The following is a 144,179-nucleotide window of genomic DNA, read 5'->3' on the forward strand; positions in this document are numbered from 1 at the left end:
CCTTCAAAATTGAGGGGAGGAAAGAGGGAAGGGAAGGTGCTTGGACCTTGGCCCTACTCATCTGTCAACAGGGCACAACACGTCTGCCAGCTTTTCCCATGCTCCCTCTGCCTGGCCCCAACTTGTTTCAGGTCAGATGAAAAGCAACCTAAACCTGATGCTACCTTTTTGATGCAGAAGTGTGGGGTGGCTACCAGGGAGTAATCACTTTGTCTCTGGTTTCTTGGGTAAGGAAAGAGAGGGAGGAAGGCACTGGTGGGGGACACTCAGCTCTGCAGGTGACAGTGCAGGAATCAGATGCATCTCAGGTGGGAAGGGTAAATCAGAAGGAAGGCAGCAGTTGAAATCAGTTCCAAATAGCAAAATCAGTTCTTAAATAGCAAATTTAAGATTTTCCTGGACTTTGTGAGGCCACTGACACTGACACATCCATGGCAACATTTTTGAAGCACACCAAAATCCCCAATTTTTCCAGCTCCATCCCTAGTTTTGGGCCCTGGTGATGCTGTACAGGTAAAGTGAGTCCTTCCACACCAATAGCTTTGGGATTTTGCAGACTATTTAAACTGAATTTGACATGGTGGGAGGTTGAGGTTGCAGAAATATTCATTGCAAAGGGTTTAATGAAAATAGGTAGCCAGAATGATGACAGAGAACAGAACAATCTCCTCATTGAGGGAAGGACTGTGCTGTGAACTCAGTTCTTACAAAGCAACCAGGAATTTAAATTAACACCTGAGGTAGTGGAAAAGCTCCACTGGAGCTCACAGACACCCCAAAAATCCAACCACTAGCTTCAAATCAACATATCCAGGCAGGTTCTGTCATCCAGGAACAGTTTGTTTAGCCCTGATGAGGATAAAACAGATTTGGAAATCATAAATAAACTTTGTCTCCTGCCCCACCCAGCTTAGGATCTGACAGAGCCTGAGATGCTCTATAGCTTCATAGATGCCTTCTGAATAACATACAGGCTTTGGGCTGCATGCAGAAACATTGCTGGTGCTTTTGGGATGCTAAACATGGCATTATTAAAATGGCTTTCTGTGATTTGCCTACCCATAAGCAGCAAGAAGGTGTTGTGTTTCCACAATGATGTTTTTCTAGACCACTTCAAGGAAGGGATATTCAAAATTATGGCTTCTGCCAGTCTGGGGAGATGAATAAGTCTCTCTGTTCTTCTTTTGGACAGAGTGCATGAAAAGCTGCTAATAGCAGGTCTGGAGGAGTATGCTGAAGGATTTTATGGAGTCCTGAAGATGAAGCAAGATCACACTCCAGAGGAACGTTTAGCCAGTATAGACTAAAAACATCTGCAGGACTTCACCAGGTGTCTGGGAAAGGAGAAGCAGCAAACCAGCTCAGGGACCATGGCAGGAGGAAGGTTGAGCTTCCAGCTCTGGACACTGAAATTGCAGGCAAGTAAAGTCAGTGAACAGGCAACTGTCCATGGAATCTCTGGGATTTAATGCAGGGTCTCAGTTTTTCCATTTTCTTTCTCTTGAAGCAGACTGGTGGTGTCCAGGGTGGATGGAGCCATGGAGAGGAGCAAACATTTCCATCTGCAACTCCAAGTCCCCATGTCACATCAGGTCCCTAAGTAAATATCTGGTAAATAAAATCTTTGGAGACTTGGACAACGCTCCCAGGCCTGACATTTATTTAATTCTTTTCACTCCTGCTTAGTTGTCCACCCAGTCCCCTTCTGGTTGAGGTTACTGAGAAGTGACCAGCACAACCATCAGACCTCTCCTCCGGGTTTGTCCTTCTGGAAAGGGACATTGCCGAGGGTGTAGCTCCATCTACTGTCCTAAGAGGAGATGTACCCAAGCCAGAATCTGGCTTGGACATTTCTGAGGATGAATTACACAAATCAAACGGAACTAACTCACATTTTTCTTTCTTAAAAAAAAAAAAAAAAACAACAACCACAAACCCCCCAAAACCCCAGAACACAAAGGAAGAGAAAAGAAAATAACAAGGAGCAAGTTACCATTTCTGGGAATTCAAAATTCCAGTGAAATGTTGTTAGGAAAGTAGAAAAGAACAATACACAATTTTTCCCCCCAATATTTTTATCTGGTCTGGCTCCTGACTTAGCATGTGAGACAGAACACTAAAATACTCGAGAAAAGATTGTGCATCAGGTGCTCCATAAAACCTTCATTGCACACCAGGCAACACAGAAACTTTTACAGATGTGAACTGGATTGTGGGGATAATGTCCAGGTCTCCAATGCACTCTAGAAAAGTCATTTTACTTGCTGCAGTTGTACCAAATGGTAAAAAAAATTCTGGAATATGAATCATAGAATCATAGAATAGGCTGGGTTGGAAGGGACCTCAGAGATCATCGAGTCCAACCCTTGATCAACTACCGCCACAGTCACTAGACTATGGCACTGAGTGGCCCAAAACACTGGGGTTTAACCTTACAGAAGTGATTTAAGATACATGGTTTGGTCATGGGCAGTGGCACCTGGGTCCTGTCACTTAAAAAGTAATAGATTTAGTGTGAAATACTCATCTTAGTTACTCTGGAAGCCAATAAAGGGAGGATGACAGCTCCAGAGGGCCATTTGTCCTTCTCTTGGATGCCCATCTCAGAATTCCATGGCTGTCCCTCTCTCCAGAGAGACACAGGTGGAAGAAGGAGCAGGAGATACCCAGAGATGGAACCCAAACCTTTTCTTTTTAATTGTGGTTGTGGAAAAAATTCACATGGGATACAGGACAATACCACTGGAAAGGCAACATGGGTTGGGTTTCTTCCCCTTAAAAACACTTCCTTTTGATCCTGAGGAGGAGGAAAGAGCTCTTGGTTGAACCAAGCAGGGTTCCCCAAGAAGGAGAAAAGCCACAGGGATTGGATGATGAGCAATGGGGCAGCACTGGTGGGCAGAGATTGTGGATATAGATTGTGACAGAATTAATCTTGCCAAGAAAGCATCTCTAAAGGCCTCAGAGCTGCTGTGACACATCCCTGGTACCACGATGCTGCTCTACTCCTTTGGTACAAATTCTTCACCACTTGAAGTCCCTAAGAAAAGGGAGATCCCTAAGATCCCGAAGAAAAGGATCAGTTGCAGGACTTGGAGGGTGAACTTCATTGGCCTTGTTTTAGGTGTTTGTTTGTTTTTTTTCCAGATCTGAGAATCACTCTAATCCTTATCAAGGACTAATTAATATCAGTGATGTTATTGTCATGAAGTCAGTGAGAGCAGAGAAGTTTTCAACAATCCAGGAGAAAACTCTTGCTCCAGGATTTTGCTCCTAACACAGGTTCATGACTGGTTTAAAAGAACCAGCTGGTAGCTGCTTGCCCCTCACCTCATTTTCCAGCTCTTTTTTGCACTAGGAAAGGTCTTGCTATACTTGGAGCAACTCCCAGAAGATGCAAGGCAAGCTTTCAAAAGGGGCTAACCAAAGGTGGGGTAAATGAGCATCTGATAAAGGTGTAGCTGTAAGACATCCTTCTTCTGAGAGCAAAAGACATCTAGAAAACATTAAAGACCTGCAGGAAATGTAATCCTTTATCCTGCATCCTCTAAAATACGTAGATAAAGGTGACCACAGGTTTCAGCATCACTGGGACTCCTGAAGGACACAAGCTCAATCCCATTTGTATCTAGCAGTGCTGGTAATACTTGTATGGATTCCAACAACAGCAGAAGCCAGTGTCATTTTGCAGAACCCCAGGACAGTGCATTGGTCACCAGAGACAATGACAGCCTTTCTGTTGACTTCACTGGGCTCAGACCCAGCTCTGAAAGCTGGTCTTGTGTTGCACAGAAAGAGAAGGGCTTTGGGACTGCATAACTCCAGGGATTAGTAACAAAGAGCCTTTAACTTCTAGGTCAATGCTCCGAAGCCCTGCCAAGCTTCTGGTGAGTGGATGCTGTTACCCATTGTACAGAGGCAGCTGATGAATGAGTTTGACAATTCTCTGCATGGACCTGGAGAGAAAAATGTCCATAGCATTGCAGTCAGCTTTCTGTATCTGTTGCCTTTAAGAATCCAGAGGACTTGTGAGTTAAATCATTTTGCTGCTGGCAGTGTTCCCAGCTGTGTGGTACCTGCTGGCAAGGAGCAGAGTAGTGTTGGATCTTTGAAGAAAGATGCCTCATTGGCATTGGCAATCCATTGGCATTGGATTGGTTTGGCCATGGATGTGGCTGGGACAACATCTGCCTGCTTAACATCTGGCCTAAAGGTTTCACTTGGTGAGAAACCAGATTCAAGGAGTAGCTGTAAGGACCTGAATTTCTGACCAAGCCATGGTGACATCTGTGCCTCCTCCTGGGCAACCCCTGCTGTCATCTCTCTGCCTCACCAGGTCTTCTTCAACCTGAGGGCTTCCTACATCCTTGCAGGGTTGGGTGAGTCCTGGATCAGGGGAGAAGGCAAGGAAACTGAGGATTTTTTTTAATTAGTATTATTTTTCTTGCTCAGAGACACTGTGAATTTCAATGCTTTATCCCTATTTCTTAGCATCATGAGAATTCCTACAGGCTTGTAGCCCAATCATTGGATAATTCTGTTTTATAACCTGCTCAGCCTTTTCATTGGTAAGGATGTGGTGGTGGGACATGAAGTGTGATCATGAGGATTGACAGCAAGGTGATTGGCCTCCTAAGGAACTGCTTTGTGGCAGCTGAAAGATCAAACATTTACTCGTGCCACCCCTTTCCCACTGGTTTCAACCCCGTCCAGGACTTGTCCTCACTGGTGACATCTGATCTGTGGCACTCATAAGTGAATGAGCTGGGGCATGCACAGACTGTCACAGCTTGGGGCTCCAGCATGCAGTGCCTCATCACTTGAGGATCAAGCTTCAGCATCAGCTTTCTTGTAATGCCAGGATCTGACCCAAAAATGCCATGATACAGGGAATTTCCAAAGCATCTCATGATCCCTCCCATCTGTCCCTGACAAGTTAAATTTGCACAAGGAGGTAACCCAGGAAAGTTGATGTTTTCTCAGCCTCCATAAAGTGCCAGATTTGGTGTGCCCAGCAGCTTTCCTTGGACTGCTTTTTCTTTTGTGCTCACATGCTTAACAAATTTTTAAAAAATCCAGATCTTAGGACTGTGTGGGTCTGTCTGTCTGTGAAGGGCTTTACTCATCACATCCCCACTCATGCTGTATTTATTTTTAAGTTTAGGATGTCACAGAAATAGGGACAGTGAAATGTCACAGAAATAGGAGGTGTGACAGTGAAAAAGTATGAGGTAATTGCAAGCAGCCTTTCAGCAAGGGCAGTTCTCTCCAAACAAGCAGCCATGAAGAAACCAGCACAAAGAAGTAGGGTGGCTGTCCCCAAAAATTAAGGTAATTGCAGGGAAGTCCTAGATAAGAAGGGATCTACAGAAGGATGAAGATTTAAGCATTCAGGGTCTCCATACTCTGTCCTGGTGCACATTTGAGCCACATTGCAATTTTCTCCAGCTTGGTTCTTTTTTCATCTCCAACCACACAGGTAACCCTGACACTTCACTGGCTTGCAGTTCAGATGCTACCAGCATGGCAACATGAGGCACCTCTGCTGCCCCACTGGCATGGCTCTGTGAGATGGATAATATTAAGGTTTTGATGGAAAAAAACAAAAGAAAACACCAGGAATAATGTGAGTCACATCTTTGCAAGCCATAATCCCCAGTCCTGCCACAGCAAAGCTCTCAGGAGAGTGGGAAGGACAAATGTGTAAATGATCTACTCTGCACTTGGCAGGCAAGAAATTAGGAGTGGGAAAAGGCTAAAATCATAGAATGGTTTGGGTTGGAAGGGACCTTAAAGATCATCTGGTTACAACCCCCCTGCATGGGCAGGGACACCTCCCACCAGCCCAGGTTGCTCCAAGCCCAATCCAACCTGGACTTGAACACTTCCACAGCTTCTCTGGGCAACTTGTGCCAGTGTCACACCACGAGAGAAAAGAATTTTTTCCTAATATCCAATCTAAATCTCCTCTTTTTCAGATTGAAACTCTTCCCCTTCATCCTGTCACTCCAAGCCTTTATAAAAAGTCTCACCACAGATTTTCTTATCCCCTTCAGGCACTGGAAGGTGCTCTGGGCTTTCCCTGGAGCCTTCTCTTCTCCAGGCTGAACAACCCCAACTCTCTCAGCCTGGCTCCATAGCACAGGTGCTCCAGCCCTCTGATCACCTTTGTGGCCTCCTCTGGACTCTGTCCAACAGCTCCATGTCCTTCTTATGATGAAGTGATGCTCAGAGTCTAAAATCACAGAGCAGCCCTCTCCCTCCCAATGAAAAAGGCATCTGCATTATTAATTTTAAGCTTGTCTCCCCAACAAGGGGAGAAATATCCCTTTAGCCTCATTTCCTAATTTTCCCCTCATTTGGGGGTTGGACCAGATGACCTTAGAGGTCCCTTCCAATCCAAACTGTTCTATGATTCCATGATTCCTTTGGAAAGAGGCTTACACAATGCTGCACGTCCCACCAAGAACCATTGAACCAGCTGCTGGTTTTAATTACACTCAGCAGGGATGGGGGTGTCTCCCAGGAACTTGCATTCCCATGGATGGGATTTCTACCCACCCAAGCAGGTGGCTGGGTAGAAAGAAGAATGTCTAAGGGCTCCTACAAGCTCCTAGTGAGGTGAAGGCCAAGTCACTGTGCACAAAGAAGCCCCATTCAAAAGCAAGAGACATAGCAATGGGGTTCACAAATATCTCCATCATCTGCCCACAGGGCTCAGCCACAGAAGTCAAGTGAGTGAAGTTTTTGAGTCTGTGGGGAACTGGATTCTTGCATTATCATTAAAATTTTTTAGTATGGCACCTCTTTTTCATAGAATCATAGAATCATAAGGGTTGGAAGGGACCTCAAAGATCATCTAGTCCAACCCCCCCTGCCAGAGCAGGGCCACCTAGAGCACTTCGCATAGGAACGTGTCCAGGCGGGTTTTGAATGTCTCCAGTGAAGGAGACTCCACGACCCCCCTGGGCAGCCTGTTCCAGGGCTCTGTCACCCTTACAGTAAAAAAATTTTTTCGAATATTCAACTTGAACCTCCTATGCTCCAATTTACACCCATTACCCCTTGTCCTATCACTGGTCACCACTGAGAAGAGCCTAACTCCATCTCCCTGACACTCACCCCTTACATATTTGAAAACATTGATGAGGTCACCCCTCAGTCTCCTTTTCTCCAAACTAAAGAGACCCAGCTCCCTCAGCCTTTCCTCATAAGGGAGATGTTCCACCCCCTTAATCATCTTAGTAGCTCTGCGCTGGACTCTTTCAAGCACTTCCCTGTCCTTGAACTGAGGGGCCCAGAACTGGACACAATACTCCAGGTGCGGCCTCACCAATGCAGAATAGAGGGGGAGGAGAACCTCTCTTTTTCCTAGGTCTCATGTAAAAACACAACTCTAAGAGCACCAAATTCCTGTCTGCTCCATCTCCCTGGTGGGTCACATTGCTTCTCCCTCTGCTCCTTTGTTTTTTTGATGTTGCTTCAGTTTTATCCAGTGACCCAAGTCTCACATCCATCAGTCATTAGATTTTCCTTAGAGAGGGGCAGAGAGCTGGCCTGAAATTTTGCATTGTATCTGCAGCTGATTGAGAAGCCTTTCCCAAACGCTGACTGCAGTGGGAACTCTGCAGACACAGCAGATCTGAATTTGGTTACAGTATAATCCTGGACAGGGCATTTTTTTTTTTTTTTTTTTTTTTTTTTTTTTTTTTTTTTTTTTTTTTGCTGCTCGTTTTTGCTCAGCTCGTATTGCATTTGCCATCTGGCACTTTCTGCTTGGACTAATGAGGATTTTGCTGGGCATCATGGCATTAACCCAGCTCATCTAGGGCAAGGAACAGTGGGTATCCTCCCCTATAGACTCCCATGGTCTCATCACAGGAGATAACTGTGGTGGTCATTGTCCCCTGGGGAATTTTGTCCCTTGGATTAGGGATGAGTCCCTAAGAAATATTTCATAAAATTTTTACTTACAGCTCTTGTGCAATATGAGTTTAATCCTGTAGCCAGGCTACTCAAGAGATGTTTTAGCTTGTCCTCAGTATCCCAAGGACTTCTTGGCAAGCTGCATCAAAAGAGGATGCAAAGGGCACTTGTTTTAGACACCCTGAGTAGCAGAAACTGCAAGACACACATGCAAGGCTGGCTATCACTGGATGGCAGCACCATCTTGTGTTCACTTTTGGAGAGAGAACAGAGGCTTTTTTCAACACTGAACAGGCTACAGGTTCTCGATCCCTTTGAGAAAAATAAAAAATATTGTCAAAACCTGGATCAGCACAAGGCAGAGGCAAAAACCCAGCCCAGGCTCCAAGACTTCATCGTACCTGGAGTTCCCAGCCAGTGCTTTTTATTTTGCTTGCATATCAGAATTGATCAAAAGTGTGTGGCAGTCATATTCCTGCTTCAGTTTTGTGACCATTCCTACTATCTTTCCAGCAAATCACTAGATCCACCCTTTAAAATCAGACATTTGAGGGTTTTTCCCACCCATACTTTCAATGCATGGAGACTGCATTACTGAGTCTGATGGACTTGAGCATCACACATTATTAAATCCAAGCAGCAATTCCCTCCAGGGATGCCTCTCAACTAGACAAGGTTGCTTAAAGCCTCATCCAACTTGACCTTGAACACTTTGAACACCAGATATTAGGAGAAAATTCTTTGCTATGAGGGTGGTGAGACACTGGCACAGGTTGCCCAGGGAAGTTGTGGCTGCCCCCTCCCTGGCAGTGTCTCAGCTCAGGTTGGATGGGGCTCTGAGCAACCTGATCTAGTGGGAGGTGTCCCTGCCCATGCAGTGGGGTTGGAACCAGATGATCTTTAAGGTCCCTTCCAACCCAAATCATTCTGTGATTTTATATTTATATATATATATTTATGACCTCCAGGGAGGGGGCATCCACAGCTTCTCTGGGCAATCCATTCCAGAGCCTCACCATCCTTGTACTGAAGAATTCCTTCTTAAGTTCCAGAATAAATCTATTATCTTGAAAATTTAAACAATTTATTATCTTTAAAATTAAAAGCACTTAAAAGCAGTTTAAAGGCATTTTTCCTTGTCCTATCACTGGACATGCTTACAAAAAGTCCCTCTCCAGCCTTCCTGTAGATCCCCTTCAAGTTCCCTTCAAATACCTTCAGTACTCAGAAATTATGGTTCCAGCTGTAAAGAAATACCCCAGATTTAGGATGTTATGGCAATTACCATCAAATAAGTACCACGAATACTCATTCTAATTTCAAGACACACTCACAGTTGATATTCTTTTCCATTTACCTTCCATGTGTATTTTTACAAATGAGTTTGCTGTCAGCAAATTCCACTCAAAATCACTAATTAAAGCAACTCATTAGGAAAGCCGGCTTCAAATGTGCATGCAGAAAACACAGCCTGCTGGAAGTATGCTCTAAGTGTAGCAGTCACCCAGGTGGGCACAATCTTAAATACTTCACTGAGCACCAAGTCTCACAAGGACGCACAACCAGCAACCACAGGTCAGCAGCACATGGAGCAACAAAATATTCCCTTAGCTCCCTCATTTTCTCAGGAAAAAATGGTTTGCTAGAAGTTTTAAGAGAAGGTCATGAAGTTAGAGCTCTCTCCAAAGAAATGGCATCAAATCACAGTTTAAGGCCAATGGCATCCTGGCCTGCAACAGGAACAGCATGGCCAGCAGGTCCAGGGAAGGGATTCTGCTCCTGTGCTCAGCTCGGGTGAGGCCACAGCTTGAGTCCTGTGTCCAGTTCTGGGCCCCTCAGCTCAGGAAGGAGATTGAGGTGCTGGAGCAGGTCCAAAGGAGGCAAATGGGCTGGTGAAGGGACTGGAGCACAGATCCTATGAGGAGAGGCTGAGGGAGCTGGGGGTGTTGAGGCTGGAGAAGAGAAGGCTTAGGGGAGACCTCATCACTCTCTACAACTCCCTGAAAGGAGGTTGGAGCCAGGGGGGGGTTGGGCTCTTTTCCCAGGCAACTCTCAACAAGACAAGAGGGCAGGGTCTCAAGTTGTGCCAGGGGAGGTTTAGGTTGGAGATTAGAAAGAATTTCTTTAGGGAGAGGGTGATCAGGCATTGGAATGGGCTGCCCAGGGAAGTAGTGGATTCTCCGTGTCTGGAGATATTTCAAAAGAGACTGGATGTGGCACTGAGTGCCATGGGCTGGGAACTGCAGTGGGAGTGGATCAAGGGTTGGACTTGGTGATCTCTGAGGTCCCTTCCAACCCAGCCCATTCTATGATTCTATGATTCTACACTATGTTTGTGACAGTCTGGAAGTGTTTGTTCTGGAAGAACTACAAATGATTCAAGGGCGATAAGTGACCACCAGCTGGATTCAGGTTGGAAGAAAAATCCTCATCTGTTTCTTTTGAGCACATAGAAAAACAGGGAAAAAAGAAGAAGCTTTGTTTCCCCTGCTGGAGTAACTTGGTAAGGACCATCTTCTTTCAGAAAAGCCCTCCTCTTCCTCTCCAGTATTCTGTGAACCTCTGAGGCTTTCATTGACCAAAAGAAATATGGGGATATCTGGCAATATAAACGTGCTTCTAACTTGACAGACCATATTTCCATTTGGTTGCTGCAAAGCAAACCCTGCAGTAGTTGAGCTCCAATTGCCTTTGTCATGAGTGGGCACAGAGTGTCATGTCAAGGCTGTGTTCATATTAAGAAATTCAACAGCAAAAGACCTTCCTGGGCACTGGGCTGCAATGTTTCAGTCACTGGAATGATTCCTTAAAATTCTGGGATTAAAATTTTTAAAATTCTTCTTAAAATTTAGGAATGATTCCTAAAATGCTGTCATTCTTCCACTCAGCTACCAAAGCTTCACACGAGGTAATGGGCAGTTCAGAAGTCACTTTTGATGAGATCTTCCATGAGGGCTGAGATTGATGGAGATGGCCAGATCATTGCATGGGACCTCAGGACCAAAGAGCCCTGACCACAGTGGTTTCCTTGTGGGCATTCTTTCCCTTTTGTCTATTAATTTTATTTTAAATAGGCCCAGAAGTTGAATGAAGCATAAAGAAAGAGATAGGAAGTGAAGAAATTGGATTGTAAGCATTATTTGGCTAGAGAAGGAGACTGAAATCTGTTCTTTGCTCCAGTTGGTTTCAAGATGGGAGCTGGGGTGGTAATTTCATGGGCACATTGCATTTTGTGGAGTCTATTGAAGCATCTTGTTGAATCTGAGGAGTCCTTAAGTCTGAGATAGACCCTGACTTCAGTTCAGGTGTCTGAACTGTAATTATTAGTTCTCTCTTGTCTGTACAGGATGGCAGAGTCAATCAGACTCATGTTTCAGGTGGTTTAAACACTCATCCATGCTTTCACAGTGGAGATATACTAGTGTATATGTGTATATAGTGTATTAGTGTATATAGTGTGTATTGGAGATACATTATTGCAGATATATTATTGGAGATGTATATTGATTTTTAGGACATGTGTAACTATCCAAGTGACTTAAGTTAGGTTTGGGAGCACAGCCCTGAAGTGGAATAATAGTCTCTGCTTTCATCCTGGCTTTTTGTCAAATGTCTTAACTGGAATTTTCTTCTTTCTCTTTGTCTTGCATGGCAGCTGCTACAGGTTGTGCTGGAAGGAGAGACCAGAATCAAGAACTTGCCAAAGCTTTGTTTTCCAGGTTTATTCTGAGAAAGAAGTTCTTGAAAAAAAACTGAAAATGGAAAAAATAAAATAAAATAAGACCCCCCTTTCCAAGTGTAAGTCAGGAACAACAGCCTTTCTGGAAAGGGCCTGGTTTTTTCCCTGTGAAATGGAGTGGAGAAAACTCATCTGGTTGATGATCCTGCTGTCTGGTTAATGAATGTAGCTTGTGAAATACAGAAGACCCCTTGCTCCAATTTCTATGCCGAGAAAGGGCCAGGGTATGGCCCTTCTGTGTTCAGAGGTCATGTAAAATTATGTTATTATGCTTTTATTTAAAAATTTTTAAATTCTGTTACTGTTTTTTTAAAGTCCACTCCTTGCAGTGGAAGTGAGGACACGTGAGGGATTAGTACCTTAAGGGCTTCTCTAACTACCTGACTCACAAAATGCAAACATGAGTTGTAAAAGAGATTTTAAGGTGACTTCCAGAGGTTTTCTTTAGGAAAAGCTCTTGTGGTGTGGCAGAAATGCAAAGTAAAAGGTGACAATCCAAGACTCTTTTGGAATTTGGTAGATTTACAGATCTGGAGAAACTAAAACTCTGCCAGAGAGATCATGCTAATCACCTTTTGCCATATCTAAGTTGTCTTTGTGTTTCCAGCTTCAAATTAAAGGACCTAAGCATCTTGATATCCAAAGAAAATAAGGCAATGAGTTACAAGCTGATACCTAAATTCTACATAATTTCACTAAAGTAGTTTTTATGACCAGGTCACACATCTGAAGGCTTTGAAAAACCACTGGGAAACACTGGGTAGATGGGCTGAGGAGGACTCTAAGCTAATTCTGGCTTGAGTGACTTCAATCCTCTTTTTACCTGGGGAGCATCTAGAGGATTCAGTGACTGATTTTTTGTTTGTTTGGTTTTTTGTGGGGCTGCAGGTCCTTCCATTGACTAAATACTGCTGGAAACACAACTGCAACAAGCCAGCCATGCATGGGAAGGGCAAGAGATACATGAGACAGGCCAAGAAGTTCATAAGAAGTCTGATGGCATTTTAAGCCCTGATGTAAATTTCCTTGGTTAGGTTAAAACCTGGCTGTGCTCTTTTGTGCATCCATTAGGGGTCTGTCTCGTTGCTTTGCCATCACTGCACATGAATTTTTGCTTAGTCTTCGAGTTTCTCTGCATCTTCAGAATTTGTTCACAGGCATCCACATTTAATGAGATTAAAAGAGGATACTGAATAATTCATTTGAACGAATCATTGAACTGCAGTGACCTTTATGTTAATAAAAGTGCCTCTTTCCTCTGTGCAAACACTTTAGCCTTTGCAAAGCAGGGAATTCACTGCATCTGTTGAATTCACAAGTGGCTTTTTTTTTTTTTTTTGGTTGTTGTTGTTGTTGTTTCTGTTTGTTTTGTTTTAAATAACTAACTGCCTAATAGCTGGAACCAGCATTGTGTTCTTCCTGCTGACTCACTGCTTTCCAAAAGCTCTGCAATGAGTGTGGCATCTTTAAACACCACAGAATATACTGTTTCCTTTCAACTGGACATAATCCACAATGATTCAGTGCACTCAAAAGAGCCATGTGGGCTGAAGTATCCCAGCTGAACACGTCAGCCTCCGTGCCTTGCACCTGATGGGCTCTGCCATTCCAATGATATTTACTATGGCTGCCCACAAAAAGACTTTGCCTTGGTTTCAAAATCATGTAATGAGCATGGAATGTGGCTGAGGCAAGAAGAGTCCATGCTCATTAAAGTGAGGAATTCCAATTCTTGCCCCTCCTAGGCTATGACAAGCTCACTGACACCAACTATGAAGTAGCTACATAGGGACACACATTGCTTGGAGTTATAAAAGAGCATAAGACCCAAAACCCATACACTAAAAAGTCACAGAATCATAGAAGCCTTTTGGTTAGAAAAAATTAAGATCAAGTCCAAACTAAACCAAGTCCATCACTAAACCATATCCCTCAACACCACATCTTAGAAACACCTCCAGAGGTGGTGATTCAAACACGTCCTTGGGCAGCCTGTGCCAGTGTTTAATAACACTTTCAGTAAAGAAGTTTCTTCTAATATCCAGTCTAAACCTCTTCTGCTGCAACCTGAGACCATTTCCTCTCATTCTATCACTTTTTCCTTGGTAGAAGAGACCAATTCCCACCTTCCAGGGAAAGTGAGAAGGTCTCCCCTCAGCTTCCACTTGTCCAGACCAAACAACCCCGGTTCCCTCACCTGTTTATCAGAAGAATTGTGCTCCAGACCCTTCACCAAGCTCCATTGCCCTTCTCTGGACCTGCTCCAGCCCCTCAATGTCCTTCTTGTAGTGAGGGACCCAGAACTGAACACAGGATTCAAGATGCATCCTCACCACAGTTGAGTACAGGGGGAAGATCCCTGCCTTGGTGCTGCTGGCCATGCTGTTGCTGATAGAAGCCAGGATGCTGTTGGATTGATTTCTTGGCCACTTGGGCACATGCTGGTTCATGTTCAGCCGCTCTCAACCAGCATCCCCAGGTGTTTTCCCTCCAGGCAGCTTTCCAACCACTCTTCTCCAAGCCTGTAGGCTTGCATGGGGTTGTTGTAATCTAAGTGCAGGACCCACCACTGAGTCTTGTTGAAATTTTTGTCCCTAAATCAGTGCCTAGTTAAAAGTGTCTAGACCTGAACACTGAATCATAGAATCATAGAATTGGCTGGGTTGGAAGGGACTTCAGAGATCAAGTCCAACCCTTGATCCACTCCCACTGCAGTTCCCAGCCCATGGCACTCAGTGCCACATCCAGTCTCTTTTGAAATATCTCCAGATACGGAGAATCCACTACTTCCCTGGGCAGCCCATTCCAATGCCTGATCACCCTCTCTCTAAAGAAATTCTTTCTAATATCCAACCTAAACCTCCCCTGGCACAACTTGAGACCCTGCCCTCTTGTCTTGCTGAGAGTTGCCTGGGAAAAGAGCCCAACCCCCCCCTGGCTCCAACCTCCTTTCAGGGAGTTGTAGAGAGTGATGAGGTCTCCCCTGAGCCTCCTCTTCTCCAGCCTGAACACCACCAGCTCTCTCAGCCCTTCCTCACAGGAATTCTGCTGGATCCCTTCACAGCCTCCTTGCTCTTCTCTGGACCTGCTCCAGCACCTCAATCTCCTTCCTGAGATGAGGGGCCCAGAACTGGACACAGGACTCAAGCTGTGGCCTCACCAGGGCTGAGCACAGGGGCAGAATCCCTTCCCAGGACCTGCTGGCCACACTGTTCCTGATCCAGGCCCAGGATGCCGTTGGCCTTCTTGGCCACCTGGGCACACTGCTGGCTCATGTTCAGCTTCCTGTCAATCCAAACTCCCAGGTCCCTTTCTGCCTGGCTGCTCTCAGCCACTCTGTCCCCAGCCTGGAGCTCCCCATGGGGTTGTTGTGGCCAAAGTGCAGGACCCGGCACTTGGCTGTGTTAAACCTCATCCCATTGGAATCAGCCCAACTCTCCAGTCTGTCCAGGTCCCTCTGCAGAGCCCTCCTGCCTTCCAGCTGATCCACACTTCCCCCCAGCTTAGTGTCATCTGCAAATTTGCTGATGATGGACTCAATCCCCTCATCTATATCATCAGTAAAGATATTGAACAGAACTGGGCCCAACACTGATCCCTTAACATCATACAAGGATGGGAAGTGAGGAAGAGCTGAGGTCAATTCTGCAATCCTGCCATTTGCTATGTAATTTAGGGCAAGCCTTTCCACTGCAGGCAAAATAAGTTTCTTGTCTGTAAAACAAGGGCAGAATCATCTCATTTTTGTGTGCACTTAGATCAAGCTCAGGAAGGAGGCAAATTTTCATCCATGCATCTAAAAAGCTGAACACAAGAGGGCTTTTCTTCTTGTGAGATTTCTAGATAGTGCTGCAAAATAAGTAATCCTTGAGAGTTCTTGTGTTTATATGCAAAAGCTTTTTATTTGCTTTTTTTTTTTTTTTTTTTTTGAGACTGTTTTGAGTGTTTACTTGTATAAATGTCTATGGAAAGTTAAGTTGTCAGGGGAATTGGTGAGAATAAATATTCATGAGAATACTCTCACTGCAAACGCTTTTGTGGCCATCTGTAAAAGCTTTTTATTATTATTCAATGCTGAGCTTTTTTGCAGATAGTTTGCCAACCACAAAAAAAAAAAAAAAGGCTTTTTTTTTCTCTTTCTATTTTTTTTTTTTTTAAGAGACAGCTGATGCTGTAGTGGCAAAGTCCTCATCACTGGTGTGTGATTTAATATCCAACATGTAGTACAAATAGCAAGGAAGGAATAATGAGAATGCTTCTGCCCTGCTATCAAGAGAGACCAAAAATATGTTTACACCAACTCTTCTGAATAAAGAACAAATTAGCAAAACTACCACCTGTTTGTGAATAATTAAGGCAAACAAACAAAAAATTGTCAGTTTATCAAATAACTTGTTTATAGCAGCTATTCCCTTTAATGCTGGGGTGATGCTTTAGTGTCGTTACACAGCAGCCTTCTGCTCACAATTCCTCCTTGTGGTAATTTCCTTCTTATTTTGATGTGAACCAGGAGTACCATGAATTAAGCAACATTTCCTTTATTGGCCTTTTCATCTAATGTTTGTATTTTTCATCACCCTATTAGCACAGCATCTCCAAAGTACTATGGCTCTATACATACCACGTCTCCTTCTAAAAGATTTGTCATCTCTTTTTATAAGAAAGGAATGTACAGGGGTAATATCTGCCCCTTGCTAAGATCATCCTGGAAATCTCTGACAAATTTGGGAATTGAGATTTTACCCAAGTCCCTCCTGTATTGCCATGGTCACAAAACCTTTTTTTTCCTGTTGATTGCCTGACTCTTTCTTTAATTTATGCTTTGGAGCTGAAAGGGAGGAAATATTGAGAGGATCATTCTGTCCTTAGACTTTTCTCCTGCACAGATACTTTCTCACCATGGCTGGAGAGATGTTTGTGCATCACAAGGGCTATGGATCTGACCCAGCTATCAGTTTACTCATGATTTTTTTCCATACCCCAAAAGAATTTCACTAAAAACAACTCAAGCATTTGGTGTCCTGGTAAATTCCTTATTTTTCTTCAGGATGAAGTTTCACAAGTTAGTTTTTTGTTTCATGTGAACTGATTTCAGTTTTTGCAATCGATTTCTTTTTCCTGCCTATGAGAGGGTGAAGGAATTTTTGCTCCACTGCACTGCTCTGTGATCCAGATTTTCCATGTCTCAGAGCCCTAAGTTGGGGCTTCTGCTGGAAATCCTTGGGGCTAAATGCACTGGAAGGGTCAATCTTCTTGAAAAGAGAATCATTGGGATCTTTGGGAGAGTGTTGGACCCCTCAGAACAAGAAGGAAATTGAGGTCCTAGATGGTGTCTAGAAGGGATTATTCAGTCTGAAGAAGAGGAGGCTGAGGGGAGACCTTACTGCTTTCTAAAACTACCTGGGAAGAGGTTGGAGTGAGGTGGAGATCAGTCTCTTCTTCCAGGCAACAAGTGATGGGATAAGAGGAAATGGCTTCAAGTTGCATTAGGGGAGGTTCAGATTGGATATGAGGGAAAAATTTCCTTATTGAAAGAGTGGTCAGGCATTGGAAGAGGCTGCCCACAGTCACCATCCCTGGAGATGTTAAAAAATGTGTGGATGTGGCACTTAAGAACATAGTTTAGGTGGCATGGTGGTGTTGGGTTGGACTTGATGATCTTAGAGGCCTCTTCCAACCTGAATGATTCTCTGATTCTTTAAATGAGGTTTTTTTTCCAAATCACCTTGAATCTGTAAGAAATCCCAACTGCAAACATCTAACAGAAGCTGCTTACAGTATTTCAGCTTCTCTAAAACCAGTGGCTGAAAGCTTTCAAGATATCACAGCAGCAAAACAGGGTTCCCTCCTAGTTCATTGCATCAGGGGTGGAAGAAACAGGGAACTTTTTCACAGCCCATCAAATCCCTGCTCTGTTGGGTGTCTCTGGGGAGGTGAAGCCTGTATGATCCCAGCAGTTTCAGCAGTGAGGAACATTTGAGGGAAGCAGTGTCCTTCTGGAGGAGGAAATCTCCAGCATTTCAGGAGAAAGGACTAGCCCTGCCATCAGGGTGGGTGCATGGGTGAGCATCCTCCTGCACCAGACTGGGTGACTATGAATGTGGCTGAGCTGCTGAAATGTCTCTTGGATTTTGGTTGAGATGGAGCTAAAATACATCAAGGTAAAAACAAGAGGGGATTGGTCTCCAGGAAAAGTCTGTCCTCTCCCAAACAAATAATTTACAGTATCCCTTTTAATAAAAATACCCTGAACCTCAGGTTGAGCTATCTCTATAATTCTGAACACTCCCCATGGACTGATTCTGTCTCTGCTGTAGACTTCATCCTGAATCTGATTGATGGGCATAGACATAAATCAAGAAAACATTGCATTTACACCACTGGTAAAAGCAGCCCAAGCTTAAAATGTTTTTCTTTCTTCAGATCTCCTCTTCTGTTGCCCAACTTTAATTTTTAATCTATCTTTATCCCTAACACAACCAGTCAGAGTCATGACTGTTTGGAGTAGCTGGACACTGTGTGCTTGGTGGATGGAGGAACTGATGGATTTTGAGTTCTTCTCAGTTCAGAAGGACTTTATACATATAAAGACAGAATAAAAATCAATAAGGGTACATTTCATCCATGGCTTTATACCATGCTCTGCCTGAGACCTCAATCTGAATGTCACACCCAGCAGAGCGAGTTTGGGTCCAGACTGAATTTATGATGGAAAATAAATTTCCCTCTTTCCTGTGAATAAAACTGGTTTGCACTCCTGTCCTCCTGCTCCCTTTCCCTCATCAATTCTCTTTTCCTTTTCACACATCAGCTGCAAACATCTCATTTGGCTGGGATGTTGAAGGCAGGCTCATCTCTTACAGTTCCAGCCTGTTAATTCAATCAGTTCTTCCATCTGCACTGACATGAACAAGTTAAAAACTCTATTGAATTTCATCACCTTGTTAGAAACTGGGATAGATTTCTGGAATGATTATTTGATTTGCTTCACTAGGTTTTATAAAGGTTTGTACACAGCATTTAAACTATTGTTATTTACTTTTAACAAGCTATTTACGTCCTACTCTCAACTGCATGATCAATACTGCTCTCCCATCTGTTCAGAGATCCTGACATCAGCAAATCTCAGTTCTCTGCTGACTGAGTAAAAAGGAAGGAATAATTTAAATACAATGAGTGAATGAAAGAAAAAGAAGCCAAGAGAGACTGATCTGATTTTCCTGGAAGCTCCTGGGGTGATAAAGAACCACAAGTTCCCAAGATGTCCACTTAGGACCCATTTGGAATATGGAATATGTGGTTGCTGCTGCTAAAAGCAGTGGCTGGACCTGATAGAGCTCAGGCTGTCACCCTTCAGGGCTGAGTCCACATTGAGTGTCTGAAAGTGTTGCTGCTTTTCAGTCAAAGAATTAATTGCAATCTTAAGGCAATGGCTCATATTAGCAGGTTCAAGCCGTACTTTTGGCCCAAAAATGGATGTTTTTCAGCTAAAATCTGCTGTAGGCTTTTGTGGAGATTTTCTATTTACTACTTTCTTTCCAGTCCACCCCATAAAAAAAGAGAAGGAACTGTGTGGAGAGAGCCCAGCCCAAAGAACACCTGATGCTTCTCTTCCCATCTGGATTCGTGTCACCACAGCTCCTGCAGAACTAAAATACATTATTAAGTTTTATTCAACTTTTTCAGGAAAGGCCACTTTATGTCACTGCTGACTCTTGCCTCACTCTCTCAAAAACGCTGCTGTGGTCTGGGATTTATTATCCTTATGATACCTCAATTTTCCCCGTTTTGTCAGTTTTTTCACTCTTTTTGTTATACCTTGAATGACCAGAACTGAGTTGATTTGTGGATTATTGTTTCTTTTGAATGAGGTTTGCTATTTTGTCCCTTTTTCTCCACTACTTCGTCCCCATGACATTTTTGAGGGGAAGCAGGGAGGCAGTGAGAGGTTATAGCTTGAGGAATTTTACCCTGGTGGAAAATACCAATGTTTTAAAATAAATATACTCACTGAGATATCACATTACCCTGCTGAGCTCATGCACAGCAGAGATAAAATGGCTTTTTTAGAACTGATGCCTCTTTCCCCACCAGCCGAATGGAATATCAAAGTAGAGAATTGGAAATAACTGTTAGATAAAAGGTTATACACTATGCTATCAACAGACAGGAGCTGCAAATTAAATGGAAATGATTACCAGAGAACTCATTTCCTTTGCTATGAGGAGACTAACAACAATCATAAAAAAGAATTTAGAAGTGAGAGCTGAGATTCGTTGTTTGATGGCTGAATATTTTCTGTTTATGTTCCTTTAAAATAAAGGTCCACATCATAAATTAAGGGTGATGCTTAATTTTTATTTTCTCTGCATTCAAACAGCATGTTTTCCTTTAGGTGATTATTAAAATAATGATTCCACTTCAGCTGCTGGCAGGTTTTTGTTCAGGCAGTGGAGCAGCATGGGCTGAGGGATAGCTGAGTCCCAGCCAGAGAGAATACAGCTGGAAGAGATTTTTTTTTTAATTTAACACATGAAAATATAGAATGAGAAAGGGCCTGTGCCCTTAAGCATTCCTGTAGGATTGTCTGAACTGAGCATATTAATTACTAAGGGATATATTAATTATAGGGACTTAGATAATCTAAGCAACCAGCCCAGTGGGCTGCATGCTGAGGAGCTGTGAGACCAACCAAGCTCCTCTGGAAGAATCTTGGAAGTCTTTGCAGGAAAGCTGAAATCAGGACAGCCACTCAGTGCTGATTCACACTGGCCCTAACCTGTTCCTGAGGTTTGGGGAATGCTAACAAGGAGGAATATGTGGATGTGTCCAGCGAAGATGCAAGAATGGGGAAGATGCAACATGATGGGGACCCCTTTGAGATATCAGATCCCATTTCCAGCTGTGTCACCACTGGCAGTGAAAAGGAACATTTCCCTCTTTTCTTGGATCCTTGTTTTAGGTACTAGTCCTTGTTCAAATGCTTGCTGTTTATTTATGGGTTGAAATTCTCCTGGAGAACATCCCCCCCAGAAATCTCAGAAACATTTTAATGGCTTTTCTAAGTGCCTCCTTTTTTTTTCCTCCTTTTTAAACATTTCAATGCCCACTTCTCCCAATTGTACACAACATTTTATTAAACTGTATAAACAGCACTGGCATTAAAAAAATCCATGTTAACCCTTCCAATTAAACATGATGACCAGCTGCACAAACCGTGAGCACAGATGCCCTTTCATACAGCACAAACAAGGATTTCAAGAGAGTCATAGGACAGAAATCTTTTTTTTCAAGGCTTTCTGCTTTTCTTGTTGATGTTCTCATCTTGGTCCTGCAGGATTCAGTGTTGGCACTTGCTGCCAGCAATACCCCAGCACTGCCTGCAAGGTTTCCTTCATCCTATTTGGAGGTCCAGGTTGACAGCCTGGTCCAGCAGAACCACAAAGGCACCTCTGAAGGGAATCTAATTTTGGGATAATCCACCTGCTAGAGCTTCTCTTCTCCATGAACTGGAGGGGTTGAGGCAATGAAGCTCCAAATGTATTCTATTAAATCAAAGCCTAACACCAACTTAGGTGACTGCTTAAGTCACAGCATCCTCTGTTTGGGCTTTGACTTAATTTTCCATCATAGAATTACAGAATGCTATATTGGAAGGAACCTCAAGCATCATCATCTGTTCCAACCTTTCTCAGCACAAGCAATTTGGACATGGTATTTAACTGGTGTCCCAATGACAAGAAGTAATTTTTTAGAACCATAGAATGGTTTGGGTTTGGAGGCACCTTAAAGATCATCTGGTTCCAACCTCCCTGCCATGGGCAGGGATACCTCTCACTAGACCAGGTGGCTCCAAGCAACTTAAACACTTCCAGAGAGCAGGAATCCCCTTCCCTGGATGATTAAAAAGATCCTATGATGAAAGGGTAAAAAAAAAAGTTTTTTTATTAATAACCCATCTACATTTCCACAGACTTAAAGGGATAAAACACACAGCAAAATGTCACCCAGTATGTCCTGCCCTGGGACTGCTGGGTGCAGCTTTTTGACCCATGTTTGCCAAAGAGTGAGGACATCACCTCGAGCCTCTGGCTTTGCAAGGACTGGTTACTGCCTGTCATGTAAAATCTGCCAATGCTGTGACTGGAAGGACAGTTTTATGTTGCTTAAAAAATGGTTTGAGGAAACCTCTTCCACCTTTCTCATGCAGTTTTAGGATAAAACCCCAGCAAGCCCAGTCTAGATCTTTCTCTGAGTGAACAATTAAAGCTTTAGAAGTTGGGTTCCTGAGGCTTTTTGCAGGACTGCAGCTTCCCATCCTTCCTGCTCAAGGACTAAGTGTAAACCAGTGGTTTGCTGGACACTTTCCATGGCAATGATGCTCCTTTGAGGCTGAGTCCTTAGCTCCAGGGCCTCTGAGTGAGATGGATGAATGCTGGAATGGCCACCTGCAAAGTCTCTTTGTTCCAGTGGAGAAAAATCCTTAACATAATAATATTATTCCTGCAAATATTATTTTTAATGTGTGATACCAAAGCACCCAGACTGAAGTCTTGCTGGATGCTCTCAGTCCTTGAGTAAACCACTTGTCCTTCAGAAGGAGGTAAGAATTGCAGAAATGGGCACTGACATCACCAGAAGCTCCAATTTCCTTGCCTTTTCTTCCAGAGAAACCCATTGGCTGTGTGCACAAGAATGGTGGCACAGGTTTTGGCACCTCCACAGTTTCAGATGCTCTCAAGTTCAAGAACGTTGGGAAAAGAAAGTAGAGTGACCAAAAAGATAACATGAAGAAACTCCCTCATTATTGAAGAGTGGCTGCATCTGCTACAGACTGGAATAAGCTGGAAGCCTCCAGGTGAGGTAAAAAACTGTCCTTGAGGTGTTTTCCCAGTGGGTTCTTGATAAAAATGAAGGTGCACAGTCTTCAGTTGACAAAAGTGCTTCTCAAGCCAGCACAGAGAATTCCTTCAGTGAGGCAGATCTCAGGAAAATATTTTCTCCATTTTAGGGTTCACAAAAGAAAAGTTGCTGAACATATTTTGGTCCATGCTGTTAATCAGTGCTTTGTCAGCACAGGAGAGTCTGGGTTTTTCATTTAGAAATTCCTTGTCGAAGTTGCTACAGTCACTCGGAGATTTCTTGGAGAAAAGGAGAAAAAAAGAAACAAAAAACAAACCACAAAACAACAAAAACTGATGTCAGACCATGAATATTCAGACCTTGATTAAAATTATATCAGTCTGCTTCTTATGGATTTAGCTCAGTTAGATGGGAGCAAGCTCAGCTCAGCCAGGGAGCCCATAATAATCTTGGGTTTTTACACAGCAATTGGTTACTGCATCCCAAATGATGCACAGCAACACAGCAAACTGCAGGGAACTTCTCAGAGCTCCTAATATGAAGCAGCCAGTGCTAAAAACTTCCTTATTACTACCCTATTGAAGCAGCAATGGGAATAAACATCCAGGAAGCACTGAGCTTGTGATCCATGAATTCTGCCAGGCAGGGATGTTACAGATGTGCAACGTGGCAGATTGGACCCATCAATGAAAGAAGATTTGGGAAGGACTGAAAAATGAAAGCATCATGCAGTGTCAGATTAAATTTTTATTAATAATAGAATTTTAATAGCTTAATAGGACTGCTCTTGATAGTTGGGACCATCCTGACTTAGGTGACCACCTGGTTACCTGAACTGCTTTTCCTTCTTTACCTCCTGCAGTGCAATGAAAGAGAATCCCTGCAGAATGGGGTGGTTAAGGGAAGGAGTTTGAAGTGGCATCCAGCCCTCTGCTATGGTAACTGAGAAAATGATGAGTAATTTATGGTTTCTCAGGTCTGGGCATGCCAGACCTGGGCTTACAGCCATCAGAAAGGAATAGTCCTGATGATGATCAAGCCAGGCAGCTCAGCCAGCAGAGGTGCACAGTTCACAAGCATCTTTGCAGTGACTGGACACCCAAACTATAGATGGCTTCAGCTCCTTGTATCTGATGTACACAACATACCAGATGGCATGTGAACAGTTTAATCTGTATTTTATCATTTAAATAAGAGTCAACACTTTTCATTCTGACTGCCCAAGACCAAGTACTCCATCTACAGGTGGGTAGGCAGATAGGTTGCATGTGCAGGCCAACTCCAAAAGATATTCCTGAAACATGGAGGGCATTTTGAAAGCCTTAATTTGGTGCCTGAAACCATTATTTCCAGTGGGAAACAGACATTTATCCACCCTGAAAATGTGGACTCTATGAACCTAAACAGATTTTGAGGTCTCTGACTTTAAAGACCCACGTCTGAACAATTTGGACAGTGCCCCTAAATAAATAGGTTTATAAAATTACTGTAGGTCCTGGCTTTGGTCAATTGCTAGATTATGGTCGAGTGTTTGAATATTTGGGGAATGAATGATTCAGGAAAGACAGATATGAGATGGGTGGAAATGAAAGTAGATGCATTCTTACCACTCGAGGTTTGAAAGGAGGCTCCATCCTTCTGTTTTCTAACGCCTCCCAGTTTATTTCTCGGAAAAAAGCATGCTGGCGGATGTTGCCTCTTGCTCCCAGTCTCCTCTCAGGTTCTCTCACAAAAAGCTAAAATATTGAAGAAAAATAAATATCACTTTTACCAATAACAGTACATTCGCTAGGAGGGTCCTACCAGCTGAGGTCTCAGCCTTCAAACTCAAGAATTGTTGCTAAAAGTGTGAAGATTCTTCTTATTAAATTTCTGATTGGGGAACCAGTTCAGATTCTTAGCCTAATATATCAAACCTGAGAGGCTGAGAGATCTTGGCCATCTGTTTTCTTTTCATGAGAGAGAGGACAAATGTGCTGCAGTGGCAGCAAATATGCAGCTGCAGGAGTGAAATACCTGGATCACACTTGCAAGCTGTTTTCTGGACAATTTCTTTGTTATCAGGAAATTTTTTAGAGTTTCAATATAAACATAATGTGTGAAAACACCACTCTGGCCTTGCATTCACTTCCTATACATTTGGAGACCTAACTTTGGAGGCCTAACTTTGACCTCTTCATGAAATTTACTGGACAAACACCATGAGTTGGAGCTCTGGAAGGTAGAGGGGTTCAAGAGAACTGGTTGATATTCAAGTACCACTTCCTTCAAGCTCAGGACTGGTGTATCCCTCAGAGCAAGAAATCAGGGAAAAGGAAACAGGAGACCTGCATGGTTGAGTAAAGAGCTTCTGAAACAGCTCAAGTAGAAGAAGAAAATTTACAGGATGTGGAAGAAGGGAATGAGCACTTGGGAAGATTTCAAGAATTCTGCCAGAGAATGAAGGGAGAAAAGGAGAAAAGCCAAGACCTCCCTGGAACTGAACCTGGCAAGGGATGTCAAGGTCAACAGGAAGGGTTTCTTCACATGTATTGGAGGGAAAAGGAAAATTAGAGAAAATGTGGGCAGGTGTTATGGTAACAGGATGCAGAGAATGTGGAATTACTGAATGTCTTCTTTGCTTCAGTCTTTACTGCTCAGGCCTCCAGGAGTCCCAGGCTTTGGAGGTGACAAAGTCTGGATGAAGGAAGATTTTCCCTTGGCTGAGGATCAAGTTAGAGATTAGTTAAGTAAACTGGATATCCACAAATCCATATATCCTGATGGGATAAGCTCGTGAATGCTGGAAGAGCTGGCAGAAGTCATTGCTGAGCCACTCTTCATCATCTTTGAAAGGTCCTGGAGAACACAGGAGGTGCCTGAGGACTGGAGGAAAACCATTGTCTTCAAAAAGGACAAGGAAAACCCAGGAAAAAACTACAGACCAGTCAGCCTCACCTCCATCCCTGGAGAGATGATGGAAAAGCTCATTCTCAAAGCATGTGGAGGAAAAGAAGGTTATCAGAAGTAGTCATCTTAGATGTAACAAGAAGTCTGACTAATATGACAGCCTTCTGCAATGGTATAACTTAGTGGAGAGATGAGGGGAGGGCAGTGGATGCTTTCTACCTTGACTCCAGACAAAGCTCCAGACATCATCACCCACATCTTCCTCACAGGCAAGTGTGGGTTAGATGACTGGAGAGGGGGGTGGGTTGAAAACTGGCTCAAAGATAGAACTCAGAGGGTTGTGATTAGTGATGCAGAGTCTAGTTGGAGCTCAGTAACAAGTGGGGTTCCCCAGGGGTCAGTACTGGGTCCAGCCCTGTTGAATATATTCATCAATGACCTAGATGAATGGATGGACTGTGGCCTCAGCAACTTTGCTCGTGACACAAAACTGGGAGGGGTGGCTGACACACCAGATGGTTCTGCTACCATCCAGCATCACCTGGGCAGGCTGGAAAACTGGGCAAGAGAAAAATTAAGCAAGGGCAAGTGTAGGGTTCTGCACCTAGTTAGGAAAAACCACATGGATTAGGGGCTGAGCTGCTGGGAAGCATCTCTTTGGAAAAAGACCTGGAAGTCCTGGTGGACAACAAGATGGCCACGAGCCAGCAATGCAGCCTGGTGGCCAGGAAGGACAATGACATCCTGGGGTGTATGAAGAAAAATGTGGCAAGAAGGGTGAAGGAGATTCTGCTCCCCCTCTACTTTGCCCTGGGGAGGCCCCATCTGAAGGATTGTGTCCAGTTCTGGGCTCCCTGGTTCCCAAGGACAGGGAACTGCAAGAGGCAAAAGGCTAAAAAGATGGTTAAGGGACTGGGACATCTCTCTTATGATGTAAGGCTGAGGGACTTGGGTCTTTTTTGTTTGGGGAAGTGAACACTAAGGAGGGATCTTATCAATGCTTCTAAATACATAAAGGGTGGTGTCAGGAGGAGGGGGCAGTCTTTTTTCTGTGGTGCCCAGTGACAGAACGTAGGAAATTCCATCTAAACCTAAGGAAGAATTTACTCTGAAGGTAGCAGAGCACTGGACCAGGCTGCCCAGAGATGTGGTGGAGTTTCCATCTCTGGAGACATTCAAAACCTACCTGGATGACATCCTGTGCAACCTGCTGTGCGTGAATCTGCCCTGGCAGGGGGTTTGGACTGCTCTCTCATCATCCTCTGTTGCAAGGTAGGATGTCTGAGCTTGGAACATGTTTGATGGGAAATATTGTCTCATGAAATTCAAGCTGAACATCAAAGCAATCTACCCCTTATATCTTTGAGGAACAAGAACTGCTTCAGACCCATAAATTCCAGGCAAGTCACTGTAAGCCTTAGTTTGAAATCTGGCAGAATAAATTTCCCAGGAATTAACATGCTTTGTACCTAAAGGATTGCTCTGCAAAGAAATTTCTGATCTCTGCTGGTATCTTATACCCTGCAATCCTACTTACTGGATGTGAGGAGCCATCATCATAGCTCAGGAAAAAGAAGACACAAAGATGACCTTATGATTTAGGTCAGGTGTGTTTTGAGTTCCAAAAAAGTGACTTTTTCAGGTCCTAGCACACTACATTTGTTTCTCTAAACAAGAGCTGGAGGTGCACACATGAAAGAGGACAGTTCTGGTAATAAAAAGACTTTCATTCAATGGGTGGTAATTCTTACCTTCACCAAAATGTCCTTTGCATCCTTGTCAAGCCAGCGAGGGTAGAAGGGGTTATCCATACGTATAGACTGGAAAAGCTCTTCTTCATCTTGGCCATGGAAAGGAGATTGCCCAATAAGCATCTCGTACAAGAGGACACCAAAGGACCACCAGTCAACAGAGGTGTTGTACTTCTGCCCCAGCAGTATCTGCTCAGATTAAGGAGTGACAAAAGACAGAGGCAAAACGTCTGATGTCAGCATTTCAACTTCAGAAGAGTGGCCAGACCCTGACCTTTCACCAGGAGATGCCTCCTCCTGCCTGCACCATGAGCCAGAGCATCTGCCAGGGGTGCAGAGGCTGCAGCTGAGGATGCTCCAAAACATGGCCACACCTGGGTGTCAAAAGAGTCCTTTGCACTACACACAGCTGCTTGCAAGTTTGTTTAGTTCCTCTTTAAGTTACTTGAGCAAATCTCTGGAAGATCTAAGAGCATAAAAAGTGTGGCAAGTCACTTTTTGTCTGTTCTCCAAATTAACCCAAGGGTACAAACTGGGGTTATGAACTCCAAGATGACAAATGGCTTGGCATTAGCATTCAGGGACTGATTTAACTCATACAAAATGCATTTTAACTTACAGATCAGACAGGGTGAGGGCACTTCAGGACTATCAGTCAGTGGAAATGGTGTGAATTTAGCCCAGCAAAATCTGCCCCAGGAAACGCATGATGAAGCAGCAGCTGCTCTGTCCTCTTGAGACCAACTGAGTTATAGGTAGAGGAATGGGAGTTTGTCCTCAGCCAGTCCATTGGTTTGTGACTTTCTGGGTCAGCTTTGTGAAGGTTTCATCGAATGGACTGGGGCCAGGCAGGGTCAGAGGGAGACACAACCTCCCCTAAGAAAGGATGTGGCACCTTTCTCCCCTACACACTTGGCCAGACACCTCCAAGTCATCAAACTTCCCCTCTGGGGAAGCAAAATTAATCTCACCTGCCTTCAGATATCTGCTATGGAGACACCAACAGCTGAACCAGTTACCATTATAATTATCATTATAATTAGTTGAATTTTAGACATCCAGCTAAATATCAACCAGATGTAACATACAACCCCCTGTTAGTTTCCTTTTGTTATCAAGGAGCCCAGGCAACTTGCTGAAATACAGATATTTACACCACAGATGTCTAAAGCCACATGTGATGACTGGGATGTGTAGGATCCTTACCAGGTTTTAAGTGCTGTAGAGGGGAATACTTCATTTTAAGGCACATTTTCTCATCACTATGAACAGTACAAACTATGGGCAGGAAAACATAAGACATCTAGCCATAGACCTATGTACCCTACAGGACCAAGCAGACTTAGGTGAGGAACCATTTATTCATGTTAGTTAAGGATTGGCAGGAGCACAGAATACTCCTGACAACCATACCAAGTCTGCACAGAAAAATGCCCAATGATTCTGTGTCCCCTAAAGGATATTTGTTCAACCATAATTCACCAGAGTATAAAAAAATCCAAACTAAACCAAATAAACCCCATAACTGAAATGGCTTTAATAGTTCAGGTGTTCTACTACATTACTCTTGAGCCCACAGCTTGGTGGCAATGTGATCCCCCACGCTGCAGGGATCTATGACAAGTCCTGAAGGTGGCTTAATACCACTTAATACCCAAATCAGCACATACAAAACTGCTGACAGTTGAAACATCACAGTTTAGAGTGATTTAGGGGATCTTTACTGATGTACTCTGAGGTCCAGTGGAAGTGAGGGAGGAATTTCTTGACTTTTTTCATACCTTGTCTTCATTGCTTGTAAATTACCCCTTGGGTCCAGATTAATTTTACTGCCTAAAAGTTACATGTCTTAATCATTGAGTTATCCAGAGTCTATTTATAGTCAGTGGAGGGAAAACTGATTTAGCTGACTTACACACCTAGCATAGGAATGGATAACTTGTCTTCTGGGATGCTTGTTCTTCTACAACACTATAAAGTAATGCTTCATTTTTTAGACACATTTTCTCACATTAGGTGAGAACTATCCCTCTCTGGTGTTCCAGAGAATAATATCAGAAGTCTAAACCCATGGTGATGCAGAGAGCTCATGGATAACACATCTGGCTCCAACACCACCCAAAGAGGAGATGCAAAAAGGACAAAAAAGCAATTTGACTACAAGGCACAATATGTACATTGGGTTCCACTCAGAGCCAAAAGAATAAAGAGAATTAGCAAGACTCCCTAATATATTTCTTCTGGTTCACTTATAATTAACATCATCCCAACTTTTCCTTCTGAAAAGACACATTATTTTGATAAGGCTTTATCTTTTCAAGTATAAAATGTCTGGAAATCAAAATTAAACATCCTATGGCAGTAAAAGAAAAGGTTTATTAGGTTCAGAACTCTCTGGACATAAGTAAACTCAGCAATTTCATTTCAGGGTAAGACTTTTTTTTTGGGGGGGGGGGCAAATATTTTTTGTAACTAAAAATCACTTGTCTGCTGACCCAAAGCCCCCTTATTTCCACAGCTGTAGCCAAGGTGCTGGGGCTGTAACAAATTACAGTGCTAGGAGCTGAAATACTGACAGAAAGTTCAGTGCTCCTGCCTCTGTCAAGAGAGATGATCCATAAACTTCAGCAGTGCTTTCAGTTTAGAGGTAAAATGTTTTACATGCACTCATTGAATCTCTAAAATAAATGATGGTGCAGAAATAAAATTCTGAGCTATTTCAGTCTTTCTCCTCTCTGTTCTCACAGATAATGGATTATCACTTGGCTCTTTTTTAAGGATCAGAAAATAGCTTGCTTTTTTTTTTTTTTTAATAAAACATTGAAGTGGAATAAAAGACAATTGCAGCTTGATTGCAGAGCACACTTACACCTGCTCTTAAGCAATACAAATCCAATTGATTTGAAGAGCCCAACCCTTGTGGCAGCTCTGCTGTAACCCAGGTCAGGACTCAGCACTGGTGCACAGTAAAAGATCAATGAATTATAGTGGAGGGGAAAAAAAAACCCAAACAAACCATAAGCTTTCAAAGCTATTTGGAAAGTCCCAATATCCATCATGAAACCACTAAAATCAGGAAATGGGATCTTGAAAGGCAGATAAATGGATTTCAGGGTGATGTTGGACATGATGCATGGATGACCTCGTGGGTTCTTCCCTGTGCTGAAAAATGTTTTCTTTGGCTCCCATTTGCCACCTAATTACTCAAAGCCTCTCCACGGGAAGATCTATAATTGAGTGAAGTCACCAAGTTAAGGGATCTTTCTCTTTTCTGCAGGGATCTAAGCCAAAATATCTAAATTTACTAGGGGAGAAAAAAAAAAAGAACAAGTTCCTTTCAGAGAAAAAAGAATGAAGCGGAAGGGCAAAGGATCTGGCTCTGGGCAAGAAGGGAAACACCTTTTGTGGTCCCCCAGTTTCAATGGATGAGCACATGGAAGCCAGGTTCCACCAAATATCAGCTGCAGAAGCAGAGAATTGCAAAATCTAATCTCTTAGATCTCCTTCTCCCACAGCCCAAACTGGATTTCCATTAAGCATTCTGTTTCTTGGTTAAGCCAAGCATCACTTGCTTCCAAGCTCATTTGCACACACACACACACACACACACACAAAAATTAATCAGCCACAAAAATACACAATGCCAGACCCTGAATCAAACTGAAATCCAGTTTTCAGCCTGGAACTGCTCCAAAGCAGCTTATTATTTCTCTTTGTGCTCACCACCACCACCACCACCACCACCACCACCACCACCACCACCACCAGTCATGTCTTCAGACACATTCTCTGTCCCCCAGCAGTTTTTTCACCACCCTGAACCCCACACCTACCTCAGGAGCAATATAGTCAGGAGTCCCACAGAAAGTACTTGTCTTTGCATCTCCAAAAATGTTCTCCTTGCACATCCCAAAGTCAGCAATTTTGATGTGCCCCTCATGGTCCAAGAGGACGTTGTCAAGCTTCAAGTCTCTGTGGAGGAAGAGAAGTAAATCCCTCCCTTAAAATGTTACAGAACCCCACAAGTTATCCCAGCAGGTTACACTTAACTTCACTGCCTCTTTGTAGTGTCTCAAGTTGTAAGAACCAAGAAAGGTTGAAGGAGGAGCTGCTCTCTGGGACTTCAGCATCCCTTTTACTCATTCCTCTTGTGCCAGCATTGCTTCGTCTGATGGAGAAGACATCACCCAAGACATTCTCTAAAAGCTGACTCCTTCATGGATGCTGAAAAGGGCTTTGTGCCAGCTGGTGCTTCTGCTCTAACACAACCTGAAGGAGGTGAGCAAGAAGGGAGCAGCTGATGCTCACTTTCTCTTCCCCTGGGAGGAGAAAGAGTCTCAGGACTCTTCCCAAATCTCCTGCCAGCTCTCCCTCCCAGTGCAGGCTCTACAAATGTTGGAAGAGATGAGGACCAACGAGCCCTGCAAGGCTTGCAGAAGGTCTGAGTAATCCCAGACATCAGCAGAACACCCACCAACTTCTCACTGCTGAGATGCACTACCTGAGCCCCAGGAATTTACAATTCCCTTCACACACAGCACTACCTGAGCCCCAGAAATTCAGAAATCCCTTCACACCCAGCTGCCAAGCTGCTCTCAGAGGCTTCAGGCTCTGAGCTACTGTGGGAAGCAAAGAACCCAAGCAAAGAAAGAGAAGAAAATGCACAGAGAAGGAAGCAGAAATAATTGAGTTGATGAATTCTGGCCATTGGCAGAGAACAAAGGTGGGAACAACCTCTGAAAGGAGAGAAAATCATGGAACAAACTAAGGAAAAAGGCAGAAAGAAAGGAAGCCTGGAATGGCTTCTGTTTTCTATACCTTACCTAAAAGCTTTACTTCTCATTGAAATAATGGCTCAGGGATATGTTTGGACCAGTGATGCTGCACTTCACTGGGGATGCAGGCAGAATTTGGGGCTCAGAGCACCCATGTTCCTGCACTGCCCATCTTGTGCTATCATTCCCTTCTCCTCCCCAGGGCTCTGAAAGCACCCAGACCCAATTTGCCTGTGCCCACAGCCAAGCAAACAATTACTCTTTTCTAACCTCTTCTGATTCACAGCCTACACACATTTTCCTCATCTCAGGCAAGAGTCCTAAGCACAAAGCTGCTGTATAATAACTTCTATCCCAGTGACAACTGCTTTACAATGTATTTCTTTTTTTTTTTCAAAAATGGCTTTGACTCCCTCAAAGAAGGTAATTTCTGATGCATGAGAGGATTGCCTACAATTGCAGGAAAAATGGCTGTTCAGCCTCCCCCTGTGCAAAGCTCCTCATCTTGCTTTGCCCAGGCCCCAGACAATGTCTACCCACTAAATTCTTGTCATGAGGCAATTGTTCATTGCTGCCAGAATATGGCCCAAGAAAAAAAAGTGGGAGTCATCAATCAAAAAGAAATAGAGAGACAACTGAGACATTTGTCTTCCAAGTGGCAGACACTCATGTTGTCACAATTTCCAGCTGGAATGACTTATTTTAGTTACACCATTGAGATCAATCTCTGGCTGCCAGTGCTGCTTTTATTCATCTGGTAGATCGAAGCAAAACAAAAAACCCATCACCTTCAGTTTGCTTTCATTATTTTGATGAGTCTCAGATTCATTGGCTCCAGGGACTGAAGCTCCTGCCAAAAAAGCCCCAGCTCATTCATTCAAATTTAAGCCAACACTTCCAAACGTTGCCTGTGACAGAACAGCTGGATTCATTCTTCTTACTACATCACAAGTGATGTAGTTTCAAAAATTATTTCTATTCACTTTCCTAAGTGCTTGCTTAGCTCTGACTAAGATGCTGATGGCTCTGTGCTCTCAACTGCCCTCATTTTCCTTGTCTTTGAGAAAAACAAAGCAAAAAAGGAGTAGGACTGATTATATCTCTGCTCACAAAGCTTGATATCCAAAGCAATGCCACACAAACTCCTGGGAATGAGCTATTTCTTCCTATCACTGTGTCCAGCTACCCCAATTTTCCCACTTTTCCCAAGGCTCCAGGCTCTGAACATCTCTCTCTCTTCATGAAGAAAAGGTTCCCAAACCTGACACACCACTAGTGTAGCAATTCCAAATAAAAAATGGGAATTAAAACCTGAGTGCCAGCATTAGCAGTGTGGTCACAAACTCACCGTGCCCTGCAGGTATTTTTAATCAACTTTTCTGGGAAGTCTAAGTGAAAAAGACAGGGATCTGGGTACTTCAGAAAACATTTCCCTTTAGTCACCCAGAACAATAATTAGAGCCTGAAACCTGCTGAGAGCTCAGAGCTCATCTTAACTTAATGCCATTGAGATTGATCTTGTGTTTATGCAATAACCATCAATGGTCAATAAAGACCATAAATGGCTCCCATATGAGCACTAATAATGAATAATCAGGAGAGTTGATATGAATCAAAGCTTGCATTTTAATTGGAGAGTGGGTTACAAACAAGCCTTCCTCTTTCAGCATTTATTCCAATGTTCCCGCTACATGACAGCCATTTAAATAAGCTCATTTTCGTGTCAGCAAACATTGCTGCTTTCTTGAGCTTTCTCATTTGTTTGTGACAAGCTATTTGCTGACTGCTTTTCCAGAAGGCTGCAATGTAGTAAAGTTCAGAAATTCAGTTCCTACTTTCAGCCACGAGAAAGCCAGCTGTGACCTGATTCCTGCAGCCCTTCTTGTTCCCACTTTGTCTCTGTCCTTTTATAAAGGTCTGAAGCACAACACTTGTCCAGTAGATCAAAGTGTCTGTGAATAACTCTGAATTTCTTGGGGAAATCAAGCAGAAGTCTGAATGGGCCATTTTGTAGTGGGGGACTTCTTCACTTTAAGATATGATAGATGGGTGTGATGGGGACTAAGTTCATACCAGCTAGTTTGGGAGAGGGTTTTTCTATCTGGGTGCAACTGCCTGCAGTGTCCCCTCAAGTCCCCATCAGATCCCTGCAGAGCCCACTCCTCATCCTGTCATCCCTGGAAATATTCCAAAGACATTTTAGATATGGTGCTTAGGGACACGATTTAGTTTTGGCAGTGCTCTAGGTTAATGATTGGACTTGGTGATCTCAAAGGTCTTTTCCAACCAAAAAAAATTCTATGCTGAAAAAGGACTGATGAACCTAAAAAAGCCTGCTCCTCTCTGCTTATTTCATGAAGAGCTTGAGCAGCCAGCTCAGATTCATGATGATAGGTGAATCCCATCTCCTCATGGACCTTTGGACAGCAGACATGTTAATAACACTCAAATTAAGGTGTCTGTATATATATGTATATATATAAGTATACATATATATACATATATATATACATATAGGTCTCCCTGGTGTTGTTACTTAAGCTGGGCTTTTCAACACTGTCCTAGCCAGTAAATATACCAAATATATACACCAGCACAGTAGATATACCCAATTTCTCAAGGCTAACTTGACCTTCACAGACTCACAGGATATTAGGGGTTGGAAGAGACCTCTGGAGATCATCCAACCCCCCTGCAAAAGAAGGGTAACCAAGGGCAGCCCACACAGGAACACATCCAAGTGGGTTTGGAAAATCTCCAGAGAAGGAGACTCCACAACCTCTCTGGGCAGCCTGGGCCAGGGCTCCCTCACCCTCACAATAATGAAATTTCTCCTCATGTTGAGGTGGAACTTCTCATGTTTTATCTTATACCCATTAATCCTCGTCCTGTTACTCGGCACCGCTGAAAATAGATTGGCCCCTTCCTCTTGACCCCACCCCTCAGCTATTTCTAATGAAATCCCTTCTCAGCCTTCTTCTAAACAGCCCCACTTCTCTCAGTCTTTCTCCATAGAGGAGATGCTCAAGTCTCTTCATCATCCTCACATCTCTCCATTGGCCTGTCTACAGTAGATTCCCATTTCCCTTGAACTGGGGAGCCCCAAACTGGATACATTATTCCAGGTGTAGTCTCAGCAGGGCAGAGCAGAGGAGGAGGAGGAAACCTTATATACCTTCATACCTGGACAAGTTACATCAGGTGCCCATGCTGGGTGCTATAGGAGTAACTCAGTGTAAAGGCATCAAAGGGCTTCTTTTAATGTTAACTGGAATAGAACTGGATTCTCAAAAAGAGCTCAAACCAGCCTTTTCTACACTCTCTCTTCAAAAGAAAACAACCAGACTCTGGAAAGTCTGGAAAGGAAATCTGTAAAGGAAATGTGGTACCAGTGAGTACATCCAGGCAACAGCCTCCCAGTTAGCACTGGTGCATGCAAGGACAGCAGGAAAGGATTCACATATTAGAGACTGAAGAGCAAGATTACCTACCTGTATATTATACCCTTGGAATGGAGGAACTGGAGCCCAGAAATTATTTCAGCAGCATAAAACCTGAGTTGACAGAAGGTACAAGTTAGAAGGGGTGAATCCCAACAGGTGCCTTCACCTGGACCCAAAAAGATGGAAATTTCACCTCCACAGAACCTCAAAATGTCATTAAATTTTCAGAAGGCTTGGAGTGTCTCCAGAAGGTTTGGGTTTTACAAGTTACTGATGGATGATGATGGGAGGCATCCCAAGAGCATGCCACACAGCTTGCAGCCCAAGTCCCACTAAAACCACTTGGTGAAAAGTTAGGGATTTGGAGTCTACTCATCCTCAAGGATTTGGAAGACATATTCCATGCTAGCTGTATTTTTTATATATGTACCTAACTCTGTGGATGTGTCTTGTGACCAAGGATGTCACCACATCAGCTGTGGAGCAAAAAACCACCACCCAGCTCCTACTGCCTGCTCTGCCTCACCTCAAGATAATGATCCCTGTCTCAAGGAAGGCACAGAATGGTTTGAGTTGGAAGGGACCTTTAGAGGTCACCTAGTCCAACCCTGATGTAGTAAGCAGGGTTATCAACTAAACCAGGTTGCTACAAGCCCCATCCAACCTGGCCTTGAACCCTTCTGGGGAGGGGGCATCTACACCTTCACTGTGCCAGCATCTCACCCCCCTCATGGTGAACAATTTCCTCCTAATGTCTACCTTCAATCTACCCTCTTCCAGTTTAAAACCATTAACCATCATCCTGTCACTCCAGGCTCTTATAAAATGTCCCTCCTCAGCTTCTCTGTAGCCCCCTCAGGTACTGGGAGGCTGCAATAAGGTCTCCCTGCACATTCTTTTCTGCTTCTTTTTTTCTTTTCCATAGCAGAGCTGCTTCAGCCCTTTTGTTTTTATGGCCTCCTCTGGGCTCACTTCAACATCTTCTTCTCCCTCTTTTGTTGGGGGCTCCAACCATTTATGACTTTTGTAATTTTAATTAAGATGTGAACTCGGTAGCAGCTCAGTGGCCTTTTTCTGAAGTTTCTTCAGGCTTGAGATCTTTGTTCTCAACCCAGTCCTTCCTAAAGGACACCACCACATCCTGCAGCCTAAGGCTTGAAGCACCATTGCATACTGAAGGTGTTTATCCCAAGGGAAAGAGAATCCCAGGATCAGGTGTCCCTCCAGTGCTGTATAGCAGCTGCTCCCTCAAACTTCAGTGCACTGACCCTTCATTCTGAACACTCAAATGCTTTGAAAAAAAAAAAATAAAATAATCAATCTAAACACTGATTTAAATGAGGGTTAGTGGGGTTTTTGTTTGTTTTTTAATTATTAAATAATAATGATTCCTACAGTGGTTTCAATATTGACTTTTATAATACCTTCTGTTCACGGAAGGATTAAAAGCACCTTTCACTTATTTAAATTCTTCTATTTATGTTAATAGAAGTGAAATAATTTTTTAACCCCATGTTGGTGTATTAATTCTTTGCTTTAATTTGCCTTTTGCTCTTTTGATAGCTTTTATCTCTTTCCTCACCCCTCTCTAAAAACCATAAAGGGAAAAAGGGATCATCCCATCATATCTAACAAACTGCAGCTTCACCTCTGGGCACTGGACTGGGAACCTCAGCTCAAACAGGTCCTGCAGCTTGGCTACAGACCACCCAGTGTTGTAAAGAACAAGATTTTTGGTTCCACAGATGGCTGAAAAGGCACCTGTGGGATTTCTTTGATGGTGGTGGTAAATCTAGGGGGGAGGTTGGGTCCCCAGTATCATTACTGGGGCCTCCAATTATGAGGATAAGGGACAGGGAGTGATTCTGCTTCCATCACAAGCATTACCCCCACTTTGCACTTGGGGGGAAAAGATTTGCTCAAGGTTTCCTCTACAGGACAGTAGCAGAGCTGAAAATAAAATCAAAATCCCTGGTGTCTTCAGCATTGGAACAGGTTGCCCAGGGAGGTGGTGGAGTTGCCATCCCTGAAGGTATTAAAAAAACAGAAGAGGGAGATGTGGCTCTTCAGGAGATGATTTAGTGGTTAAGGTGGTGTAGGACTGATGGTTGGACTTGATGATCTTGAAGGTCCTTTCCAACCATGATGATTCTTGTTCCTACCATGTGTGTAACCTGAAAGCCAAAAAGTGAAAATAATTTCTTACGTGGCTCTGGGGAGGTCGAACTTGTGACAGCTCTGGATATGGAACATGAGGTCTCCTCCATTGAGGTATTCCATCACAAAAAAGAGGTTTTCCTGGAGAATGAGACAAGATTATAATAAGGGGCAGGGAAAGGTGAAATAAAAGCAAAAAACCAAACCAAACCAAACAAGCAAACAAAAAAATCACCCAAAAAGAACTCAAAAAGAGGAAGGAAAAGTTTACAGTGAGGGTTTTGGAAAGAAAGCAGCCTCTTTCTCAACCCTTGATTTCTTCTCTTTGTTCTCCAAGAACATTCCCCCTCTCTTTGTATAAAGAGCATTAGAAAACATCACAAATCTACTTCATAACCAGTTGGTGCTCTTGATTTTTACCAGCAGCCCTCAAGTATGAGTAGCTCTGCAGTGCCTGTGTGACAGAAGGAGAGATGGACAAGGTTCCTTGGGGACCAGTGGAAGAAGAAGTAAATTCCAGGTCTCCCCTGGTTCCCAACCCAGGGCATGATCCACCCAGTGATCTCAAGATGCTGTTCCCAACATTCCTGCACATCTCTTTCGGAGGTTTGACTTTTCCAAGTTATCAGAGGCACTGGGCAGATGCAGCAATCTGCTTTGAGCATCTGCTTGATTTTAAACCTGAAAAATGCTCTGTTGTACAAGGCAAGACACAACTTGCTCGTGGGAAGATTTATGAATCAGTCAGATTTCTGGATGCCTACAGAGTTCTTGCATGTCAGACAAGCTTGGAAAAGGACCCAGTCCTTGTCCCCAGTTGCATGCAACCATCAGCAGTTTGACCAGAGCAGTAGAAAACATAAAAAAGGAAGCATGGGTGGAATCTCTATTGAATAAAGAGAAAAACAAATCACCAGGGTTTCCTTTCCAGTCCCTGATGTACCCCCACATTGCCCCCTTGCTGCTTCCTGAGCTGTAACTTCACCACCAGAAGCTGGAGACCAATCCCTTCCACTTTTATTGCACCTGTGCAGCAGGATGAGGGCATTTTTCTAGCAGTATCTGTGCAAAAAGTTATTCACCCACTTTAAACTTCTGTTCCTGAAATCTCAACTCCTGTGCATAAGTGCATTTTTTTGGTTGTTCTCAAAGGACTCCCTGTTCTGCAGACATCTGAAGTCTGTAATCTCTATACTATGCTGAAATTTATTAATAACTTCCCTTTGTTGCCTAATGCTAACCACAATTTTGGGGGGGAAGGAAGGAAGGAAATAAGAGTTCTTTTCATTTATATTTTTAACTGTTAAAGAAAGATTTTTATCCATGAGATCTAATGTAAGCATCCCTGGCAGAAAGCCAAGAGCTGGCTATTTAAAAAATAAAAAAACATTTAAAAGAGAGGGGTTTTTTTTTTTCCTTTCAAATAACAGCTGCCTGTTCTAATTTTTGCAATTTCTTTAACCAGATCCTTTTAATTACAGCACTCTTATTTAAATGGATGTCAGGCTGGAAACCCCACCTGTCATCTGACAAGCAGAGGGCCAAATCTGGCCTCCCAGGGAAATAAATACAAATTTTGGCAATAAAGCAAAGGGGTGGAGGCTTCCAGTTTGAAGGTCTTGTGTTTGCAGCAGTCTGGGCACAGTTTAAGCAAGGAGGGCAAATGGAGGTGGGCAATTTAGTAGAGAATTGAATAAATCTTGGAAGCAATGGGAAGTCAGGAAAACACTTGGACAGATGCTCTTTGTGAAGGTGCTCAGGAAAGTGATGAGGTTGAAGCAGTAAAAAAGCAGCAGCCACCAGTATCACACTGGGACAGAAGAAACCTCCTGGGTCTTCAAATGGACCAGGTTCGGCTGCAGTGGACTGGGAAGGAGAATGGACTGGGAAGGAGAAAACCCCTGGGTTTCCCTGGAAAATTCACTGAGCTTCTCTATACCTTGTCAAAAGTATTTAAGCATAATTTGAAGCCTGTGTTTATTCAGCAGAATGAGCTCTGCTTGCTCATGGATTTAAGTAACCACCTGAAGCATCTATTTACCTGACCTGGTGGCTCTAACTTAACACTGGGGACTTTGGCAGCATCCTCTGCCACCTGGGGAAAGAAAAGGTGGAAAGCCTCTAAGATTAATTTGCAGAGATCATTATATGAACTCTGTTTCTCAACTGCCTAAAGCTATGAAGCTGAAGTCTACAAACTTGACATAGGCATGATTAGCACTGAAGTTCAGGATCTACCAGGTGCTGGTACATGAACACTGTTGAAAAGAAAGATGGCATCACTTTGACTTTTCTGCTCTGAGACCTGGAAATTCCCCTTGCCTCTTACAAAGGTCAGTTGTCTGGAATGGAGAAAAACTGCTTGAGAAGTCTCCTAAGTGCATCATCATGAGTAGTAAGAGATAATCATAGAATCACTAAATCATAAAAAGTCAGGTTGGAAGGGATCATCTGCTCCAACCCTTCTACTATTAGTGTTTATATGAGATGTCCCAGCACCTTGTTGAGCTGAGACTTAAACTTCCCAAAGTCAGGGAATCCACCACTTCCCTTGGGAGACCATCCCAATGTCTGACTGTCCTCATGGGGAAAAATTTTCCTCTTGTGTTCTCCCCAGGAGCAACTTGTGCCCATTGCCTCTTGTCTTGTCCACCTGAGTCCTTGTAAACAGGGAGTCTCCATCTTCTTTGTAACCCCCCTTTAAGTACTGGAAAATCATACTAAGGTCCCCCCTAAACCTTCTCTGTTTCACAAGCCCAATTTTCTCAGCTTCTCCTCATGTGGCAGGAGCTCTATCCCTCTGATCATTATTTTGTGACCTTCTCTGGACCCTCTTCAGCCTGTCCACATCCTTTCTGCAGAGCAGATAAACAAGCAGCCCAAGCTGCAGCAAATTATTGGAGAACCATTCCTGAGCCTGGGATCTGTGGAGCCACAGAGCACACTAAAAATGGGAAGTAGCAAAACCCATGCTTGTAACCACTGAATATTCAACAGTGTGCTGGGTGTTAAAGGGTCAGAAGAGGAAGAAGGACATTTTTGCAGACAGGTAGGTTCCAACCTACACTTTCTCTGGTCCTGGGAAAGTTATCTGATGGCTCCTGTTGTGCTGCTGCCAGGCTCTGAAGTCTGAGAGCACCTGGAGCAAGTGCCAGTGGTTTAAGTGGGTATTTCTCAAGACATGGCAGGTGGGATGGCATGACTTTTATCATGCCTTTATCCCCTGAGATATGGAACAAACATACAGGAAGATTGTTCCTCTGTGCTGAGATCCAGACAGCTCTGATGGAGGCTTGGAAACTGCTCCTCACCTTCATCTTTCCTTTCTGCCTTCAGATGCTGTGAGAGCATCCTTGGGTAGCAATCACTCCTGGTTTCAGACTCACACAACAGAACAAGTCTGCTCTTACAGCAGAGTTTGGGGCCATCTTTTACAGGCACAGAGCTCAAGGATTATAAAGACATTTCCTGCACTCAGCAATTGGCATTGCTCAAGGATAAGTGGCACTAGTTGTCTTGAGGACATCCATATGACAGCCATTTCCTAGTTCTAGATCATCTTCCAGAAGCCTTCACTGTACCAGAGGAAACATGACAAACACCTCTGCAGGATGACAAAAAGATGCTCCTACAGCAGAGAGAACTGTTGGACACACAGGTGTGTATCCTGCTCACAAAATACCTTGGTTCCCTGGTCATAGAATCAAAGAACTGTTTGGGTTGGAAGGGAATTTAAAGACCTTTTAGTCCAACCCCACTAGACCAGAACTCAAACCTTCCAGGTGCTGAAAGACCTGAATCCTGCCAGAACTCTTGGGTTTCTTGAGTCCTTCAGTGCCTGTGCCCACCTCTCCAGGACGTGGCAGGGATGGAGTTAACTCAACTGTGCTGCATGAGCTGCTGGGAGAATGAATAGTCCCTATCAGAGATGCTTTCAACTTTATAAACAATGAGTACAAAGCAGGCAGCATTTAAATTGATCTTTTGAAGGTACATCCTATAACAGGCTCTCAAAATCCTCAAACCAGCTGGAAGCCCTCCAGAGCACTTTTCTGCAGAGATTTTCAGATTTTGTTTTCTTTGCATTCAAAAGCACTGGTGTACACACAAACACAGGATTTAACACCATTTACTGAAGAGCAAAAATTCTTCTTCCCAGGCCTTCCAGGAGGATGAATACCAGAATAATTAATGCTGCAAGGACTTGACCCTGTGTGGCTTTCCCTTTATTGAGAGCAGCTAGCCTAGCAAATGGCTCCAGGTGAAGAAGGCTCCTCAACACATATTAAGTGACCTAACCCCCACTGTGTGCCTGTTGAATTAGGTTGGTCCTTGCCAAAAGAAAGTTTTGACACCATGCAATTCCTGCAGCTGATTCTTGTGACACAGTTTCATGCAGCTGAGCACAACCCAGCCTGGGTGCTCATCCATGCTTTGGGTTTATTTTCTTTCACGGGATAGATGGGAGCCAAAGATCTCTCAGTCCTTCTCCATCACATCACCCAGGGAGTTTTGCAGTCCCCTCTCAGCATCTCATCCAGTGGGAAAGGATGCAATGCTCATACCCCTCCCAGTGTCTGCTCCCATAAGGAACAGCAAATCAAGGTCACTCCTGGCTTGTAGGTGACCCCAGGAGGTATTAACATTGCTATTTGCACCACCTGGGGATGAGAAAAGCCTGTTTGTTAGAGAGCAAAGCAATCCCAGGCTTCATTTTGTTCTCTAGTCTAAACACATCTTTTTCCCCTCTCTTTTGTAATGGCAGCCTATCTGCTGGAGATGGCAGCATTTCTCATGGCTGTCAAATAATCCAGTCCAGTCCTTGAGCTCATGATTTATTTTTTATTCTCATCTTTGCCCTGCCAATATCTTTGGCTGCCTGTTAAGCTGTCAGTTTGGGATGCTCAGCTTGGGGTGCTCAAATACTCAGCACAAAGCACAGGAATGTATTCATACACATATATAAAAATACATATGTATGCATAAAGGTGCAGACATAGAATCATGGAATGGTTAGAGTTGAAAGAGACCTCAAAGATCATCCAGTAATAGATCATTTAACTTGAGTTCTGGGATCCCAGAACCCTTCCTCACATCTCAGAGCAGGCAGAGTGCAGAACTCAGAGTAGTAAATTGAATACTACCAGCCCTTGCAAGAGAAAAAGGCTTTCCCTATCAGTCTTGGGAGGAATCTTGAAATAAGACATTTTCTCAAGGCTAGAAAAATATTCCTACAAAAATTCGAAAATCACTGAACCAAAAACTAAACAAAAAAAACCCCAGTCAAGCTTATGAAACACAAGTAATTTATCAGGGGGAAAAACAGTAGTGGTTTTATTTCAAGAAGTCAGCTTTTTTTTCAGGAGAAAAAGATGCAGGCTTAGAAATCTTGACAAAGCTGAATGCACTGTGGGCTGATTTTCATCAGGGCTGAACAACAGGAATGCAACTGGAAGATGTACATTTAATATGTTGAGCATATATCACCTAAACTGGGCTTGTGAGCTGGTGCCCTCCTGCCCTTGCCAATACTCTGCCTCTTCACACCACATGGGCTGACACCAGGTAGTAAAGACTTCATATTTTTCATATTTTTCATGAAGTCTTGTAAAGACTTCATATTTTTGATGTTATAATCACAGCTGCTCACACTTGCTTTGGCAGAACCTTGCTGAAACCCCAAAGCTCTGCTGAGATGCTGCTGCTGCTCCTGAACTACGTCGAAATTTTGGCCAGGACTGATTAAGCCCTTGCCAGTTTTCTTGCCTGCTGGTTGCAAGAGGTAAAAATCCCCAAAACCTCCTTAAGCATCCTCAATGTTCCCATCAGTTGGATCAGATTTGTCCAACTTGCTTTGAGTAGATGTTTCCAAGCTGACTTATGCCCCATACCTTGGAGGATGGGGACCTAGAAACCTTGAAGCTTCAAGATGATTGAAGCTGGTGAAGGGTCTTGAGCACAACTTTTGGGAGAAGTGTCTGGGGTTGTCTAGCCTGGAGAAAAGGAGGCTGAGAGGAGATCTTCTTGCTCTCTACAACTGCCTGAAAGGAGGTTTTAGCAAGGTGGGGCTTGGCCTCTTCTCCCCAGTCACAAGAGACCGAAAAAGAGAAAACAGCCTTGAGTTCTTCTAGGGGAGCTTTAGATTGGATATGAGGAGAAATTTCCCTGAAATTGAAATTGAAATATCCCTGAAAGGGTTGCCAGGCCCTGGAACAGCCTGCCCAGGGAAGTGCTGAAGTCACCAGCTCTGAAGGTATTTAGAGGATGGAGTGCTGAGGGATGTGGTTTAGTGGTGTAGTTGGCAGTGCCAGTTTTAAAGTTGGACTCAGTGATCTTAAAGGTCTTTTCCAGCCAAAACAATTCTATGATTCCATGTCTCCCAAGTGTCTAAAGACAAAGGCATGGAATTATTTGTGCATGGGAAAAATCACTGTGTTGCCATTTCCTCTCTTCCTTCCCGGGCAACTGGAAACTGGCTGGAAAAATATCAGGTCTGACCTCATAGGACACCCCATCCTGTGAGCCTCAGTCTGAGACCAAGATTTTGTTGTGCTTTTAGTTTAATTCACCTAATATTTCCTTGTGGTTCAGCAGGGCTGGAAGTCAAGACCTGCAACACCAAGTCCCTGCAGGGTGACTTCTGCAATGCCTCAGCATCCTGCATCCATGCTGAGGTCCATGCTGGATCCTGCATTGCCTGGGGAGGGCATGTGGGCCTGATCCAGGGCAGCTCAGAAGGTCCACAGCACATCCAGAAAACTGAGCTGAACATCAGAAGGATGTGAAATGTGCAGGTACCAATCCACACCCTCTGAGGGGGGTCAAATAAATCAGCCCCGTCCCTCTAACTGGAGGATAAAGATGGAAGAAAACTGAAAATGCCCTTGGAAAAATGTGCAGGAAGTAGAGTTTCATCCAAGGAGATATTTTAATGAAAAATGTCCTGAAAATACTAATGGAAAACCTGCTCAGAGCCCAAGAGTTTTTAAATATTTTAAATTAGGATCACACTCCTTATTGACAATCCTTTTCTCCTCCCTGCCCATGTGAGAGATTTTAAAGTCAGTATTAAACACATTAAAACAACAGAGCATCTGAGAATGGCTCATTAATAGGACTTTGGAAAGACACACTGCATTAGTAAAGCAGAAAATAAAATGCTTCTATAAAATTTCCCTTAAAATTGCAATCAAGATGACTTCTCTTTTTGGGTTGCTGTGTTCTGCTGCAAGCCAAAATGCTTAAGGACTTAATTTGCATGTAGGTCAAGGGTGTGAATGAAAACCTGGCCAATGAAGTAAAGGTAAATTGGAAAGAAAAGTGACTTTTACAAAGATAAAGCTTATTTTTGTCACAGAAATCAGTGTAATATAAAGCAAAGAACAAAGCATAAGCATTGGGATGCTCGTCACTGTTTTGGCATTACTAATTTTGGGATTTCACAGAATTATAACCACATTTTTCCTTCTCTTTAACATAAGAGTGTCCCTTTAAACCTAATACAACAGAATAGCTCTCTGAGCTTGTTAAGATTCACACCATATAACTATGGTAGCTGAATGTCTGGATGCAAAGATTACTGCAGTAAAATAAAACACTCAAGTTCAAAACGAGGCTGGGAGGAAAAACCAAACCACCTCTTGTGGTTGGATTTATTCTCATGTAGCAAAACATTACAAGTACTTTGAGTTGTGGCTACAGAAAGGGCTCTGGAAAGCCAAACAGTTGGTGGCAGGGGCCACGTAGTGCCATGAATATATAGATATATTACTTAAATGTCACTTCAATTTTGGTTAGGAATCCTAAGCAGGGTTTCAGGTGAAAATTCTTTGTGCTGCCTCTCTCAGCTACAGTTTTCACCAGTGGTCCTGCATGAATTAGGAGAAGTCTGATGCAGTAACTGAGGGGAAAGAAGGTTCCTAAAGTGAATAACAACATTTTTATTCTGTATAACCAGAGTTTCTTGAGTTAGCTCTGATCCAGGCTACTCACTGCAGCATAAGGTGCTGCTTCATGGTCCAAAAGGTTCAGGTGACACCAGTGTGGGGACACAGATGTGTCCAGGCACCCTGGACTGTGGATGTGGCCTTTGACCAGGGTACCAGAGCACAGATTTTAATAGTGGGTCAGTCTTGGATGCCACAGTCCTCAAGAGCAACCCCTAGATTCATGTGGGGAAGGCAGATGAAATATCTGGAGCCACTTTCCAAGGGTCCACTTGAAGATTCCTTCCCTTAGCACCAGCTCTTCTCCAAGCTATTCCGTAACATCTCTTCAGACTTAAAACACTTAATCAAATGTCCATCTCTCACCAAAGCTCCATCAGCCCATGGAGGAAGGTGAAAGATCCTTGTCTTACCTTGGTCTGGAACGTGCAGAAGACATGAGTCAGGAAAGGGTGTTCCCAAGCTAAGGAGAGGACTCTCTTCTCCACCATCGTGCATTCAACATCATCATCCATCAGCACCACATCCTTCTTCAGGGCTTTCACAGCAAAATACTGCTCTGTGTTCTTCAGCTCAGCAAGGAACACCTAGAGTGGAAAGAGCTGTCAGAAAGCGAACTGGTCTTCTCCCAGTGCTGGCAACATGGCCATGCAAGGATGGAAGCTGAGCTCTGGGCAGTTTATTAGGGTAGACCCTAAAAAAACTGATGTGTAAGGCCTAATTCTGCCATTGAGACTTTTTAGACTTTGAGTTTGTTCTCCACACATGGAACAGTTGCATGAAGCTGAACCCCAGAGAAGGTTGAGAAGGTCTTGGTCATTACAAAGCCAAGGGTTACGTGACCCTAAGGACAGGAGACATCAGAGCACCAAACACTTCTGACACCAGAAACCATCTTCATGCAAATGCTCATGAGACACATTTCCTGTTTTCTGACTTTAAATAACAAAAACACAGAACATTGCTTTGTCAACATGTGAAATGCAAATGCCCTGCACCAGATCCTCAGCAGCTGTAAACTGATGTCTACCAGAAGTCAGGCTGAGCTAGATCAGGACGTGACCTTCTGCAGGAAGCCTGAGCAGCCAGGCTGAGGCTCCTCTTCTTCTGCAGGACTTCTCTAAGAAGAGTAAAGCACATCCCAGAGCATCCAGGACCTCTGTGTATTTTTATGGGCAGGAAAACAGACACAGAGCAGCAGAGAGGGGTTTTCTAGAGACTGCGCAGCAAAGAAGCCTCTGCTGGAAGGCAGAGCCAGTCCTCATATGTAACAGTGTTCCCCATGGACTGAATAAATATGTGAGATTCATCAAAGAGGTCTTTGAAGTCTTCTACCAGATACTGAGTAAGCTCAGACATGTTTTAGCCCTGACAAAAGTTTTATTTACTCTTTTGGCTACTGCTGCATTTCACTTGGTAGCACTGGAGCCCAGGACCTCTCCTCTCTCTCTGCACTGAATGACCAAAAATCCCAACATTGCTGATGCTCCAGGCACCCTTTTTACCCCCATTTTTGTGCAAGGGGGAAATTGAGGAACGTGGTATATTTGTGATTTGTGCTGTGACTTCCAAGGTGAGGGGAGGCAATGCTTGACCTGATGAAGAAAAGGCTTCCTCAGGGGTCTGGTTCTCAGCCTCCTGGGGCCATGAAGTTCTGAAAAGGTCCCTCAGGCAACTGAGATTTGCACACCCTGCTGTGGGGAAGTGAAGCTTACTCCAAGCAAATCAGGGCAACAGGAGCAGCACCTACACAGGAAACCTGTGGTTGATGCTTGTTGTAGAAGGGCATGAAATAACCCAACCTCTCCACCCCCAGACGCTGCACTTCAGAGAGGTGCAGATGGTTTGCAAGCTTGGAGAGTTCATGTTCACCCAGGGAGCTGAAGCAAGGGGTAGAATCTCCTTCCATGGAGGTTTTCAAGACTTGACCAGGCAAATTCTTGTGCAACCTCATCTGATCAGACCTGTTTTGAGCAGCAGGTTGGGTTAGATGACCTCCAGAGGTGCCTTCTTCCCTGGGTAAATGTTTCTATGATATGTCTTGATTCCAGACCAGTCTGGGCTGTGGAGTCTGGGGTATTTTGGCTTAGCTCTAGCTCAGAAATCTCAGCTCTGCTTCTCAGGCAAAATGCAGACATGCCAAGTGTTTTCAAGTATGGAAAGCAAAGCAAGTATTTCACCAGTATAAGAACTGGCTGCAGCAATTCCTCCAGTTTTATTAGCAGGCAAAAAGCATCACTTTCCACCCTGGAAAGATTTGGGATCTGAGGAAAGTGATACATAATGATACCCATTTCCTCATTGACTGTGAAAACACAACAGTGAGTACCTCTGAAATTGCTCTGCACTGGCACTGAGTACCACAAATCCCCTTCCAGGGGACATCTCCAAGAAGGAGGGACAACAATTCATCAAGATTAATCAACCTACTGAAAACAGGTGGTTCTTCTTTCAAAAGCACAAATTCTTGGCTGTCACAAAATCTGCTTTAGGCTCCAGCACAGAGAGGACCTGGAAAAGAGCAGTTTGTGGTCCCAGCTGATGCTCTGGAGAGAAGTGGTCCACACTCAATATTTCAGCTGATGCTTCCAACTCCCTCATCTCAGCTGCATGAAAGGGGACAGCACAGAGATCTTTTCCACCAGCTCTCTGTGGATGCCCAGGCCCTATCTACCTGCACAGAAGGAGAAGTTGAAGCTTTACTCAGCTGCTTTCTTCTTTTATGAGCCAATAGGGCCAAGAGGATGTTAAGCAAGGAGAAGACCAGGTTAAAGACTCAGCCATGCTAGAACAAGGATTCTTTGAAGGCCTGGAGATGTTCTTTCCCAAGGGGTCTTCAAACCACACTCTACTTAGTTCCAGAGTAAGCAATAATAATAAACACCAAGCAGACCTGTGCAGTGGGCTCTCATTCCTCTGATGCTTACCTTGCCAAAACTGCCCTTCCCCAGCATCTTGTGGAGGACAAAATCTTCAATAGTTAATTTTAGTTGCACTTGATGCTCTCGCTGCTCCTGGGGCTGTTGTCCCAAGTCTGTCTCTATTAAAGTCTCTCCCTTTGTTGTACCTTCCACTGGAGTCTCCCAGGAGATGCCCTGTGGCTCTGGAACACACATCAAAGGATTCAAATAAACCCTTGGAAATGGGCAGGAAATCCCCACAACAGTTACAGGTCTTGTGCTTAGAGTTTTGAAAGGATATTTCAAATAAATGGAAATGTTGGTGGCCAAATCTATGAAGTACTTTGGCTCTGCTCTCACTCTGCTTTCTCTCCAGAGGACATTTTACTCCATTGTAGCCCCACAGTGGCATTACTCTCATTTTACAATCTCCTTCATCTGTCTTTCAGTTTTATAGCAGCAAAACACAAGCAAACCCTTCATTTCTGGCTGCCTTGTGCTCTTCATTCCCTCTTGCTCCTTGGTGCTATGATGTGGTCCCATTTTTTCAAGGCCTTTTCAAGTCTCTTGGCAAAACTACCACGTGAAACAGATGGGACAGCATTTTCCTACTGGATTCCTACTCTGAATGTGAAGTTCTGATCAAGTACTCCAGCTGTCCAGGAGAGGAACTACTTGGAGTTTCTTCACTTAGATGCATATGAACTGCTACGACATCCTGGACATCCTGTTCCTCCTGGCTTTATCCCATGCACTCAAGTGCATATTTGCTGTGCTGTCCTAAATTGCTGACTCAGCAGACAAACAGTCCCACCTGTAAACCAGATGTGAAACCATTTTGGGCTTTACTGATTTACATCAGCATGGCCAATTCTACTTGTAGAAAGATAAAGGAAAAAAAAAAAAGAAAAAAGAATAATAAGCACAGATAGGGACTGTTCTGGTTTGGGCCAGGATAAAGGGGATTTTCTGCCTTGTACTTTGGCTTTCAGCTCAGTCTCTTGTCAGGAGCTGCACTTGCTGAAATTCACAGCAAGTTTCTCAGGCAGCGTCTGCTGCTGGGACTGATCCCACTCCATGGTTAGAGTTACTGCTGGAGAATGGGCTGCAGAGCCAAGGACACTGCTCAGCTCTGAGGAACATTTTGCCCTCTGAAAGGAATAAAGGGGTCCCACCTGAAGCCCTTCTTTGGGGACGAACAGACAAGATAGATGCCAGAATTAACCAAACAGAGGATTCCATCCCACACACCTCATACTCAGGATAAATTTGAGGGATCATGAGGGTCAAGCAGCTTCCAGTTTCCAGCTTCCAGCTTCTTCCCCTTCCTGCCTTTCCTGCTTCCCTTTCTTCACCCGTTCCCTGTTTCCTGCAGCATCCTGGGAGGATTCCATCCCTTCCTCTGCCTGTGCTCCTGATCCAGTCCAGCCTGAATCTGTGTGTTCCTGCCTCCAGCTCCCAACTGCTCCTGACCCCAGGATTCCAGCCTGGACTTTCCCAGTGGGAAACTTTCCAGCCTCCGTGGGGATGTGAGAGTTATTGGTGGAAAGGGGAGAGGAACGTGGGATCAATTTTCCTGTACATTTCATAGAATCATAGAATCATAGAATAGGCTGGGTTGGAAGGGACCTCAGAGATCATCGAGTCCAACCCTTGATCAACTACCACCACAGTCACTAGACCATAGCACTGAGTGCCATATCGAGTCGCTTTTTAAATGTCTCCAGGGACGAAGAGTCCACCACCTCCCCAGGCAGCCCGTTCCAATGTCTGATCACCCTTTCTGTGAAAAAATTCTTTCTAATATCCAATCTGAACTTCCCCCGGCACAATTTAAGACCATGCCCTCTTGTCTTACTGAGAGTTGCCTGGGAAAAGAGATTTAGTAACTTTTCCTATTTATCAATACCGTTCTATTAAAGCTGTGTAGTTTAGTTTCCAACCCATCAGTCTCTCTCCCTTATTTTGTCTCCTTTCTTTATCAGGGAGGAGAGGGGCATTAATAGACAGAATCTGTTATTTGGTTAAATTGCCAGGCCAGTGTTAAACTGGGATAGGATATGTCTTGCTCTGGGGTGGAAATATGAATGAAAGATTCAACAGCTACTGAAGTCCCCACTCTTGTCACCTCCACCTAACCATGTACAAACCAGAAAATTATCAAAGCCACTGGGTTCCATATCACAAGGGGAAACTACCTTTTCTGCCTGTTGTAGATCCTGGCAGTGCCTGAAGGGGTGTTCCATCTTTTGCAGGAACTGGGAAGCCAATTTCCAGAGGTCCATCCCTGGAGATCTGCTCTGTATCACGCTGGCAGCGAGCCTGGATTACAGCAAACAGCAAAGAACTTTTGAGCCAAATGTTCTGAGCTTAGGGGACACTGATGGTTTCTAAGTGTGACAGAAGTCAAGATCTAGAAGAGGTCTTTGCTTATGAGGAGAGCATCTCTGTACCAAACATTTAGGGGGTTGCTAACCCACAGCTTTCTGCAAGATGTCTGTGGGTATTAACAGGAGTTTGTGTTGCCAGTCTAGACATCCCCTGCTTTCCACAGGGGTCTGAGTCCCTGGTTATCCACACAAAGGGCAATTTAATGAACAACTTCCCTCCCAGTAGTCTTCTTGGAAGAGAAATCTGGAAAAATACTAGAGGTTGGAACATACTTCAGCCTCTGTACAGTGTCTGGAGGAACTCCTTGTACCAGGATGCTGCAGAATGTCAGAGTTTGTCTGAATACAAGGGTGATGGGACATTCTTAAATCACAACAACCCCATGCAACTCTACAGGCTTGGGGAAGAGTGGCTGGAAAGCTGCCCAGAGGAAAAGCACCTTGGGGATGCTGGTTGAAAGTGGCTGAACATGAGTCAGCAGTGTGCCCAGGTGGCCAAGAAACCCAACAGCATCCTGGCTTCTAACAGCAATAGCACGGCCAGTAGGACCAGGACAGTGACTGGGCCCCTGTACTGGGCACTGGTGAGGCTGCACCTTGAGTACTGTGCTCAGTTCTGAGCCCCTCACTACAAGAAGGACATTGAGGGGCTGGCAGAAGGACACTGAGGTGATGGGAAGGGTCTGGAGAACAAATCCTATGAGAAACAGCTGAGGGAAATGGGGTTATTTAGCCTGGACCAAAGGAGGCTGAGGGGAAACCTTGTTCTCTACAACTCCCTGAAAGGAGGTTGGAGTGAGATGAGGGTTGGTGTTTTCTCCCAAGGAGCAAATGACAGAATGAGAGAAAATGGTCTCAAGTTGCAGCAGAGGAGGTTTAGATTGGGTATTAGAAGAAATTTATTCACTGGAAGCAGTGACACAGTCTGCCCAGGGCAATGCAGGAGTCACCATCACTGGAGTTACTTAAAAGCCATGTAGATACAGGGCTGAGGAACATGGAGTTGGCAGTGCAAGGTTTCCAGTGGCCTCACTGATCTTTAAGGTTTTTTCTAACTGAAATGATTCTGTGAGACAAAAAGATGAAAGGCAAATCCTCTGTGGGCTACTAAATACTCAGACTCCAGCTATATCTTAAGAAATCCCCAGACTGAATTCCTGGTGCTTAGAAGAGTATCTTGTGAGAAGTCTCCAGTGTTTGCCCTCCTTACCTCTCAATGGTGACCCAAATTATACACTGCAAGGAGCTGCAGAGACAGTAGGTAGGAAACAAAGAAGCAAGAGCAAAAAAAGCCTCCTCTTTGTAGGTTTAGAAGAACTATTTATCACATCAAGGTGAGAAATAAGCAGAGTTAAAACTAGTAGATAGCCCCTTAAGAAGGTGGCCTGGTTTGGGATAGAATAAAGGGGATTTTCTGTCTTGTACTTTGGCTTTCAGCTCAGTCTCTTGTCAGGAGCTGCACTTGCTGAAATTCACAGCAAGTTTCTCAGGCAGTGTCTGCTGCTGGGACTGATCCCACTCCATGGTTAGAGTTACTGCTGGAGAATGGGCTGCAGAGCCAAGGACACTGCTCAGCTCTGAGGAACATTTGGCCCTCTGGAAGGAATAAAGAGGTCCCACCTGAAACCCTCCTTTGGGGAGGAACAGACAAGATAGATGCCAGAATTGACCAAACAGAGGATTCCATCCCATACACCTCATACTCAGGAGAAATTGGAGGGATCACAAGGGTCAAGCCAGCTTTTGCCCTTCCTGCTTCCCTTCCTTCCCCTTTCCCTGTTTGCTTCAGCATCCTGGGAGGATTCCATCCCTTCCTCTGCCTGTGTTTCTGATCCATTCCAGCCTGAATCTGTGTGTTCCTGCCTCCAGCTCCCAACTGCTCCTGACCCCAGGATTCCAACCTGGACTTTCCCAGGGCTGCCCTGCAGCCTCAGTGAGGATGTGAGAGTTATTGGGGGAAAGGGGGGAGGAACCTGGGATCAATTTTCCTGTATATTTGTATATATTTAGTAACTTTTCCTATGTATCATTCCTGTTCCATTAAAGCTGTGTAGTTTAGTTTCCAACCCATCAGTCTCTCTCCCTTATTCTCTCTCCTTCCTTTATCTAGGAATAGACAGCATCTGGCATTTGGTTTAATTGCTGGGCCAGTGTTAAACTGTGACAGAAGGTATAGATGGAAGAACACCCACTGTATGAATTAAGGTGTTGCCTTGGGATACTAGAAGAACCTAAATATGGATGTCTGGGTTCCTACAGGATTTGTTACTCAAGAGCTGAGAAGTGTCCTAACAACTCAGATTTTTCACTACTACCTCTATTGCATTTTTTGCTTTTGTGCTTGTGACAAGTTATTTTTCCTTCTTGTAAATTAAATTCTCTGTGTTCATACACTGTTTATATGACAGCTGTATCCTCCCAGGGCTCATGTCTCTTCATGAGAATCCCTGCTCTGGAGATGGGGATCGCAAATACAACAGAGAAACAGGAGAGAAACTGCTAAATGACAACCAGGGAGCAAGGCAGTGACAGCAGAAGGACCAAACCAAGTTCCTCTCACTCTCCTTGGACTCTGATACAAAAACCTCCACTCTGAACTTAATGAACTGTCCCAAATCAGGGTGAGAGTCCATCCAGACCCTGTCCTGTCTGCAACAGAGATCAAGTAGATACCAGGTAAAGGTTTGAGAAGAGCACAGGCATTCCAAGTCATCTCCTCAGAATATTCTCCCTATTTCCAGAGATGTGTGTCTCAGAGGTCAGTGATTCAGAGACAGTGCTTTTCTATTCACAGAATTAATTATTCCATTAATCCTGAACAGATTTCTTTTCCATAAACACTGGAGATTGTCACTTGAACCCATGAGAAGTGAGTTCAAGTCACTTTGGCCATCAGAAGTTGCTGTCCTGAGTTGCTCTGCCTAATCCCATGGAGGACCAATTTCCTACTCTTTGCTCTGAACTTGTTGCCCACTGCACTCCACTCCATGCCCTTATTTCTTCTACTGAAACAAACACTGAACATCTGACCCTCCTTTCTCCACATCCCTCACGGATTAAAAGTATTTACCTGCTGGGTGCTCTCTATCATTGCCAGAGCTTCAGCCATGAGTTTCTGGTTAACTCCACAGAGGTTTGCTACTTTCATCTGGCACTTGTGATGGACATTCATGCCACATGCTGAAAAGGAAGAACAAGAGGAGTGAGGACACCAGAGGACAGCTAGGCTGGACAGGCTTTGACATGATGCTGGGCAGGAACATGTTCTGCTGATGGACAAGGGCAGAGATCATCCAGGCAAACAGCTGAAAGCCTGGGCATCTCATGAGATGGCACTTCAAGTGGTTTTTGGTCCTCTATAGAGACAAAATGTTCTTTTATCTTCTTGTGGGCAAAAGGTTGTACTTTTACATCCATCAGCCTACAGGCAACCAATAAACCCTAATCCCAGAGCAGGATCTCTCCCTTTTTGTTAAGATTATGAAGGTGGTGAAGATTTGGTTTGTCTGAGAGTGGGAATAGGGCATGAAAGTCAATTCTAGGAGTGATTCTGGAAGATCAAAAGTGGGCACTGGGATATTCTTTTGGAATAGGCTTCTCTGGGAAGTGACTGCTCTATATGAACACTTGTGGGCTCTTCTCATGGACTTTCTATGTGCTGACAGTGATTCTAACCCCTGAGGAAATATTCTCCTTTGTCCTGGTTTGGGCCAGGATAAAGGGGGTTTTCTGGCTTGTACTTTTGCTTTCAGCTCAGTCTCTTGTCAGGAGCTGCACTTGCTGAAATTCACAGCAAGTTTCTCAGGCAGTGTCTGCTGCTGGGACTGATCCCACTCCATGGTTAGAGTTACTGCTGGAGAATGGGCTGCAGAGCCAAGGACACTGCTCAGCTCTGAGGAACATTTCACCCCCCAATAGGAGAAAAGGAGTCAAGAGGTCCCACCTGAAACCCTCCTTTGGGGAGAACAGACAAGATAAATGACCAAAATTGACCAGAGTATTTCATCCCATACACCTCATACTCAGGATAAAGTTGAGGGGTCACGAGGGTCAAACCCCTTCCTGCTTCCCCTTCTTCCCCTCTCCCTCTTTGCTTCAGCATCCTGGGAGGATTCCATCCCTTCCTCTGCCTGTGCTCCTGATCCATTCCAGCCTGAATCTGTGTGTTCCTGCCTCCAGCTCCCAACTGCTCCTGACCCCAGGATTCCAGCCTGGACTTTCCCAGGGCTGCCCTGCAGCCTCAGTGGGGATGTGAGAGTTATTGGGGGAAAGGGGGAGGAACGTGGGACCAATTTTCCTGTATATTTGTATAGATTTAGTCATTTTTCCTATTTATCATTCCTGTTTCATTCAAGCTGTGTTGTTTAGTTTCCAACCCATCAGTCTCTCTCCTTTATTCTCTCTCCTTCCTTTATCAGGGATGGAAGGGGCATTAATAGACAGCATCTGTTATTTGGATTAATTGCCAGGCCAATGTTAAACTGTGACATCCTCAAAGACATTCTCCTTGGGCACTCCTTCACCACCTCAGATGCCATCTCACACAGATCTCATAGAGCAGGGTGATAAATGGGATTTGTCACTTTAGATTGCAACTTTCTAATCACAGCATCCCCCTCCTGTCCTCACCCCGTGCCACCTCTAGCAGGAACTCACCATCACACTTCAGTCCTTGCCGTGCAAGGCCCCAGAGGAGTGTGCCACAGTGCTCACAGAAAGTTGGGCTCTTGTAGTTGTATACTTTGAAGCGGTGAGGCATATCAATCTTGAACCTTTCTTTGTGGAACTGCAAGAAAAAAAAGCCACATTGTCAATTTATTCCTCTCCACCTCAGCTCTGCATGGAGAAACAGCCCCAGGCTTTACCCCAGAAGATGGGTTGCTCTCTTATCCTTGGGTGTGAGCATCAAGAAAAAGTTCTCTATAGCTATCATTCAGATATACAAAGCCAAATATGGATACGTGGTATCTGTACAATTCAGTGGGAACTGAGTAGTTTAATCCCTTGGACTTGATTTATCTGACCAGCCAGGTGCAAGCATCTCAGCTACAAACCCAGGCTCCTTTAATGCTCATTGGAAAAACAGAGGAGCACTGGTAAAAATTATTCACCTGATCCTGAAATGGATGTCAACATTTGTTCTCATTTGTCTCCCTTTGGAAGAACCTATTTTTCTTCTTTTAGTCTCTAGGAAGTCAAAAGTGATGAGAAAGTTGGATGCATCTACCCTGCAGATGCCAGAAGGCAGGTGAGATGAATCTCGTCTCTAAAGATTGTAAAAAAAGGAGCCAGGGTGGGTTTGGAAGCAAACACAATTACAAAAAAAGGAATAATCCTCTCAAGAGTTAAAGTTACACTTCTTCTCACCTGAAAAGAAGCTTTATTATAAGCTGATTCAAGAAAAATAAAATAAATAATAGTGGAGACATGAGATCTTCCACTGTTTGGACATCTCAGCTAACACAAAGTGGGATGTTGAAGTAACTGCTCTGAAATTCAGTGTCATGTCCTGCCTAACACTGGATAGTGGGGAATTTCCTCCAGGAACTCTCCATCTCCCATCCATGACTTCCCTGTGAGCTCTAATTCAGACATGAGAACAATGTCACTCCTGATTCAGCAGCTGCATTTGAGCAGATCACAAGTAGGATTATAGAATCATAGAATTGGCTGGGTTGGAAGGGACCTCAGAGATCATCAAGTCCAACCCTTGATCCACTACTGCTGCAGTTCCCAGCCCATGGCACTCAGTGCCACATCCAGGCTCTTTTGAAATATCTCCAGACACGGAGAATCCACTACTTCCCTGGGCAGCCCATTCCAATGGCTGATCACTCTCTCCGTAAAGAAATTCTTTCTAATATCCAACCTAAACCTCCCCTGGCACAACTTGAGACCCTGCCCTCTTGTCTTGCTGAGAGTTGCCTGGGAAAAGAGCCCAACCCTCCCTGGCTCCAACCTCCTTTCAGGGAGTTGGAGAGAGTTATGAGGTCTCCTCTGAGCCTCCTCTTCTCCAGCCTGAACACCCCCAGCTCCCTCAGCCTCTCCTCATAGGATCTGTGCTCCAGTCCCTTCACCAGCCCAGTTGCCTCCTTTGGACCTGCTCCAGCACCTCAATCTCCTTCCTAAACTGAGGGGCCCAGAACTGGACACAGGACTCAAGGTGTGATACAATGAAACCACTGGAAAGATGAAAAACACAGGGCACAGATCAATTCCCACAGCTTTTAGTGCAGTTCCACCTCATCAGAAGTTGTTTTGCAGAGATGTAGAAGAAATCTGAACGGTGCCCAAGTTTATCAGAAAGCAGCAAATTATAATTGCACCACTACCTACCATTGTTTCTCTGCTGTTGACTGCTGATCCTGTACACTTGGCTATTACTTTATCAATGCACTTCTTATGAATGGCAGCATTGCATTCTGAAAGAACAAGTGTGTCACAGTGTGAGTAAAAAATCCCTTGGGAAAAGATCAAGTCAAAAATGGTAATAACAGCAAAAAAAAGGTTCTTACGTCTGCATTGATAGCCTTGTTTATTCAGACCCCTGAAATGAACAGAGAAATGGTTAGTTCTGAATGTTCTGAAAGCTTCTGCAGAAGAAAGGAGAGCAACATTTATGAAAGAACAGAACAAAACAGCTTTGCTTTTTATCAGTCTCCACAAAGATTCTCTAATCTAAGTATCTTCATTCAGTCTCACTGGGGAGTGATCCTCTGTGGTTTTCACAGCCTTTTCAGCACATATTCACATTCTGAATTTCACAGCATCCAAATAACAAACTGGGCTGATGAGAACTACGTGAGGATTTGTCCAGAGACAAAAATATTGGTAAAAAAAAATGAAGGGAATTTTCCCAATTGGAATCCCAGCTGTGAACCACATCCTTGAAGTGCTGCAAGAACTCTCCAGGTAAGGTGCCAAGGGTCCAGTCCTCCTGACACAGATATTCCCAGGAGAAGCAGAGCTTAGAGTTAAAAGGGGAAAATTCAGGGATCTGGTTTGATTTACCATACAAACTCGTGACAGACAGAGCAGAAGGTGGGCTGTGGAAAGAAGGTGGCTGTGAACTCGTGGCATTTGACATTATGGATTTTGGCTTGTTTGATGGCTCCTCTGCGTTGGTGCAAGGAGAAAAAACCTTCAGTCTCACAGTCAGCCAGGTCCTTTGCATCTGTGGAGAAAGGAAACAGAAGATTTATAAGGGTACCCTAATAAATTAAGGTGTAAATTATTTATATTATATTCTTATGCATTATATATTATATTATTATTATATTATTGGATTAGGGGATAATTAGTATAAACTAGGTAATAAATTATTTATTAGGGTACCCTGTCCTGAGCAGGAGACAACGCAGCTGGCAAAATACTAAGTGAATGAAGCTGATGATTCACTGATGGGAATGAATAATTTTTAAAGAAGTATAATTTTCTGAATCCCACAAAAACCTTGCTTGGACTTTTTTTATCTATCAGTCCTACAGGACCATTAAAATAACTTTAAAGTTGGGACTATGAATCCTTTGGACAGTCATAACACTGCTTTTGAAACCTGGATCAGAAATTTCTCAAGAATGCTTTGCAGCTATAGATAAAATTCTAACTTTCTATAGCACTGAAGAACCATGCCCTACAAAAAAGGATAAAATTACAGTTAAAAATAATAATTTATGGACAGAAATATACATGCATATGTATATATGTTCATAGGTATGTGAGTCATTAAGTGAACCCCTTAACTGTGCATCTATGTGTGTGTGAGTAAGCACAGAGGCACGTTCCTAGGATTTGCTTTTTCTTGTTATTTTTCCATGCCAACAATTGCTTTGCTGTTGGCTGTGTCTGTGTCATTAAACTCTATATAAACAGCACCCAAACCAGTTCTGAGTCCAATTCTGAGTACGGATGTGCCCTTCTCTATGTGCTTGTGTCTACAAAGGCAGAGATGCACACAGGATCTCCCTCTCAAGCTCAGTTTTGCCCTGCACAGCAAGTCACAGAAGTATGGAAACTGGCCCCACATATGCTGATCTTGTAATTTGTCATTTGTAATACAAATACAGCTTGCATTTTCCATGCTTTGGCCTCTCTTACAACATTCAAGGAGGCAACAACATTCTCTTCTATATTGACATTAGGAATGGATAAAGAAAATTACCAGCATGGACATGCTACTAGCTGTTTTCAGTACTTGTTCCTATAAATGGAAGGTCCTTCTAGATATCTACACCTTGGAGCTTAACCCTTCATCTGAAGGTGCAAGAATTTTGGCACCAGTGACAGGAGAATAAGATGGAGCACTTGGATTGCAAAACACTTTCTTCAAGAAAGCAAAATGCATTTCCCATGGGCACCAGTCCTGCAGGTGGGATTGGGCTCCCCTGCAGCAGAAACCTATTTGATCAAGTGAATCACTCTCTAGGATCTTTTCCCATTTTGCCTACGTTGCTCTTGAGCTTAAAACCCCAATTATTAAGTATACTGAGGTGTCCTCAACTGTAATGTGTATCTCAAGCTTTCCATCCGTGCTGTGATGCTCACTATGGCACATGTTACATTCCTACAAACAAGTAGAATGAATTCAGATGGAGGTGGCTCCTTGAGCACCAATTCTGTCTTGCTCAGCATAAAGAGAAAAAAAATACTATTTTAGTGGTAAACCAGCCAAAATCTGCCTTGCAAATCACAGAGGAAGACTCAACCTTCACCTCCTCTCAGTACAATAAAAATTGCTTTTTTTTGTGTGTTCATTTCAAACCATTCTGCAAGTTCCTATGAATACATCAGTAGTAACCCAGGCTTTCTGTGCAGACACCATGTCTGGCCCAGACAACCAGCAATCCCATCTCTCAATTAAAAACCCAAAATCACTTGCCACTTATTTCCAGGAAGTATCTTGCATTCATCAGCATTCGCCCTTGAGGTTTCAGCTCTAGCTGGTGGAGATATGTGAAAAATAATTATAATAATAAAAAAAGAGCAGTGCAGTCATTAAACAGTCATTCAAAGACACGACAATCATTTCAGAATACCCAAGCTTTCTCCTTTTCCCAGTGGGACCTGATGAATGCCAATGAAAGTTAATTTTTGGGCAGCCCATACCAGCATGGGGCAACAAGGGAACAACTTCACAGAGAGCAGGAGGCTACATCAGCTCTGATCTTTGAGGTCCCTTCCAACCCAAACCATTCTATGGTTCTACAGTTCTATGACTGTTACTTCAAATTTACTCCACTGTAACTCCTGTGGTTTAAAGGAATTCCTCTGCCATAACTCTGTAGTCAGGCAGCTGCAAATCAGTTACTTGATGTTAGATTAAATTTTGAAGCTGTTTCCCCAGAGCACATGAAATAATTCACATTGAGCCAATCTTAGCACCATTTGCCCCCCATGGGTTTCCTAAGCAAAAATAAATATATGGGCACAGCTCCCATCAACCAGAATCCTTGCTCACAGAGGATATGTGTTTCAATGTAAAGGCAGAAAATAATACAGATGTGCTCTGCTACATTTTTCTGGTATGCAGAGAAGTCTTTGAGTAGACCAGAATCTTCATTCCTTGGATAGTGGTGACAGTCATAGTGTGACATGGACACAAGCTCCCCCATCACATCCTGCAAGAGGAGATAACAATACTCACCCAAATCTCTGTCTTCCCATTGCTCTTTTTGCACCTCTCTGCCAGCACCTTGAGTTCCACTGTGGTCTCTGAAACCATCTCAGCACTTTTGTCCTTGACAATGATGTGCATGAGCCTCCCGTTGTTGATGTGGGCATCAAAAGTGCTGTTCCAGGGTGGGTACATGGTGGGCTTCTTCTGCACATACACTTGGCCATTTTCTGTCAACAAGAAGCAGTTTGGATTCACTGGCCCTAAGGCCACCATTCTGTAGCTCCTGAGAGAGATTTGTGTTATTTACCCACTTCAAGGTCTCTCTCCAGGAAGGAGAACATGTTTGAGTGTCTTACAAGGTTGCTGCATGATGTGAAACCTAGGATGGGATTTATCTCACTTAACCTTAGGTGCCTGCGTTGTGTGTGCCCATATTGAGTCCATTCAGAGCCAGTGAAGAGATTATAATCAATAATAAAAAAAGTGGGGTTGGAATGTGCTCATTCCACCAAATGGAGACATCCAGAGTAGGAAAGATTAATTTCCACCCTTGCCTCCAACAATTCAATTGAGTAGATCTCAAATTTAGACTCCAGCTCCATAGATACCCACTGCTAATCAGGCAAATCTCATCCCAGATAACCAGCTGCATGGATCAGATACCAAAATGGAACAGTTTTGCTTCAGATTCCCAAAAGCTGGATGCACTTCATTATTAAAGTTCAGCTGGAGGACCTGTTCAGTCAGCTGCTACATCTCAGCCAACTCAGGGATGTTACTATAGGAGCTGCCTTGCAGACCTGCAACTACATCCACAGAAAAGCAGAGTTTTCAACCAAATTCTTCCTGCAGCTCTCCCTCATGCATCAATTCCTCTTCCTTCACAACAGACACCTCTTAAAATGGAGCTGAGCATCTCTAAGGCTCAGCATTGGCTTTCAGAGGGTTTTCTCTACTTAATTCTCTTTGGAAAGGGTCTCAGCCAGATTTATTTATTTCGTACATCCCATTTTATTTCATACAGCCCTGTAAAAGGCTTGGACACTCAATTCTATTTCACAGTTGCCCTCTGCAAAGTTTCAACCCATCAGATGCTGAAGTTGGTTGAATAAGAGAACCAAAAGCAGTTGTGTGAGCAGCAGACCTCCTGCCTCCTAAAGCCCCTGCTCCTGCCTCCCATAATCCCAGCCTTTCCCTCATCTCATCCAGCTGCAAAAGCACACACAGCTGATAACTTGGAATGTGGCATGGGTTGAAAAAAACGTTTCCCTAGATAGGAGGACTAATTCCTCTGTTCAGCTTTCATTTACACACCTTCAGGATGGAGGTAAAAAAGCTCCAAAGCTACTGGAGGCAGAGAAGGAGGAAAAAAGCAACTCCTGACTGTAATATTCATCTCCAGAAAGGAGAAGATCATTACTGAGGAGACAACAAACCACAAACACCCCATCCACTGGTTTTTCTTACAAAAAGAGAAACAGCCAGAGCCAGCAGATAGAGGTAGGGTGAGAGGAGGCATTCAGGATCTCACAGCCAAAACTGACTTCCTGAGATTTCACTCCCTGACCCAACACCAGGCACAAAGCACTTTTGTCCTTGGTTCCACCACATAAACTTGATTCAAGCTGCAGTCAAGCTGACCACCTGCAATGGTCTGAATGGCCAAACAGACCAGACACAGAACCACAGAATGGTTTGGGTGGGAAGGGACCTTCAAGACCATCAAGTTTCAGCTCCCTGCCATGGGCAGGGACACCTCCCACTCAACCAGGTTGCTCCAAGCCCCATCCAACTTGGCCTCCAACAATTCCAGGGAGGAAGCAGCCACAACTTCCCTGGGCAACCTGTTCCTCCAGTGTAAAATAATATCTTACATTTATCATACCCAGTATGATGAGGAGTTGTGTAGCTAAATCAAAGGTTCAAATTCAGTTTCTCCAAAGTTTAGAGCATCTCTGCCTAAGGTGAATCCATCTCTCCTACTTAGATGAGGCTGACTTTTCACTTATGCAGATTTAGGCAATCATAAAGTGAGCTCATTATCTGCAGTCTTAATTTGCTCCCATCAAGCTTACAAACATAGATTCAACCTGCTCTTTCACCAAAAGCAAACAAAAGGAGACATAAAAATGAGCCATAAACTTCCCAGCTTCCCAGAGAGCAGAAAGCTCAGGGAGGAGAGTTGGTTCTTTGCTTCATCAGTGAAATTCCAGGGATGTGAAACCCAGGACTTGCAAAACAAGTGTTTTCCTTTGCATTGTATTCCAAAATATATGGCTTAAAAAACCCAAACCCTGGACTGTGACTGAGAAGTCCAATGTATGGGAGCAGACAATCACCTTTGGAGCATCCCTGCTGACATCTGTGGAATTCTGCCAGGGATTCACCTAACCCTGGGTTCCTGGAAAAATAAACCAGCATCTGTCTTTCCCAAGCAGCAGCTTCCACTGGAGCTGGGAGCTCTTTTCCTGGACGTCTGCTGAGTTCAGACATGGAGCAGGAACTTTCACACAGCAAATGTCACCAAGACAGGTGGTGAAATGGCACCAGGCCAGGTGATTTGTGCAGGCAGAAGTAATTTTTAAAGGGCAGATTTTTTTATACCTCAGAGGTGCACTTGGTCTCTGGAGTTTGTTGCTGTAACACTTCTAACTACATGGAGCTGGATATTATTTCTTTTTGGTTGGTTGTTTTTTCTGCTTGGTTTTTTTTTTAAGATTACATAATAAAACACTAGGATACCTTTTACAAACCAGACAAGTTGGGGAAAAAAAAAAAAAAAAAGCAAAAAAAAGCCTGCCCAATATTTTTTCTGAGCTTCTGAAATTTTTTTAGGGTGCCCTTGTTGTGACACCATGGAATTAATGTGCATTAATTGGAAGCCAAACACATCTATCATCTACCAATGCTCTGTTGACAAAAAAACCAAACCTGTCTCTCCCCCAATAAAAATCCCAACCTCTTCATGCCCTGCTAATGCTGCACGGGGTATATATGAGGACAAGATGGGTAAATAACAGGACAATGCAGAGCAGAGACATCTCCCAGATCAGTTCCATCAGAACTGGCAGGGGGCTGGGATTGAATCTACCTTGGATTCAGCTTTTTTGATGCATATCTTGCCATGCATGTATATGGTACAGCAACCATCTGCACAGGCATGTACAAGAGGCAATGGTTTGAAACTTGAAGAAAGGAGATTGAGATTAGGTATAAAGAGGAAATTCTTTACTCTGAGGTTGTTGAGTCACTGGCACAGGCTGCCCAAGGAGATTGCAGATTCCCCATCCATGGAAGTGTTGAAGACCAGGTGGGATGGGGCTTGGAGCAACCTGGTTGGGTGGGAATTGTCCCTGTCCATGCAAGGGGTTGAGATCTAGATGGTCTTTGATGTCCCTTCCAACCCAAAGCATTCCATGATTCTATGATTTGATAAAGTGATCCTAATGGCCATGTATCAGGGCACAAAGCTGGGAGTCAGGATTGCTTTCCCCTCTTATCAGCTTTGTTGTTTATTCACTCCTGTTCCTTGGACAGCCAAAATTTGCAAATCAGAGCATCAGTTTTTGTTTTTTTTTTTTTAATCCCATTACACATGTTTTGGGAAACCAGGGAGCTGGGGAGCAAACTATGATCAAAACCACCACAAAGCTGGGATGCAGCTACTTCAAATGCACCCAGCCAATGTTTGCCCTGAGACCTTCATTGCTTTTTGCCTTCTCTAAGTCTGTTTGAGCATGACAGCTCCCAGAGGTCATGTTGAGAGCATTTTTGGAACATATAGAGTCAGGCTCATCTCACTGAACATCAGACAAATGCCTCTGAGTGAACCTCAGAGCCCATGGAGAGCACCTGGGCTTTTCCAGGATGTGATTCACCAGACCCATTCTGGATACATTCCCCAAGAGGAGATGAATCCCACCAGAAATCCCTGTTTGTCTCCTTAGTCTATAATACAAAGGTATCTGACTTGTTCAGACATCAATATCCTTGCAGAAGACTGGAATTTCAGGGGTGACGGATCCCAGGGTGCCACTGACTCATTCAGACACCTTCTACCAGCAGCAGATTAACACCCCCAGGGGTGGTTCAACCCCCCCTAAAATGGGGGGAATCAATGTCAAGAGTTTCCTATTGCTGTCACTGAAATGATGAGGAGTTCCTGGGGCTGCCCCCCCATGCTCTGAGCAGCAGCTCCATGAGTGCAACTACACCCCAGCAAAAAATCTTCTGATAGAAAGACACCATTTTTCCTCTATTCAGTCCTCACTAATGGAGAAAACTTTGCCCAAACTCACTTTTTTATTTCTTGTTGACAGAGGTACATTATTATCATAATTAATATATTATTATTATTATTATTATTATTATTATTATTATTATTATTATTATTATTGTTTAGCAATAGTTATCACTACTATTATTACCACTATTACTATCACTATTATCTCTCAGGAGCATAAAAATTATATCCCTTGCTACATTTTTGCTTGTTAGATGCCAGAAAAGATCTTCATCCCTGTGTAAGACAGATAGCTATAGGTCTGTGCTGACCAGCTTGATTTTATTCACTTTTGAACTGACAAGAGGCTTAAATTTGAGTTTTGGCTTTCAAAAGCCTCATTAAAGCACCAAGGGAAGCCTTGCACAGAGCTGAAATAGGACATCTTTTCCACTAAAAGGGAGATCTTAGAGCATCTTGTCATGCAGTGTTTTCTTTTCTTTCCAATTTACCAGTCATCACATCTTCTAGAATCTTTTGTAGTATATTATAAGCCAAGACAAAATGGGCTGAATGATAATGATTACTCTTTTTCTTAAAAAAAAGTGCAAAAGAACAACAAACAAACAGGCAAACAAAATGTGACAAAATTAACTGTTTTAAAATAATAATTTTTTTAAACTACCTTAACATCCCCTGGAGGTTGAAGCAATGGGGTTTCTCAGAGTATAAAATGGAATTTTTTTATTTTGCCTAATTTTTAAAGTATCACAGCACTCAAGCTATGAATTTATCAAAGGTTTAAGATAAACAGCAGCCAGCATGAGGAATTCCCTGACACTGAAGGTCCTGATCTTCATGTCTCCTGAAAAGCAGAACTGAAGAACTTTTCATCCTCTCCCTGGGACTATTTTCATTCAGAAGACATCTAGAATTCTTTCTCCAGTGAGGACATGGATCCTCATTTTCCATCAGTGTCATTTCATCAAGGAAAATATCCAACAGTCTCTATACCCAGACAGGGCTTAGCAGGTGGTTTCACTTTCAAACATTTTGCATAGCACAGCAATAACCCAGAGAAATTAACTGGGGTTGTTCAAGAGCTATATTTATTTTTTTTTTAATGGTGAAAGTCAGTAGACCTGTCAACTCCTTTAAAAAACATGACAAAGAACAACAGCCCTCCCAGGATATTTCTGGGGCACCCAGACTTCACCTTGCTGTGACAAACTAGCAACTTTTCACCTAAAAGTGAAACCAAATACATGCTGGGACCTAAAAAGCAGTTGCTAATCCCCTAAAATTGAAGATTTAGCATTGTCAAGCATCATCTTTAAGTCAAACTGAGTTGCAGGTCACCCCAAACTTGAACTTGAGCAGTGCTGAGGCACAAAAGGCCCCTAACAAACCCCCCTAAAAGGATTTCCCAGTGACACCCTAAGGCTGGGACATCCCTTAGCAAAGCTCCCGTGGGGATTCCTCACCTCCCCACTTACCTGACTCCACAGCTTCTTTCACCATCACAGCACAGTAAGGGTTAATCACCTCCCCCTGGGATGGCAGGTAAGGGCCACTGTCGTAGTTGGATAACCCAATCCTCAGGAAGGGAGACATGGCAAGTCCTGAGGCCAACAGAAAACCGAGGAGATTATTTTGGGAAGAGGCTAAAAATTCCCTCGGTTTTACCCAGGCTCTTATCTCCAGGACACAGGAGGCCTCCAGTCACCAAGCACCCATCCAGCTGGAGATTCTCTGACTTCCTCCCCTCTCTGCTAAGGCAATGGATGGGCTGAGAGGGTTAAGGAGGAGAAATTCAGCTCTTGTCTTATCCGTGGAGCTCAACTCCTGTGGGAAAGACCCACGGCAGCAGCTTTGAGTGACTTGACACCAACCATCAGGATCAAGTGGGAGGTGTCCATGGCAGCAGGGTTGGAATTAGATGATCTTTAAGGTCCCTTCCAACTCTGACAATTTTATGGCTCTGTGAACCACAATAACAATGCAGGGAATCCAAAACCTGGGACTTTCCTGGCTGGGATAACCTCTGCTGTAATTTATACCGAGTCACAGGTTCTAGAAACAGAATGCTATAAGAAGAGAAAGAGTTTTGGGAATACAAGGCTGTTGGAAGGCTGTAAGCTGAGCCTGGAACTGTGAAATAGCTTTGTGCTATTTATATAGAACATGGAAATGATCTCGGGCATTCGACTGCCTGAGTGCTGCCTCAGAAGTGAAGCTATAAAGAGAAAATTCAGCTCATATGAACCTTGCTGGGTAGAGGGTGGAGCAAAAAAAAAAAAAACCCAACAAAAAATGGGATCTGAGAATAACTTTAAAATTATGGAAACAGAAACATATAAAGGTGAAAACAGGAACATATAAAACCAAGGTGCCAGGAAATACAACAAAGCCTTTGGGTTGGCCTTCTCTGTAAGTTCTTTCAAAGCTTCCAGAGCGGAGATTTAGTGAAACCAGAGAGTATTAACTGCTCTTGCTGGTGCCCATCATTGTGCCATCTGGACCCAAGGACTGGGATTTACTACCCAACTTTTTTGTTAACTTTTTGAGTCTGTTATTCCTGAATCTCCATCTGGTCAATGGGAAGCAAGAAACACTTTAAACACAGCTGCAAATGTCCATGTCTTGGCCCACCAAATTTAGAAGACATGAGTCTTATCACCAGCTGTTCCCTGTCAAATATATTAACAACTACAGCAGGAAAATGTTGAATAACTTGTGGTGGGTGATGCAGCCCAAGTTTCTTCTGCTTTTTAAGGCTGTGATGCTCTAAGCCAAGGGGCAGCTTCTCCAGCCTCCCACAGAGCAGAAGATCCTGATTCTTTGCTGGGAATGGCATTTTCTTACCTGTAAATGGTGTTTTCCTGGCAGACAAGTTCAGTCCCTGGCAAGAGGGGTTTCTCTTTTCATCACAGCTGTGGAGAAAATGGAAAGGATTTTCTCAGCTGAAAGAATGGGGGTAACTGCTCCTCTGACCTGAAAACTTGGACCCCTTTGCTCCAGGAGACAGGAGGCAAAACCATCAAGGGGAGAGGAAAACTTGAGAAACCAAGATGCAGCCCTTTGCATGAGTGCCTTCTCTTTCCCAGCAGTGTGGAAGGATGAGTTTCCATCAGCCCTGGGTACAAAAGTCAGAGGTGACCATAAAACCCAGCACAACTTTCAGTTAATGTGTGGCCAGCTTGCAGCAGGTTGGTGTTTTCCTTGTGGCCTGCATCTGGTGAGAGCTTCTCCTTCTTTCTCTTTTGTAAAACAAACAGCACTGGGACTGAAACACCAACTATTCTGGCCCAAATATTCCCAGGTGCTGGGTGTCAACACTTTATGACACTTTAGCAAAGAGGTGGCCCATGCAGCCAACTGCAGCTTTTTCTCTGAGAGATTTCATCAGGGAAGGCTTCCCAGGAGGTTTCCCTTCATCTGTTACCCTACAGAAAGCCAATTTTACAATGGACAATCTCTACAGTCTCTACAAGACCTTCCTGTCCAAGCTCCTGGGTACATTAGCTAACAACCAGGTTGAGTTCTCAGGAAAGCATCAAAAAACTCATAAACACTCTTGGATACTGCACTTAATAGAGAAAACCATCAGGTTTCTGGGGAAGACAGGATAGGGCAGAAAGAGAGAAATAAATCCTATGACTGATGTCTACTGGGCACCCTAGGAATGCACAGATCCTGGGCCACCAGCAGCTCTCAGATCTCCTCTGAGGACTTCCCAAGGACCTTAAATGGTAGTGCTAAGAAAAAGGGAATATATTCAAAGTGAAAGAGGGTAGATTTAGGTTGGATTTTAGGAAGAAATGCTTTCCTGTGAAGGTGGTGGGACCCAGGTTGCCCAGAGAAGCTGTGGCTGCCCCATCCCTGGCAGTGTCTCAGGTCAGGTTGGATGGGGCTTGGAGCATCCTGGGCTGGTGGGAGGTGTCCCTGCCCATGGCAGAGGGGTTGGGACCTTCAGGGTCCCTTCCAACCCAACCCATTCCATTATTCTGTGACCTCTAGACATGGCATTGCTCCCAACTGGGAAAACATCAGTACTTAGCAGTTGTACAAGTGGTAAAGACAAAGCACCAGCTGGGGCTGGATGCAGGAGATAAGGATGTTCCAGTCCTCCTCTGGATGAGAGCAGCCTCTCTCTGAAGGGTGTTTCAGAAACACATTAGCCAAGTGCCTGATAACCTTGATGTGGAAAGCCACTTGTATTTAGATATCCATCCCAGCACAGGTAGCTTGGTAAGGAAAAGCATCTGTCACACTGCACAAAAGTACAGTGAATGGTTTATGAGTGGTCCATGGCACAGAAAGGTTAAAACTTCTGCCTGGACTGTTAGAAGTAGAAAAATCTGATCAAATTAAGTAGGAAAAAAATCTCTTTAACAGGAAGAAATAGATGCATATATATTTCCCCCCTCTGTTTGATGCAATTATTTATCCATTTCCTTAAAAAAAAACCAAAATAAGAAGCCTACCGAGTCAAAAGACAAAAAGAAAAACAAATCAAAGGGTCTCTGGCAGCCGGAAGGAAATCCAAGGAGTTGCATGAGAAATGTTAAGTGGAAAGACAGCAAGAGCCAAAGGCTAAGGACAGCAATCAGAACATCTGCATTGAGCCTCTCTCTGTGCAAGGAGATGGATTTTTATTCTCTTTACCTCTACCATACTCAACCATTGCTTCTGGTGACTGCTGGGAAAGAGAATATTATGGATCCTCCTCCAGTTCCACAATTTCCACACCTTTGGCTTTAAGAACGTCACTTTTCCATGGACAGGAACAGGATGAAGGGCTTCCTTTAAAGTGTGCTAGCTACAATTACAGCCAACACCTTGGGCATCTAACACCATGAGTATTGCTAAAGAAACCAAAGTGTTTTTTGGATCACTCCTCAGGACCAAAATGTATCAACACTACTGGCTCAAGTACTAAGGAAATGAAATGAGGGCTAAAAGTTTAAGCCTGGCATTCATAACATTTTAATGAAATCAAGGTAGTTACAACTTAGTTCAAATTTTGAAAGCATCTTGTCCTGCTAAATATTCACATCACTGCTCCATTAATCCCTGTGTGCTACCAGATACCTGTTCAGATCTGTGGATCTGCCCCCTAAACAGTGACATTTAAATTTTTTCTTAGTCTTCCATGCAGAATGCTCCCTCTCCCCAGGCCAACACTTCCTTTTGATGAACATTTAATGAGCAAGTTTCCTAGAAAGGTTGTGGAGTCCCTATCCTTGGAGATATTACAAAATTGTCTGGACATGGTCCCAGGCAACTGGCTCCAGGAAGCCCTGCTTGAGCAGCAGAGTTGGACAAGATGACCTCCACAAGTCCCTTTCAAGCTCTTCCAGCCTCTGATTCCATGAAAACATGATTTAATCCTGGGTATCTATAGAATCTGCATCTCCAGGTGATGCAGTTACCTGGGCTCCTGATACAGGAACAGAAACAGGCACATACAGACCATTACCTGGACCCATTTTAGATCCCTCCAGTAGCGTGTGATGAACTGGTTTCTCTTTGCTCTTTAGCTTTGAGAGCAAAGATGATACCTGGGGATGATCTATGATTTAGGAGATTCTTCAAGCCATTAAACTTAAAAAAAAAGTCTCTTGGATTGGGTCAGATCTAGAAGACTTAAACTGGGACTTCCCATAAAGCATTAGACCTGCTCTGCAGCCACCAGCACACAGGTGAGCATCCTCTACCCAGGTGCAAAGCATGAAGCTTTGGCACACTGAGTGGCAGCACTAGCAAAGCACCAGCTGCCCATATAGACCTTACAGAGGCTGCTTAAAAGCTTATTAAAACCCCAAATCTACTGTTGTACCAGCTTCATGTGAGCACTTTGTCCCAGGGTGAATTCTTTCCCCCCGTCCAACAAATCAGAGAGAGAACTGGTTTCCTGCTTCTCCCTCACTTTCTTTCCTGAAAACCACCTTGCTTTGGCCCAAACACTTGTTTTCTAGGTCATATCTCCAACATTTGTCACTACAGGGCTGCTACTTGGCTGGTACCCACAGCCAGAAACAATTAATGAACAACAGAGCTCAGCAAGGACTCACTGGAGCAGCAGAAATTTAATTTAACACTGGAAGCAGCTGCAATGGATACAGAGATTCTTCATTTCCCCCAGCAAAGGGCACTGTAAGGTACCTAAAAACTAAGGATGGAGTGCATATTTCTATCTGTCCACCACTAAAACATTCAATCCAGTGTCATAAGGGTTCAGCAATTCTGTTCCTGCTTTGCTAGAAGAGAGAAGATCTGATCACACTGGAGAATAATGCAACATATGGAAACCATACCCAGATGATATTAGGAAGCAATAAATAAATTCCTTAATATCTTCATCAATTGTGGTTCAGAAGAGAGGAAGAATTGTGCTCCTGCTCCTACTCATTGGAAAAACTGTGTTGAGGACAGGTGGCTTTAGTGGGATTTATGCTTTTTGGGTTTTGCTGAATGAAAATAGATGGATGCATGATGCAATAAGGATGGAAATTTATTGAATAAGGGTCAGCTGAGAGGGGAGGGGAAGTATTTCTGGATTTGAAATGCTGCTTTTCTCATGTCATCAAACCCTCCTTTTCTAGAGGTCAGAGGGAATATTTCCAGCTCCCCCTCTTTTCTGAGGCAAAATGAGTTCATAACCTAAGGTTCAGCATCAACAAGAGGGAAAGGAACCAGGAGTTATAGCTGAAGGGTATGAACTTTCTTTCAACCCCTCAAAGGCATCTCCCAGCCAAAAAGGCAGGTCCTGACCTAGCAAGGATCTGTTTATCTAGCTGGTGGGGACCTGCACATCAGCAAAGCTCAACACATCTCAGGGCTTACTGCAGATTTCAAGAGCCACACTGCACCCCAACAGCAATGCATGAAGATGCTGCCTCAGCCCTCAGATTCCTCATATCCCATGGGCCATACAGGATGGAACAGGGATCTAAATAACTCCCTTGAGAGGCTTTCACCTTGGTTGTTACCTGTTATTTCAATGGAGATCAAACCAGACTGCTTGGAGGAAGTTCAGAACCTCTCTGGGTGCCACTCAACAATTCTCCCCCCTTTTTTTTTTTTTTTATGAGAGGAAAAATGAAAAAGGAGGACAATTTGCACATCCATTTAACTTTCCCACTCACCACACTCAACCTGCAGCACCTTGCAAAGGCAGGGGAGGGAGAGGGTGTGGAAAGGCAGCACCAGCAGACTGATGGGATCAGTGCATCATCAGACTCCATGCAACAGAAAAGCCTCCCAAAACTTCATGGAACAACTTGGTTTCAAACCAGAGGTGATGCTCTCCAATGCAAACCCTTCTCCACTGCTTTCAGACACAGAGAACCCAGACAAAGCATTTCTTCTGCTGTGGCCATGAGGCTTGCAGACTTTTCTGGAGCCAGTGGCAGGCATGGGAAGGGGCATTTCTCTTTGTAAGTCTCTGGGACATCTTGTGATGCTTTGTTTAGAGCAAGTTGAGTGCATTGGTAACAGGACCTGATCTCCTATATATAGCCTACAAACACAGCTGTTTGGATTTTGCTGAGGTCATCTGGTTGCTTGCTGTTGCATTTGTTGTGCACAAGGCAAGACCAGAGCCTCAGGGCTATTTTCAGATCTTATTTGTGATTTAACTCCAGTGAAGTCAAGGCAGGTGACCAAACGTGCAGCTGTGAAAGGTTTGGGATTCATCCCACTGGGGGAACTCCATAAAATTGCTGCTGGGAATGCCAGAGATGATTGAATACATCAGCAGACTCTTGGAAGGGATCTACAACCAGCCTAGCAGCTGCATGCATAGCCAGGTCATAAAACCAGGGAATTTGGGCTTTTCTCTCCCTAGGTCTCCAAAAGCAATTGCTTTAACCTGACCTAAATGCCTAATAAACCCAAAGACATGGTTCAGCTCTTCATCCCATTTCACACTACAGGTTCCCACCTTCCTCCAGCACATCCTGGTGTCTCTGTAAGGTTTGGGATCAGGGAAAAGGCTTCTCTAAAAGTAACTCTTCTTTTTTTCTTTGCTTGACAAAGGAGCTTGTAGCTGCATCCATTCTGCAATTCAACTTGGACATAGGGACCTGCCCTAAGCAGGAATGATAAGATGGGGGATGCTTTGCAGCAACTGCATTTTGGCTGGGTTAAAGAGACTGAGAAATTGTGATCTTTATGTTAGGGAAGAGATTTAGGGAGGGTTCACATGAATATCTACAAGTGACTGCAGTGCACATATGAGCTATCACCCCAAATCCAACCATACACAGCAAAGGGATAAAAGTGCTTGTAGGGCTGCATCATCCCAGCCTAGAGAAGACATTTCAAACAGGTTAAACTAACCCCATCCTGGAATTGCTGTTTCCCCACTATGATTTTGTCTACCACAAAAATGCCCCAAATCAGTCCTACTAATGATGTTTTGATGTCCATTGAAAAGGACCCAAATTGTAGGCTCAGCTCCAGGAGCAGATGCATTCCTGTCTAGCAGCTATGATAGCTTGAAATGATGGTGAAATACACCTGGTTGGTGTATTTCTGTCTAGCAGCTGTGATATCTTGAAATGATGGTGAAATACACCTGGTTGGGGCCCCAAAAATCCTGCCTGGCCAGGGCCACCTGCTCTGGAAGTCCTCTAGAAAAAAAAATAAAAGAGGGTTTAGGGAATCCCAGGGATACTCCTCAGCTCTTCTTACTTTGCTCATCTAAAAGGAGCCAACCTCTCCCATCAAAAGGAGAATCCTTCAGCTATGCCTTTTGTTTCCCAGTAGATCACCTGAATTTCTCTCCCTCTGTAGAGCTAAAACCTTGTTATTTCTGCAGACAGGGAACAGAATCAGAGCAGACCCATTAGATCTCTATTGAGAATAAATCCCTCCAGGTCCCATTTCTAAAGGTGCTCAAAACCCTTTTTTCTTCATTTGTCATCTGTGGTCCTGAAACAAAGTCAACTTGCACCCTGAAACATGTACAACTATTCAGTTTACTCTCCCTTGAAAAGACTTTTTTCTTTTTTGTGCATTTCTTTCCCTTTTAGGTTCAGATTATTAAAAACAACCTGTTGGTTTCACTTTCTTATTTTCCTGGAGATCTTCTGGTTAATTTAATGTCCAGTATCACTCAATTTCTGCAACACTTGGGCCACACAAACTCAAAAGGAATGTTTGAAAAAGAATTATCCCCCCTGTACTTATTTAGAACTTTTAATACTCACTTCTCTTTCAGGTTTTAGTTACTTTCTAACAAACACAAGGACAGATTTGAGGTAACAGCACCCAGTTTTTCAAACACTGCACACAAAATGTTTTCAAAGAGCATTTCCATGTCATGAAATAAAAATATCTTGAACTGAGATGTAGCTACAGTATCTCCTTTCCTTTGGTTTCTTGTTTGCTTCCTCTATGTGTGTAAGATTTTGGCAGTTTCACAGACTTCTTGGGTTTCATTTTTGTATGGTTGGTTGTTTGGATTTTTAGGTTTCTTGTTTGTTTGTTTGTTTGCTTGTGGGGTTTTTTGTGTGTTTTTTGTTTTTTGGTGGGTTTTGTTTGGTTTGGGGTTTTTTGTTTGTTGGGTTTGTTTTTGTTGGTTGGTTGGCTTGGTTTTTTACACAATGATTTCACCATCTTTTATCAGGATGATTGTTAATGCACTGAAATCCTTGATGCTAGATCTGCATCTATTGTTTCCTTTTTTTCCCTTAAAAAAAACCAAAACCCAGGAGAAGAACAGGACCATAATGGGACATCAGCATCCTTCCTTCTGCAGGCACTGCTTCAAGCCTCTGGCTAATCTGGTAGAAGTATTTCATGCCTTTATTTAATCAGGAAATCTGATAAAAAATATTTGGACCTAGAATCATGAAAATATTGGGCTGGAAAAGAGCATTTTCCTCAACTCTCTGCCTCCTGGCAGACGATGTCTACAGCATCCTTGATTTGTGTGCTGCCATCTGTTAGGCATGAAGCTTCTTGTCAACTTGGTGTTACCACCATGTCCCTCAAAAACATGGACAAGTTTGTCACACAGGAGCCTTGAATTGTGACTGGAGCCCATCCTGATTATCCACACCTTAATTCTGTCTGAAACAAAGGACTTTGGAGATGTGTTGCAGGAGAATAACTCCTAGGATTGTCCCATTTTTCTCCAGAGTTTGCCCTACTATTTAAGGAGAATGAGTGTTTTCTCCTTGTTCCTTGCCAACACTGAACATTTCCTACTAGGCACAGCAGATTAGACAAAAATAATGCCAAATAACATCATTTTAGGCACATGAGCCCAGATCTGGTCCACAGCCCTCAGCTGTCTTCTCCTTCCCAGTGATGCAGAAACATCCACCCTCCCTGGCCACCTGGCTCAGCTCTCACTTTACACTGAACACCACCACAGATATTTTAGATAATTCAGCCTGCCCTGCACCCTTGCACTTTCATGTTTGGTTTTGAACACCTGAAAAGCAGAAATGGTTCTTCTGCACTGCAGAAGCTGGCAGATCTGCAGCTTCTGCCTTCATCCTCTGCTCCATCAGTCTTTGCTTCCATGACTTCACCAAAATGATGCTCAGTGAAGGTTAATTTTTTTGTTTGCTTTGGTTTTTTATTTCCATTTATCTCAGGGCTACCTTCTACAGATGTTAACATCATCACAACATCATCATCTATGTCTTTGCCACTCCCAATGTCTTAAGACTCCAGCCTCCTCCTCAAATAAACTCTGATGTATCAATCCCACTTCCTCAGCCAGACCAAAGCTCCATTTAAAACTATACCCACATTTAAATGAGGAACTTCTGGCTCCAGCTAGGCTGAAAGCCTTCTTCCCAGTTACAGTTTCATGTCCTATTCTCAGCATCAGAGCCTCAGATCAATTCATCACCCTCCAGTTCTGTCTGATTTGAAGAAATCTTTCCTCTACATTTAGCACACACCAATTCTCTGAGACCTTCTATGTCCACCAGTTTCTTTCTGTGCCTCTGCCTTTAGTTATCTCCCTGACTGGGTGGGTACAGGACACACAGTGGAAGAATGTGACACAAAACACTGACAAAACTCATTTACCTCCTGGCTGCTTGAGCAAACCTCCATGGGTTCATCTCCTCCCTCCTACACACACCAAGGCCAAAGAAAAGCTGAGTTCCCCATTTAGATATTCAGGTGCAATTCAGGTAGCTCTGGTGCAATCACCAAATCTCAAGCAGGCTCAAAAGCTGTGTCACCTCTGTACCAGGGTGTGAGTTACAGCCACAGATGCAATGGGAGATTCTTTATTTCAGAGAGAGGAGCATCCTTTCCATCAGAAAAGGATGGATTGACCAAAGGAATCAAGGCAGTGCTTTGCTTTGGAGATAACCAAGGTTATGAGCAGTTATCACCCCTTCCTCACCAGCTCCAAAGGGAAAAAATCCCTTTTTCTGAGGTGACAGCATAGCATCTGTCTAAAATAGCTCTGCAGATCCAGAGGGCCCATGCAAGTGGGACCTGCACCCTGAAGAGAAATATTGGTGGCTCCTAGGACTTCAGGGAGCACATGTGGCATTCCTGGAAAGGCTGAATTCATGGGCTCACATCTACTGTGGGCTCATTCAAATACACGAGGTCCTCCTCTCTCATGCCAATGTTTTCTGCTCACTCTTCATCAGCCTCTGAGTGATAAACAAGAGAGGTCCATGAGTGTGTGGGGTTGTAGCTGGTGATGCTTCTACCGGCAATGTTCTACTGCCCCAAAAGGACCACAGGCCCAGGAACCACCCCATGGCAACTTCTCCCAGAGAGACATGGATCCATCCATTGATCCTGACACACAGGAGGTCCCATTCCCTCCCCTCTTTGCCCAAATAAACCAATATACAGCTGGGATTCCTGGTACCAAGCTTTAGAAGTTCACTCTGCTACTTACTCCATGTACATCTGTATATGGACTATTGACCCCTGTCTCCATCCATAAAAAACAGAAGGAAAGAGACCTGCTGGGTTTTCCATTTCCATTATCTCCATGTAGCTGACTAAAATGGGTCAAATGCCCTTTTTGCCCTACAGCCAAGAGAGACCAGGCAGCAAGTTCAGGTGGAGATGTCTCTCTGGCTTATAGACTTCTGAGACAAGAGGGGATTCTCCCAGCTGTGATTTTTCACTTACCAGCAGTTAAAAAAATCCAGAGATCAGCTTATGTGGGTCTTTGCATTGAGACCCAAATGAACTGATACCACTTGCACTGCAGAGTGAGGTTAATTAGAACATGATGGTCAACAAGTTTGCCTTAGTAAAATAGACCAAAAGTCACTGAAGCCTTTCTTTCACCACCTACAGAGTTTGAATCTAGAGTCTAAATAAGGCAGAAGGACAATGCTAAGAATTAGGAACAGGAAAAACTGACATAAGCTGTATAATCAAATTTCCTAGTGATGAGATTTGGTAAAAGCACGATTCATCCCAATTTCACCTGAAGATCCATTGCAGAGAACTGCTTGGCTTTGACAGGGGGGATGAACAGGGAGAAACAACATTTTTTTCAAGAGTCTTTCTCTACCTTATTTGCTCAAATGTTTTAACAGCAGTGTCTGTAGTTGCTCTGACAAACTCCCTCCCCTTGCACAAGGAGGAGGAGGGGATGGGGAGCTGAAAACAGAATCATAGAATAGAAACGTCTGGGTTGGAAGGGACCTCAGAGATCATCAAGTCCAACCCTTGATCCACTCCCACTGCAGTTCCCAGCCCATGGCACTCAGTGCCACATCCAGGCTCTTTGGAAATAGCTCCAGGGACGGAGAATCCACTACTTCCCTGGGCAGCCCATTCCAATGTCTGATCACCCTCTCCGTATAGAAATTCTTTCTAATATCTAACCTAAACCTCCCCTGGCACAACTTGAGACCCTGCCCTCTTGTCTTGCTGAGAGTTGCCTGGGAAAAGAGCCCAACCCCCCCTGGCTCCAACCTCCTTTCAGGGAGTTGTAGAGAGTGATGAGGTCTCCCCTGAGCCTCCTCTTCTCCAGCCTGAACACCCCCAGCTCCCTCAGCCTCTCCTCACAGGATCTGTGCTCCAGTCCCTTCACCAGCCCATTTGCCTCCTTTGGACCTGCTCCAGCACCTCAATCTCCTTCCTGAACTGAGGGGCCCAGAAGAAGCTGGAGGATGCACCTTTACTATTTCACCAATATTATTAATCAAATCATAAATATCAAGTGTTACTGCAGGGGTGGGAGGAGAAAACCTGGGTAAATTCATCCCTCAACATGAGCACAGTCCTTCAAGACAAATAACAGGGACTCCCACAGCAGCATTTGTCTCTCTGGTTTCCATGGGTAAGCAGGGTATGACCTTGTCTAAATCCCACTCACAAGCCAGAACAAATCTCTGTAAGCCTCAGCTGCTCTTTCTGTTCTCAACATATCAGACCCAAAATGCCTCCTCTTTCACTCTGTTTTCTTCTCCCACTGCAGATATCCCTGACTTCTGCTGATTTTACATCAGAAGAGGAGCGGGTTCACCAGCACATAGAAACTCCCCAGCAAAATCAAATGACCACATGGGAAAAAAAAATTCCTCAGAAGAAAAGGCTTGGATTCAAGTGAAAAATTAACCATATGCAACTTTAGTTTGGAAACAATATAGAAAATTCTGTTCCCAATGCACTGGCAGAAGCCTGGAGCAAAATTCATGGGGATTTATGCTGACCCCAAGACTTGGCCTCTTCCTTAATGTGACAACTACCCTGTTGCTGGTGTCCCTGAGTATCCCTATAGATTGTTATCTGCTCTTTATAAAATCTTGGGGTTGTTAAAAAACTAACAAGAATCAAAAGCTGCAACAAGCCTGCATGTTTCTCCATCCTTAGATGTTTGTGTTTGCAGAAAATCCTGCTGCCACTAGCACTGCTTTCTTTTTTTTTTTTTCTTCTATTTTCTTTTTTTTTGTTTTGTTTGTCAGATTTTTTTGTTTTCATTGTTTTTTGGTTTTATTTTTTTTTATTTTTTTTATTAAAAACTAAAATTAAGCCTACATACCTGGGCAGTTTATTGAGGTTACAGGCTAAATTTGGCCTCTCAGACAGAGCCATTCAGCTCCCAGTGAGGCTGCTGCTGCTGCATGTTCAGTCCCAAGGACAGAACTGGGTCCAAAGTGTTGGGTTACCCCATCCCTGAGGACAGAGACGGACAAAATGTGCACCTACCAAACCCAAGGAAACCCTTCCTGTCAGTCCAAAGCTCTGAGTCCATTTTTTAGAGGGGTTCTTCTCGACAACAAAAAGATGGAATAATTTAGTAAAACAAAAAGTCAAGCAGAGCCTTGCAGCCAGTGTGCTCTGAGATTATATCCCCTTGATTCCTGTGTCCCCAAGATGAGCTACACTAAATCCACACTCTCAGCAAATATGTGCATTTACAGTACTGCCAGGTACTGGGTTTATTGGCTTTTCCAGAAAATGTGTGGTCCAATGACATAAGAGGGACTGCACTTCCTTTCCTGGATGGGGGGTTGCCCTGCAATGAAACATCCAAATGTGCCAACAGGAGAGGAATCTGTGTTTGACTTTAAGCTATTATTTGGATTATAAGTTGTCTGCTATACTGTTACTGGGTCTTTCAAATGTCTTAAACTTATCAAGTCCATGACCAGGGAGAGCCATTTCTTCTCTACCTTCTCTGCTGGGGTCCAAAAGTTGGTATATACAGCATAAAAGGATAATTCCTTTCTGGATTCCTTCCTAACGGCAAGGACATATCCTCTTTCTGCCCCATGATGGTCATGAAGATCCTACAAACCCCAGACTAGGCAGTTTCATCTTGGGAAGTCCCACCTTGAGTGGATCAAGCTTCCTTCTCTGGTCCTGAGAGGTACATCCATCTCTTTGTTGTATTTCCCTTCCTGGGAAGATCCTTGTCCATCCTGTCTACAGGGAACAATCCCTATCATAGACTATTACTCAAAGTATTCTAGAGAGCTCCAGAGGCCACAACCAGACCTGGGACTGTGCTGATACTTAAATGGTATAAAAAATAAAGCACAGGACATTCTGGCTCTCAGGAGCCCATCCAGGGGCTCACACCAGCAATCAGCTGGAGCTGTGCATCCTGCCCAGCAGGCAGCAGCTCCCAATCCTTTGCTCATCACCAGGGATGGTCCATTAAGAAAAAGAAATATCAGTAGGGGCAACATGCCCAGGCATCATTCCATTAGCTGGGACTGGGATTTGATTTGTGCTATGGAAGACAGAATCTCAGAATCACAGAATGTCAGGTTGGAAGAGACCTCAAGGAACATCTGGTACAACCCTTTGACTATTATTCTTTATGTGAGATGTCTCAGCACCCTGTTGAGCTGAGACTTAGAACTTTCCAAAGTGGAGGAATCCACCACTTCCTCTGGGTAACCATTCCAATGTCTGACTGGCCTCAGAGTGAAATTTTTTCCTCTTGTGTTCTATCAGAATCTCCCCAGGAGCAACTTGTGCCCATTGCCCCTTGTCTTATCCATGGGACTCCTTGTAAATAGGGAGTCTCCATCTTCTTTGTTGCCCGTGTTTTAAGTACTGGAACATATGGGTTCACTAAATTTCCCTGGATCTCTGAAGACCTCACCTTCAACCCTGAAAGTAAACAGTGGCTCCATATTGCCCATAAGATGGGAGTTTGAGGAACAGGCACATTATTGTGCATTCTGATTCTGGAGCTATAAGGCCTCCTTCCCATGAAGAATAAACAGTCTTCTTATTCCTTGGATATCACCTATCAGGAGGTAACTGTCCCATGACACTTTCTGGAAGTGTCTCTTTACAAGGAGCAAGGAATAAGGATGCTCTTGTGTTCCATGTTCTGGTGAGGTATGAAAGCATGAATCCTCACACCCAGACTTGTTGCTAACAAAGCCAAGGAAAGATCCAAAGCTTCAAGAAAACTTCTGTACAGTGAGCTAGACCTGACCACATGCGAATCTCAAGCTTAAAGCTTCAATGTTCTGCAGCAGGGAGAAATGTACTAACCAGCCCCCACACCCATCTCTCACCATATACAGATCTATCTTCTACCCACCTCATTGTAACCCGAGCTTTCTTCTCAGGCTGTCTGTCTACACAGACAGGGTTTTTCCTGCCCCAGATTGCTGGTGTGATTTGTCTGAGGTCTGCCCTACCTCCTCCTCTCAGTGATCCACTTCTGCCAAAGGGTAACTATAAAAAGGTTCCCTCATATTCTAATTCTTGCTGTCATTCAGGTTCATCCACATGACTCCATCTTCCATGAACACTACTGCCAGGGACACTGGGGATGGAGCTGACACCTTTCTGCACCACATATGAGGTCATGGTATATCTTGGAAGCTCCAAAAATGGAAAGGCACACACCATCTCTAACTATATTCCTATGTAGGAACAATATAACAAATTCCTATACACAATAACAGCATTCAGAATCACAACATTTTTGCTATGGACCAAAATAATTCCACCAAAGCACCTGAATCACGGAGACAGCCCCACTATTCTCATGCTTGCTGCTAATTACCATGTGCTAAGTACAGGAAGGTTTTTATTGCCACTTTTGAAGACTTTCACATACCAAGGAAGGTGTTCCAATCATCTCTCTCTGATGTCACATCGAGTTTGTTCCTTTGAACTGTTCATGGTCTGGCAACCCTGGATGAAAACTGAATTCTTCATCACTGTAAAGTGACTTTGTTTGGAGATGATTTCAGGGCAGCAATATTTCAATAAATATATATTTCTTGTGAAAATAGACAACAACAAAAGAAAACATTAGAATTTCTCCTGCTGATTTTCTAGTTTGCAGTCACTGGGAATAAGATGCAGGGCTTTTTGCTTTTTCTAAACCCAGGTATTCATCAGGCATTACTGAAGAGATGCAAATCAAGAACCTATGCCATGAAAGATGCAGTTGCTCCATAGAGAGTCTCTTCTGCTCCTGGAGAAACAGAGAACTCCTGATGGAAGGACAGGAGTGACCTGGGTGACCAAATGGGGCAGAATGGTGTTTTCTGCTCTTTGTTTGAAGTCTACACACAGCCCCAGGAACACTGCTCAGTGAAGTCCCTGGCCTGGTTTGTGGATATCCAGAAGCTTGTCAGGTGTTCTGCTGGCTGAGACACCCATCTGTGTCTGCAAGCATCTACCAGGCAGGGCTGAGCTTTCTCCATACCCTATATGCAAAGATTGGAAGTTTTACCCATTTTACAGCCAGGTTTAGGATGACATTCAGGCCGTGTCCTCAAAAGCTTAGTGACAAAGTGTCAGTCAAACCCGTGTAGGTTTGAACACTTGGACAAGCAGGAAAATAGGATCCAGCACAAGGTGATGACCTGGACCCACCAGGCCTTCCCTCCCCACTGACCTGGTTGGGTGAGGATGCCCTAAAATGGTCTCAACATTAAGATTCCCCTCACTCCCCTGATGAAATGACAAGTTCAGTAAATGCAAGAGAAGTCACAGGAGCAATGGAACCAATGTCCGTGTTCTCGCTCCTTTATTAATTGGAAAAGGCTTTTTTGTCTTTTAGGGCTGGTATTTCCTATGCAGATGCTCTAAATATATCGTTGTAACTCCTGGAGTGGGATATTTGTGCTTAACAAGAAGGAAAAGGGAATACAGTTTTTTGAAGGAATGGCCAAGAAGGCCAATGGCATCCTGGCCTGCATCAGGAACAGCGTGGCCAGCAGGTCCAGGGAAGGGATTCTGCCCCTGTGCTCAGCTCTGGTGAGGCCACAGCTTGAGTCCTGTGTCCAGTTCTGGGCCCCTCAGTTTAGGAAGGAGATTGAGGTGCTGGAGCAGCTCCAAAGGAGGCAACTGGGCTGGTGAAGGGACTCAAGCACAGATCCTATGAGGAAGGGCTGAGGGAGCTGGGGGTGTTCAGCCTGGAGAAGAGGAGGCTCAGGGGAGACCTCATCACTCTCTACAACTCCCTGAAAGGAGGTTGGAGCCAGGGGGGGGTTGGGCTCTTTTCCCAGGCAACTCTCAGCAAGACAAGAGGGCATGGTCTCAAGTTGTACCAGGGGAGGTTTAGGTTGGAGATGAGAAAGAATTTCTTTCTGGAGAGAGTGATCAGGCATTGGAATGGGCTGCCCAGGGAAGTAGTGGATTCTCCGTCCCTGGAGATATTTCAAAAGAGACTGGATGTGGCACTGAGTGCCATAGTCTAGCAACTGCAACGGTGATTCAAGGGTTGGACTTGATGATCTCTGAGGTCCCTTCCAACCCAGCCAATGCTATGATTCTATGATCAAGCAAATTAAAAGACATAATAACACAGGTAGCTGATGACTCAGAAGCACTTTGGCCCAAACCAGCTTGAATGTGGTGTGGAATTGCCCATTTCCAAAAACCAGAAAAACCTTATCTGGAGCACATCATCTGTAAATCTCCAGACTCTTCACAACTCAGATTAGAATAAAAAAAATAATCTGAGAGGAAACTGAACCCTATAGCCACACCACACACACAGCACCATGGTGAGCAAAACAATTTTAGATGAAAGCTGCACCATTTCCTTTTCATCCCTCCTTGGGTAAATCCTACACAACTGTACACTCCTTTCATTCAGCATTTCTGCCCCAAAAGAGCAGGCACACACACACACACACAGGAAAATGTTCTTACACACAACAGGACATAAATTATATCCCAAAATGGGATGGCACAATTCTGCCCAAGCAAGCTGCTCCGAAGGCAGTGGTATTGCTGCAAGGTGTGAGACAAGACAGAGGAATCAAACATTGCTAAAGCAGCTGTGAGCAACTTGAAAAGCAAGCTGGATTTGTTCCACATGCATTACCAAAGTCAAATAATGTTCTGTATGGGATTTGTTTGGTGATGACAAATTAAAAATCTCCAGCGGGTCTCCTAAATGACAGAATTAATGCAAACAAGCAACGAGACAAAAAGCATTTTAAAATTGGTTACAGGGAAAGGTTTGCAGGTTAGGATGTCTTTGCCCATGATTTCCTTCCAGCCAGGCCTGAAAGCAGGAGTCAGATGCTCTGGGCAGGATGCAAAGAGAGAACAACCCCGTGGAATGGAAATAATTGTCACAGTGAGTTCACAAATTGCCTTCTGATGCCAATCCTGACCTGAACTGGAGAACATTTCTATGTGAGAATGGGCAGGCAGCATGTGAGGAACTCTGCATGCATACTGAGCTGGAGGTACCTGTGACTGCAAGATCAAGGCTCTGGCTGATCCAACAGATTATTTCATACACACAGATTTTGGATCTTCATACTATGGTATTAACTTTCTCTTCCTTTCCTATTTAAGAATTAATTTTTTTTTTTTTTAAAGAACAATGCTCTGCTTATACAAACCCTGGCCTCAGCACAGCAGGAAGCAACAGTAGAATTTGCAGCCAAGTGTTTCTACCTTAGAGACACAAGCATATAGATAAAAAGCCAAAAGCAGCTCCTACAGAGCAGCCCTCTATACACAGCCCTAAAAGGTGGTCAGTCCTTCACCTCCTCCCTGAGCTCCTGCAGACCTCTTTGCAATTAAACCCAGATGATGAGAGAATAAAAAATTGCCAAGAGAAGTTATATTCACCGTAGCATCTTCTTCAGAACAGTGTGGGAGGATTTACAGAGAGATCCTAACCCGGGAGAGATCCCAAGGAGAAGGAAAAAAAAACTTGTCATGCTGGGATGCTAAGCACTGGGGGTCTCCTTCCCTCCATCCCTCCTTCCTCATCTCACCCTCTAAGCCTTTGATTCCCTGCACCCTGACAGTGAGGCACACACTGTATCCATGGGAAGCTCTGAGAGTACACTGAGTGGCTTTCTTTGAAAGGAAAGCCACTTGAGGCAGAAAAAAAAATAATTAGTTAGCTCCCCACCCTGGCAATGAGCTCTGCTTACAGCTCTCCTTGGAGTGAAAGAAAAACAAAAAAAGACAAGTTTTACCTAGTGTAGCAGTGTGATTACAAAACCAGGCTGCTGAGGTGGAGAGTGGAAATTTAGAAGGATCTGAATCTTCAATAAAGCTTTGAAAAAAAATCCCAAAGGACAGATGGAGGTGGGGAAAAAGTTTAACTAAATTCTGCATGGTCTATGTCAACCCAGCTGTGGCATCATCTTAAAGTGGGGAGTATTCCAACCCAGAAACCCAGGTTGAGCATGACTTGCTTCATTCATCAGGTGTCCTCAGAGGCCTTGGACAAAAAGGGATGTGAGAAAAATGAGGGATTCAGCACGATTCAGGAAGCTTGGGCAAGGGAAGGATAGTGGATGTCAAAGTCTCGTGTTCAGCCTAGATACCAAAAAAACAGATGCAGACAACAACCCAGAGCCCACACTGGGATCCAGAGTCAACTCTGTCATCAAGCATTGGAAGGTTTGTGAGTTCCAGGAAAGCAGCAGTTTTGGGAGGCCATCTGATACCTCCAGCCTTGCTCCACCACAACCTGGAGCAGGCGCTTCTTGCTGGTCCCTTGACTCAGATCCTAAACTACATTCCCCAGAAACTCAAAAAAGGCCTGATGGCCTCAACTAGGATGTGGGGTTTTTAATTAAAAAAAATAATAATAAAAATAAAAAAGGATAAAAATGTAAAAAGAAAAAACAGACCTTTTTTTCTTTTTTTTTTTCCAGGACCTCAAGAATTAGTTGTTCAGTAATGCAAAAGTCAGAACATTGCCCTGCTCACCACAAATAGTTCTGCTTCTCCCTCCCCCTTGCCTTTTTTTTTTTTTTTTAACAGCAAAGTTCAGTGAAACTTTATCTCTTCCTGCCCTAGTAACCCCACTAAATAATCTTCTTATTTACCACGACTCAATTCAGTGGCTTTCAGCTGCCTGAGTCATTTTCTTTGCCGCTGTTGTTTCATGGGTGGAAGTTAAAAAGAGCCCCTAAGAAGCTTCCCATCCCTGCAAAGTATCCCATTACTGGAGACCAGAGAAAAGCACAGCCAAGAAGTTAGTTGCATTGTGGTTACAATTTAAAAGGTTCATTAAAAAGCATCCAAGTACACCCAAGAGCTTAAAACTTCCTTACCATTCAGTGTGCATGCAGGGAACATAACCCAAGCCTCAAGCCCAAGCAGCCAGGCTGAATTTCTGAGTTTTTGGGTTCTCTCCTTCACAAGAAGCACAGCTCACAACCCTACACAGCAGAGGATGGATGCAGGCAGTTCCTTTCTCTTAACTGCTCAAATCTGCTTTTAAACTGTTCACAGCACAACTTCATCGACTGTTAGAGATTCAATCCTAAAATTATATACACATATTATATACATATACACAGCTTCTGAGATCCAGCATCTCCTCTAAAACTAAACTTCTATCTGTCTGTCACAGCTGTAAGCATGAAACACCTATAAAAGATCACAGAGCCTAGGAGAGGAAAGTATTTTGTATTTTCCTTCTATATTTTCCTCAGTTGATTTACTGTGTTGAATAACATTTTGGTTATAGTCAGTTTTTGCTGCTTTTTCTCCTTTTTTTTTTTTTTTTTTTTTTTTTTTCCTCTTCCTCATCTCCCTTTTCTTTGTATTGTATGAAGGCCCATGAGAGAAAACACCACATTTTTAATGGCAGGAAAATGTGAATATGAAAGCACGACCACTCACAAAAGGCATCAGATGTAGAACCTGAAAACTTAACACCTGACTGAGGAAGAAAAAAGAAAAAGAAAAATAAAAGAAAAAGGGAAAGAAGATAAATTGAGAGATAAATTGAAAAAGGGGAGAGGAAAAAGGAAAGGAAAGGAAAGGAAAGGAAAGGAAAGGAAAGGAAAGGAAAGGAAAGGAAAGGAAAGGAAAGGAAAAGGAAAAGGAAAAGGGAAAGGGAAAGGGAAAGGGAAAGGGAAAGGGAAAGGGAAAGGGAAAGGGAAAGGGAAAGGAAAAAGGAAAGGGAAAGGGAAAGGAAAAGGAAAAGGAAAAGGAAAAGGAAAAGGAAAAGGAAAAGGAAAAGGAAAAGGAAAAGGAAAAGGAAAAGGAAAAGAAAAGCTGTTGCTGTCCCCGCGGCACCTCCTGCCCGCGCACAGACTGCGCGCACCGCGCAGCCCTCCCCACGCACTGCCTGCGCCCAGGGGTCTCACCCGGGGGTCTCACCCTCTGAATCTCACCCGGGGGTCTCACCCATTCCCCACGGTTCTCAGTGGGATGCCCCGCCAGCCCTTGCCCGCGCAACCCCCTCCGCTCCGCTCCGCGCACTACCTACTGCCCGCGCAGCGCAGATTTGCGCAGCTCAGCTCGGCTTGGCTCTTCTCTGCCCGGTTCAGCTCGGTTGAGTACAGCTGGGTTTGGCTCAGCTCGGTTTAACCTGGTTCAGTTCAATTCGGCTCGGCTCGTTTGGGCTCGGCTCAATCCGGTTCCGTTTAGTTCAGCTCGGCTCGGTTCAGTGTAATTTGGTGCAATCCAGCTCAGCTCGGCACAGCCCGGTTCAGTTCGGCTCTGCTCAGCTCGGTGTTGGCACGGCTTGATCCCCTTACAGCTCTGCTCGGTTCGGTTTAGCCCAGTTCGGATCTGCTCGGCTCGGTTCGGGTCGGCTCAGCTCAGTGCTCCCCGCCACAGCCGCCCCCGCCCCTACGGGGCTGCCCCCGCCTCCTCTTCCTCCTCCTCCTCGGCACCACCCGCTGCCTCCCTTCTCCACCCCCCCCCCTCTCCTCCCCGACCTCTCTGCCGTGTTTGTCCCCAAAAAGGGGCCCCGGTACCCGGGATGTGGGAAGGGGACACCGAGTCCTGCGAGGGACCCTCTCTGTGGGGGCTGGGTGGGCGGAACGCACTTTTGGAGGCTGGGAAACTGTGGCTGCAAAGGAATGCTCACCAAAAAGAATGAAATAATTAGGATATGCTGGTGTTTCGTTTTGTGGTGTTTTGTTTTGTTTTGTTTTTCAGGTTGTTGAGCTGTGTCGCTGGGGGTAGTTGAGGAGGAAGTTAACAGAGAAGTTTTTGCTCCATCATCTGTCCCATTGTGGTACGTTTATGGCCATGGGTTCTTGGAACATCTCTTTTCCAGTCAACCCCAACCTCAGACCAGGCTGTTGTATGGAAGAGGACCAGGTGGACCTGTTCAGTGCTGCCCTTTTAGGGCTTGAGTTGTTGGGGACATCTCAGCTCCACAAATCCTGTGGTATCATCCTGTGGTATCATCCTGTGGTGCTTCAAGATTAGGTGTGATGCTGGGAGTTGTGGGAAGGTGGATCTGGAGGGGGCAATGAGCCTGGGGACCTGAAATAAGAGGAACAAGAAATAAAAGAAACCGTAGAAATTTGAGAGAGGGTTGAAAAGGGTTGGAGAAGACTCACAGAGGTCACCCACATCCTGCTGTCCTCTGAGACTGGAGTGCTTTGCTGCTGCTAACAGACAAACAAATAGGATGACAGCAAGGGGACCTCCAGATGTCCAACAGACCCCTGATGTACCCACCAAATACATGAGGTGATGTTCAGGTATCTTCTGTGGGTCCTGATGCTCTGGTGAATAATCTCAGATGGTTTCTCCCTAAAAGGTCCATGCACCATTAGAGGTGCAGAGCCTATAAAAGAGGTGGTTTTGTTTGAGAGCATCCAAATGAGGTGTTTAGAAATTTTAGGAACTCTAAGTGTTCCTTTTGAAGAGTCTAGGATGGTTCTTTGAAGGCCATGGTGATTATTTTGCCTTGCTGCTGATCCCTAAGATGTAGAATACACATTAAAATAAAGACAGGGGAGCCAAGGGCAAGGTTGCTGAAATTTTGGAATCCATCATATCCATCCTTCCTGTCTGCATCAGAGACCATGGAACTGGGGAGGGAGGCACGGGGTGTGGTGTTGGCAGCACAAGCATTCAGGAGCCTTTTCACCCCAAGTGGACCTGAGCTGTAGATAATTAAAATCCCACTGATTCCCATCCCTAGCTGGAGTTTCAGCTCCAAGGGTTGTTGTTGATGACATTGTGATCGTTGGAGGAACTTTGTATCCAGCTACACTGAGGCAGGATGAGTACAAGCTTTGGACATCCTAGTCCAGCTGTGATGCAGCCCCATGGGTTCTCCCTTTTCCCCTGACCCCACTGATATTGCCTCCACACCAACACCAGATCCCACCTGGGTGACAGAGCATGTGACAGGGCAGATGGTTACCCAGGGACCATTTTGCCTGTAGGAAATGTTGCAGATCTGCAAATATTTGGCCTCAGGATTAGTCAGGGTGTACCACACACAAACCAGTGCTCGGGGTCACTGCAGAGTATAGGCAGAAAAAGTCTTCAGCCTGTGTCCTCTCCCAGCAAAACATTCAACTGTAAAGCAACAAGGTCTCAGAGATGCAAAAAATTCTTGTCAGGACATCTTGCAGATCCTGTCTCAAGGAAAAATCCATAGGAGCCCTTTCTAAAGGGGCATTCACCCATCTTGTCTGTCCAGATCTCTGGTGACAACTCTATGCCTGCCTGCCACAGCCTGTCCTAAATCTGTGCTTGACTTCTGGGAGAAGAACAGCTTTGCCCTTGGGCTGAAGGAGCTGGGGCTGTTCAGCTTGGAGAAGAGGAGGTTGAAAGGAGACCTCTTTAACTTCTACAACCACCTGAAAGGAGGTTGTTGTGAGGTGAGTGTTGGCCTTTTCTATCCAGTGACTCATGGTAGGACAAGAGGTGATGGGCTCAAGTTATACCAGGAGAGGTTCAGATTAAATATTAGAAAAAAATTCTTCACTGGAAGAGTGGTGAAGCATTGGAACAGGTTGCCTGGGGAGGTGGTGAAGTTGCCATCCCTGGAAGTATTAAAAAAATGTTAGATGTGGCTCTTCAGGAGATGATTAAGCTGGTGTAGGAGTGATGGTTGGACTTGATGATCTTGAAGGTGCTTTCCAACCACAACGATTCTCTGATTCTATGATTCTATTCTAAAACATTTCCTGAATATGCCACCTAACCCTCCCTTTGTGTGATTTCAGTCCACTTCTCATTATAGAATCTTAATCAGAATAGCTTGGACTCGAAGGTATCATTCAAAGTCATCTGGTCCAACCCCCTGTAATGGGCAGGGACATCTTCAGCTGGATCCTACCCACCAGGGACATGGAGAAGAGATTTTTCCCCCTTCTTTTTCACAGAGTAGCTTTTTGTATATGTAATAAACAGCCAGTGCAGCAGTCTGGGAGGCAGCTGCCATATTAATTCTGACACAGAGCTTCCACTGGAACACCCATCAACTGCTCTAGGTTATTACTGCCATTTAACTTGACTTGTGCAACTAGTTATGTATTTCCTTCAACTGCACCCACAGCTGCTTCTGTGGGTGTAGGTATTTGGAAACCAAAAGCCCTTAAAGCTGCATCTTTCTGGTGGAAAATATCACCACAAGCCACCGTGTTTTCTTTCCTGTGCTTGAAAACCACCTACATTTTCAGTAAGATAAAAAAAAGAGAATAATTTAAAAAAGAAAAAAATCAAAGTGAGTGAACATTTTGTCTGGGCAGGGAGCTTTTCTGAAGAATCTCGTTCTCAGAACACTTGCTTTCTGTTGTTTGGTTTTTAAGGATGATTCTTTGTAATTTTTTGTTAGCTTAAGGGAAATGTGGGGAAAAAATAATGAGGGAACACCTTTAATAACTGCAGTGAAAGGAAGTAAAATATTCCTCTTTGTCTTTGGTTTGAATTGAGACTCAGTTAATGAGTCAATGCTATTGAAAAATAAAGAAGAAATAACAGCAGTTTGCTATTATTGCAGTTCAATGTTTTAAGATTTAACATTAAAATCGAGCTTTTAAAATTTCTTCTTTTCCTCCCTAAAAGTTTCTATTTCTGCTCTAAGTGTGTGCTGTGTGTTAGCATGAGGTTTGCATTTCAGTCTCTTCTAGAAGTCATTTAAAAAGGGTTTGGAAAAAATCAGAGAGGTCACTTCATTCCTTTTTCTCTACAGAGGGACAGGCATTCCCCAAACCACCCATTCCCAGGAGAATTCTGGCTGCCTGGCTCCTACACATTTCCACCTTGGGAGCTCCCTGGTGTCCACAAAAAAGGACAGGAAAAGCAATGAGCAAATCAAACCTCTTGAAAAATACCTGAGAAACAGTGGATGTCCCCCAGGCTTCAATAGAAAAAGTTGAGTAATTACTGCAGAATCCTTCCACAGGGTCCAATTTGATTTTATTTCCTTGGGAACTCCTTGACTGGAGAACAGGATTGTCTTTTTCAAGCTGTAAAGAGAAATTAATCACTTTTGGTGATGGTCTTATCATTGGTGGTGTTGCAGCTGTGAGTCTCATACCAAGGCCCAACTGAACATAGAAAGCAAAATGTAATCCTGGTCCATAACCATTGCTCAGCTGGGGTCTTGTAAAGGTTCAAAGCTTTTTCTCAGTCCCTATTCAGTTATTTCTATCTCAGTACTATGAGCTATGAGCTGGTAGACTTCAAAATAATCAATTTAAAATGCATTTTGGGGCACACGAAGGACACAAATCCACTGCCTGCCCTCAACTCCTGGTTCCCACCCTCTGCCTCTCTCCTGCCTGTGTCCTGCATCCCTCACCCCAGGTTACAGCTTCTTCATTTTGCTGACTCAGCTGATTGCCTCACCGTGCTCTGAGCCAGCACAGAAAACCAAAAAATTTCCAAAAACAAACAAACAAACAAACAAAAAACCCAAAACCAAACCAAACCAAAACAAAAACAAAGCAAGAAAACCCTGAAAAAAATTAAAAGAAGGGAGGGTTGCCTGTAAGAGGCAGAACTTTTCAGGGCATGGCCACATGAAGGACTGAGTGAACACAGCAGTGATGGGGAAGAGGTGGGGTGGGTGGTGGAGGGGTGCGAGAAGCTGAAAACCTCCCCAGGCAGCTCCAAAGCCAAAAAGGTTCCTGGTGTGGAACCCCAGGGTCTTGGTGACACTGCAGGAAAGGTGTGGTGCTTTGAAACTACTTGAAAAATATGAAGTTATTTGTGAGTAAAAGCTCTGCTCCTTCCCTGGAAAAGTCTTCTGCTGCTTGTATGAAAATAATGAGACTTCAGTGTCTTCTGCACAAAGACAGCATCTGCAGGAAGTGTCCCTGAAATGAGCATCACTGCAAGAAGACTCCAAGCTTGGTCTTGGCCTAAGTGTAACCGCCTATTGACCACCTTTGGGGACAAAATGCCCAGTTTGGGATTTGCAGAGCTGCTGTCACACCTATTCTGCCTTTCCTAGCTCCTTGGGTAACATTAAATAATTCCATGAGGAAATCTGAGGTGAAATCAACAGTATTCAGCTTCAAAATCACTGAGTTACAGAATGGTTGGAGTTGAAAGAGACCTTTTGGAGCTCATCTTGTCCAACATCCTTGCTCAAGCAGGGCCACATAAAACTGGATGCCCAGGACCATGTCCAGACAGCTTTTGAACATCTCCAAGGATGGAGACTTCACAAACTCTTTGGGCAAGCAAATGACATCAAGCTCTTTTTGTGATGTATTTATAGGCCTTCTACATTCTGCCTGAATATCTAAAAGAATTTTAATATAAATTCAGTTAGGATTAGAAAGTCATTGTCAAAGATCATAGAGGTTAAGAGATCAGCAGAATTTCAAGCATGCTCAACTTTATCTTTGTAACTTGCATTATCATGTAACTTGCAGAGAAATTTGCAGCCCTCTAAAGAGAAGATGAGCAGGAGGTTGATCAATCTTCTGCTGGTGCTGTGCTACCAGTTTAGGGCTTTTTGGTTTTGAACACAGGACCTTTCCTCAGTTTTAGATCTGGATGGCTGGGTTCTGAGCATTACTCAACCTTGCACCATGGTGTCCTCTCATGGCTGATGTCTGTACCAAGGTTTCAGCTGCAGCAGAACTGAAATCTGAAATAAGCATAGAAATAGCTTGATGATGCTTGTGGTGCTTCCTTAGGTGGGGCAGATGTTCTCCTTGGAGACACCATCACCTCCTTCAATCTAATGGTACCTAGGTAGGGGCTCTTGTGTTTCATTAGTGAGCTGGTACTCAGAACACCTTTGAATCATCCTCAAATGAATCAAAAAATGATGGGTTTTTTGTTTGTTTGGGGTTTTTTTGCATTAATTGTGCATTTTGAGCACATAGATGGTCACAGATTCCTATTTTTCAAATCAGTAGTTTCTCAGAAAGAGCAGTAAGACACCGTGAGTTTAATGCAAATTTGGAGTTCTGTCCCATTTAATGGTGAGAAGTGGATGAGAAGATTTGCTTGGTACTTTTGATTGTAGGTTACACACTGCAGGAACTCAGAACAGCTTGTCAGAGGAATTACAGAAATGCTGGGACCCTGACACAGAAACCCTTGGTGGTGGGTGCTGAATGAACTCCTAGAAGGGACCAAATCCCAGCAGAAAATAAATCGCCTTATCCAGGGAAGTCTAGAGGAGGAAAGCCTTGGGCAGGGGGGTTGGACTTGATGATTTCCAGAGATCCTTGCCAACTCCTAACATCCTATGATTCTAGGAAAGCCCAACAGATGAGGTTATCTAAGGCAGAACCAAAGCCTCTCATACACAGGATATTAGTACCTCATAACTTTTTTATGTATTTATCCTTATTGTGCCCTAAAAGTAGCAATTTTCCCTCATTTATAGATATGGGACCAAAGCCTACAGACACAGGACCATGTCTAGCTCTTGGGCAACCAGTCAGACATCCCCACACTGTGAATCCCCAGACAGATTATCTCAAGGTGCCCTTTGCACTTGGACCTGCCTAGAGGGAGTGTGGCAAGGATGTCATCACATTCAGGTGATGACCATGTCAGGCCTGTCAGAAAAGAAGAGAGAGATAAGACTGAGACTTGAATTAATCCCAGAAGCAGCTGGTGGTGGAGAAGAATTAACCAAAGGAAGAGTTGATTTATCATGGGAAAGACTCCAGGAGCTGTGATATCTGACAGATGTGCACACAACTGGTGGAGATGTAAAAACCAAGCAGATTCTTTAATTAAAAGCTTATGCAGATGCTCATCAGTGGTCTTCATCATCTTAGTAGTGCTTGTTCCAAGAAAAGCTCTGAGAGAAGTCAGCAGTGGTTTAGCTGTGAAACTGGGACATGGCTCTAAAGGTTTGAGGGCTCAGCCTGCTAAACCCTGACTCAGCTCAGTGCCTCCAGGAATGACCTGTGAAGGTTTTTGTTTTATTTATCTGAATTTTCTCTGTGTTTCTCAGGTGAGCTGGTTTGCTAATTAACTGGAATTGGCCTGTTTAGAGGCAACAAGGATGCCAGCAGACACTGTGGTGTCCCAGGGAAATCTTGCTGGGTGTTGTGGTGTGGAGAATTCTCTTCTGAATTTCCCAGAAATGTCTTCTCCACTGCAGAGTTAAGGTAATGCTGATGGAAACATTTCAGACCTGACCTCCTCGTGATGAATGTGTTGGGTGAGGAGTGGGTTTGCTGCCTTGCTTTCTTTCAGTGGTTGAGTTGAAATGTCATAACTTTGTCTTCTCTGTGCTATGAAAATGGGTGATTTGAGTGCATTTCCCATCAGAGCTGGCTGATAGAAACATATCAGGCTCTGGTTAAAGGAACCATTATCACATCCTTTCTAGTTTGGCCACAGAAATGAACAAAATGAGGACTTGCCACAGTAGCCTCTGTTCACTGGAGGATGCTGGGTGTCCAAGATGCTTTTTCCACCAATGACCTTAGCTTTGGGACACCCAGCAAGGGACAAGATGAACTCAACTTTCAGCAGCATAGAAGAGAGCAAGATTCAGTGGTGTTAAATGTGAGTTTCCCTCTGAAAACCAAGTGCCCTGAAGCCAGCTCTGGTATCCAGGGGAGCTGATCCTCAGAGGTTGATGCTAAAAAGATATCAGCTAGGATAAGGAGAAGAAACTTGGAGTAAATCCTGAGAAAATGCAATATTAGCAAGGTACATGGAGCTAAGCAATGCTTCACTCAGTCACTGGCCACAGTCAACAAGTTATAAGCCACTTCAGTGCCCACCTGCAACATTGCTAGGGGGAATAGAAATAGGATTTCAGTGAGGGAAGCAATGAAAGGGAGTTTCCCAGGCACTTTATGGCTTTTCCTTGACTCTGTGCTCACTGTTCAGTGGTTTTCTATGAATGACTGAAGGCCACTCCATCAGACCCTTCTTTATGGGATCCTCATGTCCACTGTGGTCCTGTGGCCTGTCAGGCTAGAGACAAGCACTGGAAACCCCACACTTCATTTAGGAAACTGAAAGAGAAAAAAAGAGACAGAAATCATGGGTAAGTCCAACCCTCAGTACCCTATCCAAGCCATGAAGTGTGGGAAGATGGGTGGGATGCAATGGAGGGAGAGGAAGAGCCCATGTGCAAGATGGTGGGGATTCAGGGCAGCACACAGCCAGGACATTTGCTTTAGGTAGGTGTGGATGCAGAGGATGCTTCCTCACTCAGTTTGGTATTGGGGGTGCTGGTGCTGCTGCAAAAACACCTGAGTTCATTTGAAGTGAGCTCTTGTAGCAGCTGTTTCAAGGAGTTGCTCTGTAACAGTACAGATAGGGAGGAAGGGCTGATAGATAGAATCAAGAAGTCAACATCTGTAAATCAGTCTTCTTTGTAGGTTGTCCTTGTCACTACAGCAGTGAAAACACAACTTTGGGACTCTCTACAAGTCCTCTGGACCCCTGGTGTGCCATAAAGCCTTCAGTGCTCTGGTGTTTTGATAAATAGATGAAAGCCATCATAGCAGGAGGAGCCTTTCTTGCTCCTGAGGCTCGATGAGCTGACAGCCTCTCCATTGCCTTGCACAAGAGTGAGCTTCTCTCTGTGGGTGTGTGTCCCACCTTTATTGGCCCCCTGGTAATAGGGGTCCTTCCCTAACCAGGCACAGGTGGACTCACACCCACTCTTTGGCAACTCGAGGCACCTGGTTTATCTTGTTTCTCTACAAGCCATGGCACTGCTTCATGATCTCATCACATCTTTGCTTAGAAAAGGTCAAGACCTGAAGGATGGAGCGACCCTGGAGCATCCTTTCCTGTGGGATATCTCCTGGCCACTCTCTAAGGGCATTTACTGCACCCACTGAGTTCTGAAGTGTTCACTTATTAAAACTGGGTCATCACAGTCACAGCTCAGGCTGTGTTGTCTCTGACAGGTTTGGTTTGAACACTTTGCTTTCCAGACAACAATAAACATGACTGTACATGAATAATTTGTTACTTCATGGCTTCGTGGAGTTCTTAGAGAGAGCTCTTAGAAAGGATTAGATGGCTGGAAGCCTGCTTGGTAATGCCTACAAATGAGAGGAAAAACAAAAGATGGAGAGGAAAAGCAAAACCAAAGTCACTTTCCTGCTGTCTGATCCAATGTGCTTCATGCTGTGGTTTCGTTCAGGATGTAAAAGAAAAATCTCAACCATGCTCTGAAATGAAATGACTGTGTCATACAAGGTACCCTGGGCAGGAATAAAGTGCCTGACTCTGGTTGTACTTGAAGACTATTTTGAAGGCTTAAGTGAGACTTTGGTAATAAGTAGGATTTGTGTTTTATCTTTCAGTACAGCCTTGGAGATTTGGACTTAATCTGGGTGTTGTATAAGGCATCAAGGTGCTCTAATGCTAAATACCTCCACAGTAACAATTGAAGCCTGTAATTCTTCTCATTTGTGCCTCTTGTTTGTACTCAAATGCTCTTATAATTGCTGAGAACACTTCCATGCACATCAGACTTAGTCAAAAGTCCTTTTCCAGGTGAAGGAATTATTAGCAACAGAAGAGACTTAATTCCCTTGAAATCCTAGAATGAACAAGGCTGAAGAACCAGAGGAACCATGCAGTGACAAAAGTGATTTTAAAAGGTCACTGCACATAACTGGGAAACAAAAGTCAGTTCCTAGCTACCATCATCCCATGGAAACACAGGGCTTTGCTTAATATTCATTGTGGGCTTTCTCCAAAAGTCAGTGCATCCTTAAAAATGTCACTGCACAAACTGTCAATTCCTGTGATTTCTTAGGCCATTGGATGTTCAGCAGTGGGGAATCAGCTCCAGATTGCAGCTGGAAGGTCATGCCTTACACAGGGGGCTGACTTTTTGTAATGTCAGTACATTTAGCATTGTAGATTCTGCACCTGGTTTTGGAACTTCATTCCTATAATGTCCTGCTCTTCCTCCAGTTCTTTTTTGGTTTCAGTCTTCAAGTTTTTTGGGACAGCAGTTGTCACTTCAACAAGTCTGGACAAGTTCTGGCATTTCACTGTGGCTGGCATCAAGATGCCAGTGGAATAGGAATGTTAAGTAATAACTGTGATGATAAAACAGAATATATTCCCTTTAGGAATTATATCTTGGGCTTCTGAAATTCAAGTAGAAATTCTGTCCTGGTTTGGGCCAGGATAAAGGTGATTTTCTGTCTTGTACTTTTGCTTTTAGCTAAGTCTCTTGTAAGTAGTTGCACTTGCTGAAATTAACAGCAAGTTTCTCAGACAGTGTGTGCTTCTAGGACTGATAACACTTGATGTTTATAGTTACTGCTAGAGACTGGTATGCAGAGCCAAGGACACTGCTCAGCTCTGAGGAAAACATTTTACCATCCAGGAGGATAAAGAGGTCCCACCTGAGCCCTCCTTTGGGGAGGAACAGACAAGATAGATGCCAGAATTGACCAAACAGAGTATTCCATCCCATATACGTCACACTCAGTATAAATTTGAGGCATCACGAGGGCCGAGCCAGATCTTTTCCGGATTTCCAGATTTCCAGACTGCTGGATTTCCTGATTTCCCTTCCTCCCTTCCTTCACCCGGCATCCTGGAAGGATCCCGTCCATTCGTCTGCCTGTGGTCCTGATCCCTGCCAGCCCATATCTGTGTGTTCCTGCCTCCGGTTCCCGACTGCTGCCGACTCCAGGATTCCAGCCTGGACTTTCCCAGGGCTGCCCTGCAGCCTCAGTGGTGACGTGAGAGTTACTGGGGGAAGGAGGGAGGAATGTGGTTTCCATTTTCCTGTATATTTGTATATATTTAGTAATTTTTCCTATTTTCATTACTGTTCATTAAAGTTGTGTAGTTTAGTTTCCAACCCATAAGTCTCTCTCCCTTATTCTCTCTCCTTTCTCTATCAAGGAGAGAGAGATTAATAGAGAGCGTCTGTTATTCGGTTTAATTGCTGGGCCAGTGTTAAACCCTGACAAATTCTCTTTATAAAAAACTGCCAGTCTAATTTGGACCCAACTTGTCAAGGTCATAAAATCAGAGAATAATTTGGGTTGGACAGGACCTCATCTAGTTCAATGGTAAATTCAAAGGGACAACTCCTGGTAAATCAGAAAAAGTTCATTGACTTGAGGAGGGCTGTGCTCACTTAAAACCCAGTAGGTAGAGCTCCAATCATTAGGGATGTCTGGATCAATAGAAATAGTTGTATGATTTTAGCTCTGTGTCAGAGAAAAGGATTGTTTCTTCTGGGTCTCTGAGGACAGGAGGAATTTTCCTGTGGGAGAAAGAGAGGTGGTGAAATGGCTGGAATCAGAAGTTAAAAGGAGTGGTCTGGGTTTGGGGTTTACTAAAAGAATAATATAAGGCACAGGCCTGAGTTTAATTTAAGAAGAAAAGACACACTCCCTAAGAGCCAGAAAACTTTGAGCAGTGAAACCATTGTGCATACAAACAACAAAACCAAAGATATTTAAGCATACAAACCCATATTCATACATTTGAATCCTGTATAATCTGCAGAATTTAGATATGGGGTGGCAGAAAGGGCATAATCTACACAAGAAGAGCTTATAGAAATATACAGAACACCCCCAGACACCCCAGGATATTGCCAAGGTGTCTTCATCTAAGACTAAGGAGAGGTCCTTGTCACCATCATCAGAAAGGCAAACAGGATAGAAAAAGAGATGCCCAGATGACAAACAGCTGCAGTGACAGATTTTTTTTGTCCCTTCTGTCTATGTGAGTGTTTATACCCATGTGTGTTTGTGTTCTCCACCAGCCTCACCATCAGTCTTACAAATATTCTTACTTCCCTTGTCCAGATATTGGAAGAGAGGGGACATATTTTTTGCAATACCAACAACAGGACCAAGCCAGGGAAGCTGATCCAGGTCATTGTACCTGGGCAGCCATTTCCCTCTCTCTAATGGGAAAGAAATGTGGAACAAAGCATGGAGAGTGACCCTACCATGCTCCAACCTTTAATCCATGCTTCAGTGCCTCAGTGCTTTGTCTGAGGCACCATCAGTCCTGCAGGAAGAAGACTTAATGGGCACCAGGGAAACAGAAAAATTGCAGAGCTAGGTACAGCCATGCAGGAGAGCTTTCAGAAGGTTCATGTCTGTGTTTGTGGAGATATCCTGGACAATGTAGAGCAGGAGGTGGAGAAAATTGGGAACTGCAAAACAGACCCAGACCCCATTTGCTTGCCACTTATACAGAGTTGATGGAATTTTGTTGTTTCTGCTGAGGACTGTGAGGTTGTGGAGGAGGTGACTTCTCCTGTCTAGTCTGCCCAAGTGTCCCCAAACATCCCATCTCATTCTCCAGGTTCTTTGCAGCACCAGCTCTCCATCAGACCAAGCAGAGGGTTGTGACCTCTGTGTTAGAAGAGTTGTACCACTGTCTGTCCACTCATTAACCCGATCCTGGATATGGTCTTAGAATGATAGAATCATAGAATCATTAAGGTTGAGAAAGACCTTTAAGATCATCAAATCCAAATGTCAACCCTACACCACCATGGCAAATAAACCATGTCCTGAAGTGCCATGCCCACGTGATTTTTTTAACACCTCCAGGGATGGTGAATCCACCACCTCCCTGGACAGCTGGTTCCAATGCCTAACCACTCTTTCAGGAAATATTTTTTTTTCTAAATACCCAATCTGAACTGCCCCTGGTGCAACTTGAGGCCATTTTCTCTCATTACCAGTTACATGGAAGATGAGACTGGTGCCCACCACATTGCCACCTCCTTTCAGGGAGTTGTAGAGAGCAATAAAGTCTTCTCTCAGTCTCCACTTCTTCACACTAAACACCCCCAGTTCCCTCAGCTCCTCCTTGTAAGTCTTGTTCTCCAGACCCTTCACCACCTTTACTCCCCTTCTCTGGAGATGTACCAGCACCTCCATGTCCTTTTTGAAGATCTTCCTCCAGCAACCTCAGCTTGGAGGTGTCACTTTTATTATTCCATGTGTCTGCTTTCCTGGTCTTCATTAGGCTGTTCTGCTGAGCTTGTTATCCAGCATTTGTATCCCCAGCTCAAATAATGTCCTTTCCCTCCCTGTGTCCCACTTGTTGAGTTTGGGGAGGGGTTGGTTTTGTGCAATACTCTTCTGCACAGAGGGAGAAAGGAGAAGCAATCACTTGTGGGCACTGGGCACTGTAATAAGCAGAGGATGGCAATACAAGTGAGGCTAAAGGGAAAACAAGAAGTTCTCCTTCCCACATAAATAGGTTTTGTTCTAATTCATGTGACATGTGACTGTGCTTATCTAGGCACAGGCAGAGGCATCCTAGAGCAGTGAACCCACTGAAGGACACAGCACAGTAGAGATGGACAAGCAGGATATCTCCATCCAACCCAGCAGAGATACAGTCAGGTGTCCATCAGTCTTCCAAGGCAGGCTGGCAATCAAACTGTAGAGCACAGAAATGCCACAGGGATCATTTTCATTTGTGTGCATGTCTGCAGCTTTCACCTTGAATCCTTCTGCACTCAGTTTGGCACAAAAGAAGAGCAGCAGCCACTGCTCAATCCAACAGGGCAGGTGAAGTGAAAACTCCGTGTCTTTACCTGCTAATTAGAATCATAGAATCAGAATAATTTGGGTTGGAAGAGACCTCTAAAGGTCACCCAGTCCAAACCCCTGCAGTCAGCAGGGACACCCTCACCTAGATCAGGATGCTCAGAGCCTCCTCAAGCCTCACCGTGAATATCCCCAGGGATGAGGCTTCAACCACATCCCTGAGCAACCTGTTCCATTTTACCACTACTCTCATGGTAAAGAATTTTCCCCTCATCCAATCTAAATCACCTCTTCTCTAATTTAAAACCATTGCCCCTCATCCTATCACTCCAGGCCCTTGCACACAGTCCCTCTCCAGCCTTCCTGGAGGTTTCATTCAGATACTGGAAGGTCACTTTTAGGTCTCCCTGGAGCCTTCTCTTCTCCAAGCTTAACAACCTCAGCTCCCTCAGCCTGTTTTTGTTGGAAAGGTTTTCAAGACCCTGGATCATTTTCATAGCCCTTCTCTAGACCTGCTCCATCAGGTTCATGTCCTTCCTGTATTAAGGGTAGTGCTTATTAATAAATATCAAATTAAAAGTGATTTAATGCCTGCCTCCTGGGGGAAAGCAGATAGGCCAGCTGTCCTGTGGGTATTTTTGGAGTGCCACTGATGACATAATTTTGGACACAATGTCTTCTGGTGTGTGGCTCAGATTTTACAGCAGTTCAGGCAACACCCTTGACATTAGTTAGAAATAGTTATCACACAGAGATTTCAGTTTTACTGTGATCACCTTATCTGAATACAGATCAGAACCCTCTTCATGTCCTCAGGCATGGCTTGGAACACAAAAATACCTGGCACACTGCTTATTGCTTTATCACCTAATTACCTTACTAAGATTTTTTTTTTTTGACTTGCAGGTTGTGGGTTTACTGCTCACTAGGGTAGAAAAAACTCCATTTGGGTTTGCCCAAATGTTGGTGCCATGGATTTGAATGCCAACAGAACATCAGAGCCACTGAGACGTGTGGACAGTCCATGCTACAACTCCAAGGAGGAAACTTAGACAACCTAGAAGTGCTTTTCCATATTCCCATCTGCAGCAAGCAGAAAACAGAAGTGCTATGGGGGTTTTTTGGTTGTTTTTTGTTTTTTTCTGTCAAAGACAGTCTGGTGTGGCTTGATCCACAGATATTCATCACTCAGTGAAAGGCAGATGTAGCCTTCAGCCTCTGCCAGTAACCTGGTGCTCTTGTTGATGCTCCCATCAACAGATGGAAGCTGAGATCCCATCAATAACTGGGAATGTGGCACTCCAGATGAGTGCAGAAGGATTTGCAAAATGAAGCAGTCTTGTGTATGGAGGACAAGCAGGTTCCCCTGGGAGTTACATAGATTTAACTCAGAAGTTACAACACTGGGGGGCAAAGTGTTGGTGCAAAGCAGAATGGAGATGTTCTCACAGGATGCCAGTCCTGCATCTTTTTGCATGGCCTTCCTCATCTGCACTCTGAGGGTGATGAGAGACTGGCACAGACTGCCCAGAGAAGTTGTGACTGCCCCATCCCTAGAAGTGTTGAAGGCCAGGTTGGATGGGGTTTGGAACAACCTGGTCTAGTGCCAGGTGTTCATGTCAGAGAGTTTGGAACCAGATGATCTTTAAGGTCCCTTCCAACCCAAACCATTCTGTGATTCTGTCCTGGGTGAGGCTCTTCATTTCCATACCATTAGCATTTCATTAACCAGTTGGACTCCATGATCTTAAAGGTCTTTTCCAACCAGAATGATTCTTGGATTCTGTCTTCCTGTGAGACAAACAGGTGCTCTATACGTGGCCTCCCATCCCTTATGAGTTTGCAACTCAAAATCATCTCTGTTTAGGTAAAATAGACCTTCAGAACTTTCCATAGCTGTCGATCTGAAGAGTGAAATTCAGAACAGAGATTCTGAAGGGTAGATGTTAGCTGAACAACAGGTGGAATGAGGCTGTGGCATCCCAAACTGGAAAGCTGCTGGGCCCCAAAGCTTCCTGGAAGTGGACTGGACATGGTCTAATTTATGCAATCACAGCTTTTGTAACCCTGGGCTTGTTATTGGAGTTTTTGGGCAGTCTTTTTGTTTTTATTCCTTCAGGGTGGGAAAAAATAATAGAATAAACCTGTTGACTTTTAAAATAATTCTTTCTGTCAATATAGGCAGAGCAGGTTTTCAATTCAAACTATTTATAGAGGTTTGCACACCTCATTTGAGTGTCATGCCATGATCTTGACTCCATGCAGCAGGTTGTGTAATTAGCTACATTAATCCTCTAAGTGATGGTAAAGTGTTTTGTAATGATGTCTAACTGGGGCATTGCAAGGCAACTTTGTTGTTTAATTAGGAGATAATTAATGATAGTACAGAGAGTACCAGGGTTATAAAAGGCTTTTGCATGTCAATTGGGTTGGGCTCAATACAATAGCTTTTAAATGGCCTGTTCAAATTAATTGCCATTATTATGGTACAGAGATTTAAGAGGGGCCATTATTTGTGAAAAAAATTTATTTTAGCATTTCTTTAGATCTAGCTAATCAGACATAGGGATAATGAAATGCTCCTAGAAGGACTGGAGAGATGGTGAATTATCCATCTAACACAGAATTAACCCCAGTTGTTGTACTGCCTGAGGAATTAGCTCCACAAGGGACTTTGGACATGGAACTGTTGAAGATTCCTCTTTCCACTGTTTTTAGTGGTCTGGACTGAGGGCCTAGGGAAGGTTTGAAGGGCAAAACTCAAACAGAAAAAGTACTGAAGGCAACTGGGAGAAGAGGAGGGGGTCAGCTGTGCATCCCTCAAATTCCCAGAGGCTTAGGACAGGAGGAGGCATCCTGGCGGGCAAATCCACAGCATTAGACAACCACTGGGAAAATATCTGTTTCCAATTAATAAAATATCTATTAGAGGGCTCTGTGGAGCATAAGGGGACCCAAGTGATGCTGTCCTTTCCTACCATAACCTTGGCTTCACTTCTTCTCCTTGACCTGGTGGAGCCCAACCACCCTTTGCTGCTTTGCTACCTGATTTGCAAAGTCAGAAAAATATATGGGAGCTGAACTGACGTTATGTGCTTTTGACATCAAAAAACACTTAGGAAAAGCAAGTGTTTGAAGGGATCAACTCATGTCATTGCCACAGCTTTGCAGCAGTGTCCAACAAGCCAGACAGTTTTGCTAAAGATGATGTTTGGCATCACTGCTTTGCCTGAGTTGACTCTAATGGGGTGGGATTCTTCTCCTCTAACTTTAGTTATCTCCCTGAGCAGAGGCTGCTGAGGCTTCAGGGCTGTCATTTGAGAGCTCATCAATAGGCACTGGAGTTTAAAGTGCAATTTAATTGACATAGACTTCAGAGTGGGATAAACTGCACAGTGAACAGCATTGATCCTCTGCTTTCTTGACACCTGTGTAATCAAGCTCAATCCTCTTACCAGTCTATCTATTGCAGCATCTTATTCTCTTTACCACTAGGAAAATGATTTCCCCTTAACATCCACCTCAAGTCCACCACAATGCAGATGAAACCTCTGGCTTCTTATCCAGGGATATGACACAGACTTATAAAATCATGAGTGCCACTGAGACAGCATGTGAGCAATGCTTGCCCACAGTCTTTTATGGCACAAGAACATCAAATTATCATCAAATTACAGTAAGAAATATGTTAAAGGAAGCACTGTATTTTGTTTAATTTAATTTAATTTAATTTAATTTTATTATTCTATTCTATTTTATTTTATTCTGAGGAGGAGGGATGATGTTGACAGTCAGACATGGTGCTCTTAGAGGTCTTTTCCAATCATGACAATTCTGTGTTTCTGTGATAGTACATCTGCATTTCATTCTTGTAGCTATTAGAACCTTGATGTCTGATCTCCCTCTCCTGAGCTCTGAATTTATCTGTTTATCTCCACACCTGACTTGTCCTTTGGGTTTGTCAGAGACCCTGCATGCTGGGACCTCTCTGTGTTGCATTTGGTCTTATTTCCAATTTGTTGATGATGTTTTATTCAACAAGATCCCAAGCCTGGAGCTCTTGACACTTCAATAGCTGTAAGATCTAGATCTAGACTTGAACTTTTAAGCTTGGGGCCATTTTCCAGTTATGAGACTGGTGTCATTTGCATATACTTGTCTGCTTGAAAATATATGATGCCCTGAATTAGCTTAGGTTTAATGAAGAACATTTATTTCAGGACACTTTCTAATAATTCCCAGCTACACTGCAGAGCAGATATTATGTTCTACCAAATACCCTCTGTAGAATCATTTCCTTCCAGTGCTTCTGAAATTTTTTAGTAGGTGGAATATGATTATAAGGAAAAAATATGTAAAATATGCAAAGGTTAAAGCAGCCAGTTGTTATAAGGTATTTTCAGATCTGAACATCTTGATCTTTTTGAGAATTTGCATGCAGGCATGCCATGTTTGCTAGAGGAAAGCTTAAAATAAAAGTTAGCAAAATACTTTACTTTGGGGACTATCTGCTTGGCTGTGAAGTGCCAGACTGCTCTTTAACTTTTCTTGGCATTTGCAGCCTTATCATTTGTTGGATTGCACTCAAATGTCACATTTTCAGCACCAAATGGAGCTGATTTTGTAGCAGGGTGCCTGGACTTTGAGGGTGCCAGACTGGTGTTCTGTCATAGGTGTCTTAGTGCCAGTTTAGATGTGTCTGGTGCCACCACATTCAGCTTCTACTCATGCATCCAGAAAGAGACAGGTCAGAGAATCATAGAATCATAGAACTGGCTGGGTTGGAAGGGACCTCAGAGACCATCGAGTCCAACCCTTGATCCACTACTGCTGCAGTTCCCAGCCCATGGCACTGAGTGCCACATCCAGTCTCTTTTGAAATATCTCCAGACATGGAGAATCCACTACTTCCCTGGGCAGCCCATTCCAATGCCTGATCACCCTCTCCGTAAAGAAATTCTTTCTAACCTCCAACCTAAACCTCCCCTGGCACAACTTGAGACCCTGCTCTCTTGTCTTGCTGAGAGTTGCCAGGGAAAAGAGCCCAACCCCCCCCTGGCTCCAACCTCCTTTCAGGGAGTTGGAGAGAGTGATGAGGTCTCCCCTGAGCCTCCTCTTCTCCAGCCTGAACACCCCCACCTCCCTCAGCCCTTCCTCACAGGACTTGTGCTGGATCCCTTCACAGCCTCCTTGCACTTCTCTGGACCCACTCCAACACCTCAATCTCCTTCCTGAGCTGAGGGGCCCAGAACTGGACACAGGACTCAAGCTGTGGCCTCACCAGAGCTGAGCCCAGGGGCAGAATCCCTTCCCTGGACCTGCTGGCCACGCTGTTCCTGATCCAACCCAGGATGCCATTGGCCTTCTTGGCCACCTGGGCACACTGCTGGCTTCTGTTCAGCTTCCTGGCAATCCAGATTCCCAGGTCTCTTTCTGTCTGTCTGCTCTCAGCCACTCTGTCTCCAGGTCCTGAGCAGTCAGCTTTATCTGAGTGTCTCAAAACCCAGAGCACCTCAGCATGGCACTGGGGAAAACAAAAAATGAAACAAAGCCTGACTCTTCCTCATGGGAATCAATAGAATCATGGAATGGTTTGGGTTGGAAGGGACCTATAAGATCACCTAGTTCCAACCTCCTGCCACGGGCAGGGACACCTCCCATTTGACTACATTGCTCCAAGCCCCATCCAACCTGGACTTGAACACTTTCAGAGATGGGGCAACCACAACTTCCCTGGGTAATCTGTGCCAGGGTCTCACCACTCTCACAGTTAAGAATTTCTTCCTAAGATCTGATCTTCTTTCCATCTTCTCTGTCCTATTTCAGTTTGAAACTGTTACCAGTTGGCTAATGGTGGATCCAGAAGCATCCCACTGAAACAGAGAAATAGGGAGGCAGTTAAATCATGATCCATTTTCTTCATAGACATGTTCATCTCCAGGTGCTTCCCCACACTTTGGAACTCTAATAATTAGTTATCAAAGTTATCAGTCTCTGGAAGGGATTCCGTTCTGGAAGGGAATCACACACATTCCCTCACTCAAAGGCTCTCTGTTCCTCATGGAAAATGTAGGATGTCCCTTGGGTTCATGTGTCCTTCTCGCTTTCCAGTCTTAAACCTGCTGTTTGAAATAAGTTTTTCTCAGTTATAAGCTAAAATCCTGCAGCACAATTCTCCCAGTAGGCAAAAAATTCATCACCCAACCATCTGATGTCTGAACACTCCTCATCCTGTCTGCTGGAGAAGACATCCTGTGTCTTCTGTCTTTTCACTGATGATTTCTACCATGATCTTTCATGATTATGGTTTCTTCCTCTCCCTAAAACAACTCTTCTCCTTCCCTCTCAAGAAAATGAGTATTTGGTCATGGAGGTGAGGATTATTTTATTTTGGGGAAACCATGGGCTGTCCAGGTGCTGGTAAACTACATGAAAGCTGCTGAAAGGAATTTTTGAGCCTCCTTCTCTGTAACCACCTCCTGCAGCCACCAAAGCAGAGATGTCAATTGTGTGGCTTAAATTGTTGCACAGTGGTGACACTGGGAAAAGGCCAGCTCAGGAAATCTGGGATTTTCTGCTCTTTAACAGCACAAACCAACTCCTCTGCTTCCATTTCCCTCTTTCCAACAGAAAGAGAAAGCAGAACTGGAGTGAGTTGTTTTCCACCTGACAATTTAAGGAAGAAAAAAATTAATTCCAAGAATTATGTCTGGTTTTGCTGACAGGGACTGATTTTTTTTCATCCACCTTTCAGGACCTAATCAGCAGCACAGAAGTTTCTCCTGTGAGGATTCTTCAAGGTCTAATAGGGGTTGTGTTTATAACTGCAGCCTTCATAGATGGGGGTGGGTCTCATCTTGTACCTTCTGCCTCTTTCTGTGAGATGTGACAGACTCAGACCCTCAGTCTGATCTTCTTGAAACTGCCCCAAATGTATGGAAAAAACCAAGTAAACGTGGTGGATGGCTACACAAGCTTTATTGCTAGGTGAAACTAGGCTGAGTGTGCAACACTGCAATAAACCCCAGCAGTGCTCTTGAGATGCAACAGCCAGGCAAAATGAGATTAGACTGGGAAATAAAACATTGATTTAATTATTACAATGAGTTCTTTCCATTGCTGCAGGGTTATAGGTCCCCTGATGGCACTGGGCACAGAGAAAAATCAGCTACAAGTGTCCATTGGCCTGCCTTGAGGAACCAAGGTGTTTGCACAGCCAAAGCATTTTAGCCCAATTAGAGGTGGTTGGAGAATAATGAGAATAATGCTTGAAAAAGAGAAATCACTGAGCTGGGAGTCTACTTCACCATCCCAAGGGAGTCTTCAGATGACTGGTGGAGCAAGGAATAAATTGTGATTTTCCACTGCAGGCTGTCCCTGTCTCAGCCTTCATTCAAATTGTTTCTGGACCAGAACCTGGTTCCTTACAGCCTTTGGTGTGGCTGAGGTTGTTGCTGTGTTGAAATCACCTAGAAGTATTTATTAATCCCTTATTCTGCAGCACTGGCTGTGTCTACACTGCTAAATCAAAACAAGAACCAATTGCCTGCCCTAGGACAAGGTCCTGGCTATGTCCACGTTAGATTGCATTTGGCCCCAGCTCCTCTCCATGTCATGTCTTGTGTTCTCTGGTCTTCCATGAAGCAGGTTTGTTATCCACATGGGATCATTGGAGTTTCCTTCTCTGAAGACATTAAAAAAAAAACATAGCATAAAAAAAACCCCATATAGAATCACCATAGTGACCTTAGGTGATTCTGCCTTAGCAGAGGGATTGGACTCAATGATCTTTCAAGGTCTCTTCCAATCCCTAACATTTTGTTGTTACCTCCCTACCTTTATTATCTTGTTTTCAGGCCAAGGTCACAACAATCAGGCTGCTGGAGTTGTGCTTCATAGCAGGAACCTGACATCAAATGCTTTATACTTTGGGCTATGGCATGAGGAGATATTGGTGACACTGAAGCCTGCAGGCAGCAGCCCTTGAGCCCAGTTCCTGTCCCTCTTCCATTGTAAAGCATCTGCAGAGCCAGGGGAGCTGCTCTGGGAATGCTCCTTGCAGCCCCTTGGTTTAATGCCAGACAACAAAACCATTTAGGAGAGGGATAGAGGTGTGATAGACCTTTCTCCTACTCTCTTAGCCAACCTCTTCAGCCTGGAAAAAAGCCTAAGGTTATTTAATTGTTCCACCTCTGCTATCCCACAACTTTTTATCATCTCTGTCATCCTTCTCTGCACCTTTCTCCTGAGCTGTAAAGCAAATCTGTCTTCAATGTGTTAGGTTTTTTTATTTCGACAAGACATGAAAGACATGTTTACAGAGAAATCCTCTCTAATGTATTATTCATTTGAATCCTTAATGGGAGTGTTTCTGTAGCCCTGATGTCCTGAGGATATGAGTAACCCAAGGTTTGTAGAGAGAATTAATGTTTTCATTAGAGCAATTGAGAGATTCAGGGAAGAAAAAACCCAAAACCACACACATGACCAACTTGGGGACACAGAAGCCCAGCTTCAAAGTCCTTTGGAGAAAGGTTTTGGGAACAGAAACATATCTGTGCTCCAGCTGCTATCTGGAGTTTTACAAGACATCTTTCCCCAGCATTGCTTTTGCTTTTTTTTTTTTTTAAGATAGAAGAGAACATGGCTGAGAAGATGGATGCAAAGGTTAAAAGCTGTGCAGTGCTCATTAACCTAAAATAAACTTCTTCAGCTTCATGCACAGGAGAACATAACTTGTTTCTCAGTTGCTTGACTTTTTTTCATGCTGGTATAACTCCAAATAATTCATTTGGGTTACTCTGTTTCTGTCAGCTTTGGGGAGAAGAAATTCAGGTCCAAGCACAGGGTTAATGGTTGACTCATCTTTTCCACTGCGGGTCAAAAAAGAGTGAACAGAATTTTTATGGTTGAATTTGGCTTTCAAAATGCAAAATACATATCCATAAATATAGCCACACACAGAACTGTGTTTGTACACATATATATGCATCTGTACATCCTTTTGAAGTTCAGTAGAATGCATTCAACCGTGGGGTTTGTTTGTTTTTGTTTTTGTTTTTTTCCACAGGACCCAGAAAACCATCGTTTAAAGAGAATTTATGTTTGAGGTAGTTCTCAAATGAGATATTTTGGAAGATGGTTTGACAGCATGAAATGCCAGAATAAAACAAATGATGCAGACTCTAAAATTGACTGGGGAAAGGCTCATCCTGGTAACTCATTGCTCATGTAGGTTTTTGAGTAAGTATGAATATGAATATTAGCTTTATTTTTTTATCCCTTCAAGGGAAGGCTTCTTCCCAGCAAATTTATACAGAAATACAAAGACCAATTCAGACATCAACTGTCTGGCTTTATAAATCAGGCCTGGAGCCCACAAACAACCCAGAATCTTCAAGAAGGAACAAAGATTCTTCTCTGAATGAATGTTGCCAATGTCCACAAGCTTACCGGAATAAAATTATTCACGTGTTTGCAGGATGGAGCTATTAATTAAGAAGCAATGAGGAGGAATAAGGGCAGACATTGGGGATAATGTTTTATCACCTGTGACTGAGAAGCTCTGAACTCAGGTTGCTGCAGGTGCTTTGAGGAGCATCCATCACTTGAGGTTTTAAGTGGAGTAAATTTTCACCTGTACAAAATGAAACAAAACAAACCCAAACCAATCTTGTGTAAGATTTTAATGAGGAATTAATCAAACTTACAGAGAAAACTGAAATAAGGAGGATTGATCCCACTCTGGGACAGGTAATGGAGGAGGTGATCTCTTGAGGTTGTATTTTACTGCAATTCTCTGCTTTCTCCAAACAGACTTAGACCACTGAGAGTCTAGTTTTATATTTTCCTGCAAATATTTTTGTACAGCAGAAACAAGAACAGTTACCATAGATGAGAAGCAGAGTGCCTTCCACTGTGCCACACAAGGTTTGAACCAACCTTGCATTTAATGGAAATTATACATCTGAGTCAGAGACCAAAGAAAGGCAGAGAAAACAGAAGCTGTTAGAAGACTCTCTGTGCAGTTGGGCATTGTAAAAAAACAAGTTTTAATTACAGCTAGCTTAGCAAAATTTGCTGTTAACCTGTGAGTGGTTAATTTTGAGGTCAAAATCCTAAGACTGAATTACAACATACATCTGCAACAGTGCAAAGGGAAAAGGGCAGTGCAGAAAAAAAAAATCTTTGACAGTGTGTGAACCACTTTTTTGCTTCTTGAACTTTATGAGTTCTTTCTCCTGATGATAAGAAAGAGTTTCTCCTTTTTTGATCTTAGTATCACGGGTCATTTCCTCTTTCAGAAAAATGAGTGTTAGAGAGGAAGTAGGAACGTTAAATCGAGATGATGAGCAGCATTGAGGTCTGATATAAATTGACACTGAAATAGCTTGGATGTGAAATGTCAGAGAAATGTTCACCTCAAGTCTAACTATTCCATGCTGAAAATGCCTGGAGAAGCATAGTACAAAGTCTGGAAATTCAAAACAAGAAGAAAACTCAAATAGTTCTCTTCTTACAGGCTGTGGTGGAATCTCCATCCCTGGAGACTTTCCAAACCCACCTGGGCCACATCCTGTACAACCTGCTCTAGGTGATCCTGCTCTGGCAAGGGTACTGGATTAGATGGTGTCCAGAGGTCCCTTCCAACCCCAGAATTCTCTGATCTTGTGATTAGAACTTCCAGAAACCCTTTGGAGCTGCTCGTGGGTTTTTGTGCCCACATGGAAAGTGCATGGTAGGGACAGACTTCATGGAAGGCTGTCATCCCCTCAGAGTCAGGTTTTATTAAAATTCTTGTCTTGATTACTCCAAAATATTGTCCAAAGGAGGGCAACCAGGCTGGTGAAGGGACTGGAGCACAGATCCTATGAGGAGAGGCTGAGGGAGCTGGGGCTGTTCAGCCTAAAGAAGAGGCAGCTCAGGGGAGACCTCATCACTCTCTACAACTCCCTGAAAGGAGGTTGGAGCCAGGAAGGAGGTTGATCTCTTTTGCCAGGCGACTTTCAACAAGACAAGAGGGCATGGTTTTAAGTTGTGTCAGGGAATGTTTATGTTAGATATTAGAAAGAATTTCTTTACAGAGAGGGTGATCAGGCATTGGAATGGGCTGCCCAGGGAAGTAGTGGATTCTCCGTGTCTGGAGCTATTTCCAAAGAGACTGGATGTGGCACTGAGTGCCATGGTCTAGCAACCGCAACGGTGGTTCAAGGGTTGGACTTGATGATCTCTGAGGTCCCTTCCAACCCAGCCAATTCTATGATTCTATGAAAATGAAGCTTCCCAAAACACTGGCAGCATATCAGATGTTGGGTTATGTGCTGGAGATGAATCCTCATGGAGATTAACTCTCCAGGGACTGAGGAACTGGAAGGTGCCTGAAGAAATGAAACTTTGCAAACTTCATAGAGCATTTCAAGCCTTGATTTATTGGCTGCCAGGCAGCTTAAACATTATTCCAGTGTCAGTCTTGTGAGCATTTGTATTAGATGTAGCAACAGGAGTCAGGTCATGAATCTCATTTCAGAAAAGAGAAACAAACCAATCAATACTCCAAGTGATTTTTGCACAATTTTTCACCACCTGTGGGAGCCATTATCCTGGCAACAACATCCTTTGCATGGTGGGGTGAACACAGAGGTGTAGCCACATCACATTTACTGAAAACCACCAGCTGTGAGACATTTCAGGTAGCTTTGCTTAGCTTAAAAAAGAGGGAATAAAGAGGTTTGTAACTGGCCAGCTTTTGTATGGGAAGCTGCCATGAACTGAAAAACAGAGAAACACAGGCAATGAATGAAGGGCAGTACTGATGGCACAGTAATTCTCAAGTGGGAAAGTACCTTCCTTTCATAATGTGAAATAATTGAAACTCAGACCCCAAAGAAAAAGGGGCCCTGGCATAGTCCTTGGGAGTGATTAATGAACATTTTATCGTAGAGGGAATAAACTAAACTAAAGAAAAGTAGTAACATAATGCCTGGAAGATGAGCCTGGTTATAAACCCTAAACAAAGTACACCTTTAGGGCCACTGCTTCCTATTGTTTCACTACATTAAACATATTGCAGAAAGGGAAACAGTCAGAAGGTTGCTTCATTTCTGACAGCACCTGGCTGTAAGACAGTTGATGCTTTTAATGTTTTTCATGTTTTTCAGCTAAGCAGAGGAAGTTAACTCTGAAAGTGTGCAGCAGGAATGGAAGGAGCACTACACTCCACATCAAGAGTTGAGAGTGATGCTCTGTAACAGCTGTTATCAAAAGAAGCTGCAAACATAGAAGACTTTATGACTGATATGAGATTGAAGAGAAATTCTTGCTTTGTAGGAGGTTATATCCCTTTGTAGGAGATTAGAATGTGATGATAATCAGGAACAAAAAAGTTAGACAGCAAAAGTGTTGGCAGCTTATGAATGAACCCTTCACAATGTGATTAGGAAGGATTAAGGAAAAACTAGGAAACAATTCTCTCAGATCACCACCAGAACTGTGACACCCAAACTTGACATCATGAAGCCTCATGCCCAGCTAAGGAGGTAGTAAGGGGTTTCCAGTGCCACCAACACTGGTGACAATTGGTGTTTCCATCCCTGCCTGCAGTGTTGGGCTGTCTGATGCTATCTAGAAGCATCCTGTCTAAGTGTAACACAGGTTTTACGTAGATGGGTATTGTATAGCAATAAACCCTGTGGAACAGAAATATGAGATTGGGTGAACATCTGTGAAAAAAAAGTATGTGGCTAAATCATCTTCTTCTCAAGGCTGTATCTGAATGTCTCCAGTCATGATCTGTCAGCTGGAACAACCAACTGGAATGTTAGTCTGTGATGGTACCTACCCAACATGGCTTGCAAGCCCCCCACAAAATTTTTCAGAACTTGAACAGATCAATTATAGTCCCAGAAGTAATACAGATAAATGCCCTTAAACACGCCTGGACACGTTCCTATGCGAAGTGCTCTAGGTGGCCCTGCTCTGGCAGGGGGGGTTGGACTAGATGATCTTTCGAGGTCCCTTCCAACCCCAAGGATTCTATGATTCTATGATTCTATGAAGGTGCATGGGAGCAAGAGCTCAAATCAGACCAGTTAGACCAGGGCAAGACAAGTCATGGACTTGCTGTAGTTGTGGCTTTATATTAAATACAGAATCACAGAATTATCTTAGTTGGAAAAGATCTGCTTGAGGAGGCTCTGAGCATCCTGACCTAGTTGAGGGTGTCCCTGCTTACTGCAGGGGGTTTGGACTAGATGGCCTTTAGAGGTCCCTTCCAACCCAAATTAATCTATAATCCTATGATCATTAAGTCCAACCATTAACCTAACACACAGACTCATAGAATGTTTGATGTTGGGATCTCTAGGTGGCTGTGTGGTCCAACTTCCCTGCTGACGCAAGGCTACCTAGAGCTAGCCTAGAGCCTTTAGAGGTCCCTGCCAACCCAAATTAATCTATAATTCTATGATTCTATGATCATTAAGTCAAATCATTAACCTAACACACAGAATTATAGGATGTTTGATGTTGGAAGGGATCCCTAGGAGGCCATCTGGTCCAACTTCCCTGCTGAAGCAAGGCTACCAGAGCCAGCCAGAGCCAGCCAGAGCCAGCCAGAGTTGCCCAGCACCATGTTCAGACAGCTTTTAATATCTCCAAGGATGAAGACTCCCAGCCTCCCTGAGCAACCTGTGCCAGTGCCTGGCCACCCTCACAGAGAAAAAATCTTTACCCATGTAGAAGAGGGACCTCCTGTGTTTCAGTTTTGAGCCCATTTACTCTTTTCATGGACTTTTTTCTACAAAATAATCTGGTTTCCTTTTACATACCCGCAACCTTTTAATATTCACCACATGGTGACCACCACAAGGACAACCACGTACATTAAGATCCTACAATACAAGTATTTACACCCCCAAACAACAATGTAATTGTTGCACAGGAGATCTGACAAAGCCAATGACTCCAGATTCTCCCTGAACCCTTTAGCCAAACCTTGAAAGTTAATGAACACTTCTTGGCATTTAAAGTTCTACTTTCTGTTAGTGCTGGCTTTTGTCACTCTGCTGTTATCTCTATGGCCACGTGGGACTGGGGGAGGGATCTGTGCAGAACTGTGGTTCTAAGAGCTTTTGCTATGAGACTGCTGGACACAAGAGTTCAGCTGCAACCAGGGCCTGAAGTGAGCAGATCTTTGCTGAATTACTTATATCCTAATTAGTGGATCCTTCTGAATCCTGATCACTACTGAACAAACTCCTGCCGAGGACCATTCAGAGTCCTCTGTGGTTTCCTCTGATTGCTAAAGATAAAACATACATATTTTGCACAAAACCTGATTGCCAACATCATGACCTTTGCCAAAGCAGCCCTGGTCAGCTCTGTGCCTGCCCTGAGCATCTTCTCATTGCACAGCTCACAATGACACAGAGCAGCAGCAAGAAGCAAGCAGGGCTCTGCACCACACTGAATAAAACCAAAATCAGCCCCAGCCCTCCCTCCACCCAAGGAAATGTGAGCCCATGCTGCTGGTGATGGGAATTGTTCCCCCATCTGCTTTCCCTGAGAACCAAAATCTGAGTGCAGGAGGTGCTTTCATCTCCCAGCTGCTCTCCTGCCTCCCCAGCAGCAAGGAAAAGGAACTCGAGTTAAGATGTGAACAAAGCTGAGGCAGACATTAAATTATGTCTATTATCAGCTGGAGTTGATAAAATTAAAAAAAATACTTGAGGATTTCAGAGAAGAAAGGCATTGGGGAGGGTTCTCTGGAATCAACAACCCAAAAGAGTCTTTTTTTTTTTTTCTTTTAAAGTCAGGCTGAAATGTTTTGTTCCTCCCCAGATCAGTGGTTTCTCCTATTTCCCCTGTATTTAACCCCCTGGCTGTCAGTGTTTGCAGTTACCTCCACTTTAAGTCCCAGTGTTTCCTTTTGGAAAGCAGAGCAACATCATCTGAAGACTTGTGTTCCACTTTTCCAGGAGATGAATGTCTTTGCTGAATTCTGCCTGAGATGTTGAGTACCATTCCAGTTTTTCCTTTCATTCTCTTCCTCACAAACTCATCAGCCAGAGTTCACCTCCCTGTCTTCTCCTAACCCACCCCACCAGCTTTAATCACCACTTCTCTGCATTAGGCTGCACTGGTTCCTCCTGGGATGATGCCTGCAAAGGACTGGAGGGACCTGAGCCTGAGAGTCAGTTCCTCTTCTGTTGTCATGACCTTCCATTTCTATTCTGCAAGACTCCCATGGGAATGTCATTCCCAGAAATACCTGACATCTTGGTTCAGGGACAATGGTAGAGCAGGTTGCATGGCCATGGTTGATTTGGTCCTTGCAGGCAATAAATGAGCTGGGCTGCTTTGCTTCTCTCCATGGAAGACTTTTGCTTCTCTCCCTGGAACTCTCATCCCACAGATAGGATGCTGGGATGTTGTCTGGAATCTGGTGCAGGAAGGATTCATGTCCCTCTTCCCTTATGTTACTTGAAGCCTAATGGGGCAATGTCTCTCCTGGGCACCTCAAGCAATGAATTTGGATCTCCTCAGGTCTGAGGGAGACTCAGAATCCCAAGTTTTTTCACAGGGCTGAAATCCTCTGCTCAGGACTCCATGATGGTGTTGGTTTGTTTTTTTTTTTAGCTTCCTCATAAACAACTTCTGTAATATTTATTTTTCCTTCTAGGAAAAGCAGAAGATCATGAATCACAAGGTGCCTTGGTTTTGAGAGCAGCTCTGTTTCACTTTGCACTCTGGGTGCCTCAGAACAGCCCTTTGATGCCTGTTTCCTGTGGCAAGTTAAAAAAAAATTATATATATATATATATATATATACACAAAAGAATAGCTGTATGGGTAAAATTGTTTATTGTTTTTCTTTTACCCTGGTTTTGATGACTCAGTAACACCTGTCAGAGCCCAATACCCTTCCCTGCTCTGCATGACCTGACCCTGGAAGGGCAGAAGGCATGGGAGGGAAGATGGGAAGCAGCAGGTAGAGCCCAGATGTGGAATCAGTGGAACCTGGAGCAGCTGCACCTGGGAAAACTGCAGAACCCCATGGACCAAGGCCCTAAGATGTAGCTAGGACTGGTTGGGAGACCACAGCCTCTCTGCTCAGGTGGTTTCTGCTCTAATTTATTTTCCTGTTGCCAGGGCATCTCTGGGGGTATCAAGGGAGGTGAGGGAAGAGTGAGAAGCTCTCCAGCCTCTGCCTTCCCACAGAGCCCAGAGGAAGAAGATATTGTCTCTGTGGTTAGAAAACCAGACACGTGTCAAACGTTTGCATTTGAGACCTCAGAAGAAAAAAATGTCACACGAGCTGTATCACAGCTTGTGGTAAAGCTTCATCTGCTGGGCCCACCGAGGGTTGGTTTGAGGTGGAAAAATGTGACACCCAAATGCAGGTATTTGCTTTCTGCTGAAGAAAACTTTCAAGTTTTTCCATCTTGGGGCTTTCAGGGGTCTACCCTTGATCATGGCAGAGCAACTGCCCTCCCTGATGGGTCTGAAGGTCTGGAGGAGAAAAACAGATGAGAGGAGCAAAACAGCTCCCTGAAAATCAGATTTTCTGTTTGTATCTTTAAGAAGTAGTGTTCAGCCTTCTTTTATTTCTTATGGGTGAAACTCAGCTCCTTGATGAACACCTCTTTTCTGACTTGCTGCTGATGAATAAGCATGATCCGGCATATCATCCCTTTCCATGGTGGGGGAGAGGCAAGCAGGACATGGTCTCCCTGTAACTATTTTGGCACATAGACTAGAGGAGCATCTTTCCCACCAAGATCCTTAACAACCAGCTCTGCACAGACCTGTTTGCTGTCCCAAATCTACCTTCTCCATGGGTTTTCACGTGAGAGCTTGGCCTGTCTTTATGTGTCTGTCTTGGCTTCCACACCATGCCAACGGCCTTGGGGACAGACAAGGTGTCCTGAGCCATTTAACTCACTACTAAGGATTTAGCTTCTCAGGTCTCCTTGGATTTTTAAGGCTTCTTTCCCATCCTTCCCTATACTTGATTCCTTTTCTCAGACTCTACATGACACAGGACACAGGGGGAAGGACACTTCCTACCCTCAAAAGTTCTTTAAACAGCAAATGGTTGGAACTGGTTGAGTTGTCTGATCTGCAGACAAGGTCTTCTCCTAACTATGGCAATGGGAATTAATTAGCACTTTTATTTTGTTATTTATACCCAGACTTGCTCTTGGGTCTCTGAAATAAAAACTGAAAATATAACTGAAAAAATAAAAAGGATGTTTGAAGTGGGCACAGCTCCTCAGGTTTTGCCTCAGCAGATGGTTCCTTTACAGGAAACAGCCACAGCTTTTGTTCTGCAGCCAAACAGATCACAAAACCCTCCCCACTGCCACCTCACCCAGTGAACAAAGCTAAAGAAACCATTTTTTTCAGTGCTCTGGGGCTTGAAAATTTGATGGGGACCATTTTTTTAATTGCCTGCTGTATTTTCCTCCTCTGTGATGCAATGTGCAGACCCAGTGGCAAAGAAATCTGAGATAGGAGTGCTGGGGGTTGTCACTACCAGCAAAAGACACAACAAAGCACCAAATCCATTCCAGATGTTTGAGGGAAACATTGAATTCCTGATGGTTGGACAATTACAGACTCTACAAAGTCACAGAGACACTTTGCAAGTTCAGTTATTTGCCTTTGGTGTCCAAAACCAGATGTCCAAACAGCTTGGTTAGTTTTGCATCATCTTTCTACCCAACTGTGGTTATCACAACATCATGGGCTAAGATTTGGGCTGCAAAGCTGAGCAGTGGCAACTGGGGGGATATTAATGCTGTTTCTTTTATTTTTCTTCTATTGGGGGATGAATCTGTGTTGTTCTTTGATAACATCTGCTCAAACAGAAAGCATTATATTCAATCAAACGACCACAAGGGCTGAAGCCATAGGATCAGCCCAAGCAATTGCTTCCCACTGGTCAGTGTGTTGTGTTTATAGGGAAGGAAATGGATCACCATGCAGAGATTCCCATGCTCAGCCCAGCCTGGATGTGGGCAGCATGGGGAGGCTCAGCACAGCACTGCTGGTGTGGAAGGCAACACCAGTGCACCTCCAGTCCAGGTCTGTCACAGTTTAACACAGGTCTGGTGGTAAAACTGAATGCCAGATGCTGTCTATTAATCCCCTTTCCATCCCTGGTAAAGAAAGGAGAGAGAATAAGGGAGAGAGACTGACAGGTTGGGAACTAAACTACACAGCTTTAATGGAACAGTAATGATAAATAGGAAATATTACTAAATATATAAAAATATACAGGAAAATTGGTCCCATGTTCCTCCCTCCTTTCCCCCAAGAACTCTCACATCCCCACTGAGGCTGCAGGGCAGCCCTGGGAAAGTCCAGGCTGGAATCCTGGGGTCAGGAGCAGTTGGGAGCTGGAGGCAGGAACACACAGATTCAGGCTGGGATGGATCAGGAGCAGAGGCAGAAGAAGGGATGGAATCCTCCCAGGATGCTGAAGCAAAGAGGGAGAGGGGAAGAAGGGGAAGCAGGAAGGGGTTTGACCCTGGTGAAACCTCAAATTTGTCCTGAGTATGAGGTGTATGGGATGAAATACTCTTTTTGGTCGATTTTGGTCATTTGTCTTGTCTGTTCCTCCCTAGGGGAGGGTTTCAGGTGTGAGCTCTTTACTCCTTTTCTCCTTTTGGGGGGTGAAATGTTCCTCAGAGCTGAGCAGTGTCCTTGGCTCTGCAGCCCATTCTCCAGCAGTAACTCTAAACATGGAGTGGGATCAGTCCCAGCAGCAGACACTGCCTGAGAAACTTGCTGTGAATTTCAGCAAGTGCAGCTCCTGACAAGAGACTGAGCTGAAAGCAAAAGTCCAAGACAGAAAATCCCCTTTATCCTGGCCCAATCCAGGACATGCTCCCAACACACAGCTCAGGCAAACCCTTCCTGGGGCAGTCCAGGTCACCACTTCTGGTTCTGTTTGTTTTGTTTTGTTTTTTCTGAAGTTAACTGCAGAGGAATAACTGGGATGCAAATAAGAATATGAACTAACTTGACCTTTTGGCAACAGCCCAGAAAAAACTAAAATCTGTTAAACCTTAGTTAAACTGATAGTGTCTGACACAGATAAAGGAATACAACTTTCAAGTGACTGATGTTGTGGTTAGGATGTTGTAGTTTGACCATGATCAAGGTAATGTCAGTGAAATCATCATTTCTTAAACACAAGAATCTCTTCAAGAACATTTTTAATAGAAGATAATGTAGGAATGGAGTGAGCTGAGCTTCGAGATGTTCCAGATCTGGATCCATCAGAGATGATGGACACAGCTGAAAGAGTTTGATGTTTATTGAAGTTAACAACAAACTTAAAAAGCCACTGAGATAGCTTAGGTATGAGCAAAAATTATTTCCTTTTCCTCCAAACAATAATAATATTTTAAAATATAGGAAAACTGTTAATTGCTAAATGTCAGTCTAATGATTATCCAGCCGTCTGAAGAACCCATGCTGGTTCAGGTGTGTAGCTTAAACACGTGTGTTGGATCTGTTAATAAGCTTAAACTATAAACAAGAATAAGGTATGGGATCATAATTTCCAGTTAGGAGAAGGGAGTGTGGTCTGTGTCACCATCTCTGATCATCAGGGCAGAAGATTCCAGTTTCTTGGAACATAATTCAGTGTATTACATCTCCTTTTACCCTCATAGAGCTCATCTTGGTCTTGTTGAAGGTGACTCTTGCAATGCCCCTGAGTGATGATCCCCAGAAGAAGGTGCTCAAAGTACCCCTGGAGTGTGGAAATAATTTGAGCATCATAATAAAGAGGCCTGGGATTTTCTTAATATTATGCTTGTTTCTTAAGACAGCCTTCTTGATTTTTTACCATCTATTCAAGTCAGTTGCATGAACTCACTGTTGCAGCAAAAAAAAAAAAGTGTCATGACAAGACATCCCTCTTATGTAGATAGAAGGAAAAGTAGAAGGCATGAACTAGGGATCCATGTGCTTCAGGTGAGGCCTGAGATAGGCTTAAAGTTGTTATTCCCCTTGTATTATCATATATTTAACTATAATATGAAGAAACTTGTGGAATGTTAGTGATCATCATACAAAATGACAATTTTGAAAGCAAAGCTGCATCACTAATCTGATGTTCTTCATCAGTTCTGTCATCAAAATCTGATGCCACCTGCTCTTCAGACTGGGAAAAAGAGAACATGTTCTTCCTAAGTGCTTTGTAATTTTTTAAAATACATGTTAGATTTGGTTTTCTTCAGGTTAATATTAATAAATGTGGTTTCTTTTCCCTTAAACATTGATTTTCCTGGTAGCAGGCAGCAACACTTCACTCCAAAGCTTTTGATCCTTTAGTCTATGAGTTTCATCTTAATTCATCTGGATCATCCTAATGTCTGGGGCTCTGGTGTCACTCCTTGATATTTAGGAAGAAATTAAATAGCTGTTTACAAGCCAGCAGGTAATGGAAATAAGTCTGAGATGCAGACTTGAAGCTTCAGCAGGATGGAAAATGGCAATTTCATAACTGAGCATCAGGGACACTGGAGGCAGAGCCAGATGTTGGAGCTGTGATGTGGGTGAGGGATTAACACCTGCACAGGAGACAGTAGGTGGGAGGAATCCTGCCCTAAATGTCTCTGAAAATGAAGTCATTTTAGCTGATGAGACACAACATCAGTGTCTCAGACATGAGGGACCTGAATGGGAGTCTGAAAAATATGAGGCCCTCAGGATTTTCAAAACACAAAGAACCCCAGCATTGCTGTCTTGTCTCTTCTGAATGTCTTGTGCTTTGCTCTTCTGCATGCTGTCTTTATTTTTTTTCTAATAAGAAACATTTTATTTCAGGATTTTGTTGGGTTTTTTTTTGGTTGGTTAATTATTTTGTTGTTGTTGTTGTTGTTAAATGTGCCAGAATACTAAAGTATAGAATTTTTTTGTCTCTGTGATGGACAATTACATTCTGTAGGACTTTCTGGTCTGGAAAAGAGGTAGCTGAGGGCATCTGACATAGATGAATGAGAAGCTTAGAGAGGGCGATCAGGGAATCAGTTGTATCTAATTTTCCTCACACTAAAACCCAGAGGACCATCAAATAGAATAATTGTCTTGTTAGTTCAGAAAATGAAGAAGACTTATTTCTTCCAGCAGTGTGAAAGCATCTGTGAAATGCTTTGCTAAAAGGCAAGGGGATACCAACCAAGGGGATACATGCTTGAAAAAAAGGAAAAAAAAAAAAAAGAAATAGAATATATTCAACATATTCCAAGAAGAAAAATTCATTAAGGGCTTAATCTACATAATCATCCTGTTAGCTGCTGATGGCCCAGAGCCTTACCAGAATATTTGTGATTTTCTTCTTCTTTATACATTTTCTGTTGGCTGTTGCTGGAGCCAGAAGTCGACTGAGCAAACCTCTGCTCTGATCTCATGCAGCTCCATGGTACCTTATCACATCAGTCTATACCCACAAAAGCCACGTGCAGATGATTTTTATGAGCTTTTAAGGAGCCCTCTTGAAGCAATGGTGTCTACTAAGAGATGCTACAGAAGATGGCTACAAGGAGAAGACCATCTCAAAGTCTTCATGAGATGGAACTCCAAAAGGCTTCAGAAAAACTGCTGTCTGGGGGAATTTTGATGAGGCATTGAGTAACTTCATGCTCATATGGGGTATTAGCTTTAAGTACATAGAGAATTCACTGAACATTTAAGGATGAACATCCTTCTGTTCTTCTGGCACTGCTAGTGACAGGGCACCAGAGTGAGGCTGGGAATCCAAATGTCCACACAGTGCAAAAGATACCTCCTGGCTCTCCAAACTGATGTTTATCAGGATCCCTCCATCAGCATCTCTGTCCATCTTTGTGGCTTTCTACTCTTCACATAATGAAATCAGTGCCACCTAGTGTTGCTCTCCTTCAGGCCAAAGGATCTGGACCTTCATGGATATTGAAAGGGAGAAGAATAATTTTATCTCTGCTTAAGAATACTCATGTTGGGGTTCTCCACTTGGCCATAAATGAACCCAGGAAGAGCATAGTTTTAGTTTGTTCTAACCAATTGCAGACTTCTGGCACTCATAGGTGTGGAACATCACAGATGGACAACTTCAGGGCTCTTGTGGCAACCTCACTGCTCTCCTCCTCTGTGACCTCCTGTGCCTGGCCCCAAGACTCATCCTGACCCATGGGTGTCCAACCTGATGCACTGTGCGATTATAGTCATGGGAGAGATGTCAGGGCATGGGTGCCATGGGTGAAAGAAACCTTCCAGATATCCCCTGCTCAGCTGCACTCTGGCAGAAGGCTCCTTCCACTACCACAAGAGCTTTAAACCTGAGCAATTGCCCTGATGGGTTTGATAAAATTAACATTGAGAGTGAACTCAGCTGCTTTCCAGAGGGTCCTGGATGCTTGTGACAGCAGAGAAACAAGAGCAGAAACCCTTGCTGAGTTGATTTGGCTTTCAGCATTAAAAAAAACAAAAACATGGAATACAAATCTAGATGTTTCTTTAGATGGCTTTTCATTCTTTTCCTCCTCCCAACCATTTCTTTGGACAAACTTTTAATTTTTTTTTTTTAAATTTTAAATGTTAAATTTTTTCTCACCCACAAGGAAATCATGGGGAGCAGAAATGTTTCTGGCCAGGCAGCTGGCTGAAGTGTTGAAGCTCTGAGGAATGAAAGTTTATAGTCCAGCAGGTCAGCTAATGGTGCCCCTTGCAGAGAAAAAAAAAAAAACAAATCAGGAGAATTGAACTCCTTTGAGCTGGTCATTTCTGACAGAAATGTGGCTGAGAGAACATCCTGGCTGCCAGAGTACAAATTCACTCTCAGCCTTTCCCTGTTATCTTCTGAGCCCATCAAGGGACTGAACCTTCACACCAGGAGAGCAGCCTCAGAGCTGTCACCTGGGTGCTCTTTGTTGGTACAGAAAAAGTACTCAATGGGCAGCAAAAAGAACCCAAGGACATCTCCAGAGCAACACACTCACTGTCCACAGTCATAGCTAAAAAGCTGGTGGACATGAGGTTAGTTGAGGTATTAATTTTTTGGAATAAAATGAAGGGACCTTTAGGTGGGCATTAGGACTGAGCAGAAAGTGGGGATGACTGTGGAGAAGAAGTGTGTGAGGCCAATGACGCAAAACTATTAAGAAATCAGATTTCATGAACCAGAATGATAATCACTGAGTGAATCTTGGTTGCTATTCTGTCATTTGTCATGTTTGCCCAGTAATTCAGGGACAAACAAGAAGCCATGGACATCTTTTCTCATGCTATTTTCTTTAGCCAGGGACAATTTAGTACTGTCCACCCCTGGAAAAAAAACAACACCAAACCTACTCAGATTCCTCCTTTCTAGCTGTATGAGACAACTGTCGTGTGGTAGTCTCAAAATATGGGCTAGATGATGCTCTAGAGGTGTTCAGAAGGGCTCATCCATTCCAGCTCTGACAGCTTGAAGGTTGAGACCTGGGGTTCATGACTTGGGGTCCCAATGTGTGACAACACTTCCAGCATCAGCACTGGTCAGGACAAACTCCTCTGGCCATAAAAGCAGAGAAAAACTGGAAGAGAGGCACATGAAGCCAATTAAGAGCAGGGGGAAGGCTCAGCACATCAGCTCTGTCCTTAGCAAGTGGGACATGGCAGCCTGGAGAAAAAGAGACATTCAGCAGATATGAACTTAAACTTAATAACTTTCATCCCATTGCTACCAGGAACGTTTCACAGGCTCCATGGGCTCAAAAAAACCTGCGTCCACTTCTGGGCCCCTCAGTTTAAGAAGGATATCGAGGTCCTGGAGCAGGTCCAAAGGAGGCAACTGGGCTGGTGAAGGGACTCCAGCACAGATCCTGTGAGGAGAGGCTGAGGGAGCTGGGGGTGTTCAGGCCGGAGAAGAGGAGGCTCAGGGGAGACCTCATCACTCTCTACAACTCCCTGAAAGGAGGCTGGAGCCAGGGGGGGGTTGGGCTCTTTTCCCAGGCAACTCTCAGCAAGACAAGAGGGCAGGGTCTCAAGTTGTGCCAGGGGAGGTTTAGGTTGGTGATTAGAAAGAATTTCTTTCTGGAGAGGGTGATCAGGCATTGGAATGGGCTGCCCAGGGAAGTAGTGGATTCTCCGTGTCTGGAGATATTTCAAAAGAGACTGGATGTGGCACTGAGTGCCATGGGCTGGGAACTGCAGTGGGAGTGGATCAAGGGTTGGACTTGATGATCTCTGAGGTCCCTTCCAACCCAGCCAATTCTATGAAAATCCCCAGATGCAGGGGTGCTGAGCAGAGGAGCATTGCAGGGAACAAGCACAAGTCAGGCAGAGCATTCATGGGGATGTAATGCAAGAATGAGCCACAGAGGAGGAGGAGACAGACTGTGGCAATGGGGCTCAACAGACTCAATGGAGAGGGGTAGATACCAGAGAAAAATGAATTAAAGCATGTTTGGGAGGCAACCAACATCCTCTGGGTCACAGAGCTGACTCTGTTTGAAAGTTAATTAATTAAAGCATGATTGAGAGGCAAGCAGCATCCTTTTGGTCACAGAGCATCTGCAGTTGACTCTGCTTGCAAGTTCACTGCCCTGGTTGTCTGACAAAAGTTAGCAGTAGCCATGGCTTTCTGGTGGAAAAGTGGGCAGTGTAGGCTTCCATCTCTCCAAGAAGTTATCCCAATGTTGGATGAAGCTGTTCAGTTAGTGCTGGAACCCTTCTGCTTCTGTTCCTGGGCCTGTTCAACTGGAAAGATCCAAAGTTCAACCCTTGTCAAGCCCTGGCTAAGCAATATTAACACAGCATCTGCCAGGCTGTTTTGAGTAGCAGCCAATGTCTGTGCTGCTCTAAGCTAAAAAAAAGAGAAAAAGGTTTTTTCAAGTGTTGCATACATTACCAGGAACACTGGGAAAGGATGTTAATAATTCATTCATACTCTCAGACTCTGGAGTGTGCTAGATCTTTCAACTTATAACAATAGACATCACCCTGCAGGCTGTCATGTCCTGCTTTTAACAAAGGAAAGGAAAAGAGAGGGGATGAAAAGGAGGAAGATTTCCTGGGTGGAAAATCTGAAGCTTGATGAAGAATTAAAGCCTGTTAAAAGTCTATGTGAGCCAGCCATTGAGCAATAAAACCTATTTGCAACCCATTGTCAGAAGAAAGAGCTGCATGTGTAGGAAAAAACATTTGTTGAGAAGATGCTGGCAGAGCTTTCTATCAGTTATGGAATATATCACCCCCCTAGGGCTCCTCTTCAGTGAGTTTTTCTTCTTTATCCCAGAGCAGAGACAGAAGAGTAAGGATTTACCCTGGGAAAATGTGTGTGTAGGATTGTTTTCATGTGACTGGGACATCAACTGAGCATCTGAAAACCCTTCAGCTACAGTCTACACCCATAGGATTTTCCCAGCAAATGTAGTACAGTCCCATACACCTATTTCGAGCTATTTCTGGAATTTCCAGGAACCAGAAGTGACAAGTTTCAAGTAGACTGGTTTGGGGAAAAGGGCAAAGCAAGCAGGAAAGCTTGGAAGCACATCCAGTATAGTTAGGCTGGTGACCATTACTGAAGTGTTGTGGTCACCTTATTGTGCACATCACACAGGGACACCAGGCACCCATTTCTTCAGGACTTATCCTAAGTATTTATTGCTGCTTTTCCCTCTTCATTCTGCTTCCATGACTGGAACAACCTGGCCCATCCCCTGCTCCATCATGTCAAAGTTGGTAAAATCTTACCCATCAGCAGTCTCAAATCCTACAGCAGTCCTAGGGTAAAGAAGTGTCTTTGTCTTGGGGAAAAATATTTTTAAAGATAAAGATTGAGGGTCTTTATATGGTGGCTGTTAAACTATACCTCAAAAAAAAACCAAAACAAAAAAAGAGCCAAGAAAGTCCCTTGAGCAAACAGTGAGGGATGTGCAACAGAGGGAGAGAGAAATTAAATATATCCTGCTAGGGTAGGCAGGAGATAAAGAAATAGAATTTAATCCCAACCAACTTCCTTATTTCTTCTGTAGCCATATCAACAGTTTCAAGCTAATTAACAAATTCTTCATGAAACTTCCCTAATTCCCATTCAGAATTATCCTGAATTCAATTACAAAGCACAGAATCACAGAACTGTCCTGGTTGGAAAAGACCTCTAAGATCACTGCTTCCACAAAGAGTTCAAAGAATCTCTTCCAAAATTTTTGCTGTTCCCCCCCACTCCAAATGCTCTTTTTTGTTTCTTTTTGAAAGGAGTTGGTTTTCACCCAACATTTTTCCCATCTCCATGGGAAACCTCTCTTACCCTCTGAGCCAAGGAGCCCTCAGGAAGCAGGGGTACAGTCTGGCAGAGGGAATTACCCTGCCCAAGATCACCCAGAAAGGGAATGGGAGGTCCAAGAAGCTCCCAGCCATCTTTCTGTATGTGCATTAAGGCTGGAGGATGATGACCACAGGAACTGTGCCCTCTGTCCCCAATTTTCCCTAGTTTTGATGCTCTTGTGCTGTGATGACATACAAGAGACCATACAGTTGGGAACTCAGATAAAGGGCTGTGATACAGGAGTTTCTGATCTGTGACCATAAGAAGAAGACCATAAGGAGCTGAAAAATGTCTTATTTTTGCCTTTTCCCCTCTCCATCTGCTGCACATATCCAAAAAGGCTTTTTTCAACTTGTAGACAGCTCCAAGTTCAAACTCAGATGAGCCCTCCAAGGGTCCAAGGCCTCCATTGTGCATTTTTCCTGCTGACTTCCACCAAAAAAGACAAATTTCCACTATTTGTGTGCTTGTGATACAAATCATTTTTTGTTGATGCTGCAAACAAAAGCTCCACCAGAACAACACTACCAGCTGGGTTCATCTTCTGGTGGGAGCAGCCCATCAGCTGGCAGGGGCTAGTGAATTCTTTTCCAAGAGATTAAAAAAAAAAAGCTCACAGGGCTGGTGAGCTGTGTCAGGAATGTCCTACTACACCCCATGGTTTGCTCAGACTTCTCTCGTGAGGTTGCAGAATACAGAATTATGGCTTCATTTAAGGACATTGGGACCTCTAAGTTAAGCCCTGTGCCCCAGTGGGCTGTGACAACCATGGTTTTGATAGCTGAAAGATGTGCAGCTAAGGATTCCTCCAGTTCCCTTGTCCTCAAATGTGTGAGACCTTGTCCAGAGATTCCTGAAGGAAGCAGTGATTGATCCCTAAGGCTGCCAGCAGAGCTTGGAGGCTGCATGATAAGGAATGGAGCAGTGGTAGAAGGCAGAAACTGAACCTCTTTGGTGCAATGCAAACCTTGGAGTCTCTGCAGCTGCCATGTGAGGTCCCTGGTGGGATGGCAAAATAAGGAGAGAAGATGTGGACAAAAGGACACCAGGAGAATGAGGTGACAGCCCTTGGAAGGAGCCTTCTGAGGTGCTAGACTTGGTCTTTCAGAGATAAAACCACTTCAGGAAGTTGTGGTGAGACCTCAGTTTGGGCAGAACCCTGTAATTACGTGTTGAACATGGACTTCCCAGGGAGCTGCCTGGTTTAATTCCTTGCTGAGCAGCCCCCAAGCTCCCTAAAGCCTTTTTCATGGGTCTCTCAGAAGTCTTCTGAGGTAGAGGCAATCAATCCCTGGCCCATTCTGAGCACCATGATGTGTTCCTGTCTTTTGGGTAGGGACAGAGGGATTTAGATGGCCTGAGGGGTTGGTCTCCCCTTTCACACTGGTGCAGGGTGGGCTTTTCCACAACTTCAGGCTTCTCCACAGCTCATCCTCACTTCCCAACATGGACACGGAGACCTTGGAGAAGGAGAGAGAAGCTGTTGTGCCTTCCCTTGGTGCTTCCATTCACCCATCTCATCTCTGTCATCCTTGGCTTCTCTTCTGCAGGGATGCCAGTAGGATGTGACAAGACTGCAAATAGTCTTGGCACAAGAGTCCTTGCTTGCTTTTTTTTTTTGTCTTTCCTTCCCTCTGCAAGGACACACAGCCAGAAAAATGTCAGCTGCACAACTTTGCCCCAGCAGAGCCCTGCAAAGTCCCCCAGCCAAAGCAGATGAATAGGAAATGGGATGGAACTGGAAACATGTCCTTGTCAGCTGGGTTCTCCATCCAACAACTCATAAAAAACTCAATGGGAAAGCAGTCAGGACCATTACAGCTTTGTCCTATCTGAGAAATGGCATTTGGTTCCCTGAGTGTTTATTTAACTCTACCCAACAGTTGTTTCATGTCATGCTGCTCTGTCCTGAACTGATTCCCCACTGTGACTTTTCAGCTGCAGAAATTCACAGGTCAGACTGTCAGATCTTGGTGTTTTGTAGAGCTCCACCATGCAAGGGATTGGTTTTAAAAGGAAACAGCTCTAACAAGCAAATAAATAAACAAAGCACCCACCCACCCCAAAAAAACACCAAACAAAAAAACAACCCCCCAAAAAAACAACCAAACAAAAAACCCCAAACCCAAAATCAGAAAAAAAAAGAGCAGGTTTAGCTTTGTTTTTCATTTTACATAAATTTGTGATGAAACACTTGCATTGACCCTAACCAAATTAGGAGGAACAAGCAGGAAAACCCATGCCCCGAGGTGTAGTGACTTTTTCAACCAGTCATCCCCATTAATGTCATTTTGGGACTATTAAGTCCTTGAACTGGTTTATTCTTTTTTCCTGGTTACACCTCTGTGACTTGGTTTTCCACTGAAACCACTCAGCTGAAGCCAAGGAGGAGGCACAGCTGGGAATAAGATTTGGTTTTATGCTCCCTGGGCAGGATCTTGAGAATTGGTACTTCAAAACCTAACCCTAACTCTAACCACACAAAAGGGAACTGCCTTGAATAATGTAAATTCCCCATATGTTTGGTAAATGAAAGGGAGGAGCTTGATTCCCTACAGAGGCTGAAGACATTCCTTTTGCATACTGTACTGCCATATAAACCCCCATATGAGTGGTTTTCCTCACTTTCCAGTTTTGTCAAAATGCAAGCAAGGAAAATTTAAACCTCAGAAGTTTGTTTGCATTGAATTACAAGTACATCAATACAGAAATATTCAGTTATTACCTGGAAATTTTATAGCAACTTCATTTTGCTGTACTCCAACATAATTTTTCTTAATTTTTTTTTAGAATCATAGAATCATAGAATCATAGAATTGGCTGGGTTGGAAGGGACCTCAGAGATCATCGAGTCCAACCCTTTTACCACCGTCGCGGTTGCTAGACCATGGCACTGAGTGCCACATCAAGTCCCTTTTTAAATATCTCCAGGGACAGAGAATCCACTACTTCCCTGGGCAGCCCATTCCAATGCCGGATCACCCTCTCCGTAAAGAAATTCTTTCTAATATCTACCCTAAATTTCCCCTGGCACAACTTAAGACCATGCCCTCTTGTCTTGTTGAAAGTCATCTGGCAAAAGAGACCAACGTCCACCCGGTTACAACCTCCTTTCAGGTAGTTGTAGAGAGCGATGAGGTCTCCCCTGAGCCTCCTCTTCTCCAGGCTGAACAGCCCCAGCTCCCTCAGCCTCTCCTCATAGGGTCTGTGCTCGAGTCCCTTTACCAGCCTGGTTGCCCTCCTTTGGACCTGCTCCAGGACCTCGATATCCTTCCTGAACTGGGGGGCCCAGAACTGGACACAGTACTCGAGGTGTGGCCTCACCAGTGCTGAGTACAGGGGCAGAATCACTTCCTTGGACCTGCTGGCGACGCTGTTCCGGATACAGGCCAGGATGCCATTGGCTTTCTTGGCCACCTGGGCACACTGCTGGCTCACACACATTTTGTGTGTGTGTGTGGTGAGAAGTTTTAAGTAAACACAAGAAGCACGGATGTAGATTTGGTATAAACAACTTGCACAGCCACGGAGAATGACATTTAAATGGAAAAACTACTGAGATGAAGAAATCAAGGAAATGAGTATGTAAATAAGTATGTAAATAAGGCCTAAAAGATGTACGTGGGGTTAGGTTTGCATCTTCCCTTACACAGTGTTTCAGGGTGTCACGTTGTCTTCTTACTGCAAATCAGAGCTCAGATGAATATGCCAAATGATTGCCTTAAAAGCACTAATTCTGCACCTTGACCTGTGCTTAGGTAAATTTGTAACTTCATGCAATAATTTTCAGAAAAAGGAAATCCTGGACAATTCCAGGGTTGAGGGTCAGTGATCCTCTAAACTATCTGCTGTCCCAAGGCAGGAGGATGAACTCCACCGAAGCAATTCCTGAAAAAAAGACACTTTTAAAACAACACCTCCAGAAGTGGAGAACCCAAGACTTCCTTAGGCAAGTGATTTCTTTATTTTTTCAGTCTCCTGGTGGCAATTGCTCCCCATTCCCCCAGCATCATGCGCAGGGGATGAGCCATAAGACTGGGACTCTCTGGCCAACTCCAAGGCTGCTGGTGCCAGCTCAGAACCGACCCATCTTGTGGCTGCTCCCAAAGTGTTTGATGAAGAACATCCTTCCATCTGCAGCCCTTTTCCCCACTGCACACATGGAGCAACAAATGGGATCTAAATATACGCCAAGCGATGGGGACAACAAGCAGATGGTGGGAGGAAAAGGGCCCAGCTCCATTAGCAGAAATCTGGATCAACTTGTGGATGATTCACCAAGGCAAATGAAGGGTAAATCCATCTCAGGCACTCCACGCCAAACCATCCTTCCCCCAGGAGTTGAAAGCTGCAAATCCAGGGATTTCTCATCCTTGGCTGTGTCTTTTTGCAGTCGTACACAGGAGGGCAGCAAACATTTACTCAGCGTTTGGCACCATATCCCTTCCTCAACCCTTGACATAAAAAGATGCTGTTGGGATAGCATAAACTGTCCGTCATCACGAGGGGATGGCTGCTAAATAGCCCCATAAAAAACCCCAAAGTGACTGTAATGAGACAGAGTGCACATTGCTCTGTTATGACTGAGACAAAGGTTGCCTTGGATTTTTGCCTGCTGTCGAGCTAAATCCACCCCCCCTACACACAGACACACACACCAAATTATCCCTGGATGTCCTTTCATCTCTCTAGTTCTGTTTTATAGGATGCTTGCTCTCACTTGTGTGAGTTTTTACAGTGTTTTTCATTCTCCAGGGAAATCACAGTTTTATTCTTCCCATCATGCTGCTGACACAGGCATTTCAAACATGTCTGTTCCCCTTGTTTCCTGATGAAGCATATATTAGAGATGGGGAAAGAGAGTCTTGGGTTAGAAATATTCTCTGATTCCAGCTAACGAAGCTTGTCCATGAGCATGAAGCATAATTATTTTTTGTTTTGAAAGTAAAGACCTCTATCTGGCTTGAGGATGAGGTTTTAGAAAGCAGGTCTGCAGAAAAGGACTTGGGGGTGCTGGTGGATGAAGAGCTGGCCAGGAGTCAAGAGTTGATGCTTGAAGCCCAGGATGCCAATCACCCTCTGGGCTGCATCAAAAGAAGCATGGCCAGGAGATGGAGAGAGGAGATTCTGCCACTTTGCTCTGCTGAGACCTCACCTGGACCATTGCATCCAGCTCTGGAGCCCCCAATACAGGGAGGACATGGACCTGATGGAACAGGTCCAGAAGAAGGCCATAAAAATGATGATGGTGCTGGAACACCTTTCCTACAAAAAACAGGCTGAGGGAGCTGGGGTTGTTAAGCTTGGAGAAGAGAAGGCTCCAGGGAGACCTAAAAGTGACCTTCCAGTATCTGAAGGGGCTACAGGAAGGCTGGAGAGGGACTGTGTGCAAGGACCTGGAGTGATAGGATGAGGGGCAATGGTTTTAAATTAGAGAAGAGGAGATTTAGATTGGATGTGAGGAAAAAATTCTTTACCTTGAGGGAAGTGGAAAAATGGAACAGGTTGCCCAGAGAGTTAGTTGAGGCCTCATCCCTGGAGATATTCAGGGGGAGGCTTGAGGAGGCTCTGAGCACCCTGATCTAGTTGAGGGTGTCCCTGCTGACTGCAGGGGGGTTGGACTGGGTGACCTTTAGATCCTTCCAACCCAAATTATTCTATGATTCTATGAAGAATGTTTCTCAGACACAATTTTTAACATATATATATATATATTTAATTTTTAAAGTTTGTATAATTAAAGCAGCTGTCTCTAGCCTGAAAATATACCAACTGCCTCTTTCCTGCTCCAGTCATCTCCTGAATTTTGGTTTCTCTGTAATTTTGCCATGATCCATCACAAGCAATTTTGCACGTTTTGGTTGATACCAGTTGAGGTTGAAGCCTTTCAGGTGGAGCAGTGCATTTTGCCAATGAATTTGCTCTGTCTGATCCTAATTAAAGCATTAATTGCCACACGGTTGGGTTCTCTTCAGTTACCTAAAAAGAGTTCAAGATGTATATCAAAGGGGAGATGAGCTACCCTGGACAGTCTCACTGACTACAAATCACCACCAGTGGTGAGCACTGAAATTAATGGGATTCAGGAATTAAATGCTTGGAAAAAAAAAAACCAAACAAACCAGAATTGATTCCTCTGTTTATGGTCATGTTAGTAAACATGTGATAGGAATTGACCACAGATGTGTCTTCGTCTAATCCACTAAGAATAATCATTCACCCTGTGAGATTCAACAGCCTCACAGAGCAAGCCCATTATGAACAAAAAAGCATCAGAAACCATTGTGGGAAAATGACTGAAAATGTATGAAAGTGTAATGCTGCCCCTTGCTGTAATCTTTAATATGATAATGTCATTGGGGACTGGGATTAGGAGAGATGCTGGGTTGAAGGAGGCTGTTTTATATCACAGGAGTCCACTAAGACAAAATATACAATAAGAAAAAACCTGACCAAGCAAAACCCGGACATCATCCAGCTGTGATTTCATAGCAACAAATATGACCAGGGATTTTGCTTATCTGAAGGTTTTATCCTGCCTTTTCTCATAGAAGTAGAATCCAAATCATACATTCTGATTAGAGGAGTTCACCTCCCAAAACAGCAATGCAAAATCCAGGGGTGCCAGGAATGCAGGAACAGCTTCAATATGTTAAAATAAAATCCCTGGCATGGTTTACATGAGTGGTTGTATTGGGAATATAAATTTAATTGCTGGACTAGGTTTGGGCAGCTAATGAGGAAAGAATCCTCAATGGATTGGGGTCTTAATTACCTGATTTCTTTTAACTTTATTTCTTCTAACTCACCGGGTCAGGTGGACTAATCCCAGAGTCCATCCTATGTGAAATCTTCAAACAGGTCCAAGGATTTCCAAAGACAAAAAGGAAGTGGAACAAAGAGCTAATCCTGGTTGAAATGAGGCACCTATGCCTAACATAACAACGTAGAAATAATCCCTTGCTAACCACTTACCAGCCTGAAAACCCAAAGACAAGTCAGGCCTTGCTTCCCTCAGAAATTCTTTGGTGCCAAAACTTCTGCTCTTATCCCAGGTCAAGCTAAGGAAGCACTGGCGGGGTGTCCTGGTTTGTGCCAGGATAAAGGTGATTTTCTGTCTTGTAATTTTGCTTTCAGCTCAGTCTCTCATAAGTGGCTGTGCTTGCTGAAAAAGCAAGTTTCTCAGTCAGTGTCTGCTTGTAGGACTGAAAATGCTCAATGTTTATAATTACAGGTGGAGAACAGTCTGCAGAACCAAGGCCACTGTTTGGTTCTGAGGAGCATCTTATTTTCTGGAAAGAGAAAAGGAGTAAAGAGGTCAGAACTGCAGCCTTCCTTTAGGGAAGAGAAGATAAATGACCAAAGTTGACCAAACAGAGTATTCCATCCAACATGTATCATACTCAGTATAAATTCAAGAAATCAAGAGGGTGAAGCCCCTTTCTCTTTGCCCGTCACCCTTCCCTTCGTTCCTTCTTTACCTCTCCCTCTTTGCTTCAGCATCCTGGGAGGATTCCATCCCTTCCTCTGCCTCTGCTCCTGATCCATTCCAGCCTGAATCTGTGTGTTCCTGCCTTCAGCTCCCAACTATTGTTGACTCCAGGGTTTCAGCCTGGACTTTTCCAGAGCTGCCCTGCAGCCTCAGTGGTGCCGTGAGCATTATTGAGGGAAAAGAGGGAGGAACATGGTATCATTTTTCTGTATATTTGTATAGATTTAATAATTTTTCTCTTTTTTTTATCATTCCTGTTTCATTAAAGCTGTGTAGTTTAGTTTCCAACCCATCAGTCTCTCTCCCTTCTTCTCTCTCCTTTCTTTATCAGGGATAAAGGGATGGGAAGGGGATTAATGGAGAGTGTCTGGCATTCAGGTCATTGATGGCCCAGCACTAAACCACAACAGGGCAGCATCTTGCTTGACTTCAGAGGCCTTCAGCACAACTCACCTCCTCTTCCCAAAACTTCTTTCTGTGATGTGCAGCAAGTCCTAGAATTTCCTGTTTCTCTCAGCTAGGAAAAAACCAAGAAAGTTATAACTTACCAAATCTCCATCAGTACACAGAGGGAAGTCATATATCTGAATCCATAGGCACATGTGAAGTCAGGCTCTGGGAGTCCAGCCCTTGAGCTGACCATATGAGCTTCAAAGCTTTGCCACTTTCTTTGACCTGCACTTTGGCCACAACAACCCCATAGGGAGCTCCAGGCTGGGCACAGAGTGGTTGGAGAGCAGCCAGACAGAGAGGGACCTTGGAGTCTGGATTGACAGGAAGATGAACATGAGCCAGCAGTGTGCCCAGGTGGCCAAGGATCAGGAACAGTGTGGTCAGCAGGTCCAAGGAAGTGATTCTGCCCCTGTGCTCAGCTCTGGTGAGGCCACAGCTTGAGTCCTGTGTCCAGTTCTGGGCCCCTCAGTTCAGGAAGAAGATTGAGGTGCTGGAGCAGCTCCAAAGGAGGGCATCCAGGCTGGTGAAGGGATTTGAGCACAAGTCCTGTGAGGAAGGGCTGAGGGAGGTGGGGGTGTTCAGGCTGGAGAAGAGGAGGCTCAGGGGAGACCTCATCACTCTCTACAACTCCCTGAAAGGAGGTTGGAGCCAGGGGGGGTTGGGCTCTTTTCCCAGGCAACTCTCAGCAAGACAAGAGGGCAGGGTCTCAAGTTGTGCCAGGGGAGGTTTAGGTTGGATATTAGAAAGAATTTCTTTACAGAGAGGGTGATCAGACATTGGAATGGGCTGCCCAGGGAAGTAGTGGATTCTCCGTGTCTGGAGATATTTCAAAAGAGACTGGATGTGGCACTCAGTGCCATGGGCTGGGAACTGCAGCAGTAGTGGATCAAGGGTTGGACTCGATGGTCTCTGAGGTCCCTTCCAACCCAGCCAGTTCTATGATTCTATGATGCTTCCCGTCTTCACATCTTATATGGCACCAACCCTACAAAGATAAATTTGCCCTGGATGCTATTTATTTGGAGTGGCTTGAATGGCTCTGCTGATTTTTTCCCCATGAGACTTTAGGACTCACTTTGATTTAATTCTATTCTAGGTTCATCCAGGCAAATATCTGGACATGCTCATCACTTATCCTTTTAGGACTAGCACTGGGTGTTATTCAGTGGTGAAAATCACACTGAGGTCTCTGAACCAGTGGTCAAAGTCCTTGCTGGCCTCAGTGATGAGGATGCCACCATTTAGAGAGGGCATCTCTGTTCTCAGATGGTGTTATTATCACAGCAGGATGGTCAAAACAATTTGTGTCCACTTGTGGCTCAATATCAGAACCTACAGCTACATTAAGATGACTACATAGCCCTATTTCTGATTTGAGGGTCTTATGTAGGTCTTTTTTTTCTTTGGATTTTAGCTTGTATTCTGTGCTCCTCCCTTGGTGTCTTTGGTTCTTGTTTTTTTCAAGAGGCAAGAGAAAAAGGGAAATAAATAAAGAGTATGAGAAGCTTATCCATGAAAAACTTGATGTAAAAATGAGTTGTAAATGCTCGGTAATTTGTAGGTTAAGTTTTATATTCATCTCACTTTCTTCAGTTAGGCTTTTAGTCTAGACTACCCCTACCTTTAGTAGACGTAGACACAGGAAAGAGACAAACCTCTCCAGGGACTGCTATCTAAGATGATTTATCATTAATTGAATGGTCTCACTGGGCCATAAACTGAACAGATCTTGTGCTTGCCTAAATGACTGATTAGGAACTACAATTATTGTCAGTGGAAGTTGATATTCCTTGGATTATGATGATGTGCAAATCCTTTAATACCAGGGAATCTGAGTTGAGTTTCGCTGTAGAAATCTGTACTCACATTTACAGTGTAAGAAACAAATTTTCTTCTAAATTTGCTCTTCATAGCTGTTTACTTAACCTATTGTCAAAATCCCCAGTAATGTAGAGTCTGTCATTCATGTAGCTGACTTAATGCCATGCCTTCCATAACTTTGTATTAAGTTATTCTTCAGAACAGAGTATCTTTACTTCTTTCCTCTTTTGAGCAGAATTTCTTATGTTTTTAACTGATGCACATAATTACTTCCCTTCTTTAAAGCCCAGAATAAACTTTTTTGATCACTTAGTTCAATGTCTTGACAATATCTGTCCACAGGACTACACCTCTCTGTTCCTGAATTTAGCATTCAAAGACAATACATTTATTTCATAAGGACAACCAACCGTGAATAAGGCTGAAGAAATGAAATCCAATCAAGCTCCTGATTGATATGCTGATTGCTTTAAAAAAAAATAAATACAGAAAATTTGAAGAAAAGTTAATTTAAAATTAAGAAAAGCACTGTTTCCCCATGGAATAATGTAAACAAGATTCTTCAACTCTATTGCTTCTCAGCTATTGATCTTCTGCTCTGACCTTGTAATTAGAGAAGACTGAGTCCTGCATTTGTCTTTGAAGATGGCTAATAATTAAATCCTATTGTTATATTGAAACAGAACATGACTCTCATAATTTGTAACCAGAAGCAGTATATCTGCGAAGAACAATGTTGGATAAACATGCCCTTCAAAGATCAAAGGATGGAGGGCTTTGTCAATTAAAAAAAAAAAAAATCAAAAATCAACATAGCTAAATTGCTGCTTCTTAGCAACTTAGTGTGGGTTCAGATCTGAGGATGCCTCGTCTGCTTGGCTTTCATTGCACAGTCTCAAGGGCATCCTTATTCCCCAGAAGTGCCTGGGGAAGCTGGCTCATCCAGATGTGAGCTGAGAGTCTGTGGGCAGTGGGAGAGATTACCCTCAGCTCTAATTAAACCTTCAAAGGCTTCATGCTCTCTCCAAGTGGCACGTCTTTGGGACATGAAGTAAAAATCAGCCTCAAACAGAAAACTCAGAAACAATACGTTCAAGAAGGCAATGGACAAGAGGGTAACAGAGGGGGCTGGCTTTGTAGTGACACTGTTTGCTTTAATTTCCTCCTTGTGGGAGCCCTTCCCTTCTCCATGGCTTCCCACCAGAGAGTTTGTCCTCACCAAAGCTGGAAACTCCTCTCTGATGCTACTTTGCCTGTGCAACTCCAAGAGAAGGTAGGAGAAGCCAGAGCTCCTTAAGGTTTACACCCTTTCTCATGAACTGTCATAGGATTTATGGCCAGCAAAGTCTTCTTCAACAGATCACTATGAAATGACCCTCACTACCTGCTTTCTGGTGGCCTGGAAAAGGGGCAAAATCACAGTAAATGAGTCCCTGCTAAACCTTAGCTAAACACTGCTCAGTGTTTCATAGCTCTCCTCCTCTCCTGGTTGAATAATTTCCTTGGACATGAAGTCTCCTCTCCTGGTTGAATAATGTCCTTGGACATGAAGTCTTCCTTCCTTCAATGTCTGTATTATTGCAAGGTGATTCCTGAGAAGGGCATATTTTATTCTCCATGGACTGACCCTTCTGGTGGGAGCTGTGGGGTAGAGTCCAACTCATCTCATAATCTCCTGAAGTGGCTCTTATCTCAGTGCATGGACATGTCCCCAGCACTTAGAGGTCATTGGATACGTGGCTTAGACAGCCCCTGCCATAAAAGACCTTGAAACTTCCTCTTGTCCATAGGTGACAGGGTAGAGGAAGAAGAACATTCTCTTGTCCCAAGGTCCAGGTGAACCACTCAGGTTATGGCATGGTGGTCCCAAGGCAAAAGAAAGGCTGCTTTGTAGAGACAGCCTTGTCAAGGGTCAGGGTGGGGTAGGAGAGGATTCTTTGAGACAGAGAGGAAACAGGTAGGTCACAGATCTGCAGTGAGAGCATCCTCCACTCAGTCTTGAGCCAGCACATTCTGGAAGAGAATGAGAATTTGGAGGGCTTTTAGTACTGCTTTTTTACCTCCATACAAACAACAATCAGATAGAGGTAGCTCTTTTGTAAGGCTGCAGGCTGAAATCTGCTCTCAGAGAGTTTTCTTGAAGTAGTCCATGTGTGGGTGTCTTTGCTGGTGTCATTTGTCTTTGAAGAATCAGCTACCAAGACATCAGTCATGGTCCCTCACACTCCTTTGCTGTGATGGGAGTTCCTTGCCTCCCGTGCCAAGCACTAAGGTGAATTTCAGAAGCAGTCAGAGAAGAAAAGATGACAAGAGACTCATAAAGAGCCACCCACAACATCTGACTCTCTGATATCTTATTCTTCTCCAAACTCCTTGAGTAGTCCAGGTCTTGCTCAGGTAACAATTTCAATGAAACATCTTATTGCAAAAGTCACTTCGACCTGTTTTCATTTCAGGGAGAGAGAATTGAAGAAAATGTAAAAGAGAATGAACAAAATCATGCTGAATTCTTGCAGCAGAGCTGTCTCATGCCTAGCTTGGTGCTCTGTGCTGTAGAACCTCAGCTTGAAAGGGAATGAGTGAGCTTCAGGTCTTTTTTTAATTGAGGTCTTAGAGTTATTAGCAGGTTATTTCAATATACATGCAGCATGGAGAGGACAGAAAAATGACAGATTTTTTCCAGTGATTATGGAAAAAAGGAAGTCTTTGTAACCAAGCCACTCTACTTCTCCTTGTCATTGAGTGACAGGGTAGATCTTTATCTCACATTATCTATTGTGCTTCACTCTTCATTGCATTGGGTTGGCAATGGTTTTGGAGCCAGATCTGTGAGTGATTTACATCTTCAGATTCTCCCTTTCCCTTGCAGATGAGGAGCAAGGATCTGGTAGAAAATGGGGATTGTCTCCTTTTTCAAACTTAAATATGGCCATAAGGTTTTCATCTGAAGTAGGGAAGGAAAAAGCCATTTTCTTCTGTCAATTAGGATAATATTTGTTCCCCTTAGGTCTTGTCCTTCTGGGCTCCAATGCTGCTGTTATGTGGGCCTAGACTTAGATTTATGGATGCAATGAGAGGAACGTAAAGCATGTACTGTTGAAACTATGTGCAAGAGAACTTTCTAACCCAGGAGAGATAAAACTTTTGGTAAAGCAGAGCTAGTCCACTCTGTTTCCTGTTTATATTGAATTTTTATTTGCCAGTTCTTAAACATTATCATTCTGCTTTGGAGAATGTTTTATGGTTTCCGCAAAATAAATGCCTCTCTCCCCCTTCCTGTCTACTGAGGAAAAAAAATCTTATTTTAATGAATTAAATTCTAATATCAGTTAAAACAAGGGAAGAATCTGTCCCATAAAGTTTGACAAATGATTATAATTTAAAAAATCAAATGTACACATTGTGTCTAAACACGATTGACCTTGTTCCCCTCAGCTGTCCTGATGCTCAGCTGCTTGGAAAGTTTCCTTCAGGGAAAGCCTTTATTAAATGATTTGTACTTCTTTTACATTTTGTTCCAAATTATCTCACTCCCTCATTTTATTTCATCTTCAGGCTGGCTGCTTGTTACAGCTAATTTGGTTGTCCTTGCTGGAACTCCCATAAATACTCTTTCCCAGTAGTACTTTGTAAGTTGAATGAGTCAAGTGATCTTGGCTATAACATTCAAGAAAACAGTCGATAAGATTAAAGACTGGGAGAACTTTATGGTTGGAGACACCTTTTTAAAGTCACCCATAAAGGCACATGAGTAAAAAGTGCTGACAAGGCCAAAATACTTGATAGATGCTAAAATTGTGACCTTCAGCATTGCAGAAGGGGGATAATTGTTCCCTCACTTCAGTGACTGTATTAAAGCACAACAATCTCTTTGGAACACTTAACAAGGACCCTTCCACACCACTAGATGAAATATCATCTTGAAAACAAGGAGATGAAGCCTGACCTACAAATTGACAGACAGAGCACTGATGCCTGCGTGAGCCTCCAGGTACACTGGGTCACCACCTTTCTCTGACTTTTTGTTCCCTAGCTTGACCAATGTGCTTCTCCTCCCTCCATCCCCTCAAAAAGGGTTTGTTAAATCAGTTAATCCCACAGTTTGCTCAAACCTTTTGAGACATAATGGGAAGAGCTCTTTTCATGTCAAGGCTGACTTTGAAGAAAGAATATTTCTAATATTAAACCAAAAAGGCTCAGACTTTATTCTGATGAAAAAGGTGAGCTCTTTTAATTTTATATCTAAATTGCAATGAGAGAAATATTAAAATATGGCTATTTGTTGTAATCTGAACTCAATATTTTCATAGAATCATAGAATCCTTGGGGTTGGAAGGGACCTTGAAAGATCATTTAGTCCAACCCCCCCTGCCAGAGCAGGGCCACCTAGAGCACTTCGCATAGGAACGTGTCCAGGCGGGTTTTGAATGTCTCCAGTGAAGGAGACTCCACGACCCCCCTGGGCAGCCTGTTCCAGGGCTCTGTCACCCTTACAGGAAAAAAATTTTTTCGAATATTCAACTTGAACCTCCTGTGCTCCAATTTACACCCATTACCCCTTGTCCTATCACTGGTCACCACTGAGAAAAGCCTAACTCCATCTCCCTGACACTCACCCCTTACATATTTGAAAACATTGATGAGGTCACCCCTCAGTCTCCTTTTCTCCAAACTAGAGACCCAGCTCCCTCAGCCTTTCCTTTCTTAACTTTCCTGTATCACACACAGGATAGATAAGTCCTTATCTTTACAAGGGCTTTCTTACTATTAAAAGGTCAGTGTACTCATGTTACAATAAGACCACAAAATTCTGGAGTGCAAAAATGCATGGCCCAGCATAAACCTGATCTGAGACACTTTGGGCATAAGCAACAACTTCACTTCTCCTGTAGCAAATAATGCTTCCTAAGGTTACAACAAGTAGTACCTGTTGCCTGTGCTGTAACATGTCCTGCAAATAGCTTCTTATTTGTGGCACTGATATAAAGGCTGTGTTTTACTGAGCTTACCCAACCAGCTTTTCTATGTCAGGATATCACAGATACATTTTTTTTCCAAGTTATTTTGAGACCCACTGCTGTTAAGAGACTGTAAAAAGGGATGTAACTTGCTCTTTTCACTTCCATTCAGGCAGTTTGAATAAACTCCCATTTCAGCCTTTCATGGTTCCTCTTTCCATTATACTTATTTTATTTTCTTTTTCTCCATGGGGATTGAGCCACTTTATTCAGGTCATTTTCTGCAATATCATGTTAACCCATTAAAATGTCAAATCATTTATTGTCCATTCAGTCCATCTGCCTGTCCTTTTCCTCGGAAAAGCAGAAGCATTTCTATAAGCTCTCCCTTTCCCTGCATGTTCAAAGGGCCTCGTGGATCTTCTCACCTTCTCATTAAATCTTGCTGAAGAACAGTTGCCTTGGAAACCAGGGAGCTGATCCAGCAAAGGGGTTGAGCATCTTCACCTTCCCTTGCCTTTGGTGGGAGGTGAAGCCATTCAGCACTTCTGAAAGGCCACTTAGCACCTGGCCAGCAGAGAAACTATCCAGGCACCAACTGCAGTTTTACCCTGGCTTCAGGATGATGGGAAATGCTGTTGGTCCCTACATACCCTCCAATCCTCCTCATGAAGAACAAAAGATAGAAAAAGGTTGAAACTGATGATGCTTTTGTGGCATCTCCGAACTCATTTGTAATTGCAGAGAGTTGGGAAATGCAAATGCATTCCAAATAGTATTCAAAAGAGCAAAACCTTTTCCAAGGTTTGTTCTAAGGACTAAACTTTATTTCCAGGTTGTTTCTACTGTGTAAGGGATCTACCAGGGTCACTACAGACCTTGAGTAAGAAATGAGTTTGGTTTCAGAAGAAAAGAAAACCAAATAAACTGCAAATCTTAACTGTTCTGTGCTATAAGTGACAGCATCCTCCCAAGGACTCAGCCAACGTAAGCACCAAATTTTAGAATCTACAAAAAAAACACCCCAGGCCTTGGAAACAGTGAAGAAATAAAGTCCAGACTTTAGTGATCATCACAGCAAGAGAGATCATATGGAGATAAACTATACCCTAAGAACAAAGGTGGCTCTACTCAGGCCACCTTGCTCTACCAGGCTGATTATCTCAAGGCAGAGCCATGCAAAAACAGCAAGTTTGCTCCCAGTGACAGCTCAGCCCATGATCAGGTTATCTGTTTTCATGAGGCTTTCAGACCTCCCAAGGTCTACCCAGGCTCACCTGGCTCCATACAGAGCCATTTCTTGAACTGAACCTTGATACAGCTCCCAGGAATATTATTCAAGGTCCAGAAGACCTTTGCACAAGGACTTCCACCTAAAGCATTCACACAAATTCCTGTTCTACTGAATATGGGTTCAGCAACTCTTCTCAAATGGGGAGGCACTGGAATATTTCCATTCTTATGCTCTTTGAGACCATTCTGGACCATGCAGGTCACACATAGTGTTCCCTGGCCAAATGCAGGCACTAAGCCTGGGGAAAAGCCTCACCCAGCTGCAAGAATATCTTTGTCAAGATGACAATACTCTGAGTATTTTAAACCAACCCAGTGCTGTCTTTCTGGGCTTCCTAAAGGCAATTTTAAGGTGTTGGCCTCTGAATACAGTCCTTAGTAAAGAACTTTACTCCAGCCTTACTCCATTCAGTTACAGCTGATGTGGGAGCTGTGACTACACTGTACAAACAATCTCAACCCATTTGAGAAGCTGACCTTTCTTTTACAGAAGTCCATCTGAAAACCTTTCTACCCAAAAGCAGTTTACAAAATACAGCACTACAAGCAGGCAGATCTTCCCACAGAAAGATGTGAGGACAAAAAAGAAATTTGCCATTGGCACTCGATGCATTTCTTCAAAGTTTCTCATGCCTTTGTTTCCATTTAAACACTGGTGTGTTTAAAGAGAACTATAAATTAATTGAAGATTAATTTGGTCAGTTCTAGAGACACTAAATAACATTAGAGTTACTGGCTAACAGGTTCTGTGAAAGACCAAGTAAAAGACTTTCCCTGCCTTGAGATGTTTGCAATTGGGACACAAGATGGCAAAAATAATTTAACAACTTGGTTTCCCTAAATTCACCCAAGAAATTGTTCTCCCAGCATCACCCTGAAGTGTGTAAGACAGAAGAGTAGATTTGAATGACACAATGTGGGAGGGATAAGATCTTGTAGAATTGTTATTACAGAGTGGTTGATGTGCAAACAACTTGTTCCTGGGCAAAGAATCCCATGGGGACCTGAACATCTTTGGGGGTACGGAGTGTGGGCAAGACAATGCTGGTGGGCAGGAGAACATGGACACTGCAGTCTTGGTTTGAGGACATGAGGTACGTTGATCTACCTACATAAAAGCTGTGATTTTATGCAAATATAGGCAGAAGCAGTGTGGAAAAAAAAAAAAGGCACTTCTTACCCAGTCTAAAATACACTGTACCCTACCTTACAGTATAAGGTGGTGGTAAATATCTCTCACCTTTGCTCTTTGCCCCCATAATTTACATTGCAAGGTTTTATTACAGAGTTTGTTCTTTGGAAGAAAGCAAAGAAACAAATCTTTGGGGGTTTAAAGGATAGCTGGTGGAGAGTGGCTTTCTGATACTCAGAGCAAGGACAGAGTAAACTCAGGGCAGTCTCACCCAGAAAGAAGAATTCAGTTTCCATCCCCAGACTATAGTGTTGGCACCACACCTGGTGTTGACTTCACAAAGTAGCAGCTGACTTTCAGGGTCATCCTAATCCTTAGTGATCATGGATCTGAATTCCTTGCTCTGCTGTACATTGATTTTCTCTCCCATCTTGGGCAAATTGAGACTGGATCAAGAGCCCAGTCTCACCTTGAAAATGAGGGTATATGCATTTCTGAAGTGCAAAATGTTTGGACA

General features: G+C 43.8%; 1 protein-coding gene across 2 annotated transcripts; it reads right to left on the reverse strand.

Moving 5' to 3' along the window:
• Window positions 1-21,471: 21,471 nt before the first annotated feature.
• Window positions 21,472-87,076, reverse strand: PRKCQ (protein kinase C theta). 2 transcript variants are annotated; one of them, XM_030459675.1, is made up of 19 exons: window positions 86,764-87,076; window positions 67,483-67,550; window positions 66,114-66,239; window positions 60,423-60,622; window positions 59,658-59,718; window positions 57,791-57,953; window positions 57,295-57,326; window positions 57,116-57,201; window positions 55,436-55,565; window positions 53,850-53,959; window positions 50,588-50,711; window positions 48,417-48,592; window positions 45,903-46,076; window positions 37,593-37,684; window positions 35,435-35,497; window positions 31,002-31,140; window positions 27,169-27,357; window positions 24,136-24,264; window positions 21,472-22,806 (listed from the first exon to the last, which is right to left on the reverse strand). In XM_030459675.1, the coding sequence occupies exons 3-19, from the start codon at window positions 66,229-66,231 to the stop codon at window positions 22,651-22,653; spliced, it is 2,142 nt and encodes a 713-aa protein (XP_030315535.1). In that variant the 5' UTR covers window positions 66,232-66,239; window positions 67,483-67,550; window positions 86,764-87,076; the 3' UTR covers window positions 21,472-22,650. The 2 variants fall into 2 exon arrangements, with proteins under 2 accessions (XP_030315535.1, XP_030315542.1); XM_030459682.1 differs by lacking the exons at window positions 67,483-67,550; window positions 86,764-87,076 and adding an exon at window positions 66,344-66,567.
• Window positions 87,077-144,179: the final 57,103 nt, after the last annotated feature.

Source organism: Calypte anna, chromosome 1 (assembly GCF_003957555.1).
Source record: "Calypte anna isolate BGI_N300 chromosome 1, bCalAnn1_v1.p, whole genome shotgun sequence".
Taxonomy (NCBI): Eukaryota; Metazoa; Chordata; class Aves; order Apodiformes; family Trochilidae; genus Calypte; species Calypte anna.

Coding starts and splice junctions, on each gene's coding strand:
- PRKCQ (XM_030459675.1), bottom strand. CDS start 66,231: ATGTCTCCCTTCCTGAGGATTGGGTTATCCAACTACGACAGTGGCCCT. Junction 48,593..50,587: donor ATCTACAACAGGCAGAAAAG/GTAGTTTCCCCT, acceptor TGTGTGTTCCAG/AGCCACAGGGCATCTCCTGG. Junction 24,265..27,168: donor CAAAGGACATTTTGGTGAAG/GTAAGAATTACC, acceptor TCAATATTTTAG/CTTTTTGTGAGAGAACCTGA.